Source organism: Chelmon rostratus, chromosome 24 (assembly GCF_017976325.1).
Source record: "Chelmon rostratus isolate fCheRos1 chromosome 24, fCheRos1.pri, whole genome shotgun sequence".
NCBI classification, from domain to species: Eukaryota; Metazoa; Chordata; class Actinopteri; order Chaetodontiformes; family Chaetodontidae; genus Chelmon; species Chelmon rostratus.
Window position 1 is genome coordinate 14947602 of NC_055681.1, and position 144179 is coordinate 15091780.

General features: G+C 41.8%; 2 protein-coding genes across 4 annotated transcripts; both read right to left on the minus strand.

Moving 5' to 3' along the window:
- Positions 1-6450: 6450 nt before the first annotated feature.
- On the minus strand, positions 6451-60330 carry gucy1b2 (guanylate cyclase 1, soluble, beta 2). Its single transcript, XM_041965814.1, has 17 exons — positions 60316-60330; positions 57199-57272; positions 56978-57072; positions 55195-55355; positions 39005-39104; positions 35960-36132; positions 35762-35858; positions 34912-35015; positions 34622-34723; positions 33150-33243; positions 32226-32422; positions 12601-12724; positions 12370-12524; positions 12081-12242; positions 9685-9839; positions 8168-8349; positions 6451-6638 (listed from the first exon to the last, which is right to left on the minus strand). The coding sequence occupies exons 1-17, from the start codon at positions 60328-60330 to the stop codon at positions 6451-6453; spliced, it is 2178 nt and encodes a 725-aa protein (XP_041821748.1).
- Positions 60331-62610: 2280 nt separating this feature from the next.
- LOC121627383 (protein SON) lies at positions 62611-109301 on the minus strand. Of its 3 annotated transcripts, XM_041966265.1 has the most exons (20): positions 109198-109301; positions 108100-108315; positions 106345-106379; positions 105924-106123; positions 101574-101761; positions 100960-101180; positions 95235-95523; positions 93735-93928; positions 93042-93194; positions 92272-92447; positions 86751-86885; positions 85886-85972; positions 81963-82181; positions 80469-80579; positions 79336-79452; positions 74390-74537; positions 72296-72364; positions 70185-70300; positions 65736-65837; positions 62611-63395 (listed from the first exon to the last, which is right to left on the minus strand). In XM_041966265.1, the coding sequence occupies exons 1-20, from the start codon at positions 109278-109280 to the stop codon at positions 63318-63320; spliced, it is 2937 nt and encodes a 978-aa protein (XP_041822199.1). In that variant the 5' UTR covers positions 109281-109301; the 3' UTR covers positions 62611-63317. The 3 variants fall into 3 exon arrangements, with proteins under 3 accessions (XP_041822199.1, XP_041822200.1, XP_041822201.1); XM_041966266.1 differs by lacking the exon at positions 105924-106123 and having other exon boundaries at positions 106345-106399; XM_041966267.1 differs by lacking the exon at positions 109198-109301 and having other exon boundaries at positions 106345-106399; positions 108100-108127.
- Between the last annotated feature and the right edge of the window lie 34878 nt (positions 109302-144179).

A 144179-nucleotide genomic window follows, 5' to 3' on the forward strand; every position in this document is an offset into this window, starting at 1 on the left:
GCCTCAGGAGTCCCACGAACCAACCACGCTCGATAGGACTCCTTCTTCAGCTTGACAGCATCCCTTGTCCACCACCAGGTTCGGGGATTGCCGCCACAACAGGCACCAGAGACCTTACGGCCACAACTCCAAACTGCTGCGTCAACAATGGAGGCGGAGAACATGGTCCATTCGGATTCAATGTCTCCAACCTCCCTCGGGATCTGGTCAAAGCTCTCCCGGAGGTGCGAGTTGAAAACCCCTCTGACAGAGGGTTCCGCCAGACGTTCCCAACAGACCCTCACTACCCGTTTGGGCCTGCCAGGTCTGTCCAGCTTTCTCCCCTGCCAGCGGATCCAACTCACCACCAGGTGTTGATCAGTTGACAACTCAGCCCCTCTGTTCACCCGAGTGTCCAAGACATATGGCCGAAGGTCAGATGACACGACCATGAAGTCGATCATTGACCTCCGGCCTAGAGTGTCATGGTGTTAGTTATGGACAAACTGTGACTTGCACAGAAGTCCAATAATAGAACACCACTCGGGTTCAGATCGGGGAAGCTGTTCCTCCCAATCACGCCCCTACAGGTAATGCTGTCGCTGCCCACGTGAGCGTTGAGGTCCCCCAGTAGAACAATGGAGTCCCCAGTCAGAGCACTTCCAGCGCCCCTCCCACGGACTCCAAGAAGGGCGGGTATTCTACACTGTTGTTCGTACATGTACATGTTCATCAAAGGACTTGGCATAGCACAGAACATTATCAAGGTAAGGCATGCAATACTCATCTAATAAAGAATTTAGCATTTCCTCCATGCTTCTCTGGAAGGGCGCTGGAATATTTGATAAACCAAAGGGCATCCTGAGGGCATACAGTCGCCAGGGAGTGATGAACTTAACAGTAACAAAACAGAACTTCTTCTGGTTGGTACTAAAGCATCACTATCCAAAACTGACAGTTTCTTCCTCGACTTTGACAGCTCCACAGTGTCCCCCTCCCCTCAGCTTAAGAGTCTGGGTGTCATCCTCGATAGCTCACTATCTTTCCACTCTCACATCGATAACATTACCTGGTCTGCCTATTTCCATTTACACAACATATACTGTCTCCGTCCCTCTCTCACCCCTCACACCACTGCTATCCTGGTCCACAGCCTCATCACTTCCCGTCTTGATTATTGTAATTCACTCCTTCTCGGTGTCCCTCACAAGTCCCTCCATAAACTTCAAATGGTTCAAAACTCTGCAGCCCGCATCATCACCAAGACCCCCTCCTCTCACCATATTACCCCCGTCCTTCAGCAGCTCCATTGGCTCCCGGTTAAATACAGAATCACTTTCAAAATCCTACTGTATACATTTAAGGCTATCCACAACCTCGCCCCCCCCCATATCTCTCTGACCTCCTCTCCATAGCCATCCCCTCTCGTTCCCTCAGATCATCCTCCTCTCTCCACCTCTCTGTGCCCTCCACCCATCTCAGCACCATGGGGAGCAGAATTTCAGTCGCTCTGCTCCCCAGCTCTGGAATTCACTACCGCCCGACATCAGAAACATTGATTCTCTCCCCACTTTCAAATCCAAACTGAAAACTCATCTGTTCCAGACTGCCTTCTCTTTATAACTCCACTTCTCCTTGTTGCTTGCTCTTCTTGTTGGGTTTTATTTATTGTGCTTGTATTTATCTTGTGTTATTTGTGTTTTTATTGTGCTTGTATTTTATCTTGTGTTATTTGTGTTTTACCTGCTCTGTAAAGTGTCCTTGAGTGTTCTGAAAGGCGCTTCCAAATTATTATTATTATTATATTCTTATTGAAGAATTACCATAATTGGGCATGGACCAGAGTTAGCGCTCCCAGTTAGGAAAAAGGACTGATCATGGGAAGTTTTCCTCAGAATTGAGGTGGCATCAGGCAGTGTTCACACTGTGTTGATAATCTCTCTGTTCTCCTTGGCCGAGGATTAATAAACCTTCCTGCATTAAGACATCGAAGTCTCCAGACAGCTTTCCTTGGGGGACACAAGTAGACCAAATAAAACTTTTTATTTCACAGTCATGTTGTCTTTGTTCATGAGCATGTCCTTAAAATTTCCAGGTTCGACAATTCTAAACACACTTCTTATTCATTGATTTCCTTTCCTTTCAATTCACTGCAGTCTTCATGAATACCTTCGTCATCTGTTTGCAAAGACTGTTGTAGGTATTGTCTGAATTGTGGTCACCAAATTGTCCCCCATGTATATTTCTCTCTGTGTTGAAGATAAGACAGATCTCTCAAGGAGACCATGGTATTGCTGTTGGGATGTGGCATGGGTTCAGAGAGGTTATTGTGTGTCACTGGGCCATGAGTGGTGAGTGCAGAGGATGAAGGGCTTAATCTCCTCATACACATAGTGCATGCAGATAGTTGATGTGGAATGTATATCCTCTGTCACCTTAGTAGCAACATCAGCCATACTTTCCTGAACGTTTGAAACAATGTCATTCAAATACAGCAACTGTGACAGCCAGATTGCATAAATGTACGAATATGATCAACACAGGCATTCACAAGCAAGGGTGAGGCAAGGTTCACCACTTTGTGGAACACATGATTGTACAAAAGGATATTATTACATGGGCTGGAGAACACAAGGTAAAACCATTGTCAGTTTGTTTGCAAACTGATCAAATGATTGTGTTCTGTTTTTATTTGTTTTATACAGCATTGCAGAGTTTTTGGAATTGGGGTTGTATTTAAAAGCGGCATTAGAAATCAATAAATTGTTTTATTTCCAAATCTTCAGTATGTTTCCAAATATATGTCTTTTTCATGGAACACAAGGCCATTATTTAGTTAAAATCTGTCCATAAAAAATCTCATATGCCCTGATTTACATTTTTCAATGCATTATTTTTTAAATTTATATAAATGAAATTGAGGAGAGAACTCTAAGGAGAGAACTAAGAGGAAGCTTAACAACTTTTGAAATGCCAGGTACTATAAACTGTATAGTGTCAATACACACAAAACCATTTGAGCGTTTTAATGATTTGAATGTCCAAAGTACGAAAGTTGTTGTATATTATGTATTTATTTAAGACAATGATCTGAAATTGCTCTTATCATGTTATTTTTATATCCATCACAGATGGGGAGACATTGCAGCTGGTGACACAGATGCGCTTGCAGTGCAGCATATGCTCCACTGGATGACGGGGCAATCCCATGTCCCCATCTTGCCTGGTGAAGAGAGATGTTTCAAAATAACATGTGATTTTGACCACAAATGCACGGAGTGGCTAGGAGATCACTCAGCTTGTTGTCCAATTGTGAGTGCATGCAGTAGGGAGGTTCTGCAGGGAGCAGTTCACCTCCACCAACTCACTCCACCTGCTCACCTCTAACGTCACCTGATCCCAGTCACACATCAAGATTCACCTATTGAGAACACTGTAGAAGCACCAGCTCTCCTATCAGTATTTGTCAAACTGTCTGTTATACAATATGGTAACCTAGCTGCAATTTCCCAGCTTGGGATAAATAAAGTATATCTATCTATATCTATCTATCTATCTAGTGTGTCAGTTTATGAGTTTGCTCTGCTTGCTGCCTGCCTGCCTGCTTACCTGTACTTACCTTGTTTTTGCATCTCAGGTTACCCTGCCACCTGTTCTGGAGGATCAGTGTTTATTGGTCTTGAGTACCCTGTTTGGATTACCTGCCTGCCTGCCCACTCGGCTATTTCGGAAAGGGAGGACATTTTGCCCGACCTGCTGCTGCTACTCTTGAGGTCACTCCTCCTCCAGACCCACTCTTCATTAAGATTAGGAGGTGCCTCAGTGTGCAGCTTTTGGTCAGTCCAGGTATGGATGCAAGTGAACATAATGCACTGACACACAGCACATTTGCTACCTCATTCTGCACTTGATGGTATTTTATTTATTTTGACGTGGGTTTTCTGATGCCCTGTCACTGATCAAATTCTGACTGGATCAGGTTCAAATTATGTTTCACTGCCTTATTCTTAAGTCTTAACTGTATCACATTTATCTTATCTTTTAAATCTCAAAAAGAGTCTGAAATGAGAGTCAGAGTCCAGAAGAGTTGAGTCCAGAGAGCTTTATTGTCTTTACAGATCACAAAAACCCGACTATGCTTTGCTGAGCAAACTGAAAAACTGTGTGGAACATCACATCGTACTCACTGGTTACCTCTTTTTTTGTCTCAATTCTAATGGTGTCTCATCTGCTGCTTGTTTCCCCCTTGGCACCCCTGACTCCATTATCTATTGGAGTCTGGTGGTTTCAAGACAGCCCCCTATGTGTGAGCTATCTTACTGTTGGTGTTTTTATCGGTGTCTGGGCAGTCCCTGGGTCATTTTTTTAAATTGGGTAAAACAGGGCAACGCAAAACAACAGAGGGCAAAGCAAAACAGAGAGACCAAAAAGCACGCTGACAGTAGAAATGACTCATTAGGTGAACAGAGATATGACTCAAAGATATGACTCACTAGATAAACAGAGATAAGTGTTCACACCTTTTTTCTGGTCAGTCAGTTCTAGTAGACTCTTTTTACAAAGTATCCTCTTCATGCACCTGTTTTCCCGTGCTCCTGGGTTCTAGCTCTTCATGTACTCGTGTTTCCACACTGTCAAGCACAGGACAGACATGCACAATTGACCACAGGACAGACATGCGCGATCTTGTCCTCAGATTGACACTACAATTTTCCTGAGCTAATGGCTCAGTTTGAATCTGGAACTGACTTAGAGATAATTGGGTAATATGTTGGTTTCTTGATTTGAGCTTTTCAGCCAATGGGCGGGTACTGGTTTGCAAAACTGGAGTTATGCAAAATGAGTCTAGACATTTTATGTTATTATTCTACATTACAACAAGGCTGCTTTGTGGTGTGGGGTGGGATGCTGTGACTGTAACTTTGTAGCATATTATCAGATTGTTTTGGAGTTGAGTTTGCCCTGTTACTGATCTAAGTAATCCAACTAGTTGTATCCCTACTGTTGTCTCGTCCTCTGGTCATGCAATTTGCACGGCAATACAGTTACAACTAGACAATTCCGGCGCCGTCGAAATGTTGACAGTGGCACGAAGGGGCTGTTGGTCTTATTAACTGAATCAATAAACATGAATGAGTTTAATGGAAATGAACCATCTCTATTATCATCCAAAGTTTCCTTTTACTAAAAGAGCTAATGGCGCTAATAGAGCTAACAGAGCTAACGGTGCTAACAGAGCTAACGGTGCTAACAGAGCTAATGGTGCTAACATTTCTAATAGAGCTAGCAGAGCTAACAGCGCTAATGCTAACGGCGCTAATAGAGCAAACAGCGTTGTGCCTGTCTATGTATATGAGGCTGAACAAGCAGCCCAACCAGTTCCTACATGGAGATGTGTCTGGTATATGTGTGTCTGAATGTGCATGTGTGTGCGTGTGTAACTTCTGCCCCACCTGCTGATAATTACCTCTCTATCTCTCCAACTTTTTACCTGTTCCTGAACAGCTACTTTTTCGCTGTCGGTTTCTTCCGAACAACTTGTGATTGTGACAAAACCGTAGCTGCTATCAAAAAAACGATTACACTGTGAGATGCGGACAAGTCTGGGCCAGATGTATGTATGTATGTATGTTATGTCCAGATATTCTTTAAAAAAATGACTAAATGGTCAATTTAAAAAGACACACTCCGGCAGGCTGCGACTCAGAAAACAGGAGATTGTATGGGTTTAAATGGAGCAGCAGAGCAGGGCAGCTGGTGCAAGATCCCTCTTTATTTAAATTTGGTGGGGGCTAACCCTTTAAAATTGAACTTTGACGAGAGAAGAAAGGTTTGTCTACAAAAAGATCCAAAAAATATGTGTCTCCTATTCCCTGTTTGGATTTTACGGCAATTTTAGAAAAAATTTCAGGCGATTTCTCACTGGCTCTTTCACTCTATGTGATGATGTCATCCACTCTAGGGTGAGAAATTCTGAGCATTTTTGAGAAACTTTATGGGCTTCAGATGGCCATAGCTCGAAAACCATAAGAGATATCAAAAAATGTGCTGAGGTTCATTTTGAGCCAACAAAATTATCTACATTTTAAAGTTTGAATGAAGTCTATAGGAGAAAGTATGGCGAAGCAGCGGACAATTGAAAAAGGCTGAAATTTGAGGAAATTTCCCATTCATTTCTTTTCAGTTTTTTGCGAATAACTTTGCGAATTATTGACGAAAGAGCTATAAAAGTCGTAGCACACCATTCCTGATCGAGCCGCACGTTTTGATATATAGTTTGCAAGGGTTTTCTCAAAGCTGTTGGACTAGTTACGTGCCGAAAGTCTGGCGCGTAACTCGCCTTCTATAGCTCTTTGAGCTATAGAGGCGAGTGGCTCTTGCATTGCCTCGTGCCACTAATTAACCTCTAAGCTGGCAGAACCTAAAACAGTTAAACTTTAATGAGCTATAAGAGGTTGAGGGGGTCCTCGGTCAGAGTAAGACACAGAGTCTGCTGTTGAAATTGTTTGCAGGAGTGTTGTAGCTTTTCTCATTGGTCTCATATGGCGGGGTGATGTCCCAGGCAAAGGCAGTGATTGTGTCTGAGCAGCTTGGGTCTGAGGGAATGACTCCATCTGAGGTTGCGTCTCTCCACTCAGTTTCAGATCTTAGATTAGGCTCTTTGTCAGGCTCTAAATAAAAGAGAAAATTTAGTTTCAATGAACTGTTGTACCCACAATTGTATAATTTAATTGTGTCATCTTCTACTCCTCCATGTCACAAACATTGTTCTTTCTCAACCATTTAACCTACAGTCATAACAAGTGGTGGGCATATGATACAGAGACTCTATGCTTGTTTCATGCTAGTAAAGTTCAGTCTTTCAAAATGTTGTGTTGAAGCTTGTGTTAAAAGAAGAATACCACATGGTCAATGAAGTTCAAAGCTCAAACGTCACTGCTGCTTCAGCTTTTTATTCAGCTTGATAGTTTTGAAAGTTTTGCGGTTAAATGGTATGCTCAAATGATCCTCACAGTGGTAGAATAACAACAGAGGAGAATAATTTTGAAGAACAGTGATGTATACAAGACAGACGCCCATGAGAGCCCATGGTAAACTGTTGGAAACAATAGTGAGTAAACAAATCTGGTATTACATAAAAAATAATGGCCTACTCATGATTCATCAACATGCATATAGAAGTGGACATTCTAGTGCTAACAGAGATCTGTTTAGAAGTAGTTGTTTTTTTCTGAGAGGGAATGCATGAATGGGTTTGAGTTATTAAACTTTTAGGTATCTGTTTAGATAATCATTTGTCATGGGCTCCCCATACAAGCTATGAGTATGTTTCAGTGGTTAGCTGCTTATTTGCCAATGGAAGCACTAAAATAGTTACCCCAAACCTTAATTAGCAGTAAGGTCAGTTGTTGCTCAGCCATTTGGGGCAATATAGCTATTGATAAGATAGGAAGGCTCCAATCCTAATTGGCGTGTCAAGGGTGGAATAAACTACCTGACACCACTAGAGAATGGCTATGAATAGTTTTTAAAAAATATGACAAATTAATCTATGTCAGACAATAGAAATATTGTAGTTAATGATGATTCCATTGTATATAATGTAGGTTTCCTACTGTATACAGGACTTGAATTGTTGTACTTTGTTGTTTTAATGTCTTAATGTTATGTTGTGTGCTGCACTATGTATACGGCTATTGTGGGTTTTAAGTTTGTTGTTTGTTTGAGGACTCCTGAAAGAAAAAAAAATCTAATTTGTTGACTTCATTTCATTAAAAACGGTGTCTTGCAACATGACTTTCTATGATTTTCTTTTGCTTTCTTTACACTTGATCAAATAGCCATCCACAATCCAACCTAACCATCTAAGTAGTCCACTTTTTAACACCTCTGTAATCCATCATCACTGAATTTACCACCTCATTTTACTCTTCTGCACTCTATCCAGCTGCTTTTCTATACACCTAACCAACTAGTCTGCTTGTTACTTCATCCATGCTGTAAATCAATGTATTCAATTGTGGTTAGCCTGTAAGCTAAGATGTAGGTTTCTGGTTAATCTTTTTTTAATCTACTAAGCACTTTTCTTAAGCATGTATTATAATTAGATACAGTCTCTTATATAGTCTCTTAACCACTACTTACATTCTTATTATTTTATAATTACCTAATTTACTGTATTCTTTACCTTTTTTGCTCTGGCCATGAAGGTCCTTTCTGTAAAGACACTTCCCTCCATCTTCTCTTCCCATGATGCTATCTTCTGACACCAACAGGTTCCCCAACAGGAAGTAAGTAGTCATCTGGCCTTTACCCTTCACCTCAATATGGCCACGCTTTTGTATGTTGAATCCTCCATCCTTCAACTCACTGAAGAGAGGATGGAGATGGATGGGTTTGGGTAGGGGCACACAGAAGGACACAGAAGTGTAAATAAAGTTCTGGGGATAACAATTACAACTGCTACCATATGTCAACTCTGCTCACAGGAACATATTTTCAATCTTTATGCACATGCACACGCATACATAATATTACAGTATAATAAATACTATGCCCAGTGATTGTAGATATTTAAACCTGCAACAAGCTCAACTGTTGCTGGCTCAAAACTGAGAAGAAGAAAAATGTGCATACAGACTTAACATGTATGAGCTGATTACCACTTTGTGGTTTTAATTTAATTAATTTAATCATGTTTCAGATACTGTATATGTCCATCCTGTCTGTCCACAGAATCAGCAACTGTCAGTACTTTCTCTCCACACCACATTTATTTGACACTCATCAGCCTCACATGTGACTGAATGGAAATAAGGATAAATGACATAAAAAGTGTGTCTTGCTGACAGACTCTCTTACTCTCTCAGTTTTTCAGTGTATCCATAGTAAAAGTTAAATTCAGACCAGACCCATTTCCAGTTCAAGCAGGGATTGAGGAACGAGGAATTTAAAATAAGAGACATATCCCAGGACCCCAAGATAATATCATTGGTCATCACAGCCAGCTATGTTTAGCAGCTCCTCTAAACTTTTAGTTGAGAGAAACAGTGCATCGACAAGCACTTGAAGTAGTATTTCCACCCCCCACCCCTTACTAGAAAGGCTGCAACTTTGGAAGATCACTTCATTTGACACTCGGACTGCTGATGCCTCATATAATCTTCAGAAAATCTTTGGAATATATTTTTACACAGAATGAGAACTGTGGACATAAGAAGGTTTGGAAGACATGGCATTGTATACTTAGTCTAGTACAGTCACAAAGCAATTTGCAGCTACAAATTTGTTTTCATTACGTGGTGAAACACCCAAATCTTTCTGCAAAATAACACTGAAAAGATATTGGATAGAGAGATTCTTAAATTCAATAAATAAACAAAAAAATCAAGGACTGTTTCTGGCTGCTGAAGAAAAGACAGCTTGAAGATGGTCTGCTGCTGACAATCTTGACAGAGACGTGACAAAGTAGTGGCAGCGGACCAACCTTAATCAGTTCCACACAGAGAATTTTACAGATTAAATTTGGGGAGAAAAGAGCAGCGGTCTTCATTTGATTGCTGTTCATAATTAGCAGATACCTGAGTCTGGATATGGTAATCAGTAGCAGCAGAAAAAAGTGACATCAGTGCTTTCCAAGAGTCCCTGACTCTGTTTTAGGACACCACAGTTGGCTAGGGCTGAGACTAATGCATGCACACATACCTGTATGTGGAAGTGCTGAGGTGAATGTGGTCAGGTACTCCATGACTCTCCATCCTGGAGGCTGTGTTAACAGTGTCTCCAAACAGGCAATAACGTGGCATCTTCTCCCCCACCACCCCAGCTAACGCTGGACCAGTATGGAGACCCACACGAATCTGAAGCATACATAGACATCACACTACTACTATATATGGTTAAAAGTCTATTATCAGAGCTGTCACTGATACTGTGATTGGATCTCTGTCCACCCCTGACCCCTTCCTCTCTTGCCTTCTCTCTCTAACCCAACCAGTTGAGCCAGATGGCTGCCCACCCAGATCCTGGTTCTGCTTGAGGTTTCTGCCTGTTGAAAGGAAGTTTGTCCTCACCACTTGCCAAGTACTTGGGCATGAGGGAATTTTTGGGTCTCTGTAGATGAAGAGTTTGGTCTGTACCAGCTCTATATGTCTTTTGTATAGTGTCCTGATAAAAATGTGTTTGTTTGTGATTTGGCACCATTTAAATGAAAATTAATTTAACTTAAGTGAAAATGTCAGCACATACATGCTGGCCGGAGTATACAAACCCAATAGTGGTCTACTTTGTGACATAAACCAGGATTGTGACACCCCGATTATGTAAAGAGACGTTACTGTTGAATTCAGTACATCACAAATAAATTTCAGTTTTAAACTAAACTAAAAGAAAATTGTAGCAAAACTAGTGTATAATGACGTACCCTCAAAGTATGACATTTCAGAGGAATGTCATACCATAATTTTGTACATCTTAAAGAATGGTAATTGACATACTTGTTTTCATCTTTCAGATTTCTGATTTTCTGGTTCAGTCAACAATATCAGTAACTGCTGACAACAGAATTTGAAAATGCCACAGGAACAACATACAGTGCAATCTCTTATTAATTGATAGAAAACTCACTTTTTATTCCCATCCTTCCTCACTACTCAGCTATTACCATCTAACACATCCTCATACCTAAACCTAAACAACTGCCAATGATTCCAAAACAACACATATGACTGTTGAAGAGTGTCAGTGACAGACCTACATCCTCACATTGTTAACAGTGTGAAACAGTCACAGTTTGCCAGTTTAGGAACAGGTTTAGGCACCAAAGCTACTTGGTTTGTGGAGATCTGCAGTCTCTCTTCTTTTCCCTTTTATGCTCCTGTGTTTCCCTTCCTTTTGTCTCTTGTCTGTCTCTCCCCTGTCTGTCTAGTGGAGTGACATCACTCCAGGGTGTGGTCGACAGGCTGGCATTCAATCCAGAACACTTGACCACACAGTATATCAACCCCGGAGATCCAATCAGTATTTGTCAAATTGTCTGCCTACCAATGTGGTAACAACTAGACCTCTCGTGTGCTGAGTATAGCTGTCCCTTGTGCTTGTCTGTGTGCTCATTACCTGACCTGTATCTGTGTTTCTGTGCTCGGGTGAATCCAGTCACCTACCCTCATATGTGCCCTGCCTGTCTTCTCTCCCTGTGAGACCACATGTGGATATTCAACCAAACCTCTACCTCTGGGCTCCTTTGAACTCTGGCCTTTTTGTCAGTACTCTGACTAGTTTGATCTGGAACTCTCATTTATTACTCACACTCCTCTCTCCTGCCTACTCAGTCTGAACTTGGTGTTAGAGTCCTATTAAAACCTTGTGCTTAACATAACACGGTTAGGTTTGGGCAACAAAACTACTTGGTTAGGTTTAGAAAAGGTCATGGTTTTAGTTAAATAAATATGATCCTGTTACTGAAATGCTTGCGGTTTGCTTTTGCTTAACTAGCCAAAACTACTTGGTTAGGTTTAGGAAAAGATTGGGGGTTAAAATAAGTATAATGTAGAACAAGTCTATGTTGACTTGTGGTTTCACATGGGACACAAACAGTGGTCTTTGTTTTACTGACCCATCCATCTATCCCACCTATCTCTGTACACAGAATTTCTTGCTCTATACGACATCACCTCACTTCCTCCTTTGCACCTGTCATAATTATTATGGCCTGTAGAAGTAAATGGGTCGTAATAAACCGGCTGGCTCAGTTGATCTATATTGCTTTTTTCCTGGTAAGGACAGGCTGTGCCATTCTTTTTGGAAGTTCAATTTAGGAATTTTAACATGTGTAAGTTATGATATTGTGGAAACAAATTCCAAGACCTAATCAGAGACTCAGAGGCACTTGGCAGTCTCTGTTGGCACATTTCCCTCAGCCAAAATTGCAGATATACAGAGTGCGGTCTGTACTTAAAGCTTTCAACCAGGGAGATTAGTCAAAAAGTTGTTTTCAGCATGGTTTTCAGTTACTGTTGTGAAAATATTTCTATCGGCACTGACGAGAAGGTACCACATCTTCTATTTCAGTCATGATATATATGAACATATCAAATTCTTACCTGTATTGGTTTGCCTGTCACAGGGTTGATGACCTCTCTGGCTGCTATCTTCATACCCAAAGCAAAGTTTGCCACTCTGACAGCATGGCTTTCTGTAGGGACTGGAACGCCACCCACCACCATGTATGCATCACCAATAGTCTCAACCTTTAGGAAACCAATAAATCCTAATAAACCTCCATCTTTGTTTGAACATAGATAGCCTCTTAACCTCATCTATGAATATTTATTTCAAGCAGCATAATATCCATCTAAACCTCATTGGAGATGACAAATGTCACAGGTGGGATAATACCTTGTAGATATCATGTATATTGGTGAGTCGGTCAAACTTGGAGTACATGGAGTTGAGCATGTGAACAATATGGATAGGCTCACAGGCAGCGCAGATGTTTGTGAAGGTTACCACATCGCTGAACAAAATAGTGCACACCTCAAACTCCCCTGAAAAAGACAGATGCTGTGACAGAGCAACAGAACAATATGTGAGATAGACATCTGGGTTGATAGACAGACTGACCTGCTTTTACACTCTTCCCATCTTTAAGCTGATTGGCTATGTGGCGAGGCAGCATGGCATACAGCAGAGTTTCTGTCTTCTCTTTTTCAGCCTCTAGGTGCTTTGACAGGATTCTCAGTTCCTCCTACAATCAGACAGACCAGACAAATTATATTTCCCTTGGCATAACTATATAACTTCTGTATAAATCTCACCTTTGTAATTTAATTTTATTTAAATAAATTAATTTTATAAAAACTCTCAAATTTCATTTCCAATCCATGTCCTATAAACAGTTGTTAATGTAGGAATTCATGATTCCAAGCATTTACTAAGAACTTACTACTCATTAATTGAGTATTTTGCGTGAGCTCATCTAAAGTGAGCACTATCTTTGCCTTGTAAAGCATGTACAAATGAGATTTAGAGGCTGGCAATACCTCAAGGTTCACAAAAGTTTCAGTTCTCTTATCAGATGAAGGAGGGACACCACACAAAAGGATATAGAACATATTGCACTTATATTTATTGCAACTTCCCAACATGCTGTAAATGTACAACTGTTCTCTTGATGTAAAAATAAAACAAAAAAACACGGCTGAATAAAACCTTGCCGATACAAATAATGAAAAATAAAGTCTCATAAAATAATCTTTCTGTATCAAAAAATAAAGCCAGAAAATATTTCAGTATCAAACATTTGACACTATTATGAAAATCAAATTAGTTAGCTATTTTATCATTCTAGTTATTTTTGTCCTACTACAAATCTAGAATCTAGAATTATATCTGACTTCATTTTCAGGGGAAGCAGCTTTCCAGAAACCTTAAAGGCTTTAACTGTGTCCACTATTCTTGGATCCTCCTGAATTAAGGTGGCACACTGTGTGGCAAACTCACTGAGTTTCACCTGGCTGTTGTAGCTTTTAAGGAGTTCCTTATATTTGCTGGGTGCAGCACTTAACAGCTCTGCAATTGGAGCAGTAACAACAACTGTGTTCCGGTCCACCCCAACACGCTTGAAAGCAGCAGACATCGTCCTTCCTCGACTGAACAGCCTGTGAATTTTTCTTATACCGGGACACAGCCTGATTCGGATTTTGGACTGCAATTCAGAGGGTAAAGAATTAGTGCCTGCAATTGCCTGTGCCTGCCTCACAATTTTACACAGAGCAAAATTAGCCTTGCATGGTTCAAAATTACAGCTCAGAATGTCACATAATTTAAGAATAACTAGCCAGGAGAGGAACATTTGCACAGCAGAGCAAAGCAGGACCAATCAAAAGCACAGTGAGTAGAAAGGGGAGAAAAAACAGTGTATTTTACCTCGTTTACATGTCTTTGATTCCATTTTCTTTGACTTCTCTGACTTTATATTTTTCCCATTCTTCCTCCTTTTCTTTTCTTATTATCATCTGATGACGATGCAGTAGAGGAGGTGACAGACATACCATCAGATGACTCCTCATTTGAGCTGTCACAAGAGGAGGATGAAGACAGGCAGATTGACTGGGTAGAATCAGTATTCTCTTTTTGAAGAGCTGTTAAAATAGATTCAAATACAAACATTAGGCTAATATGACAAAAAGAGACAGAGAGCATAATCTAGAGTGCAGAGATACAGCAAACTAATATAATAAAACACAACTGCACAAGAATTTCTTTCAATATTGTGTGTAGTGAGATTTACGTGATGCCAGCTGTTCTTTTAGGTAGTCTCTCTCTTTAATAAGCTCATCAATCTTCTCCTTTTCAACTCTAAATTCAGTTTACACATCTCCAACTTGTGGGATTTCCTTCGGTCCACCAGCTGTGCAGTAGGGGCCACGGACACACCTAAACGAAAGAAACTGTTCATCATGAAATGCAGGTAGAACGGTAAGCCAGCTAAGTATATTTTCAGACACTAGTGGTTTTGGCATGCTTTCACATTCAAGCTATTTTAAACAGTGGTTGTCATGTGCATGTACATTCACAGCTAATGTTGTGAATGTATTAATTTCTATTCAGTATTAAGATACAATAGGCTATGTCAGTGTATACATGTCTTATGTATTTTAATCTTACATATATATATTTTGTACAAAGCACATAGTGCATGTTATTTATTTTGTATAAAACACTTTGCAATTTATCATTATCACTTTGTATAGTTTTTTTTTACTCGTAAATTTGTCATTAAGAGTCAGGTACTCACCGCCCCTTTTTTTTTTTTTGTAACGAGGAATCCAAAAAGCTACTACTTCCCCTGTAATAACGCTGTTACGATGTCTGACAATGAAATATGCCATTAACAACACTTGACTCACTGGAGTGGCTCACTCCTAAGCAGGCTCTCTCGCTAATGGAAGTTTTTTTTTCTTAGGGGAGGATGGGTAAAGCTTACCATTAGTCCAGCCTTCAACTGCTAACAATTTAACATTAGCTTAGCTATCATCCATAATGTGCGCCAGCAAACAAAGATATACACTCACCACCAGTACCGCTGACAGCCACCGACTCTGATATATCCGTCCCGACACCGGCATTGTTTTTGGCCGTCGTCGGGACGGATATTAGCTGTGAATGTACATTCACATGCCTGACTGGTCGACCTCGGTCAGAGTTCTCCATCTCCATCAAAGCCCTCCGTTGTCGGGACCGCGAATGGAGCATTTACGTAAACATAAACTGTTGGCGCCTCCCAACGTCATCACGTTGATGACGTATTGCAAGCGGGAATGCAAACACGGCGTACGCGCCCCAAGCCCAGGTAAGATCAAAATATATGACGTCTTTAATGAACAACCACGGATACATTTTTGTTTTGCTTTGTTGTTAATGCATAAAGCAATGAACGCATTCACGCAACTGAAGAGGCTTTTTGATGAAGAAACCTCCAAAAGAAACGCCCTAGTAATTGAGTGGTAGAGAATATATTATTGAATGAAGGCTTTTCCTAAATAACAGTATTTTATGTAACTACTTTTTACATAGGACCTGTCGCCAAGCAGTACATAAGGGAAAGGAAAAACAAAGAACTGTCAGGCACCTTCAGTCATTCAAAGGTCTCCCTCAGTAACTGGATGCAGTTCATGTACAGGTGGGCAAGTAATAACAATAATATAACCTACAGTCAAGAATATAAATCAGGTGTTCTCTCTTTAACTGCGGAAAACATTTAATATACAAAATAATGCATAGCATGATTTGTCAATGAATTTAGAGAAATGGAAATATGACCCTTTTTTCATTTGCCTTTGAAGATTTTGTCAGGGTCTATGATTACGACAGATTGACATGATGGATGACACAATTGCAGCCAGTTCAACTACTCTGACTAAAATGGCAAAAAAAATAAGGGAAGTCTGTGTCACAGCAGTTGAAAGGATGAGAAGGCGTACAGGCCAGCAGATTGGTGGAAGAAGGGAGTTTGTTGTGATCGATGAGAGCCTTTTTCAGCACAAAAGAAAGGTATATTTTAGTCATTGTGACTTTAATTAAGTGTCAAATACAGTCAAGCAAGTTATTGTTAAAAGAATGTACCTGTTCATGTCTGTGTTTGTTCTTTTTGTTTCTGTATGGGAGAGGAAGAATGGCTGGCGGGTGGAAAAGAAAGAAGTGGGTCTTTGGGATGTTGGGTGTAAGCCACCATCGAGGACGAAGAAAGCCTGTTCTACATCTTGTGGAGAAAAGATCTCGCAAACATCTAGTTCCCTTGATAGCTCATCATGTGAGGCTTGGATCAACAGTTATCAGTGATGAGTGGCGTGCCTATCGCATACTTTCTACACTAGGATACCGCCATCACACTGTCAACCACAGCAGGTGGTATGTAGATCCCCAAACTGGTGCCCATACCAGAGGGCCTGGAGATCCTACAAGGAGCAGATCTGGAGGCTTAGGGGAAATCGCACTGACAGTTTGCTCTCTCACCACCTTTCAGTGATTGAGTGGAATGAATGGTTAGCAAAGAAACACTGTGAAGGGGCATTTGGCAGACTGATTCATGACATTTCTAAAAAATACAAGTAGTCATATGAAGTCACTGTGACCATTGTGAGCAAGAATTTGTCTTTCTGTGAGAAATGGCTCAGACAATTACAACAAATCAATGCACTTTGTATTCGTAGTGTTGTAAAATTCCTTTTCCTGTATTATTGTATTTGCTGAGTAGATTCATTTTATCTGACTCAAAAAATATTTTCAGTAGAATTTTCTTTGAGATATGACTAAGATTTACATTTGTACATTTCTGGCTTTATTTTCCATTGTTTGTATTGGCAAGGTTTTATTCAGCCGTGTTAGACATTGTTGGCTTTTTTTTACATCAACAGAACAGTTGTACGTACAACATGTTGGGAAGTTGCAATAATATAAGTGTAATTTGTTCTATATCCTTTTATGTGGTGTCCCTCCTTCATCTGTTAAGAGAACTGAAACTTTTGTGAACCTTGAGGTATTGCCAGCCTCTAAATCTCATTTGTACATGCTTTACAAGGCAAAGATAGTGCTCACTTTAGATGAGCTCACGCAAAATGCTCAATTAACGAGTAGTAAGTTCTTAGTAAATGCTTGAAATCATGAATTCCTACATTAACAACTGTTTATAGGACATGGATTGGAAATGAAATTTGCACGTTTTTATAAAGCATCTACTAACACGCTCACTAACCATCAGTACAGGTCTGAGTAGTGAATGTGTAAGAGCTTGTACAAATGTACATCTACACAGTTTGTTCATCATTTACGTACACCTTCTAAATGATCTAATAAAACACTGGCAAAACATAAATTACTGGTTTGCAACTGATGTAATACTTTATTTAGAAATGCAGAATGCACCAGTTCTAAAGTATGAAAATGAAAAAATTTTATCATGTTATGGATGAGCCTTTTAATGAAGAGTAAATCATTTATAACTGTGATTATAATAACATATAATAATAATAATATAACTACATACTACTGAGGAGTCATGCCTTATAAATGATGAATTCAGTATTTACTGATGCTTCAGTAATGCTTCATAGTGTGTACTCATTATAAAGTGTTACCTAAAAGCTGTCTATACGATCACATCTTTCTGTTATTGAAGTTTAAGATGAAATTTTGAAGACCTATTCAATGCCAAAAACTTGTTTTGTAGTGCCTAATTTGAATGAACCTCCCACCTGTTTCTTCCTTTCCTCCCACCTGTGCACTGTGCACTGGACAAAACACATGTCAAGGTCAGGAAATTACCAAACTGTCCAAGTGCTTCTTGTGTTGGCAACATGAGAAAAACGTGCTTTATTTCACTCTGTTTTCAGTTTGCATACAGAGTGCCAGTCATATTTAAAATTTCATCTCATTTTATTTTATCTCTATATGTATGTATCTCTGTATACTGTGCATTAAACCCTTTTCTGTACATACAATCCTAAAATTTGGAAAGAGGCCTATTCTAGATATTATTATGTTTGAATTGTCCTGGTCGTGGAACACTGGACCAGTTCTACACCTTCCGCAGGGTGCTCAAGGGTTCGTGGGAGTTTGCCCAACCAGTTCACATGTGTTTTGTGAACTTGGAGAAGGTATTCTACCATGTCCCTCGTGGCATTCTGTGGGAGGTGCTTTGGGAGTACGGAGTCCGGGGCCGTCTGGCCTCTGTATGACCAGAGCAGGAGCTTGGTTCGCATTGCCGGCAGTAAGTCAGACCTGTTTCCAGTGCATGTTGGACTACGGCAGGGCTGCCCTTTGTCACCGGTTCTGTCCATTATTTTCATGGACAGAATTTCTAGGCACAGGCAAGGGCCGCAGGGAGTCTGGTTTGGGGACCACAGGATCTCATCTCTGCTTTTTGCGGATGATGTTGTCCTGTTTGCTTCTTCGAACCAGGACCTCCAGCATGTGTTGGGGCGGTTTACAGCCAAGTGTGAAGCGGCTGGGATGAGAATCAGCACCTTCAAATCCGAGGCCATGGTTCTCGACCGGAAAATGGTGGCTTGTCCCCTCTGGGTTGGAGGAGAGCCCCTGCCTCAAGTGGAGGAGTTCAAGTATCTTGGGGTTTTGCTCATGAGTGAGGGAAGGATGAAGTGTGAGATTGACAGGTGGATCGGTGCAGTGGCAGCAGTAATGCAGTCGTTGTACCAGTCCATTGTGGTGAAGAAGGAGCTGAGCCGAAAGGCAAAGCTCTCGATTTACCAGTCAATCTACGTTCCTACTCTCACCTATGGTCATGAACTTTGGGTCATGACCGAAAGACAACAAGATCTCGGATACAAGTGGCTGAAATTAGTTGTTGGTGGGGCACTCCCTTAGAGGGGAGCTCTGTCACTCTGGAGGAGCTCAGAGTAGATTCGCTGCTCCTCCACGTCAAGAGGAGCCAGCTGAGGTGACTCGGGCATCTTTATCGGATGCCTCTTGGTGTTCCGGGCATGCCCCACCAAAAGAGGCCCCGGGTAAGACCCAGGACACGTTGGAGGGCCTGGGAACGCCTTGGGGTACCCCCGGAAGAGCTGGAGTGACTGGGGAGATGAAAGTCTGGGCATCCCTGCTTTGACTGCAGCCCCCGCGACCTGGCCCCGAATAAGTGGAAGAAAATGGATGGATGGATGAATTGTGCTGAGCCACATAATATTGATAACTACAGCCTAAGTTTGAAATATCTGCTCCTATTTTTTCATTAAAGGATTATTTGAATATTAATGCTATTTTGTGTTAATGTCTAATTTTGTACTGAGGTATATGATCAGATGAACCAAATATTACACATTTGTTAGATTAAGCATGATAAGAGGTAAACTGATGTTTAAACTGCAAGACACTCTCAGTGATATGTGAGACTACACAGGACAGGCCATAAAGAGGGAGTCCTAGTGTGGGAACTTATACAAAGGGGACTGTTTAGATGTGAATCCCCAACAGAGGTTGACATTTATGGGTGAGAGTGGAGGAATGCACCCCTCAGTAAGACAATGTGGAGAACATGGCCTTATTTGGGAGTTAGGTAAGACATGGGTGGAGTAGGACAGACCACTATTCTATATATTGTATTGTCTTTAGGATAACAGCAGAGTCTTCTGATCTGACCCTGAAGCTCTCTCAGATGGCCGGCATCTGATCTGATACTGCTTGTTAATAAAGGTCTCTTCAACTCAAGCTTTATCAGCGGAGTTCTTCCTACACCATCATCATCATACCACTGCTTGGCAGGACCTGGCTGATAAACATCAGTACAAAGGTCCAACATCAGTAGTTTTGAAAGTGCTATATATTAAGAAATTAAAAAAAAAAAAAAAGTGTAACCGGGAATTCATGTCAAAAGCAATATTTGAGCAGCGTATAAACATTATTGAAACATTCCACACTCTTTCCACACTGATATTCAGTTTGCACTGTCATCCAGCTATCCTTTCAGCAGCAAGTCCTGAGGAGCTGAAAGGATTGCAGTCGGGCAAATTGTCTTCACTACTTACAGCAGACATTTAAAACAGAACAGCAGGAAGAAATGCTCAATATATTTATTTATTGAGTCACTTATTTTATTCTCTGATAGTATCATGGGCAGTGAAACGAGTAAGCTTACAGCCAATCTTAGTATCCTCATGAATCATTACATATACTGTTAGTAAGTTCAAAATAGCACAGCAGAGGAAAGAAAATAGACTGTCAAAAAATGAGTCCTGTATCTGTACAGAGTAGGTTGTTGTTGTTGTTGACTCACACCATTCTGTCAGCATTTGGCCGTATTACCTCCTGAGGGAGTTCTCACATCTCATCGCGATAACTGTGTACACCCCCAACGCAGCAGCAGCACGCAAGGTCCTACACACCGTGGTCTCACAACTGCAGACAGGCCTTCCCCCCTTTCTAGAGATTTCAACCACACTCCCCTGTGTTCAACTCTCCCCACCTTCACCCAGTATGTCAAATGCCACACCAGAGACACTGGCCTTTCTGTATGCAGACAAAAAGGACGCTTACAGCTCTTCACCCCTGCCCCTACTGGACTGATCTGATCACAACCTGGTTCATCTACAACCTACTTACATAACTTTGGTGATTAAAGAATAGCCAACCATTAGGTGTGTGAAGACATGGTCAGAGAAGTTCAGTATGGCACTAAAGGACTGTTTTGACACCACCGACTGGGAAGTGTTGTGCAGTCCTCACAGGGAGGACATTGACAGTTTAACAGCATGCATCACAGACTAACTTCTGATTGGACAACATTGTGCCTACCAGGAAGGTGCAGTGTTTCCCAAATAACAAACCCTGGGTGTTCCCTGAACTGAAAACCCTGCTGAACGAGAAGAAAAGTGAGTTGAAGAGGGTGCATAGGGAGCTGAAAAGGGAGATCAGGAGAGGCAAGGAGAGTGACAGGAGGAAGCTGGAGGAATGCCTGCAGGAGATTAATGCCACAGAGGTTTGGAGGGGCCTGAAAATCATCTCAGCCCACAGCAGCAACAACGGCAGGGACCTAGAATCTGGAGACCGGGAATGGCCAAATGAGCTGAACCAGTTTTTTTTACAGGTTTCATTCTACCCCTGTTCCTTCCCCCAACCACCAGATGCCCAAAGTGCATCCTTGACACCAGCAGCTCCATCCTCACACCACTTCACCCCCCTCCAACCCACATCGCTGACTACAGACCCAGCCCCCCACCTCACCCAACAGGAGCCACACCCTGCCTCTCCATAACAGCAGATCAGGTGAGGAAGGAGCTCAGGAGGACAAAGGAAAGGAAGGCTACTGGCCTTGATGGCATCAGCTCCAGACTGCTCAGGGACTGTGCAGATCAGCTCTGCAGAGTCGTTCTGCACATCTTTAATATGAGCCTCAGTCTGGAGAGAGTTCCAGCCCTTTGGAAAACATCCTGCATGGTTCCTGTGCCAAAGACTGTGCATCCCAGGGAGCCCAACCACTCCACCTTAACTTCCCACCTGATCCTGATGAAGATTCTGGAGAGGATTATACTTAACCACCTCCGTTACCTGATGAGCCGTGAGCTGAACCCCCTACAGTTCCCATATCGACCAGGGATTGGTGTAGAAGACGCTATCATCTACCTGCTCTATCGCTCTCACCTGGAGAGCACTGGAAGCACAGTGAGGGTCATGTTTTTTGACTTCTCCAGTGCTTTCAACACAATCCAGCCACCACTGCTGAGGGGGAAGATGGAAGGAGCCAGAGTAGACTGTCACCTGACTGCATGGACCATCGAACACCTCACCAACAGGCCACAGTATGTGAGGCTTCGGGACTGTGTGTCGGATGTGGCAGTTTGCGGCACCGGGGCTCTGCAGGGTACAGTGCCCTCTCCTTTCCTCTTCATCATCTACACATCTGACTTCAGACACAACACAACCAGCTGCCACCTCCAGACATTCTCCAATGATACAGCCATCGTTGGATGTGTATCACAGGAGGCTGATTTGGAATACAGGGAAGTTATCGCTAACTTTGTCGACTGGTGTGGACTAAAACCTGCACATAAATGCCGACAAGGGGATGGTGAAAGCAGGAAAGCACCACAGACTACACCGCTGTGCATCCAGGGTCTGGACATTGCGATTGTGGAGGAGTACAAATATGTGGGTGTCCACCTCAACAATCAGCTGGAATGGTCCACTGACACAGCTGTCAGAGTGTTCAACTCCAGGGTTGCTTAATTTAACACTGGTTTTCATATACATTTATCATACACCATGAGCACTCTACATATCAGTACATAATAGCATTCTTCTGTGACATATACATATTTATTTCTGTGCAATAGCATTAATGCTGTAGTCACTTTATACACCATGTGTAATTTGTGTAAAATTTGTTGAAATCCAACAGAAATTTTGTCAGTAGATTTTGTGGGTAATTTGCGGCAATATATATATTTTATTTTATTTTTTGACATATTTTTTCAGTTATATAGTCCTTTGTATAAAATGTACATATACATATAGTCAGCTTTTATTTTGAATTTGTATTTCTCTATTTCTGTTGCTATTTTTTCCCAACTGCCATTACCTGTGGACTGTAATACCCAAATTTCCCCATCTTATCTTATCTTATTCCTTTACTGGACATGACACATAAAACTGTCATGGTATGGCCTAAGTTTTGCTATTTCCTGTTTCATGTTAGCTTTAGGGCATTCAATTGTTCGCAACTGGACCTCGTCAGTTTGTCTTAGAAGACGTTTCGCCTCTCATCCTAGCAGGCTTCATCAGTTCGTACGCAACCAGACTAGATAGGACAGCTCTAGTCCAATGCAATGATGTTAGGTTCAAGTATTTATCCCCTGAGTGAGGCCAACCCCCAAAACCAATAATGGTATCACTCTATTGTGAGGCAAACGATCCCCCCATTAAGGCAGGGTGGGGTGCAACCCTTTGGTGTCAACGACAGTCGTTAGCCTCATTAGTGTCCCATTGTTGTCATTGGGAGGCTCCTTGAGCCATGTGTGAATGGCTTTGTTGTTTGTTTTCAGAGGCTAAATCTTTGAATCTCTTAGGGAGAGATGAAAGGACAGCATTGTATGTGGGAGATAGGTGGTGTCTCAGACCTCCCCCTCTGTTCAGAGATGGTTTTTCAACCTTGACATAGATGGCTTCTCTTACCCCTCTTTCAAACCATCTGTCTTCTCTGTCCAGAATATGCACATTTTTATCCTCACAGGAGTGTGCTTTCTCCTTGAGATGCAGGTAAACAGCTGAGTCCAGCCCTGAAGAGTTAGCCCTTCTGTGTTGTGCCATGTGTCTGCTCCGTGGCTGTTTGGTTTCCCCAATATACAAGTCTGTGCATTCCTCACTGCACTGGACTGCATACACCAGATTGTTCTTCTGAGTGTGAGGTGTCTGGCCTTTGGGGTGCACCAGCCTTTGTCTGAGAGTGTTCCCAGGTTTGATATGTACCGGGATGTTGTGTTTGTTGAAGATTCGCCTGAGCTTCTCTGATACACCAGACACATATGGAATGACGATGTTATGTCGTCTGTCCCTCTTTTCTTCCTCTGTCACCCTGTTCTTTCTGGAAGTAGCTGAACTTTTCACAAAAGACCAGCTGGGATAACCACAGGTTTTGAGGGCCCCCCTCAGGTGTTTGTGTTCCTTGTCCCTTGCCTGTTGGCTGGTTGGAACATTATCAGCTCTGTGTTGTAGAGTTCTGATAACACCTAGTTTGTGTTCCAGTGGGTGATGTGAGTCAAAAAGGAGGTACTGGTCTGTGTGAGTAGGTTTTCTGTAAACCCCAATATGGAGGCGCCTGTTCTCTCCAATGTGGACATCACAATCCAAAAAAGGCAAACTCATGTCCTTGACATCTTCTCGAGTGAATTTGATGTTCTTGTCTACTGAGTTAATGTGCTCGGTGAAGGCTTGCACTTCTTGGCTTTGGATTTTTACCCAAGTGTCATCCACATATCTGTACCAATGACTTGGTGTTGTTCGCTTGAAAGAGTTCAGAGCCGTTCTTTCCATGTTCTCCATGTAAAGATTAGCCACAATGGGGGATACTGGTGAGCCCATCGCACATCCATGTTTTTGCCTGTAAAACCTTCCCCTAAATTGAAAATAGGTGGTTTTTAGGCAGAGTTCCAGTAACTGGCATATTTGCTCTGGGGTAAGGGTTGTTCTGTTCCGCAAAGTGTTGTATTGTAACAACTGCTGTCTCACTGTTTCCACAGCATCCTGAGTCGGAATGCATGTGAACAACGATGTGACATCGAAGGAAACCATTGTTTCGGATGGGTCTAGTTTCAAGTCCCGGACCTTATTTGCAAAGTCTATTGAGTTCTGGATGTGGTGTGGCGTTTTGCCAACAAGTGGTGCTAAGATGTTGGCCACAAACTTAGCAATGTTGTATGTCACAGAGTTGATGCTGCTGACAATAGGTCTGAGAGGTGCTCCTTCTTTGTGTATTTTCGGGAGGCCATAGATGCCCGGGATGGACTCTTGTGGGTATAACTGGTGGTATTGCAAACGGTCAATGGCTCCATCTTTCTGCAAACTTTGCAGATATTCTATGATTGTTCTCTTGTACCCGCTGGTTGGGTCTCGTTTCAGGCATTCATATGTGTTACTGTCATTGAGTAATGAAAGAATCTTGTCATGGTAATCGTTAGTGTTTAGAATTACCATGCATCTCCCTTTGTCTGCTGGCAAGATTGTGATGTTTTCATCCTTGCTCAGTGATGTCACAGCTTTTCTTTCCTCATAGGTGAGGTTAGAAGGGGGAGGTTTAGCGTTGGAGAGAGCTGCCAACACTTTCAACAGAAGCTGTTCGCCTTCTGTTGCCGTTGGGTTGTTTTTCTTTATAGCTGATTCTGTTGCCGTTATCAGATCAACTATTGGGACTTGTTTTGGTGTCATGGCAAAGTTCAATCCTTTAGCTAAAACCTCCTTCTCCGGCTGGGTAAGCACTCTGTCAGACAGATTCTTGACCCATCTATTCTGTAGCTCATTTTGTGTTGATTCACCACTATTTTGCCTCCAGGTGAGACATTGCAACTTGGAAGTGTTATGTCTTGACTGCAAGTTCTGAAATTTCTTTGCTTGTCTGTCTTTCGTTTTGTTATGCTGGGCAAGTTGGGCTTTCAAAGTGAATTCTAAGACTTTCTTACAGACATCCTCAGGTAGTGAAGACCTAAGTTTGTACTGTAGGTTGTCAAATTTCACTTTTAGGCTGTCAATGGTGAAATTGACCTGCCTTACTCTCTCATTCAGCAGTTGTTTTTGAGCCTTTTCCAGGATTTTGTCAGTCCTGTAGCCTTTCATGGTGGATCGTAGGCGTAGGCTAACTGGTGTGAGGCTGTTTTGTCTGCATCTCAGGTTAAACCTGAGATGGTTTCTGTAATCCGCCATTTTCCGAGCCAACCTTTCATATTCCCGCACCATTTTCAGGGTAGCCAACCCAAAATGTTCAGAAACATGCCTGTGAATATTCTCATTCATCCAGGTCATTGTAAGCTTTAGGGCATTCAATCGTTCGCAACTGGACCTCGTCAGTTTGTCTTAGAAGACTTTTCGCCTCTCGGTTTGAAAGAGGGGTAAGAGAAGCCATCTATGTCAAGGTTGAAAAACCATCTCTGAACAGAGGAGGAGGTCTGAGACACCACCTATCTCCCACATACAATGCTGTCCTTTCATCTCTCCCTAAGAGATTCAAAGATTTAGCCTCTGAAAACAAACAACAAAGCCATTCACACATGGCTCAAGGAGCCTCCCAATGACAACAATGGGACACTAATGAGGCTAACGACTGTCGTTGACACCAAAGGGTTGCACCCCACCCCGCCCTAATGGGGGGATCGTTTGCCTCACAATAGAGTGATACCATTATTGGTTTTGGGGGTTGGCCTCACTCAGGGGATAAATACTTGAACCTAACATCATTGCATTGGACTAGAGCTGTCCTATCTAGATAGGACAGACTAGTCTGGTTGCGTACGAACTGATGAAGCCTGCTCAGATGAGAGGCGAAACGTCTTCTAAGACAAACTGACGAGGTCGAGGGCATTCAATCGTTGCGAACGATTGAATGCCCTAAAGCTTATAATGACCTGGATGAATGAGAATATTCACAGGCCTGTTTCATGTTGAAAGTTTTCCTCGTGTGTCATCTTTTGTTTTACTTCCTGTGTTTTGTCACCTTCGTAAATGTTGATTTGTTTCCCCTGTACCTCATTAGTGTTCCTCAAGTGTTTTTAAGTCTGTTTCTCTCAGTCTGTGCGACGTTCCAGTCTTTTTGTAAAGGTGCTGAGAAAATGGCCGGACTCCAAATGCAGGACATTTTGCGTGATGGTTAGAATAATAAAAAAAAAGATTTATTTTCAAAGAATATGGCACTGGGAGACATTCTGTATAGATCCTTGATGGAGCTGGGCAGACTTGGCAGACAGGAACTGGAGACAGCTGCATCTCTGGAGCAGTTGTCGGCCTGACTGCAGACTGGGAGCCAGGAGCAGGTCTCGGCCAAACCGCTCACTGGGAACCAGGAACAGGTGTTGGCCAGACCTCTGACGATCAGGAGTAATTGTTGGCTCGGCTACCAACTCAGGATCAGACATGGTCTCGGCCGATCCACAGGCTGAATAGACTTCAGATGTCTCAGGTTCAGGAATGGGAGAGACGTCACACTCAGACTCTGGAGCAGGCTCAGGACCAGACAAGGCATTGACCAACCCAGGAAGAGACATGGTGGAGCCCAATCCAGGGACTAGGAGACGTCACTCAGGGCAATGGGCAGCAGGACCTCCACAGTGATGGGCACCAGGACCTCCAGAAAAAATCCCTGATCCATCGTCAACTAAGGATTGGAATGGTAAACTTATTCTAAACTTCTTGTAAATAAATGTATAGACAAAACATATACTGATTGTGATGAAATTGATATGGAAATTGTGAAAAGGTCATTGAGGGTATTTCAGAACTGCTAACATAATTCTGTAACTTATCATTCCAAACCAGAAAATAGCTAAAATTTTGCTGCTGTGTAAAACTGGAGAAAGATACCACTTCACAAATTACAGGCCTGTTTCTTTGCTTCCACAATTCTCCAAAATTTTAGGAAAACTATTCAATCACAGATTAGACAAATTCACAGAAAAAACATAAATTACTTTCTTCTTCTTGCTTTCATAAGGATAATTCACAATTCAAGTATTAAAAGATTTCACAGAAACCCTTTAACTAGAGAATGAACTGGTAAGATGATGGTGGTCACAAGTCACTGTGATCACACAAAACACATTTCTTGCCACTACTCAAAAATTCATATGGTTTTTATGACAAAATTTCACAGAAATGTCTCACAGGAAAAAATTACGAAGTGGTGACATTTAATAGGTCAGAGGTTAACTTCAGTGTGACATCATAATGTTTCACAAAAACCCTTTTCTGATCATTGTTCAATGTCATAACTCAGGAATAAAAGGTCAGATTGTGATCATATTTCACATTTGATGGATAGTAAATTGGTGACACAAAGCTTGGGTGCCTAACTTGAAACTGTGGTAATTTTACACATCTACTATGCTGCCAGATTAAAGATGTGTGTGAAGCATTCACATTTTAGAAGTTGTAGCCTCTTTGCAGCAACATCCATATTTAAGGTAGTCCACCGCACACCACATCGACTACCTCACTGACCGTCCACAGTACGTGTGAATGGGCAGCTGTGAGTCAGAGGTGGTAGTCTGCAGCACAGGAGCACCCCAGGGCACCGTCCTCTCACCTCTCTTCACCATCGACACCTCGACTTTACCTACAACATGGACAGCAGCCATCTTCAGAAGTTCTCTGACGAGCTGGAGTACGGGTCAGTCATTATGGACTTTGTGGACTGGTGTGAACCACCTGTGCTTGAACACCAGGAAGACAAAGGAGATGGTGGTTGACTTCAGAAGGAGGACACGACCACACTCACCAGTGAACACCCAGGGGGAGGAAATTGAGACAAATCCAATACTGCTGGGCTTAAGACACTTTCTAGACACTTTCTATATTTTTTTTTCTTAAACTGACTGTACATAGGACACATTTTTTACATTTTGAAAGTCTTTTTGTGGTTTGCACAGTCTTTTATGTTTGTTTTTAATGTCCTGAATGTGTTTATGTCAACCCAGTGGGTGCCTTTGTGAGTGAGAGGACTTGCCTAACGCAAATCTGACATGGATCTCCTTTATTTTGCCCTGTTGGGGCTTTTATCGTACTATCTGTTAGTACGCGATGTCAGCGGGGCTGTCATCCCAGAGAGTACACGACATGTATACTCTCGTGACATGTTGCTGCAAATGAACTGTGCAAGCACTCGAATGGCGGATCATGGTTGCCAGCGTTTATACGGAGGGACCAGGATTACCCCAAAAGCGGCGTGAGGAAGAGAAGGAAACGAGGAGGCGTCAAACTGCGCCTAAGGAGGCAGCAGCTCAACAGGACTCCTCTGCCCTCGGTTATCATGGCAAATGTCCAGTCCCTTAGGAATAAAGGGGATGAGCTTCAGGGGAACGTTCGTTTCCAAAAGGATTTTAAGGACTGCTGCGTCCTGGCGTTCACAGAAACATGGCTCAGTGAGCATGACCAGGACTCTGATCTCTTCCTGGATGGCTTCGGAACCCCGTACCGACTCGACCGCGATGCTGAGGTGACGGGGAAAGCACAAGGAGGCGGGGTATGTGTATACGTGAATAACCGATACTGCAGCTCTGTCACTATCAGAGAGCAGATATGTGCACCAGACGTTGAACTCCTGTCTGTGTCGCTGCGCCCGTTTTATTTACCCCGCGAGTTTCCTCAGATATTCATAACGACTGTTTACATTCACCCCAAGGCAAACGCCGCCTCTGCCTTCTGTACCATACATGACGTCATGCAGAAACTGCAGACTATGTCTCCAGAGGCTCCAAACTTTATACTGGGTGATTTTAATCATGTCTCTCTGGAAAAGACCCTAACAAACTTTTATCAGTATGTCTCCTGTCCAACCAGACGTGGTAAGACACTGGATCTGTGTTATGGGTCTATTAAGGATGCTTTTAAATCTCTCCCTCTCCCCCCTCTGGGCTCTGCAGATCACAACTGCGTGCATCTTCTCCTCACTTATAAGACTGTTCTAAAGAGGGAGAAAGTCCAAACCAAGACTGTGAAAATATGAACAAATGATGCTGTGTGTTCCCTTCAGGGGTGCTTTGATTGTACAGACTGGGGAATGTTTGAGGAATCATGTAAGGACTTAGACGAACTGACTGATGTTGTATGTTCATATACAGCTTTCTGCAGAGATATGCTCATACCCAGTAAGAGTGTGAAAATATACCCTAACAATAAGCCATGGGTAAACAAATCTGTTAAGTCATACATAAAGAAAAAGAGACAAGCATTTCAACAAGGAGGATCATCAGACAGCCACCAAAGAGCTGAAAGCAGAAATCTCAAAGGCAAAGCACAGCTATAAAACCACACTGGAGAACAAAATGGCTGCAAACAACCACGGCTCAGCCTGGTCCAGTATGAAAATGATCACTGGCCTCCAGAATACCAGAAGTAGCAGCACCAGTGTCATGTTATGATGGCTTCAGCTCAGATACCGATTTTGCCAATGCTCTTAATGGCTTTTATAATCGTTTTAACAGGTCTGATTTTAGCAAAGAAATACAGACACTAAGCATTGAATTGTGTGACAATCAGCATTTCTCTGTAACACAGGAGGATGTTGAAAAAGCCTTTTATGGCACAAAGATGAACAAAAGTCATGGACCAGACAACGTCTGTGGACGGTTACTGAAAACCTGTGCAAAAGAATTAAGTCCTGTTTTCCACAGAATTTTTAACAGATCCTTGGAAAAGCAGCATGTCCCCAGGATCTGGAAGGATGCTGTTGTTGTCCCAGTCCCCAAATCCAGTCGCCCCACGACACTGAATGATTTTAGGCCGGTGGCTCTGACTTCAATAATTATGAAAGTCTTTGAAAAACTAGTTCGTCTAGAAATTCTCAAAAACAGAGAGAATGCAATCGATCAATTGCAGTTCGCCTACAGGCCGAAAAGGGGAGTAGAGGATGCCACACTCAGTCTCCTTAACTTGCTTTTTAAACACCTCGAAGGGAGTGGGTGTCACGCACGTCTTTTATTCATTGACTTCTCCTCTGCTTTTAACACAATTCAACCGCACATTTTAACACAGAGACTTTTAGAGCATTTTAACTTGAGCAATAACCTTGTGGGCTGGATTTTAGATTTTTTAACAAACAGGACACAGAGGGTCAGAGTTAATGGCTTTTTATCTGACAAGGTGTGCTCCTCCACTGGCTCACCACAAGGGTGCGTGCTCTCACCCTTGTTATTTATACTGTACACTAATATATGTCAGAGCACTTTTAAGAACCGTTTCATTTTAAAATACGCAGATGATTCGGTTATTGTTAGCCTGCTCCAAGGAACAGAGAACAGTCACGGCCCTGTCGTTGACAACTTTGTCAAGTGGTGTGAGGACTCACACCTACAGGTCAGTGAAGCCAAAACAAAAGACATGGCCATTGATTTTAGGAAAAATGCCAATACACCTGAACTCATCACAATCAAGGGACAAGCCATTGAGCAAGTGCAATCTTATAAGTATCTTGGGACTATCATCGACTCCACTTTGAATTTTAAATTAAACTGTGAAGCTGTGAGCAGGAAGGGACACCAGCGTCTATTCTGTCTGCGGAAGTTGTCCCGCTTCCACATTGATATGACCATGATGACACTTTTTTATCGTGCTTTTATTGAGTCGGTTTTAACTTTTTCACTTGTGTCATGGTTTGGAAACCTGCCCTTAAAAGAAAGGAACTCACTGAACCAGATTATTAAATGGTCTGGTCGGCTCATTGGGGAGTCTCAGCTGTGGCTACAGTCGCTGTATACTAGGGAGGTACAGCGACTGGCCAGCTCCATCTCCACTGACGACTCCCATCCCCTGGCAAGTGAGTTCCAGCTGCTACCATCTAAAAGGAGACTCATAGTCCCGAAAGTTAGGACCACTCGCTACAGGAACAGCTTTGTTCCTGCTGCGGTTTCTCTTTTAAATAGGAGGTCTGTCCTATTTTAATGTGGTCTTAACTTTCTTACTTATTTATTTACTTATTTATTTATCATTGTTTTACTGTCCCTTGGATCATGCTCTTATGTTTTCTTAGCATGCTCTTAACAGGTCTTATATTGGCATTTTTAGTGATATTTAATGACTTTTATTTATTTTATGTATTTATTTTAGTCTTTTAACCATGATCAGTGAGCTGCTGGGAGTACCTGTCAATGTCTGCTGTTAATCTGTCTTCTGTATGTGTCCTGTGTTTCTGAATGTTGTGTATAATGTTTGAGATGCCCTCTCCAGACTGCAAAACAAATCTACCTACGGGTATCAATAAAGTTACCTTGACCTTGACCTTAATTTATTGCTCCGTTTGTTCTTATTTGCACCCTTATTGTTCTTATTTCTTATTGATTGTCCCCTCTCCCCCCTTTGTGTTCTGAAGAGCTTCTGTAAGAGTGAATGTTGAGTGTTGGTGGTGAGTGTTGTTGCACTATGTGCCAGCTTTTTCAACTCCTCTGTAAAAATTTACTCCAAGTGAAGACAGCACGTTTTTCATAAGAAATGACACACTGGATGGACACACATCATTATAGTGATAACTTCCATTTTGCCAGAAACACACTTAATACATATTTCCTTTATAGTCTTAACTACATATGAGTCTTGACAGACGTGGATGTAAACTGCAACTAGATTGGTAGGTAGAGGCATGTAAAAGTGAGGTGGTAATTCTAGTTTTGGTATATGTTGCAGTACACCTGCCCACCTGTGTTGTGTCAACACAGACTTGTTTGGGGTTGCACTGGGAAGGAACAGGCAAAAAATATGTAACCTGTTTTCATTTCTAATTTCACTGTTTGTTTTTAACTGGAAAGCACTTTGGTCACCTTGAGTGCTATATAAATAAATTTTGATTGATTGATTTTTGATTGAACACATGTGCTAAAGTTAAATAAAGAAAGCTAATTACCTAATTGGGTAGAAATAATGAATTCTGTAGTCTAATTGTATATACATGGAGGACAGTATTCAAGAATATCGTGTTCAAAAACTTGGTTGCCATTTTGGCCAGGACTCTAACAAACGACTACATCAACTAAAAGCTGTTTTCCTACTTTTTTCCTTTCCAGCTGGTTGGTGAGTTCCATCTCAGCTAGACGTTGTTGGTTGAGGAGAACCAGGTCTCTGGTGACATCGTGCTGGGCCAGGTCAGACAGGTGGAGGCCAACATCTTGAAGTTCCTTGAGACTTCGTAGCTTTGGAGAACACAGGTACAACATACAGCCAAGAGTTTCCATCCACAACATCTGACCTAAAAGTTAATGGAGAGAATGCACTTTAGATTTTATGGAACTGAACACTCCTCTTGGCTACCCACAACTTTGCTCAATGCTAGATTTTCATCTGCTCTTATGTGCTTACTTACTTACTTCATACTGTTCGTTACTAATGGGATGCAAGGCCACACTGAGCTTCTACTACACCATTTTGAGCCTCCCCCCACCTTCGGTTAAACCTTGGTAGCTTGTCTGTCAGGTCATTTTTTTTGGTCTTCAAGATTTGCTTTTGCCTGGACAAGTCAGTTTCAGCACAACCTTTATTATGTGATCTGCCTCCAAACTATTAACTAACTATAAACTATTGAATGGTTATAGAAGGGGCATTCCCTATGAAATCACAGACCCTGCCCTTCATGCATCCTTTGTGAAATGCCTCATTCCTTTTTATATCTTCTCTCAGCCCTGGCAGCAGTCAGAACCATACATTAGGATGGCTTGATGTTATATTATGCATGGACTTCCAGATTTTAAAAGGCACCCTGGGCTTCAGTCCAAGGACTCATCTTCAGTGGGGAATTCAGGACACGTCCATACCCCATACAAGTGCTTACAGATCTTTTTTTAAACCTTTCTCAAAAAGCATTTTTACTGTACAGGAAGAGTAAGTTAATTTGATTGGTTTAATTTTTATAACACACCTAACAGTATGGGGGTGGTGTGTCCATGACATGTATTGTGGTGCTGTTTATTAGGACCCACCTCTTAGTTTGAGCGTGGTGCATTTGTCTTTGAGGCTTTTCAAGACAAATTGACTGTTGATGAATTTCCTGATGCTCTTAATAGTAAAAGTCACCTGAAGGACAGAGATAGAGGAGTTTAATGTTTACTATCGTTCGCTGCTATGTTCTACTCCACTTATATTCTCTATTTGGCTTAAAGTCACAATAGCAATTCATTGTATTTACATTCAGAAATTATCTGAATTACCCAAAATATAGAGATTCAGTAAACAATGCATGTATGTAATCCAGAATTACTGTTTTAATTTGATTTTATTGATGACAGCTTCATTGTTGCTCTTCACTCACTTTACTACAGCATCAGAATAAGTTACTGCTAATGCAAAAACCTAATGCAAAAACTTCCTAATGCTGCTACTTCAAATTACTGCCAGCTGAATGATTAGCTAGTGAAACATAAACCATGACTTTTATGCTGAAGCAGCCACAGGAAAGACAGTGTATTTGACACAGATAAGGTTAGCATTGACAGCCATCATCAAAAATGAGTCTGCAAAAAATCGTTTTCTGCTTTTTTTGACAGGGATTCGTTTTTAAATATCACAGGGAATAATGAAACAGTCAGGCGCACCCAAGGTGAACAAAAACTGCATGCAAAACCTCAACAGGGAATCCATTATTGCAGTTGTGCCCACTGACTTGGTCTTCTTTCTATCACAGTACACTGTGAACATTAGCAGTAATGGCTGTGACACACAGGACATGGAGGCAATAGAAGGGACCTGATCCTAAGAGCAGTATAGCCCGAAAAATACAGGAGCTAAACCAAAACACTGGAAATATTACAAACACTACCTCAAGGTCAGTTTACTTGTGCTTTTCCTGTATTTACATATTTATTATGGTAAATGAACTGAAACCGATTCAGCTCACCATGCCGTGGTTAACACAAGGACTAAAAAAGGCTGGCCCCGAACACCACAGTCACAGTGGCACAGCCACTAATCACAGGATGAGTGACAAGTATGCCTGGGAACTGGGAAATAGCACAATGCCCTCTCTGGGGTTCAGGTGAGGGCCACATGTGCAGAGAGAGAGAGAGACCTGGCAGCCAGCATGAGAGAGTGAAAGGCAGAAGGAAATCTCAGGTGACAGCCAGGGTAATCTTATTTGGATTTGTAGAGGAAACAGGAAATTAGCAGTTTAGTGTTGGGGTGCCACGCAAAGTAGAAATTAATTTGAATGGGCATTGTGAGTAAGTAGTCCAAAATGTGCAGCCGAATTAACTGATGATTATGAGGTGCTCACAGTGGTAGGACTAGTGAAGTGAATGGAAAAAAAAGCCAGATGACAAATGGAGTGGATAAAATAGAACCTGCCAGGAGTTTTTGCATCCTGCCAGACTTAGCAATGTTTTTTCCCATTACAATTCAGTTATTGAGGATTTACTGCTAAATATGTGGGTTTAGTTTAGTTCAGACAGTGTTTTACCTGTGGGTGTATAATGGTGAAGTATTGGTCCAGTGTAGCATCCCTGGCCTGGAAACCTGGAACAAACTTTTGTATGTTCACCCCTGTCTGCCTTACCTTCAGCTGATAGACAATGAAGGACAGAGACCAGAAACAGAAAGACAGATAGGTGGTGGAAATGGGACAAATCAGGATTTCACAGCATGAGTTTGAGCCAAAGCAAAAATATTTTTAAGTATCCCAATGAATTTAAAGAAAAAGTCACATACTCTCATGGAGCTACTTAAGCACTCAGATGCATGAAGCCTTACATCTTCATCAAAGACAATATGAAAGGGGAAAGCAATGGAGAAAGCTTTCTTCTCTATCCACAGCTTGTCCAGGTGACATGGACTGAAGGTGTACAGGAGTCTGCCTGGGAAGTTAATCAAACATAACCATTCCATCAGTGTTGGAGTAGCTATCCTTACAACATAGTTATCTAACATTGAATGATGACAGGACCTGGACGTGTTGCATTGTGGTTTTGCTACGGTATCTGCTGACTAATTTCTAATATGGAGTTGTTTAGACGACATTTTAGTTGTCCATGTGTACAGTTAACACATGTTTGCAGTTCATTAAGATGTAAACAGATGCTGTGTGGATGTTATTTAGTTAGCTTCATTTTTATCTGAATTTTCTGAATATAATATATATAATAATATCTTGTAGACAACCCAACATTCACAAGATTTTAGTAAACAAACTCCATTTGACACTTTTTTTGCAAAAGCCATTCAATGTTATTACCCTCAGTAGTTATCTCTCGATAGCAGATTTTAAAAAAATAAAAAAAGTGATTCACAGGAAGCAATGCAGCATGTAATGCAGTGCAAACACTAGCTACTTTTTAAAACTTTTCTTTATTGTTTTACAATTAAATTGAAAATACATTAATATAAGTTAAATGAGAAGATTGATTTCAATCTCAGTTCTATGTTGATTGCAGATCTTGAGTCAGGTTCTGGTTATCCACTTCATTGTGGTTACATGCTGAATTTATTGATAAAAATGGTCTGCAAAGTACTTCTGGTACAGTGTCTCTACATCAAAGAATGCTTGATAAAATCAATGAGGTCAGGTTTTTAAAATCTTAAATTCTGAGTATAAATTTATAACCTTTTTCTGTTAGAACCACAGCCCTGATCAGGTCCCAGCCACTCTTTTTCCCAGACAGTGACACACATCTGTCCCTCATTGTTCTGAGTAATGCCTCCTGGGGAACATCACACAGAGCGCAGGCGGGTCAAGAATCAGAAACAGACATAACATATACATATTGAAACACACCATGTGCATACACCCACAGACACCTACCTCTCTATAACTGGTATGGTCCTGGTCTCTAGTTTTGCAAGCTTGGTTGGTATGTTTGACTAGAAACACAACATGCTCCTTCTTCCCTTTCTGCTCATCTTCCTCTGATTGATTAACAACCACCATGGTCACTTTGCAATTAAAAAACTCATTGGCAACTGCCTCCATAATACCTGCAGTAAGATGGAACAAAGGGCAAAAAGGAAGGAAAAGGAGTTATAGATGTGTAGTGGCTGTAACCTGTCATGTTTCTGCATCTGCATGAAATTGAATATGCGTATCAGTCAGTTATTCTCTAGGGCAGCACACTTGCTAGCAGTGCCAACATGGATGCCCTAGCTACTTTGCTGGTGGCTCACACAGACCCTGTCATCCAAGTTCAGATCTTAGCTCTCAATCCTCAAGATAAACCTGGCATTTTAATGGAACAGGCATTTTAAATTCTGTACCTGTGAATTTAAATGCCCCCAGTTTTGATGACCCCCTATTTTTTCCTGAATTTTTTGACTTGATTCCAAATATTTCAGATACAAACCTTATAGTCAAGGGTGATTTTAATTGTACACTAGGAACTCTTTTTCAGATAAACAGTAAAATCTCTCCGATCCAAAAATCCAACTCCAGTGACCTTCTGATGACGTTGATAGTCAATCTAAATTTAGTAGACATATGGAGACTTGCACATCTTACTATCTGATGTTGTGTTCATTAGAAAACCGATAGCTTTGGCAAATTATTATTTCATTTCCAATATTATGTTGTTAAGCATGCAACCAGTAGTGTCTGGTTCTAAAATGTCTCCCCCAGCATTATGAGACCTTAAATTGAAAAAGATTATTTCATGACTATTTCATGCTAGGTTGTCAACTGTCGAAACTGTAACATATAACCTCATCATAATATCTGATCATTTGATACTGTATATGGAATTGAATATTGGCAATGTCAACAACTCAATTTTTATTCTAGTCATCAGAGCTCATATCATAGCCTTTGTCTCTACTCAAAGGAAGAGGGAGAGCACTAGTCTAAAAGATATAGAACATGACCTTGTAACTCAAGATAATGTATCCAAGCAATCCTTACGATACGACTCTTGAGTCAATCACCAAATTAAAATATGAATACAATACTATCATTTCAACAGCTGGCTCACTGATTGCTAAAACACAACAAAAATAAGAGCCCCACAGACTACTCACAAGGTAGCCGCGGCTCTCACAGGCCACTCATACTATCCATAAACAAAAGAGACAGAAAACATAAATTTATAACAGATCCAATGCAGATCAGTAAATGTTACGAGTTATACCAGTCCAAAAGTAAAACAACCAATTCCCAGACCATGAATTAATTTCAAGACAACATTCAGTTCCCCACTTTTGATGAAGAAGCAGCAAAGGCAATCACTCCTCCAAATGATAATAAATCTAAGTATAAATAAATGTCTCAGCAAAAAGACCATGCAAATATGTAGCTAATATAATGCATCCCAATCAAATGGGGGTTTTGTCCTGGGCTGACACATAAACTTCAACTCAGTCTATCCAAGATTATGTATAAGATAAAATAAGATAAGATCAACTTTATTAATCCCTGTCATGATCCGTGCTTGCCACATCTGATATATGTTGAAGGTTTTCTTGTGTGCTGTCATGATCCGTGGGTTGCACGCCTGTTTTTTGTTAAAGATTCCTCTTGTGTGTTGTCATAGTCTGTTTTCGTCACATCCTGTTTTATTTTGAACGTTCATGTCATATTTCTTTGTTTGCTTTACTTCCTGTGTTTTCCTGCCTTTGTGATTGTCTGATCTGTTTCACTCCCAGTACTCCCACTGCAGTCTGGTCAGCGCCATTAGCCCTTCCATCGTATTAGGGAGAGATCTTGTGTTCCCCATAATAAGAGACAGTATGGGTGGTTTATACAGTCTTTGCTTGTCCTGGCACTTTGCTCCAGCTCTTCATCCATCTCCTTATCTTCACAGGGATCTCCAGTCTTTCCACTTGGAGTATGCTCATGTTGCTCAGTACTAACAGCTGTTCCGAGTGTAAACAAGCAGCCGTGGCTGAATGGATCTCCCGATGTTGTCCAGAAAAAAGTTAAAAGTAAAGCACAGGTGTCACCAGTTGTCGACCGAGTCTAGTGACAGAAAAAAAACATGTGAAAAACACAAGAAAACAGTAAGATAAAGAAAAGCAGTCAGAGGTGCTGCAACAAGCTGCCACTTGTGCGGCACCATCTCAAGACTGGATAACCATACAGAAGGGCCTGTGTTGATTGACTTAGATGTCGAAAAGGCTTCCATTCACATCGAATGCATGTATATGTTGGCAACTATAAAACACTTTGGTTCTGGTAAAGAGCTTATTAAATGGATTATTATTTATGCCCAACCCCAAGCAATAATTATTACTAACAATGAAATGTCACAGTCTTTTCATCTTCAGAGAGCCGTTCCTCAAGGTTGTTCTGTTCACCATATCTCTTCAGTTTAGCTATTGCGGTATTAGCCAGCCAAATTAGAGCAAGTAAAGATATGGCAACTTGAATTCACGATAAAGTTAGCTATTTATCTCTATTTGTGGATGATATAGTATTGACGTTTTCCAGGTTACAAGATAAATTGGGAGAAGAGTCCCTCATGGCTTCAGATTGAGCTGGCTACTTCCAGCCACACTTCTCTCCCAGCATGACTTAATCATCCAGTTATTGCAAAACATGCCAACCTATATAAATCCAGTCACTCTTTGAAAGTATGGAAACAAATCTTTCCTTAACCTGGTGAAAGTATACACAGACAGTCCAATTTGCCACAACTATGCCTTTCCTCCTGCCTCTCTCCAACAATTACAACAGATCCATGGTCGACCATCAGCACATTTATATTGGTACCTCCAATTAGGAATTTTATTCGGACTCATATACCACACTATGAACATATGCCAAACATAACATTTTGCATTTTTTAAAGAACTTACAACATACAGTATAAGATCAGGATCAATGCAGAGGATTGAGGATGTCAGTCTGTGTGGTTGTTTTTACCAGGCACAATATGGTGCAGGCCCTTCCTGTCAGAATAGTAGTGAAGAAGCATCTTGCCATCGCCTGTCATCTCCGCCCGGAAAGATGGTGCATTCATTTCCTTAAAAAAAGGAGGTATGATTCAAATTCAGTTTAAGTTAAAAAACAAAAACCAAACCAAAACCAAAAAAACCAAACCAAAATCAAAAACTCAAGAAATCGTCATACTATTTACCAGGGTACAGTTCATGAAATTCCTGTTCTTAATAATGACACATAGCAGTGGTGTCCCCATACAGTGCAGAACAAGTGTAAAAGTAGACTGCACACATGTGCATGTTTTGTGTCTTTTTCAACTACGGATTAACTAGAGCTTTAAAGTGTTGCTGTTGGTTTAAAACAGATGCCATAGTGATACTCATCTCTGCAAACATCATACTATACTGTGTTCATAAAAAAATTATATGTAACTATCAAAGGAAACCTGTGCTACAGTTTGTCTATGTTTTCACAATAGTCATACGCTATATGTACATTGGCAGAGTATACTATTATACTCATATACTGACTTTACTTTGGACAGCTGGAGTGCAGTATTTAGGACTGACTAAGAGAGGTTGGAGGCTGATGCATAAAGATATGATTTGAGTATTTTTGAATGAGTCGACTCTTGAGTATGGCAGAAAGACGATTCCAAAGAAGAGGTGCTTGGTGAGAAAAGGCCCTACAACCTATCAATATTTTTTGTCTATTTTTGGAATAGTCAGGAGACCAGCATTTTGAGATCATAGAACCCTAGCAGGTATATGAAGAATAACCAGAGGTGATATGGAGGATGGTGCAAGTCCATGTAATATTCTATGGGTTTAAAGTAGAATCTTTATGTCAGATCTAGCATGTACAAGAGTGTACTATTTAAGAAGCCAGCTGACCACGACTCGACGCCGGATCGTAAAAGTTAATCAATAGCCTCCTCGCTGCCTCGTCTCATCTGCCATACCTTAACCTGTTCCGCTGCATCTACTGGCTCCATTTCCACCATCATCCACCTTCACCCTCTGCCATCCAGGAACTTTCCTGTCCTGCTTCCAGTCTGTACTCTCCAGCTCTCCCCCTCCTAGTTCTTTGTATTTGCGTTTAGTACTTAGCTTGTCCTGCCAATAAACCTTAGGTAAGGTATTTTCTGTTAGTGATTATAGTTTGGGTTCTTGTTTGATAAAGCATCTTTCATTAGGTAGTTTCTCCACCAGACCAGGACTGTGTTGCTTTTCAGTTGGTGTTATTTTCGGTTTAGTAATAGTCTTTCCCCTGTCCATTAGAGGGCGATAGTAGTTTATGTCTAATTTGGTTTTCCCTATGCCCTGTCTGCAAAGTGTCTTCTGGTTTAAATAAAACTATTTATTTTGCCCAACCTGTGTCTTCTGTGTCTGTGTCTGCACCTGAGCCTCTGAAAAACGCACTGTGACAAGGAGGGCAATGCGATGAAATATGGACAGGGTAATATGATCAAATTTTCTAGTTTTGGCTAATATTTTAGCAGCAGTATTTTGTACAAGTTTGCCAATAGTTGATTTAGGTAAGCCAGAGAAACATGTATTACAGACCATGTGACTGCTTGGAAAGACAGCTGACAGGAGGGAAAAGACCCCACAGGTGCTGGTATGGGCTAGCAACCCATGGCAGCAGTGGCAAGACTTAGCCTTGCTACAACCAGACTTAGCTACAACCAATATAAGGAAAATACCCCAAGAGTCAGCGAGAGCAGGGGTGGAAGATGACTCACAGGTGGATTGCATGGTGACGAACAGGGTAACGGATATGAGTATGTCTTGGATACATGACTCACTGAGGGATGGGGGCACGGACCCATCTCTTAGGGCCAGAGGTAGCAGTACTCAGGTGACAGTGAAGGCAATTAAGGAGAGCAAAAGTTGTGCAGCAGAGGATAAGAGGCTTCAAGTTTGCCCATGTGGCTGGCAGAAAATAACATCAATCCGATGCCTTAGAACTCATCAGGGAAAGAGGAAGTGTTTAGCGGTGGAAGGGCAGAGTGGCCACATCGACCAGTATTTCTTGAGAAGTAAGTCGAATCAGTCGGATGAAGTCCAGCGACAGGTAGAAAACCACAGTTCGCAGGATATCAGTAACACTATCCCTGGGAGGAGGAGGTACGGAGAGGGGAAGCAGTTGGTGTTGAGGTCAACAGGCCAGCCAAGGAGAGAAGCATGGAGCAGAAAGCTAGAGTTAGGTGGCTGAGGGCAAATGATAGTAAAGAGTGGGAGGCAGTTAATAGAGATTTATCAGTCATATTAAGCAGACTTAGAGGAGATGTAGTGGAGAAATTGGATAAAATTGGAGATGTGATCTACTCCTATGGTCGAGAGAGATTTGGGGTGCTTGTCAAAAGGAAAGGTGAGAGGGTGCAGGTCAGCAAGTCTAGGCGGCAAAGAGAAAAAGAGAAGTTAGTAAAGGAAAGGAGGCAGTTAAGAAAGCAGTGGAGGAAGGCGTCAGAAGAAGAAAGGGAGGGAATTAATGTATTGCAGGAGGAACTAAGAAGCAGGTTAGCAGTACTCAGAAGGGCAGAACACCTTAAGGAGAAGAGAAATAAGAAGGAATGTGCAACGTCAGCATTTTTTAGGAACCCCTTTAATTTTGTGAAAGGCTTGTTTAATCAAGAAAAAGGAGGGCAACTTAAGGCAACAAAATCAGAGATTAAACAGTATTTGAAGTCGACGTATTCAGATTCAAAGGAGAATAGGAACATAGGTCTTCCACCTGACATGCCACCATTGGGGGAAGTGGAGCAGGAGATGGATGTTAGCCCACCTAGATTTAGAGAAGTTGTGGAGGTGGTTAGGCGTGCAAAGGCTTCTTCGGCCCCAGGGCCTAATGGAGTCCCCTACCGTGTCTGTAAGAGTGTACCTGGCATCTAAGGACACTATGGAGATACCTGAGAATAGTTTGGGAGAAACAAAGTATTTCAAGAGCATGGCGCAGGGCAGGAGGTGTCTTTATCCCTAAGGAGGAGTCATTGGACCTTAGCCAGTTTCGGATGATTTCTCTCCTAAATGTCGAGGGAAAGATTTTCTTTAGTATCGTAGCACAGAGGCTGGCTAATTGCTTAGAAAGGAATGGTTTGATAGATTCGACAGTGCAAAAACTTTACTTTATTTTCACTGCCATTTGCCTTTGATATTCTTATTTTGATATTCATTTGCATTTGATATTCTTTTTTGTGCAATACTTTTACTACTGTTTACTATTTGGCTATGTTATTATTATTCTTATGTATATAATCTTTTTACTGCTCGCTATTTTTATATTTTTATTATGTATAGTTTGTTCTTTATAGTCTTATTTTCACTTATTTCACTGTGTGTAATGCTGCTGCTGCACTGCAATTTCCCAGCTTGGGATAAATGAAGTATATCTATTTATCTATCTATCTATCTATCTAAAAAGCAGGGATACCAGGATTTGCGGGATGCTTAGAGCTTACTAGCATGATTTGGCATCAGATTCAGACAGCTAAGAGGGAGGAAAGAGACTTGAATGTTGTATTTTTAGATCTGGCTAATGCGTTTGGGTCAGTGCCGCATAACCTTATTTGGAGTTCCTTTCACTACTTTAAAGTTGTTAACTCGGTGAAAGCATATTTCCAAGACAGTGTGCAAGTATCGCAGAGCTCACAACAGGCTGGCAAAGATTGGAGGTTGGTATTATGGCAGGATGTACAGTTTCCCTGCTAGCTTTCACAATGGCTATGGAGGTAATTATTAGGGCTTCCAAGTGGGTTGTAGGTGGGGAGAGACGGCAGAATGGAATGCGTCTTCCACCAATTAGGGCTTATATGGATGATATGCTAACTTCAACAGTGCCATGTACAAGGAGGTTGTCAGATAAAGTCAATCAGAATCTCAAGTGGGCTAGTATCAAGTATGAAGTATTCATCTTTGACTCTACCTCTTTACTTTCTACCCCCTACCCGAACCAGGGTTTGCATCCCCACACCCCGCTTTTATTGGTGCAGTTGGTGAGAGGCAGGAGTAGATGATGGTAGTGCGGCAATTGGCAGTTACATGTAGCATCTAGGCCTGTGGTAGCATTGTAGCAGCTAACAATAGCTAAAGCGGTGGTAGTATCTTAGCAGTTAGTATTGGCATCTAGCAGTTAACATAACAGTATAGGTGAATCTAGCTGTATTGTGTTCTTCTGTTCTTCTTAGCGGTTAGCATTAGCATTAGCTAAATGGTAGCATTGGTACTGGCCACTACATGGAGCATCTCCTAAACAGGCCTGGGTCAGTTGAACATGGCAGTGCTGTTTGGATTGTGTAAGAGCAGTGTGAACTGGCACTAGGGGGGGTGACTCTGGGACGCCGGAGTTCACCGCCTTGCCTCATGGAGGTGTCGTGGGACTAAGAAGGTGAAACACTGTTGAAGGGAGGTATCCACCTGATGAACCCCAGAGACGTGTTAGGAATCACTGCTCTTTGGCATGTATCGAGGCAGATTAGGGGTCCAAGGTTCTTCACTGAGAATGAATCCTCTTTTTGAGCACAATTATCTTGTGTTTAAATTAACAGAAGTGAGACAAAGCCTAGGTGAGACAAATGAACAAAGTGTTTCAGCAACAGCCATGGAAAGAATGGGACGAATATTGGCAATGCCTCATTAAGTAGAAATTTTTCATATATTGTTGATAATGTTCTTCAATGTAGAGATTAGGATCAAATAGAACACAGTGATTCCTAATAAAAGGGCTTTCTGAAATTGTGGAGATAAGATCAGAAAATGTATTTCTAATCTACTTTGGACCATCATTTAGCATTTTAGTTTCCTCAACATTTTGAAGAAGGAAGTTAGATGGCATCCATTGTTTGATTCCTGACATGAATTGTTTCAGTTTCACCAGGCAGATAGTATTGACCCCACCATGCTTTATTTTCTTACAGCATGATTGAAGCAGATTCAATGACACTTTCTGACACTGCTAACAAAAGTTAATTTAAACACAAGATACTTGTGCTCAAAAAGAGGATTCATTCTCAGTGAAGAACCTTGGAGCTCTAATCTGCCTCTATACCTGCCAAAGAGCAGTGATTCCTAACACGTCTCTGGGGGTCATCAGGTGGAAACCTCCCTTCAACAGTGTTTCGCCTACTTAGTCCCACTACACCTCCAGGAGGTTAGGCAGTGAACTCCGGCGTCCCAGAGTCACCCCCCCTAGTGCCAGTTCACACTGCTCCTACACAATCCAAACAGCACCGCCACGTTCAACTGACCCAGAGATGCTCCAGGTAGTGGCCAGTACCGATGCTACCATTTAACTATTGCTAAAGCTACTGCTAACCACTAGGAAGAACAGAAGAAGACAATACAGTTCCGATGCTACCATTTAGCTAATGTTACGTGCTAGCCGCTACCTGCTAAGAGGAACAGAAGAAGACAATAAAGCTAGATTCACCTATACTGTTAATGTTAATTGCTAGCTACCAATACTAACTGCTAAGATACTATCATACTCTCACCGCTTTAGCTATTGTTAGCTGCTACAATGCTACCACAGGCCTAGATGCCACATGTAACTGCCGATTGCCACACTACCATCATTTACCCCTGCCTCTCACCAACTGCACCAAGAAAAAGCGGGGTGGGAATACAAACCCTGGTTCGGGTAGGGGATAGAAAATAAAGAGGTAGAGTCAAAAGATGAAAGTAGGGATTGGATACAGACCCTTGTTCGGGTAGGGGGTGGAAAATTTAGAAGGTGCTGAAGGTGGAGGCCTAAACCACAGACTAGATTTAACAGCCTCTTCTAACATTTCCTTCAAGAAGCAGCAAACCCTACCATTTCCTTCAAAAAGCAAACAGAGCAGGAAAACAAACCCTAACATTTCCTTCAAGAAGCAAACAAAACAGGAAAACAACCAAAAAGATCAAAAAACAAGCCAACTCTGTGTCTTACCACGCAAACTCACCTGAACAGGCCGCATGGTCCCAAAGAGAGACTCTAGCTGGCCACACCCCCACCTTATCTAAACTTCCTGGTTCTCTTCCTATTGGCAGAGCGAGAAGATGGGGCGGGGAAAGCAGAGCAGAGGAGAGGTGTCTTGTTCAGACTTTAACCTCTTCTCTTGCCGGGTTAGGCATGCATGTCCTCTGCCTGCCCCCCCCCCCCCGCCACTGTCCCTATTTCACTCCCCAACTACTATTATTTCTCCTGATCCATATCCACTGACTAGACCTAGCAGCCTCATCTGACATCTCCCTCACTGTCTTTCTTAAATTTTGCCCATGCACTCCCAGCTCCCTCAACAGTGAAACAGCTGACCCTGCAACAAAACCTCTACACCCCACTTCAACCGGACAGACCCTGGTCTTCCATCCCCTCTGCTCAGATTCTGTCTTTAAATCTGCATACTTAGTCTTCTTCCTTTCATAAGCTGCCTCCACTGAATTTTCCCAAGGGACTGTTAACTCAATAAAATACACAGTCTTTTTACTCATGGACCATAAGACAATGTCTGGCCTCAGATTACTATAAACTATTTCCTGGGGCACAACTAGCTTTCCTCCCAAGTCGACCTGCATTTGCCAATCATCAGCCCCTACCAGGCAGCCACCTACCTGCTTTCTCCCTGACTTAGCAGCTCTATTTTTCTCCCCCTCTCGAACAAACTGCACATCTAACCTCTCCTTTCTAGAACTTCCAGAATTCACCTGCTTCCTTCTCTCCTCAATGCCTGCGGCTAAGCTTCTCAGCACCTGATTATGCCGCCATGTATACCGGCCTTGTGATAAGCTAATTCTACAACCTGACAAAATGTGCTTTAAACTTGCTGTACCTGAGCAGAGTGGGCACGATTGATCGCCCTGTACCCAGAGACTTAGGTTCTGCGGGGTTGGCAACACATCGTATGTCGCCCCTATCAGAAATTTAATACGGCCTTCCTCCATATTCCACAGGTCCCTCCAACTAAGTTTCCTCTTCTCAACACCTTCCCAATTCAACCATTGTCCCTGTTTGGCTTGACCAACTGCTTTTGCCCCTCTTAACAACTCCTCCTGCCTACGCACCTGTTCCACTACAAGCTTTCTTTTCTCCTTTAGACCTGCTTTATACCACACTGGTTTGCCTGGGCCAAGCCCCAAGCCTCCCCGGCCAAATTGAACATTTCCTACTATTTCTGCATGCCTAAGAGCTGCCTCTGCCTCCTGCACTGCTGCCCTTGGGTTCCATTTCCTCCCCCCAGAAGGATTCGGAACCACATTGCTAACTAACATGTCCTTACTCCCAGATAATAAAAGTTCTGTCCTAACCTTAGTGCATTTAAACTCCTCTGTTAGACTGGATACTGGCAGCTGAAGCATTCCTTTCCCATACAAAGCTACATTGCTTAAGCACCTGGGAGCACCCAACCATTTTCTAATATAAGAGCTAACTAGCCTTTCCATTCTCTCTGCTACAGATAATGGGACTTCATATACTGACATTGGCCACATTAACCTAGGATACAAGCCAAACTGCAAGCACCACAACCTCAGTTTTCCTGGGAGCCCTGATTTATCTATTCTCTCCAGCCCTTCTGCAACATCCTTTCTAAATTGCACAACCTGTTCAACATCATTCAGGTCCACATTGTACCACCGTCCTAGACTCTTAACTGATTTCTCCCTAATTGTTGGGATTTCCTCACCATCTATAGCAAACTTTCTATCACTTACTTTCCCTCTGTATATTGAAATACTCCTTGACTTACTAGGCTTAATCTTCATACTAGCCCACTTGAGATTCTGATTGACTTTATCTAACAACCTCCTTGTACATGGCACTGTTGAAGTTAGCAGTGTCATATCATCCATATAAGCCCTAATTGGTGGAAGACGCATTCCATTCTGCCGTCTCTCTCCACCTACGACCCACTTGGAAGCCCTAATAATTACCTCCATAGCCATTGTGAAAGCTAGCGGGGACACTGTACATCCTGCCATAATACCAACCTCCAATCTTTGCCAGCCTGTTGTGAGCTCTGCGATACTTGCACACAGTCTGATGTCTTGGAAATATGCTTTCACCAAGTTAACAACTATCTCCGGCACTTTAAAGTAGTCAAAGGAACTCCAAATAAGGTTATGTGGCACTGACCCAAACGCATTAGCCAGATCTAAAAATACAACATTCAAGTCTCTTTTCTCCCTCTTAGCTGTCTGAATCTGATGCCAAATCATGCTAGTATGCTCTAAGCATCCCGCAAATCCTGGTATCCCTGCTTTTTGCACTGTCGTATCTATCATACCATTCCTTTCTAAGTATTTAGCCAGCCTCTGTGCTACGATACTAAAGAAAATCTTTCCCTCAACATTTAGGAGAGAAATCATCCGAAACTGGCTAAGGTCCGATGACTCCTTCTCCTTAGGGATGAAGACACCTCCTGCCCTGCGCCATGCTCTTGGAATACTTTGTTTCTCCCAAACTATTCTCAGGTATCTCCATAGTGTCCTTAAGATGCCAGGTGCACTCTTATAGACACGGTAGGGGACTCCATTAGGCCCTGGGGCCGAAGAAGCCTTTGCACGCCTAACCACCTCCACCACTTCTCTCCACCTAGGTGGGCTCACATCCATCTCCTGCTCCACTTCCCCTAATGGTGGCATGTCAGGTGGAAGACCTATGTTCCTATTCTCCTTTGAATCTGAATACGTCGACTTCAAATACTGTTCAATCTCTGATTTCGTTGCCTTAAGTTGCCCTCCTTTTTCTTGATTAAACAAGCCTTTCACAAAATTAAAGGGGTTCCTAAAAAATGCTGACCTTGCACGCTCCTTCTTCTTTCTCTTCTCCCTAAGGTGTTCTGCCCTTCTGAGTACTGCTAACCTGCTTCTCAGTTCCTCCTGCAACACCTTAATTCCCTCCCTTTCTTCTTCTGTCGCCTTCCTCCACTGCTTTCTTAACTGCCTCCTTTCCTTTACTAACTTCTCTATTTCTCTTTGCCGCCTAGACTTGCCGACCTGCACCCTCTCGCCTTTCCTTTTGACAAGCACCCCAAATCTCTCTCGACCATAGGAGTAGATCACATCTCCAATTTTATCCAATTTCTCCACTACATCTCCTCTAAGCCTGCTTAATATGACTGATAAATCTCTATCAACTGCCTCCCACTCTTTGCTATCATTAGCCCTCGGCCACCTAACTCTAGCTTTCTGCTCCATGCTTCTCTCCTTGGCTGGCCTGTTGCCCTCAACACCAACTGCATCCCCTCTCCGTACCTCCTCCTCTCCAGGGATAGTGTTACTGATATCCTGCGAACTGTGGTTTTCTACCTGTCGCTGGACTTCATCCGACTGATTCGACTGACTTCTCAAGAAATACTGGTCGATGCGGCCACTCTGCCCTTCCACCGCTAAACACTTCCTCCTTCCCTGATGAGTTCTAAGGCATCGGATTGATGTTATTTTCTGCCAGCCACATGGGCAAACTTGAAGCTTCTTATCCTCTGCTGCACAACTTTTGCTCTCCTTAGTTGCCTTCCCTGTCACCTGAGTACTGCTACCTCTGGCCCTAAGAGATGGGTCCGTGCCCCCATCCCTCACTGAGTCATGTATCCAAGGCATAGTCATATCCGTTATCCTGTTCGTTACCATGCAATCCACCTGTGAGTCATCTTCCACCCCTGCTCTCGCTGACTCTTGGGGTATTTTCCTTATATTGGTTGTAGCTAAGTCTGGTTGTAGCAAGGTTAAGGCTTGCCACTGCTGCCATGGGTTGCTAGCCCATACCAGCACCTGTGGGGTCTTTTCCCTCCTGTCAGCTGTCTTTCCAAGCAGTCACATGGTCTTTCCCATGTTGTCAGCTGCTCTATTCACAACAGTCACTAGCCAAGCTAGTTGTGAGTTAATTTAAACACAAGATACTTGTGCTCAAAAAGAGGATTCATTCTCAGTGAAGAACCTTGGAGCTCTAATCTGCCTCTATACATAAAAAAAAAGATCCTTGAATGTCAAAGTGAAAACAGATTTTAACATATTCTAAATTAATAACTAAAATAAAGTACAAAGTGCTTGTTTGCATTGGCTTCATCCCCTCAAAGTCAATACATAGTAGCACTGGCAGTCATTACAGCCTTGAGTTTGTGTGGATGTCTTTATCACCTGTGCACATCTGGACACTTGCAATTTTCCCCAGTTGTTCTCTGTAAAAGTGTTCAAATTGCTTGGGCCAGTTTTTAGTACTTAAAAATTGGACATACTGGCCTCTGATTCAGAAGAATCTGCAAAGTGTTTAGAGACATGGCATCCCCTGACAATTGCTAAGTTTCACAAACGTTCACCTGGACTCACACGTCATCACAATGTTATGTAAAAACACTTTTCTGGCCATTTTCCAACACACTAACTCAGGAACAGTATGAGAGATAGTGATAATATTTCACATTTGGTCAGATACTGAACTGGTCACACTAATCATAGGTGCCCACCTTGAAGCTGAGGTGACTGTATATATCTTTAGTCTAAATAAAGGCCTACATGCAAATTCCAAAGCCTGATAACAAACTCAGAACAAAGAAATATCACCAAAATCCTGTCATGCATTGCAAATCACATACAAGAACCAGATTTGGCCTGAAGTCAAATCCTGGTTTCCCTTTGAATGAGACCCATCAGGACTCAAGATAATCCCCACAACATGGCCATGGCATCATTAAGGATATGAATCAGCACTCCCCACTGTGAGTTGCTACTCGAGGCGCACAGTTCTTAATCAAACCTTTGTATTTTAAGTAACCAAGACTCTCCATGTTCACTGAGCATGTTTGGATCCTCAGAAAGATCCGCTCGTGTACCCAGCAAGCTTATTTTACCTGCAGAAAGAAGACACAGATCAACTGGGTCAAGTCAACTGTTTTCCTCTACTGCTTATGAGGACCAGCCTGCTGTAAAACCACCAACAAAGCAACATTACGGCCCCATCATCATCTGATCCCAGGGTGGTGACCCAATAATTATTAATTCATATTAATAATTGTATTAACATTAAGCCAGATATTGGTATCAATGACTATCCTTAATACTTGCTAATAACCAAATCTTGTCCTACCAAACCCCAACAGTACTTTTCTCAAAACAAATAAAGTGTAGAAACCATGGTAATGATTCTCTCCAGTGCCGACGCAATTGGCAGCCTCTCTTGCAGCTCCGTGTGCTCTTCGCACTCTTTCTGTTTTTCTTTTCTACCTCTTTCTGGGCTTCCTGGAAAGTACTAATCTATCTTATGGATATGGACTCTTCAACACGGACACTTGTTAATTCAAGGAACTTTTTACATGCCTTGAGAGCAAAGTCCCGCTTCGGTGTGGTCCTTTACCTGTGTATGTAAGGAACCCATACCGAGGCTGCAGAGCCGGCGCTATGCTAAAAGTTAAGTGGCTAGCAAAGAAGTGAAGATTCAAGCCTACGGTGCCTTCATTGATCATGGGAAACATGAACTCATTACCGAATAAGATCGCCGAACTGACTGACGAAGAACCTAAAGACCTTCAGGAAGTGCAGTTTACTGTCTCTTACTGAGACGTGGCTAACAGCTAGCATCCCAGATGCTAACATGGAGCTACTGGACAGTCAGAGGGGACAGAGACACAAGAGCATGTGGGATGCGCAAAGGAGGGGGACTCGCATTGTATGTGAACAAACAGTGGTGCAATCCTGGGCACGTGAACATTAAAATCTCCAGCTGCTGCAGGGATATTGAATTCATGGCTGTAAGTTTACGTCCCTATTACTTGCACGCCATTGTTCTCATTGTTTACATTCCCCCGCGCGCCGACGCAGAGGCTGCATGTGACGTCATCCACAGCGCTGTGGCCAAACTTCAAACACAGCATCCTGAGGCCCTTGTGCTAATCTCTGGGGACTTTAATCATGTCACTTTGGACAATATACTGTCTACTTTTCACCAGTATGTGGACTGTAACACCAGGGGGAATAGGACCATAGATGTGATGTATCTAAAAGTGAAGAATGCATACAGAGCCACCCCCTGCCTGCACTGGGGAAAGCAGATCACAATCTGGTCCTGCTCAAACCTCACTACACACCAAGAGTGAGGAGACTACCAACAACCACACGCTCATTCAGGAAGTCAACAGGCCCTGAAGGACTGCTTTGAGACCACAGACTGGGAAGCATTGCAGGGGTCTCACAACGAAAACATGGAGGAGATGGTTGACTGCACCACAGACTATATTAACTTCTGTATGGACACTGTTGTTCCAGTAAAATCTGTACACCGCTTTGCTAGAACCAGAAGAAGAAAGCCTTTAAAGATGGTGACACACTGGAGATCAAGAGGGTACAGAAGGAACTCAGAGCCCAGCTCAAAAAGGCGAAGGAGCAGTACAGAAGGAAAAGAGAAGAAAGTATGCCGAACAACAACATGAAGGAGGCTGACACCTCTGAGCACAGCAGCCCCTACCCCCACCCTCCTACTCCCCCAAGCCATCACCAACACAGATGAGGACAACCGACAACTGACAGAGATGGGAGTTGAAACACACCTGGTGGCATGGATTACAGACTACCTGACTGGCAGACCTCAGTATGTGAAGCTGGGGGACTGCAGGTCCAACACTGTGGCCAGCAGCACAGGAGCACCGCAGGGAACTGTGCTCTCTCCGGTCCTGTTCACCCTGTACACGTCTGACTTTCAGTACAACTTGGAGCTCTGTCATGTACAAAGGTTCCTGGACGACGCAGCAATAGTGGGCTGTATCAGGAGTGGACAAGAGGATGAGTACAGGAAACTGATTAAGGACTTCATCACATGGTGTTACTCCAACCAACTGTTCCTCAACACCACCAAGACCAGGGAGATGGTAGTGGACTTTAGGAGACCCAGGCCGTGTCCAGAACCTGTCAAAAAAGGGGACTGCATGGAGGTGGTTCACACCTACAAATATCTGGGAGTGCAGCTGGATGAGAAAATGGATTGGACTGCCAACACTCTGTGCAGTGTCCTCTGTGCAGGAAAGGACAGAGCCGCCTGTACTTCCTCGGGAGGCTGGCATCCTTCAACATCTGCAGTCTGTGGTAGCGAGTGCCCTCCTGTACGCAGTAGTGTGCTGGGGGAGCAGCTTGAAGAAGAAGGACACAGCATGCCTGTACAAACTGGTGAGGAAGGCAGGCTCTGCGTTGGCACAGAGCTGGACCGTCTGACATCTGTGGCAGAGCGACTGTCACTGAACAAGCTCCTGTCCATAAGGTAAAAGCAATAATCAACACAACAACTCCGGACTCACTACACACTCACACCACACACCATGGACACACGCACTTTATCACACACACATCTATATGCTGGACTTACGTGTGGACAAACCCACTGTTGCACACTGTCATTTTGGCACAACTGCACTCACATTTTACCACCAGATGTCTATCTTGTATAGCTTAGTTCTGTATTTTTATCTCACTAATTCTTCTTATATCGTTCGTTTGTATTTTGTACTGTATTTTTGCCTCATTACTTGAAAATGACTGTTGCACAATGTCATTTTGCACAACTGCACTACTGGGCTCACATTTAACCGCCAGATGTTTATCTTGTATAGCTTAGTTCTATATTTTTATCTCACTATTTTTTTCCTTTTTTTTTCTTATATTGTTAGTTGGTATTTTGTATTGCATTTTTGCCTCCTTACTTGAAAGTTGTTCTTTTTTGCATGCCCTTGTGTTTCCACGCTTTGAACAGCTGGAAATGTAAATTTTTCTTTGGAGATTAATAAAGTATCTATCTATCTATCTATCTATCTATGTATCTATCTATCTATCCATCTATCTGTTCAGGTCGACAATTAACACAGATTGACTAGATGGTGAATCAGAAAGCAAATCAAAAACTTGGGACTTGAGATACACAAATTTAATCTGTTATCTAGCTGTCTGACATGAAACATCAGGGATTATGTGATGAATCAGATCAGTCCGATCCAGTCAATAACTGATATCCAATAGTGTCAGCCTTTAAAAGGCTTTGGTGGAGGCTGCTCTTTTGTATCTTCACTGATTGCTCCTCAGAGAACTTATTCACTCCTCACTCCTCAGAGCAGAAATAAGAGCTTTGAGATGGCCTTCTAGACGGTGAGTCAGAACAACTAGATATATATATATCAAATAATAGACTTGAGACATACCGGGTAATACAGAATTTATTTTCCAAGGGCACCTTAGCCCCTTAACGCTGATTGTCGCAAATTCGCATCATACTGCTTTAATCCACATTGCTGAATCGCGCATGCATTCCTCTAATGTCGGTTTGTGCATTTTCAACACACACCTAGGAACCTTTTGCAAGCACTGGTTTCTCATCGGACTGGTCAAAGTGAAAACTACATCTGTTGTGTTGTTGTTACAATGTAATGGTTGCAAGCCAATTTTTTGGCTTTTATGATGCACATTTATGAATTTGAAAAAGAAAGTATTTTTATGCAAGTTAGCGACAACAGGCATTAATGCTTAAATGCAAGCATTAATGGCTGTTGTTGCTAATTTGCATCATACCTACATTTATATCTATTGTATGTGCTACAGAAAAATTAACAAACTCTTAATTTAGGATCAATTTGAAAACAAAAACACAAAGAATTATTTTTTAATATAATTCTAAATTAATTCAGGCGTCAAGGGGTTAAATGGTCTGATCCAATTTTTGCATAAAGTACCGCCTGGGACTATACCAAGTACTCACTGTTTAGGGAAATTTGCTGAAATTGTTCTTTCAAAAAAATGTAAAAAACTGCCATGCGTAGCAAAATGTTTCCTGACTTCAGTTCCCTATATGTAGCATGTTCTGAAAATTCTCCTCCATAATCAATGGTCCTGTACATACTTTATTGCAGTTTTATGAGAATCTCAATTGCTATTGTGAACAATTAAAATTCACCCAGGACCCAGGAACCCAGAACTCAGGACCAGCCTAACCTGGTGGCAGTGCACTTCAGAAAGGCAAATCACCCATTCTTCCTTGCAAAAGGCTACTAGTTCTGTGAAATTGTTGGGCTGTCTTGTAAGCACTCCTCTTTTTCAATTATGTTATGGTCGAGGTACTGAGAGAGCGACTGCATACCTTCCGCTTGCTCTCTTGAGGTAGTTGATTGTGGATTTTGAGGTGTGTTTGGGATCATTATCCTGTTGTAGAAGCCATCCTCTTTCTATCTTCAGCTTTTTTACAGACAGTGCAATGCTTGATTGCAGAATTTACTGGTATTTAATGGAATCCATTTCTCCTCCACCAGTTAAATGTTCTTTGTGCTGCTGGCTGCAACACAAGCCCAAAGCACGGTTGATCCACCACCATGCATAACAGTTAAGGAGGTGTTCATTTTATGAAATTCCGCACTCTTTTTTTCTCCAAATATAACTCAGTTCAGCCAAAAAGTTATATTTTTACAGGTCCACTGAGCTTGTTTCAAAAATGCATCAGACTGGTTTAAATGACCCTTTGCAAATTTGTGATGCTGAATTTTGTGGTGAAGGACACAGGAAAGTTTTTCTTCTGATGACTCTTTCATGAAGTTCATGGAAGATGTGCAGGTGCAGTCTGCCACTCCAGAGTCTGCTAAATCTTCACGAAGGTGTTTTGCAGTCGAACAGGGGCCTTTCTAGCTATCCTACAAGCAGTTCTCTCAGTTCTTGATCTTTTAGACCTCAGCTTGCCTGCACCTTACCTGTTAATTGCTATTTTTCTGTTAAAAATAATAAAATAAAGACATTACAAACTGAGGAAACAACTACCTGTAAAGACTTTGCTGTCTTCTTTTAGGCTTATCTTGCTTTGTGGGTATTGTAATTTTCATAGTACTTGGCAGCAGCTTAGTGGAGCCCTTTGCTGTTGTTGTTGGGACAAGGTTAAAGGAATCACAGTATTTACAGAGCTTTGAAATTCACTTGGCCTTTCCTCATGATGATTATGATCAAGCCATAGCATTATCAAGTTAAATCAGGTGATGAACACTAACACATTTTTAAAGAGATGTGCAGTGCAAAATACAGCTATGCACTGGTGAAATGAGGTTTTTCTAAAGTGCACAGGGCAGTCACAATATGAATATAGCTGAAAATATGACAAGGTAATTGCCGAAGTCTGGTTGTTTCTTTTAGGTCTTCGGCAAAACTTGGCACGAGGACACAAACAGAAATAATAACATACAAGCATACCTGATAGGACAGAGCCAGGTAACTATGGAGAGCATCCAGATTTCCAATGAATTCAGTGAGATTTCCACCCAGTGACCTCAGCATGGTGTCATAGCCCGCTTGCTTACAAAAAGTAAAGAAATGCTCTCCAAAAAGCTTAAGAAATCCATCAGCAGAGACATCTGAAACATCAAAGCATAGAAAGAAACACAGTCATAGAACTATATATATATATATATATATATATATATATATATATATATATATATATATATATATATATATATATATATATTATTCAGGGCATTGTCAACATTGCACTAAGATCATCCCAAGGGCCTGATTATCATGACTGGGCCTTACTGCACATGCTTTTGGGAATACACTGTAATTGAATATCTGCTTGCTGCCTGTGCTGTAATAAAACAAACACGTGTTCACTGGGAGACCAGACTACAAAATAATAAGTGATGTTTTTAATGCCCTGAATAAACAATTGTTCTTGTGTTTTACACATCTGTGCCCAGTGGCCCACTGTTCCATAATTTAGTTTTGTACCTGCCAAATAAAATCTACACGTGTATCAATAAATAATTTACTTGTCATGCACAAATTTTTTTGCAGCCACTGCTGTGTAAACTAGTCACCCTTTACTTTAATGTGTAGTGTACTATACTGTGAACAAACAATGTCTCTACAGTACTGACATGAAAAAAGGTATAAAATTCAAAATAAAATATTTATTCTGATTAATTTAGATTAAATGAATATGTATGTTATGTGGACTTAAAATAATACAGAACCGGAGACTACTGTCACATGGTGATCCTTGCTAAACAATTGTTTAGCAACTACTATGGAATGTGAAAAGTAACTATTCAAAGTTCAAAGTTTCTTATGCTCCTATTTCTGCATTCAAGTTTAAGGCAGTCATTGAATGCAGTGATACAAACATCTGCTGGGCTGACCTGTTCATTTCATCAGGGACATTGTTAACACTTGAGTTGTCACATGCACACTCAAACATGTTTTTACAACTCAGACACCTACATGCTTTCATTTTTGTCATAGTGCAAAATATTTACAGTAAATATGATATAATAATTTAATAACAGACAAATATTAATTATTAATGATAACATGTAAATTACAATGTGTAACTTACTGTTACTGTACAAATTGACTTACTCATTTATATTTCCAAATTTAAGCCACTGCATTTCTTAAACAAGTAAATGTGGATGGTGTGCACACAGCTTGTCCATTTAGCATGTGTTCATTTGGACTCATTAATTCAGTCCATGGCTAGAATAAAACTTTGTTTCACCAAAACAAATTTCAGCCAAAAAAATCACTGACATTTTCACACAAAAGTAAAATTATACACTGAGCTAATTTAAAAAACAAAAACAAAAAACAGTACAAGGACAAGCAGCTCTTCCTGTGGGGAAAAAAATCCCTCCAGGAGGACTGGCCAGTTCACAGAAATATAGCAGGTAACATAGGCTGTATTTACCACTGAGCTGCAGGTGGAAGATTACTCACCTACCCATTCTGAATGGGATTAAAATCACTGACCAGCATGGATAATGTTAAAAACCATCTTGCCTCCCCTAGAGATATAAATCCAGTCCCACTAAGGTTTCAAGATAGCTTAATATTAATTAGAAAAACTTGCATGAAATTTGCTGAAAATGTGATTTCTGATATGCAAAGAGCAGATGGAAATGGAAGCCTACTAGAAATGAGAACTTAATGAAATACTGAAGACCCGACAAGGACAAAAAGACATTTTAACTCTTACCCAGCAGCGAACAGGCCTCCTGCACTAGGCTTAAGGTTAGGCTGTCATCATAAACCATATATGTCATGAAAGTATCCTGGACCCCTGGAAGAGAGCTATGCAAAACAATTTACTGAATTTTTTCATGAAATTGGCACATCATCACAACTATGATCTTCATCCTGACAGCCATTGCCATCCATTATAATATACTGTATATATGTGTGTGTATGCACCCAGACCTCAGTTTGTCCCAGGTATCCTGTCCAAACCTTTCCATCACCAGAGACTGTAAGCAGCTGTTGATGAACCCATACTGCAAAGAACAGAAAGACTTCACTGGTCACCACTGTTCTAATTCAGTTGAATTTCACAAAACAGCACAAATCAATTTAATTAGTATGTACCAGCACTTATGAAAACAAAATATTCTGTATTCTGCAGGTGAATCACACCTCTGAAGTATTGCTGTTGGTTGAAAACTTCAGTCTTTTGGTAATGCTAAAGCTGAAAAGAATCTGTCTAACTCCTGGTCAAACTTCCCTGCCACAACAGATCCACACTGGACTACTATAGGACACTACACAAAATATAATGGGAAACAAGTTACATTTTGCATGCAGAACTGTAAAACAAGTCTAAGTTGCTTCACTAATATTAATGCAGGTCTTTTGTAAGATAAGCTTCCAACATTATATAGCACTGTGAGTTATATAATGTGGGAATTAAATATTAAGAAATAGATTTGAAATAAATATTGGAACATATAGCGTGGTCATGACATCCATAAGTATGTCCATAAAACACTGATGATGCCTGTATTTCAGTACAGAAATGACACATGTTCTGGGATGTGGAGGAGTCGTGCCTGTACATGTGATCAACAATGATGATGACACAGATAAAAAGTTGAGTGAAGTTGAATTTAACTCAATCTAATTCAATCATTACATTGTTAAAAAATATTATAATGGATCCCCTCTGCATAGGGCACGGAAACGTCCAGACACAGCCTTGTCACACAGAATGCGACATGCATTTGAGAGTAACAAGTAATCTGTCAAAATAGAAAGACATACTCACCATGTCTACGTATGTTTTGTGTTATCCTCATGAATTCTTCAACCACAATGGTTACACATGTACAAATGTGCAACTGCAATTCTCTCTCTCCCTCTCTCTCTTTCTCTCTTTTGTCACCAGCCAGTCCTGTCCCTTTAAGACAGTTGCTGGGTGCGTGTGTGTATGTCCGCATGCAGAGAGAATCCCCACTTTACAACCAGGTCACTTTGATGGATCAGGCTCATGGAAAGACTTCCTTTACATGTTTGAAAGCTGTGCCCAGGCAAACCCCTGGTCAGAGAAGACCATGGCTGTGCAGCTCAGATTCAGCCTGACCGGTGCCGCTGGTGCTATTGTTCATAAAAACCCCAGATCTGCTAGATGGAGTTACCAGTGGATTGTGGATGAAGTGGATGCTGCTTATGGGCCGTGTTCAGAACATGCAGCAGCCATAGGCATTGAACTAAGGCAGAGGGTGAGAGGGCCAAGTGAAGCTCTGCACAGTCTAAGAGATGATATCTATGAGAAAGTCTCCATAATGTATGCAGATCGCACAGAGCGAGAACAGGACACCATCAGCGTGGAAATTTTCACCAACGCCTTGGCTGATGCTGAGGTAGTTCAAAGACTGTTGGAAGAGCAGCCTTGCACCCTGGCCAGAGCATATGAAGTGGCACACAGGTACGAAACCACTCGGAGGACTGCCAGAGCGGTCACCCAGCTGATGCATTCAGGTCAATGGAATGCGGCAGAGCGGAGAGCCAGGGCAGCAACGGTACGTGAGAGAGGTGCAATGCAGTGTGACGGGCCAACAGGGGTAGCTGCAGGGTCCACCAACCCATCAGGCGAAAACCCAAGTCTTCGCCCGCGGTGGCCGCCAAAGAAAAACAGAAATGCTGAAATGGCCTCAGCCGAGGTCATCTGTCACAACTGCTCTGGTGTGGGACATCTACAGAGGAACTGCCCTTCTCCTCGTCGGCCCAAACCACACACTTTGCAGGTGTGCAGAAAAAAATCGGGAAAAAAAGAAAGAAAAAAATAGAGTTCCAGAAATGTTTTGTAAAGTTTGTTTCGAATTTGGGAAACATACATTTATGTTGCCAAAGCAGCTAAAAAAAGAGAACAAAAATGTGCAATATTATTACAATAAGTAATGCTAAACTAAATTAAAATGTCAACAGAGCACTGGAACATTGCAATCTTGCAATCAAATATATAAATATCTATACATATACATCTTTGGAATAATAAACCAATGATAGCTCTCATTAGTGATCCCCACCACAATTTGTTCGACTTGTTAGAAGTATTTAATCGGTCAAAATGTCTATGTCTGGTGTTTTGTGTAATCATACATATGCAGTGCAAACATCTTGCCAAATTAGCAGCTAACAGTAAGACATCCTAACAAACAGCACATTTACAATGAATAACTCCGGACCGGAGCAACACACAGCCTTCAGCAACGATGACAGAGACCATTACAATGCTGAGGCGATTCCTGGTGGACTGACTGCAGCAGCTTCCTTACTACTAAACTGAGAGCTAACTGCAGCTGCCGTTGCTAACATAAAGTTAGCAGTGCCAGCACTAATGTTAGCTCTGTGAGCACTCCTCTCTCCTGACTCAACTCTGAGTTGTCCGGAGCCAAACTCGGCAAGAAATCCACCTTGGCTCTGTATTCCTCCACCGTCCTGTTGGAGGCTGTGTGTGTAGGCTATACGGAAGCCGAGAACCACATAATTTAATTCGTTATCATGGGAAAACGGTCTTTGTTAGCTCGAGATAATGAAATAATTAATTCGTTATCACGGGAAAACGATCTTTGTTAATGCTCATAATGAGCAGGTGGCCTTGCCACTATTGTATGAGCATGTGTGTGTACAGGTAAATGCAGGCTTGTGTTGTAATAGCGCTTTGAGTGGTCATTAGACCAGAGAAGTGTCATGCAAATACAGTACATTTACTATGGTTGGCAGACAAAAAGAGGTGATGAGTTACAGTAAATTTGAGCAATAATTAAGTATTTAAGGTATAAATGAAAGGATTCCACATGTCTAGATTGAAGAGTAGGTTTAAAACTTTCGCTTTTGATAAAGCTTACAATTAGGGCTGGCTCAGGCTTGCCTTAGACCAGAGGATAGTTATGCTGCTACAGAATTAGACTGCTGGATGACTTACCATGATACACCAAGCTCCGCAAGTTCCTTCTCTACTTCTCAATCTGTATGCATTCATGTCCTACTAAGGCATGTTACTAATTTAGCTTCTTTCCTGGATTTTTTGTGCTTTCTCACCTGGCAGGTTCCCATTAATAGTGGCTCCACCTGGATTGTGCAATATGGTTGTGTCCCCTTCCTGACATCCACTGTAATTGCTATTACTAAGATAACATAAGATAAGACTTTATTAATCTGTGGGAAATTCTGTGGCCTGCTGTGGCCTGAGATGGTTTTCAGGCCCTTCAAAACCTGTACAAGGCAGACCAGTACATGCAGTGAATGGCTGATTATTGAATGAGTTGCACGTGAAGAGGCGGGCTGGGAGGCCCAGCAACTGCAGGGCAGATGAGGGAAGCTAGGACTGCTGTGTTGCTAGGTGGGGTAGTCAGGTAATGGGGAACGGACAAACTGTCCATTGGCATCTGGTGGATAAGTGGAGAATTGCACTGAAGGGCCTGGGAAAACAGAAATGTGTTTGAAGATGAAGAACAGGGATATAGACTGTGACACTTGTCTTCCAACTCTGGTGGAAAATGCTGTTTGAAGATTTTAATTCTCAGAGTAACTGGAAAGTTTACAAGTGCTGTTTACTTCAAAATAGATTGACCAGGCTTGATTATTACTGACATGCAGATGGATGTTAGTGCATATAATGTTGGGACCATTGTTTAAAAAAAATTGCACAGGTAATGGAAAGCTATTTCCAGATGCACCTGTTATAGTTGACTACAATTCATTGGACCAGCACCTTATGGTGCACCACTTTGTTCAAGTAACAGTAACTCTGGATAACTGTGTCAATTTTTCAAAAATTTACAGCCAAGAATCTTGGTGTTGTTTGATCCTTTCCTATTGGCGCATTTAATAAATCACCAAGACTATCTCTTTCTCAAAGTAGCTAAAATTAATCAGTTTCTGTTTCTGATGCACACCTTTGCTCCATCCAGAATATTTCCATCCTGATTTTTCACATTTTAATTTTGCTATTTTGGTCAATTATGTTTACAGAATCCATTTTTTTTTTTTATTTTATTTTATTCACTTTATTGATCCCAAAGTGGGAAATTATTCTCTGCATTTCACCCATCACTGATTCACACACACAGTAGTGGGCATCAGGCGCCTGGAGAGCATATTGGGGGCGTAAGTGCCTTGCTCAAGGGCACATCAGTCGGCTAATGGAGGGGGGGAAGTGGATACTCCACCACACCCAAGTTTCCCTGCCAGTCAGGTGGGGGGAATCAAACCGGCGACCCTCCGGTCACATGCCGATTCTCCAACCTCTAGGCCACGGCTGCCCCCTGACAGGTCTGTCTGTTTTGAAGGACAGATCTCTGTCCTCTGTTGCTCTTTCTCCATTTTTTTCTTAATTGTCCTAATCAGGGGTTTACTGGGGAAATGCTTCTTTTTCCAAATGGAGGATCTATGGATTGATTATACACTTCACGGATTGTAAAGCCCCTTGAGGCAGGTTTTTTTGAAATTGTGACAAGCAGCCTCCCTCCAACTGTTCACAAACTGGACTCGATTACTGTAACAGATGATTTACTGATGATTTACACATTAGTCCAGTATAAGCTGCTCTCTACTGGCCTCCTGTAACATTTATAATTGATTTTAAGGTCCTGCTCCTTGTATACAAATCCCATTAATGGGCTAAGACCAAGATACATTGCTAAATCCGCAAAAGAATAACCTAAAGAACACTGTGATTATCTGCTGCTGGTTTATTGGAGGTTTCCAGCAACAGCTGAAAAAAAAAATCCTGGATGCAGCCTTCGTCTCAAAGCTCTGGATCATACTACCAATAGATATCAGGGAACCCAGCTCACTAAATATTTTTAAAAGAAAGCTAAAAACTTCACTTCACATTAGCCTTTAACCAGCTATGACTCCCCGACATAGGCCTGAAACCTTTGTGTCTTGCCTCACCGTTATTTATTGCTGTATTTAAATTGCTGTATTTTACTTGATTTTCTTCATTTTTTTAAATCTATTTTTACCTATATTTTAATACTATTATTTTTCATCTCATGTTATGCAGTCTTTTTTTCCTCCTTATTCTACCTTACTTTAACTACTATTACCAATTGTTTTTATGTTTATGTCTTTTCTCTGTGAAGCATGCGATTTCTTTGTTGTAAAGCACTTTAAGTAGCAATACCTGTATGAAAGGTGCTGTAAAAATAAAGTTTATTATTCCCGATGAGTCTCTTGTGAGTGAAAAGAAGCAACTGCGACAACTCTTGTGTGTACTGGACGGCAGAAATGGTTGTCAGCGCATTTCCGTCTTATAAACTGGAGGACTTTGGTGACACACCTAAGTGGCTAAATCACATTCAACAGGCATTATTACCAATAAACATAATGTGCTTCCTCTACTACATAAATAAATATAATCTTTATTTCTGTTTACACATTTTCAGAAGGTTATTTCCATAAAATTTAACAGCCTCTTTCATGACAAACATTTTGTTAGGAGGCCAGGCCACAAATGTAATATCAGGACATACAGAAAAGTTGCTAACCAACAAGACACAGTTATTTACATATACATTTTTCATAATAGCCGAACTCAGCTGTTTGGCTGTGATCAACAAATCCATTGTAGAGAAATTCATGTCTGGTCTAGGATTAGACTAAAGTAATGATCAGCTAATATATATCAGGCTGAAATGCTACTATATGATACATATAATTATACATACATACATTTATGCCATACACTTTAAATAAGATTCTTTCCCAATCCTTACAACCCAGCAAAAAATTTGCCATCCTGTCATGAGCATAGTGACTTCAAAAAGTGTGTTTTGGGGGGTATAAAATCAGTCACAAGTTGCTTCCATACAAAGATACTTTCTTTCATCTGCAGCTATACTGGTAGTTATGGTTCTTACTGTCCTGTACCTAGAGTATTTATTAATTTCTTAGTATATAAAAGAGCTACCAGAGTGGCAAAATGGGCTGTTTTTTCAATGTGAGTGAAAAAACCCTTTCTGTCACTGAATGAAGTGAGAATGTAGTCAGACAGTTGAACTACGTAGAATATGTCAGTCCCACAATTGTGTGCATGTTTATGTAGAAAACAAGGGGCCAGTAGAAGCAGCAGTGAAGACAGGGCCAGTATAGAGTCCTGGTCCATCAACAGGAACCTAGAAAAAAAAAAAAACACATTTGAATGAACAGGCATTTAATCAATCAGTTATTTTACAAATGTAAGCCAGGATAAAAAAACGCAATTTCTGTATTTAGTAAAGCCATTTGGACACATTAATCCTACTCTGGAATAATCTATGGTACACAAAGAATCTGGTCATTCATGTGACAATAAAATTCGACCTTCAGTGGTGTGCAAAAGTTTGGGCAAACAATTTCTGTTACTGTGAATAGCTAAGTAAATAAATGTGACCTAATTTTCAAAAGGCATAAAGTTAAAGACATTTCTTTAATACTGAGGCAAGTTTATTTTATTTCTATTTTATACAGTTTCAAAAGAAAAAAAAGTGCCCAAAGGAAAAGTTTGCGCAGCCTGCATGGTTAGGTCATAGTAAAGGGGGTATCCCTCTGCAAGTACCACAGCGTGCAAATGCCTTCTGAAGCCAGCAAAGAGTCTTTTAATTCTTGTTTGGGGGATTTCTGCCCATTCTTCTTTGATCTACAGACTTTCAATGGTATTTAGGTTGCGGCTGCGATGGCAAAATCTTCATCTTGTGCCTTTTGAGATTGTGCATTGTGGATTATGGGGTGTGCTTAGGACTGTTATCCTGTTGTGGAAGCCATCCACTTCATCTTCAGCATTTTTACAGATGATGTGATGTTTTCTTGCAGAATTTGCTGATATTTAACTGAATCTATTCTTCCCTCTAGCAGTGAAATGTTCCCTGTGCGACAGGCTGCAAACAAGCCAAGAGCATTAGCCATCCATTCCCAGTTGGAGAGGTGTTCTTTTCCTGAAATTCTGCACCCCTTTTTTCCCAAAACATGTATCTGCTCATTGCAAAATGTTCTCTTTTAACTCCCAACAGTCCACAGGACTTGTTTCATATATCAAGCCAATTAAGTTATGAGTAAAAGTAAAAAAAAAGTTATCTGAGAGCTCAGAGGTCTTGGGGTGCCCAAAATTTTGTATGACACAAATTTTTTCACTCCAAAATTGTACAAATCAAAAACAATACACTAATCTTGTGTGTTGAAAATAATGTTTCATCTTTAACTTTATGCCTTTTGGAGATCAGTTCATCTTCTATGTACTTAACCGTTCACAGTAACAGAAATTGTGACCGGGATGCCTGGACTTTTGCCACTGTATAGTAGGAATAAAGACATTTAAGACTTTTAAAGTTGTTTACAACCTCATTTAGACATTTAAAAGAGTCACAGTTAGTCTGCATCTGATGTTATTTAGCAGGTTGAGTGGGTGGTGTAAAGGGCTTTTGGGTGAAGTAACACACCCTCTGATATTCCAGATGGAGATTAATTAATTAGCATCAGGACAGCCATTGTTAATATTTATGGTGCTGATCACAAATGTTTTTATTAGAGCTGAAATAATGTTAGCTTGAAAAAAAAAAAGCCAACCAAGGGGAATTACTTTGAACTTTTTGGAATTTATTATTTTAATTGACATACTTTGTTGACACAATAGTGAAACCATTATTCTAAATAGAGTCAAGAGTCAATAGCAGTAGTTTCAAATGTGGGGCCCCTCGAGGATGGGTAAAGGGTGCTGCAAGATTTGTTCATTTCATTGCTTATTTATTGTTCAATTCTGATGTTTCATTGCTACATAAAAAGTGAGGTAACATGAACCACATTTTATCTTACATTTCAATCAATCAAAATAGAACAGATAAGCAATATCAAAATTACTGTTACATCCCGCTAAATATGCAGTTATGCCAGAACGTATGGCTATATACAACTTTTTCACACAGACACATTTGCACTCCAAAGACCTGTAACCGAACTTCGACGAGAAAAATTGGTCAAGAATGCTAAAGCCAGCATGCTAACATGTTCACAATGATGGTCTTAAAATTCTGTTGTTTATCTGGTATGTATAGGGAATAAGGCTAATGAAATGTCATTCGTTTTGCAGAAATTTGTATGGGACAAACATTCTGACACATATTCTGAACTGGTGATGACACCCAAGTAAAAGTAAAGAGGATCACCACGATTATTACAATTCAGCCTGACTAGGATCTGAACGTCTCACAGAGCCACCAGCAAGGCTATAGACTCTTAGTCTTGTTGTAGTTGATATTGCACATTTATATGAAGATGCAATTAGTGACATTTGAGCTGTATTTAATCTACTTAAATGTATATATGTATATTTTCTGTGTATGTATTTTAATGCTTGCTCATACTGACCTGGCTACATGGGGCATATCGAAGCAGAGACAATACAGGTAAAATAAAGTAAAATAGACTTTTATTTCCTCTACATTGGAGAAACCTGACAACTTCCTAACTATTTTTAATATTACCTCTCCCAGAGCCTGTAGTGCAACTGTTGCTGCCATGGCCTTGGCATGTTTCTTATTGGGACTAGCTGTCTGGGGTTGGTAGTCCACACCATTCACTGTGACCTGGAGACAACAAAACATATGGTTGGGTGATCAAATGTCAGAATTTAACCATCAGAGGATACAGTAAAAAAAAAAAAAAAACAGCATGTGAATGAAAACAAACATTAGAGCGAGGGAGGGAAGCAAACCTCATCCATCTAATTAAAAAAAATCCTTCTTGCTTAATGTTTTCAAACTGTTGGCAATGTGCAAAGTCAGGTAGTCGGGTCCTCAGGTGTATCACACACCCTGTCATGGCTGATTCATTTAGCCATCCTGAGGACGGTGTATTTTACAAAGAGTATACCAAGACTTCCACTGGGCACATATCTGTGATGTTGCATAAGCAACATGTATGTGCTCCACTCTCTATGCTTCTCCAATCCCCACCAGTGGCTTGCACATATTGTGTTTATTTGGTCAGTAAGCAGACTTCATAGATAAATCTTTTCTTTTTTTGTTCTGTTTTAATTGAGTTTATTATTGATGGATAATCGGGAGTCTGCACAGGGTGTTTTATTTTGAAAATTTACCAGATTCTCTACACCGTTCCTGAGTCTGACTTCCTGTCTAGCTTGGCAAATTGTCACAACATCTGTCAAAAATAGACTCACTGCGTATTCTCGGCAGAGAAGAGAGTAGGTACACTTCTGAAACAGAGAGACTACATGTCCGGTAGAAAAGCACTCGTTGACTGGAATACAAATGTTGCTCTTCTTATTCTTAGTATGTCTCACAATTTATAACTAGAAAATTCCCCCTGGGAAATTTTGAAAGGGACACGGGGTGCGTTCGAGCCGACAAAATTATCTACGTTTTAAAGTTTGAATGAAGTCTCTAGGAGAAACTATGGTGAAGCAGCGGACAATTGAAAAAGGCTGCAATTTGAGAAAACTGCAGATATCAGAGGCAGTCAGTCCCTGATTAATGAATTGCTCCCAGCTGTGTTTCTGTGGCTTTCTCCTTGTCTGTCTCTGTTGATCACCTCAGCTGTCTGTGTCTGCTTCATGTCTCTGTTAACATGAATTAATGAACTGAATCAATAAACATGAATGGAGCTAATGCTAACAGAGCTAACAGAGCTAACACTAACTGAGCTAACAGCTAACGGTGCGAATATTGCTAACGGCGGTAGCGCTAACAGAGCTAACTGTGCTAACAGAGCTAATAACGGCGTTAACAAGGGGGCGGGGGGATGGGGTTTTCATTATGCATTTGTCTGTGTGTGTGTGTTTATGTATCTGTCATTGTGTGTGACTGCGTATGTGTGTGTCTTCGTCTGTTTCTGTGGCTTTCTACTTGTCTGTCTCTGTTGATCACCTCAGCTGTCTGTGTCTGCTTCTCTCCTCTGCTTCATGTCTCTGTTAACATGAATTAATGAACTGAATCAATAAACATGAATGGAGCTAATGCTAACGGAGCTAACAGAGCTAACACTAACTGAGCTAACAGCTAAAGGTGCGAATATAGCTAACGGCGCTAGCGCTAACAGAGCTAACTGTGCTAACAGAGCTAACAGAGCTAACGGCGTTAACAAGGGGGCGGGGGGATGGGGTTTTCATTATGCATTTGTCTGTGTGTGTGTGTTTATGTATCTGTCGTTGTGTGTGACTGCGTATGTGTGTGTCTTCGTCTGTTTGTGTGTGTGTGTCTGCTTGAACTACACAAGCAGCCCAACCAGCTCCTACATGGAGATGTGTCTGGTATATGTGTGTCTGAATGTGTGTGTGTGTGTGTGTTTGTTTGTGTGCGTGTGTAACTTCTGCCCCACCTGCTGATAATTACCTCTCTACCTCTCCCACTTTTTACCTGTTCCTGTTCAGTTTTGACGTGCTTGTTTTTAATCACTTTTTAGCTGTTGGTTAGCCCTGCTTGTGTGTGTGTTTGTGTGACTACTGTCTCAACCTTTTTGGCAAAGCGCTTGGTGAAGCTGAGTTTAACTGTTTGTTGGATGGAGATTGTTTTCAAACAATGCCCTTGTTTTGACTGAGCTCGTTAAGATAATCATTCTCAGGCTTGTTGTCCTGCAGATGTGTGTGCGTGGGTTATTGACCGGTGTGTGTGTAAATGACAGTTGCACCTGTTAAACTCTTCCCTTGAAAAGCGGCTTTTTCGCTGTCGGTTTCTTCCGAACAACTTGCGATTGTGTCAAAACCGTAGCTGCTATCAAAAAACCGATTACACTGTGAGATGCGGACAAGTCTGGGCCAGATGTACGTGTGTTTTATGTCCAGATATTCTTTAGAAAAATGACAAAATGGTCGACTTAAAAAGACTCTGCGACTCAGAGAACAGGAGTTTGTATTGTATGCAGTGAGATTTGGGTTCGGCGAACCTCCTGAACTAAATCCTCTGGTGAGAGAACCGTACCTCGTATCAGAGTGTACTATAGATCATCGGACTCCCGAGAACTTCCTGAGTCCGACCATCATCTCGTTTTATTCCTGACACAACAACTTTTCGTTTTATGGCGATCTAAAGACAGGAGGCATTTCTGCTTTGCTCACAAAACAGCTCTGAATTTTAACATGGGACTTAATGGGAGAACAGGAGGGCGCTGGCTGCACAAAACGTCTCACTATTTAAATTCAGTAAGTCTCTCGGCTTTTTCGAGGACATCACACGAAAGAGGACAAGTTTGTCTACAAAAGATCCCAAAATTATGTGTCTCCTATTCACCGTTTGGATTTTACGGCAATTTTAGAAACACATTTCAGGCGATTTCTCACCGGCTGTCTCACTCTAACTTTTGAATTTATCCACTCTAGGGGGAGAAATTCTGAGCATTTTTGTGAGAAACTTGATGGTCTTCAGATGGTCGTAGCTCGAAAACCGTAAGAGATATCAAAAAATGTGCCGGTATTATTTTTGAGCTGACAAATTTATCTACGTTTTAAAGTTTGAATGACGTCTCTAGGAGAAAGTATGGCAGAGCAGCGGACAATTGAAAAAGGCTGAAATTTGAGGACGTCCCCATTCATTTCTTATGGGAAATTTGAGAAAAGTAATAGCACACCGATCCCGAACAAACCGCACGTTTTGATATATAATTTGCAAGGGTTTTCTCAAAGCTGCGGGGCGAGTTTAGGGACAAAAATTTGGAGGATGATGAAAAATAATAATAATAATAAGAAGAAACGCGCGGGATAGTAATAAGTGACTCGGGGCATAGCTTTATGCTCCTCCAGCAGAGCTGCAGGAGCCAGTGCCTCGGAGCGTGCCCCGTGTCCCTAATAATAAGAAGAAACGCGCGGGATAGTAATAAGTGACTCGGGACGTTGCCCCATGTCCCTAATTAAGATAAGATAAGATAAAACTTTATTTATCCCCAGTCGGGGCAATTTGGGCATTACAGCAGCATTGAAAGCAGTGGGAAGAAAAAAAAAATAGCAGCAGAGGTAGAGAACATTCGAAATGATAAAAAAATAAAAAGTAGACTATATATATGTACACATTATACATCAAAATGGAATTTGACTATATAAAAGAAAAATAAAATATGTAGATTAAAATTACAGACTACTGAAAGATAATCTTTTTATAGTGAAGCAGAGTTAGACAACTGTTCACCATATCGAATGAAGTTCTGTACAGACATTCATGGTGTAGAGAGAACAAATCCTGGCAAAATTGGTGATGATCTGATTCTAAAGCTAGTGCCTCCAGCAGGTCAATGTTTTCCTTTACCCTGCAAAATATCTCAACATCTGCTACACGGGCTGGAACAAAATGTGGTATAAACATTCATGGTTTCCAGATGACAAATCTTATTGCCTTTGTGTTTTCCTCAAGCACCACCATGTGGTTGACATTTGTAGTTTTAAGGGACATTTCTCTAGATCGGATGGAGTGTCTTCAAATTTGCTAAACACATCCATGTCCCCATGTCCCTTCCCATAGGACTAATTGTAATAACTTTGGTGATCCTCTGACCCCTATAGCACCATCATCAAGTCAAACTTCCATCCAATACCTTCAAACCTACTGACATTCACATCAGCCTCTGCTAATTAGCAAATGTTAGCATGCTAACCTAGCATGCTTAACATGGTGAACATGATACCTGCTTAGCATTAGCATGATAGCATTGTCTTTGTGATTGTGTTATCATATTAACATTCAGTTCAAAGCATCACTTTGCCTCAGTACAGGCACTCACTGCCATTAGGGTGGGTTATAGAGTCTTAATCTTGTCAGATGGAAGAAGAAAGTAAAACAAAATTCAGGATTTTAGAATTTCTTCAAATCTGATATTGTAGAACAGAGAAGAAAAGATGCAGAAGGTTTATATATTGCAGACAAACCTCAAAGGTTGAATATGCAACTAACTCATGAAAAGGACTAAGACTGTTGCGTAGAATGGCCTACCTTGAAGAGGAAATTCTTGCGGTGGTCAGGACCACTGTGGTGAACCATGACAAAGTCTGGCTGCGTTATCCGTCTCTTGTTGCACAACTCGATGAGAGCAGACACTGGGTGCTTCCCTGCACACAGACAAAAGGGCACAATAAGATGCAGGGGCACACAAACATGCCACAGAACTGGGATAATCTGAAGAAGCTGAATCTAAATCACAATGGTCACAACTTTATGAGACTGGCTATGTGTGTGTATATGTATTTTGGTACCAGCTGGGGCTGAACAATTCATGATTTCTACATTGACATTACCATTGACATTACCATTGACATTACCATTTGAAAGCAATAGTTACATAAATTACATAAATTTAAACTTAAAAAGGTGTAGCAACTTAAAGTTTAAGGTGCCAAATTTGGATTTTGCTGGCTGCAATGACAACTGTATTTCTCACCATGTTCTCTTTAGGCTAGTCTCTCTGTATAATTTGGTGTCATGTCTCGTCGTGTCTGTTGATGTGTCTGTTCACAGTGTCATGTCTTGTCATGCACTTCCTGTTGTATTGTGAAACCCTAACTCTCCTCTCGTTTCAGACCTTTGACTTCCTGGTGTCCTTCCAGCCTGTCTGATTGTCTGCCCCGCCCTGATTGTCTCCACCTGTTCATTGTTACCTTGTATATATAGTCTACGTCTACCTTTGTTATTTGTTTGTTATTGCCCTTCTGCCTTAGTTGCCTTTTTGTCTAAGCGCCTTTTGTTGCCTGTATTTGAAAAGAACATTTTTTGTTAATAAACCAGCCTGTTGAGCTCGCCTTCTGTTTCGTTTGTGTTCTGCCTGTGAGTCCTGAAGCTCTGAAAGCTCTACAGGCTTATCATTTGGGTTTTTGAAAAAAATGAGGAGCCACATATCTCTATGACCCTAAATGGCCAAAGTTACTGAATGCTAAATGGTAGTTGATGAACAGCATTCTGATATATGGGTTGCTCTGGTGCAGGTGTGAGTGGGTACTGTTAACCGGTCTAATATTAAGCCAAATACTGGACCAGAGCAGTAATACAGAATTTTACCACTAGGTGCCACACATGATTCAGCTCCTCAAAAGAGAAACATAATGAGAGCAAAATAATGACAATGTAGCAGCACCTCAATCAGAACAAATGAGTGACACAATGTGTTTTAGGAAGTGTCCCTTGCTTGTACAGCTTTAATTTAAGACAAATAAATTACTCTTGTTGGGAAGCATTTATTGCACTCACAGTAACATAACACGTTGTCTCCAACTTGAGTAACGCTATCTTAACTTTACCTTACTCTCTCTGCTCTGCTCCACATGTGGTGAAACATGGGTAGTATAGAGAAACTACAGTGTTTCTCATTCACTGCTGTGAATTTTGGTCTCTCTCTTTGTCTTCCCTCCATCTCCCACACACTCACACACACACATGGCCACACCCCTTCTCACACACACTTTCTCACATCCACACGCTTGCTGGCTTTATGTGTAGTTGCGAGTATTATAGCTGCTTGTGTTGTAGTTGGGCAACAGATGTTTACTGACTGAATGATTATTGATTGTTGATCAGTATTGCTGAAGTTAAATTGACGGTATTGTAAATTTAAGGAGCAGTTGTCTGTGATTATTTGTGCTTTCGTGTTGTGGTAACAGGTGGTTGTGAGGGTCAATGCTGGGATTCAACCCTTCGCTATTCACCTGATCAATGTAAAATGGCATTTTAAACACTGGCATATTAAGTGAACAGCAATTTTATGAGACTGTATCCATGGTTGGTTATTGGTCCCTGATCTCAGGGTGGTGCTGTGAATACAATGTAAACAACAAACACAGACCTATAGTTCCATTTATGGTGGCTTACCATATTTGACTCAGGCTGACAAATGAGGTATTTTCATTCAACAAATGATCTGTTGGAGTAAAAATGATCTATTCTGACTTTTCAAACAAAGGCCTGATCCAGCTTGATGCCAGTGTAAAGGAATTAATCTCTACATATGGAAGAAAGTGCAAGGCCAAATATCACAGCTACAGCATTTCTGTAGCATAATATTCAGGTTTATTTTCATTGTACATGCTTTGACTGTGTTTTGCTGTATTTGTTACCCATTAGATCCTTTGTTACCACCAGTCCTCCTGTTTGCTTTTGTGGCTTCTCTCCTTCAGCAACTAGTCCTGAAACACATAAAAATCATCATCGTTATCATCACCACTATCATTAGTGCCATTATTCTAATCATCAATATAAAACCATTTCCCTCGAGAGTAATGTGTATCAGTCAGAATAGCCTGGTGGAATTTTGCCATAGACGCAGCATGATACTGAGGGTACTACTGTGAACCAACAGTATTTGCAGCCTCATAAGAATGAGGGCACATGATTGCACCTTGGGAAACTTTATCAGGCAGACACCTGCATTCTGACAGTAAATTGTCTTTTTACTGGCTGGTGAGGAAAGAAAAGGAACGTGTTAGCTGTTTTAATGGGGCCAAGTGTCATTACAATGGCAACACTCACCACCAGAATTCGATTTAAGCTGATGAAGCTCAGGTATTTCAATATCAAAGGAAGAGAGGCTCTCAAGAGCTAATTTTCATAGCCACACTCAACATCCAGAATGCTTACTTCTGTTCCACCCTTCCCTTTTCCCAACAGGGACTGGGGCAAGTACTGATTAGGCACTGGGAGAGGTCTTGATGCGCTCTGACACAGGTATGTAAGCATACCACAGCACCCCATGAAAACCTTTGCCTTTTTTGACAAATGTAAACATCCAGCATGGACATTTGATCTTCACGTAACCATTGTGAGTGACAGAGGTAATGTAATGTAAAAAATAAAAATGAATTAATAGTTCCATAATTAATTAATTTAATTTCCTCTTGTGAGGAAAAAGTTAGGGCATCCCCACATTTGTTTAAACAAATTTAAATCAAATGAACCACATCAGGCGAAAGTGATTTGAACATCGTTAGAGAGGATTTTGAAGGAGTCTTATTTAGGCCACATTTAGTTACATTTAGTTTGGTTTATTCTATATTGTTGATGTGAGTCCTATCACCATGGCGCGATATGAAGAGCTCCCTGTGGCCTTCAGAAATTATGCTGTAAATGTGTGTGAGTCTGGGAAGAGATTTAAAAATATCTCCAAAGAACTAGAAACGACTTTCACAAAATAATTTACAAGTGGATAACATTTAACTTAAACCCTTAAAACTGCCAACATTGTACACGTTTGATTTTGAGATCAAATCCTGAGATATTGCGTTCATGAGAATGGGATGGATGGACAACCCAAAAACACACTGCCTATGGCTACAGCTATCACTGGTGCTGATGGGAAGGCATAAAAACAGGGCAAGACTAAAGTTTGCAACAGAACACCAAGACAAAGACCAGGACTTCTGGAACATTGTGCTTTGGACTCTATAGTTGAATCCAAAGTTGAATTATTAGAAAGAGACAGCACAAGTTTGATTTCTAAAGGAGGTGTGCAAGGACTAAACTTAACTGTATCAGAGGGCGCTTGAAGAAACTGTGAAAAATTTAAGCTGAAGCCAATGTGGACAATGCAACGTGACAACGATCCAAAACATTTCAGTAAATCCTCCAAGGAATGGCACAAAAGAAAGAAATGGAGAGTCTGAGAATGGAGAATGGAAGTCAAAGCCCAGATTTTAATCCTACTGAGATGTTGTGGGTTGATTTGAAATGGGCAGTGCATGCAAGAAAATCCTCAAACATCACACAATTAAAAAAAATATTGCATGGAGAAGTAGGAAAAACTTCTCCCGGGCAATACCAGTTATAGAAAACAGTAATTTAGATTCTTTCATCTAAAGGGGATGATTCCTACTGGTAGGCATAGGCTGTCCTAACTTTTTCCTCAATATGAAATCTTTAGTTAATTAAAAAAAATAAAATAAGTACAATTGTCAGTATTTTTTGGTTAAACTACATGACGTTTATCTGTAGATATTGTTTGAAAGAAGCTCAAACATTGATATGCCCATATTCCTTAATAAAAGAATAATTATTTCGTGGCATGTCCTAATTTTCCACATGACTGGATGTGTCTCTTCCTTCTCGTGAGATCAGTTTTCCTTTAGTATCCTCTCCATGTAAAGTATATATTGTCAAGACTCATTATCAAAATCTATGCCATGAGGCTGCTGGTCCAGTATTCTGTGGCCTCAGACCTTTGCGGTCGACCTTGAAGTCAATAATGATTGGCTCCACGGTACCCTCGCGGTTCCTCCCTAGGCCCTCTCCCGTTTTCCAGCCCATCTTTCTCATCAGGAACTCCCCGACACCCCCCGATACCGGAGCTGCCCGAAGGAACTGGTCCTAACCAAGACACAAACAAACATAACGAGACAAAAGAGGAAAGAATGAAAGAAATTATCAGTGGGAGATAACAAATAGTGACTGATAATATCCTTTTAACTGACAAGCTGAGTCAAACACAAACACACTGGAGTGATAAACACCTGGTACTGGTACCTACCTAGCTCCTCCTCACCACCTGGGCAGCAGAGAGATAACTAACCCTAGTTCATAGGGTGCATCTCATTTTTTCTTAATTGTTGTGTCCTCGCTCCTCAATTCTTGCTCGAACCAGAAGCACTTCTGGTCTGCCATCTCGGCCGTCCCTAAGGGGCATATTTCTGCTCTGAGGAGCAAGGAGTGAGCAGCGAGGAGCGAGGAGGCATCTCGGAGGTGCCGTGAGCGAGGATACATGAGTGCATCCTTCCTGAAAGTCTTTCAACTGAACAGTATAAAGACTCCGCCCCCACATCTGGCACATTTGAACGAGGTGGTGGAGAAACTGTTTAAGTGTAAGTATCCTGCAATGAATGGTTGTAATTCAGACGTCCCTCACTTAACGTTAAGTTGTCCGAAGAGCAAATATACAAGAACATGAGAATCCGTCATGTTTCAATTAAATTTATTACATCCACAACCTGTTTTGTTATGTTATAAATCTCACTAACAGCAGTGGAACATATTTGATCATATAGACGACAGCACTCTGTTATTTATCTAACTTCACGTCTCGCACACTGTGACATTATGATTACAAGCCTTCACATGGCCGGCCATGTTATGTTTACAGGACTGTCACTGATATACAAACCAAACACACACAAATAGTGGCAAGTGTCCGTAGCATCACTGAGTACTTGCTGAATTGTATTTATACTAAATGTTGTGTATTGAAAATACTCTCCAATTCCCTGTATAAACTGACTCTGAGGTATGCAGGTATGTCTCGTAAACACATAAACCTCATATGCAGCACATAGGGGTTGAGAGCATCAAGTTCAACACCGCCTGAAAAGTTGTACAGGCTGTACCCCCAATCTGAAAAAAAAAAAAAGCTAAAAACATCTGTTCAGTACTTTTTCCTCGGCTTAGCCATCTCAATTGCCCTATCTGTGTGATAGGGCACGTCTCTGTATTCCGAATCAAACTCCTCCAGAAAAGACTTGAATTGGCGGTGATTCAAACCCTTGGCTCTTATGAAGTTCACAACTCGTGTTATGGTGCTCATAACATGTTCCATTTGCAGGGCTTTGCCACACAACGCTTCCTGGTGTATGATGCAGTGATAAACTGTAAGCACACCTGCATGTTCCTCCTGCATCTTCTCCCGTATCCTGCCCACCAATCCACTCTTTTGACTGCACATCGCGGGCGCACCATCTGTCATCAGTCCCACAAGTTTATCCCAAGGCAGCCTCATGTCATTTACACATTTGGATACCTCTTCAAAGATCTTTTCCTGTGGTTGTGTAATGCATTGATTTTAATCCTAAAAGTTCCTCTGTAACGCACAGACTCAAGTCTACTCCACGGATGAAGATCGACAGCTGGGCAGTATCAGCTGTGTCGCTGCTCTCACCCACAGCAAGGGAGTATGCGATAAAATCTTTTCCCTTTTCCATCAGCTGTTCATGTAAATTGGTGGCAAATCACATGCACGCTCAGCCACGGTGTTTCTGTTTAGGCTCACATTTAAAAAATGCTTGCCTTTTAACTGGGCACACGATGTCGCAAACTTTGACCATGCACTTTTTGACAAACTCTCCCTCATTAAAGGGCCAGGCTGATTTTGCAATCTCTGCTGCCACAATAAAGCTAGCCTTTAAAGCAGCTTCACTTTTTGATTTTGCTTTCATGAACATAGTCTGCGGGGAAACCAGACTTCTTTTCATCTCCTCCACCTTCTGGAGCTTCTGCTTTACGTCCAGGTCCTTGTACTTCTCATGGTGTTTAGTTTCATTGTGTCTTCTCATGGTATATTCTTTTGTTACAGTTGGCTCCACACACAAGACAAACAGGTCTGTCCTTAATACTCGTGAACAGACAATCTGCCTCCCACCTGTCTTGAAAGCTCCTGTTTTCCATCTTTCGTTTGGCCATTTTTGTGGAGGGGCGAAATTAATTTGCCCGAGGTGATTAGTAGCATGGTTGTGAATGACTGCCAACAGAAAAGGAGGGGCGCTTGCCAGTCTCGCGGTCTATACAGTCTGTGTCACTGCAGGGTGTGGTCGACAGGTTGGGTCCAGCCTCCTGTTGCACTAAATCAAGCAATCAAGTTTCACCTGCCTTCCGTCATTTGTCTGTCTGTGCTAAGTGCATAATCCTCACCTGTAGTCATCCGTGCCATGTCAGTCTGCTCTCACCAAAGAACCTGGACCTGTCTTAACTGGAACTCAGCTACTTTGGACTCAGCCTTGTCTGGACTCATCATTCCCTTCAGATTGTATTATTGTATTATTAATTAGAGCATGTGGTGGAGTAAAAAGTACAATATAAATACTCAAATAAAGTAGAAATTGTACTTAAATATTAAGTATTAATACTGTAGTAGTACTAGTACTATGACAAGTACTATAGTACTATAGCTGTAGTTACTGACCACCCCTGCCGACGTGGCACAACTTTTCAGTTGTGTAATTAATGTATATGCCTTTTTTCTATCTTAACACATTATTCATTTCATGCATTTAAAGCATGTTACAACAGGGTTCACGTATTAAAATTACAAAAGGAGTGTCTCCATCATTGTCCGTTGCAGTAGTTAATGCCTGCTATCTTTTCCAGATGGAGGATGTAAGGTCATATGGGAACAGTAGCAATGAAGGGACCCTCTTTGCCTCTGACTCTGGCAAGGAGCTCAAGACCTCCAGCCTGTACCAAATAGATTTGTGGGTGATGAGGCTTTTTCTATTAAGAGGCACCTTCTCTGGCTCTACCCAGGAAAGCACCCAGACAGGGAGAAGCATTTGTTCAATTACCATTTTGCTGGAGTGAACCTTTTACAATCCTTCCTGATCACTGGAGACTCTACCACAGAGTGCTTTGCGTCTCACCAAATGTGGCAGATGCAGTGGTGAAGGCTACTTGCACCCTCCACAATTTTCTACTGTGGGAGGAGGCTGATGATGAAGAGGAAGGACGGTGTGCCCCACTGCCTTTGGAAAGGCAGCTTGCCATACAGCCTATCCAGTGAGTAGGCAGCAACAAGGCCTCTAGGGAGGCTTGATAAGTACAACTTACTTTTCCTCTCCAGTAGGCAAAGTTGCATGGCAGCATTCTGTAATCTAAAGCCTCTCCAACTCCCACCACCACCAGGACCAGCTTCACGACGAACATCAAGACAACCACCATCAGTACCATCAACATCAGGACCACCACCATTGTTACTACTAAAAAAGGCTCTAATAAGCTACACAATGCAACCCACACTGAGATGCCTAATTCTACTCATTGTCTAACTCTGAGAATTACTAATCAATCTACATTATGTTACTTCCAAAACACATGCTTGTCTGATGTTTTTTCCTTTTTAAGTTATGTTCCCTTACATTGCTAACAGAGTGAAAACAGGTGGAATCATGTATTGTGAGTGGAGTATCCCTGTAATACCGTGATACAAAATTATCAACATAAAAAGAAAAAATACATCATATCACCCTTCTCCATTAGATGTGGCATAATCACAAACCAACAGGAAGTCAGCCATTTTTAATTTAATGTTCGTTTTTTTACACCATATTTTTAATTTAGATTGAATTGTTTGTGCGTTGAATTTTGATGCTTGCCATGAAACAGGAGGTTGATGTAACTTGAGTGGACATGGTCAAATCTGCCCCGGATTTCACGTTTGATAAGAGTCTTGGCATTCAGTTGCCAAGACATACACATGGCAACATTTAGTCATAGTCACATCATGAATGGAACAGACATTAACATTTTTATTCTTTGATGCGCTCCTCTGACCAGGTTGACCAGATCCACCTCAAATCTGGTCAGAAAACTTCGAGGTTGCTATTTTGTGAAGCTTGTGAGTGTTTATCAATTGTGCTGCTGTGGCGGAAAATTGAATTTAGATTTTTTGCAATAAAGACTTTTAAAGTTTTTGAGAGTCTAGGGGTGCTTGAAAACTAACAAAACCTGAATCTCAGGATTAGAGGTGACAAAATGGCTTGATAGTGTCCCCTATAAAATCTCAATGAAGTAGCCCTCCCAGTATGATCATAACATAAATGTATGAAATTTAGTAGGCACATGTAACATTCCAAAATTTGGGTCAAAATCCAACAGGAGGTCAACCATTCTGAATTTAGTTCTAATTCCTTACAATAAGCACAATAAGTGTTGTACTTTAATGAGCTCCTAGAGACTTATCCTGATCAATTCCATATTGGGTCAGTGCAATCAATCACCTTAATGATGACAAGTTAGTCAACCATTTTTGATGTGTTCTCATAAAACAGGAAGGTTTTGTAACTCAAATATATATTGTTTAGTCAGCCACTAATTTCAACTTTGCACTACACTATTACACTAAATTTTGTGTGGTATACACTTGATATACTAGAAGATGAGGTATAATTAGTGGGCATCTTCTAGTGCTACATAGTGGATGCAAGGAGTGACACTCCATCCCTTCTGGCAGTGTCCAAAACAAGTGAAAATTCAGAGGCTTCTCAACCAGTAAGTGTCCAGTGACGAGGTTGTGGCTGCTACACCTCCGACACACATGGGATGTGAGGACCCTACCATTGTTGCTTGTAGGTTTAATTTCTGGATCTTGTATCTAAAATAAATAAAAAAAATCTTGTATGTGTCTTACCTTCTTCAGCCATGCTTGTGGTCCGCTGGTGGACAGCTCCTCCGAGCTCAGGACCTGGGCTCCAGTCGAACCAGTGAAAAGACCAGGAACAGTGTTGGACTGGGCCCATGCATCCACCTATCACAGCAACAGAACATTTCAATTCGATCAGACAGTCAGAATAGTAGAATTTATCAGATTCAATACCCCAATCAAGTCTGACCATAGCGCTCAACAGAGGCTCTATTGCTAGTTATTGTTAAGTCATTGCACAGCCTTCAAACAAACAATAATATTCACTATCTGACTTCATCTTAAGAAAAACACTTGTCATCTTGAATTAAAAAAATATAATGAACAGTTTCTATTGGTTGCATATGTAAATAATTCCACTACTGCGCATATACAAAATAACAACCAGCCTATACATGTATATATGTATATGTAACTATTATATTACTAAGCAATCAAAATGAAAGGAGATGTGTTCTATTATTGACTTCATTAAAATATAAAGCTGTATGTTGATGGGAAATGCTGCCAACTATTAATGACTTAAAAATCAGCACTGTAGTATATTTAGATTAACATTTCAAGCCTTGTATAATCTGGTATCTGGTAAGTTTAGAGACTTTACAGTGAAGTTAATATACATTACATTTTTTTTATGCATTTTTTATTATTATTGCAGTGTGTGCATGAACCTACTCAAAGTAGTGATTTGAATTTTTTACGTGGGATTGTAATTTCTGATCTCTCTGTCTGTCCTGTCCTTGAAATGTTGGTGCTGGTGTACTGTATTTACAACTTGCCACATTGATCTGTCAACTTTACCTGTCCTGGCTCTTTTCACTGCAGTGACAGGCTTGTCAGTGACTTAAACACAGCCATGAGTTTTGTTTTGTGTCTTTGTGTGGTCTTTCCTCTTTCCGTGTCTCCATGTTGGAGAGGAGGTGATGTGGCTCAGGTCCTGTCTGACAGCACCTGGATGTTGCTCAATGTTCTTCCAGTCTATCGATGTCATTCTTGTCAAATTTTACATATAAGCTATTTCCTGTAATTTTGCTCAGGAAGAGCAAATTCATTCTCCTAATATTATTTAAATGTAATAAATATGTGTATTTCTAATAATCCATAAAATATATGTATTATACCTGCTCTTGTGCCCGGCTAAGCATACAGATGGCATTGACATCATAGGGGTTCTCAGCCAGGCGCCTCTGAGCTCTGATTCTCTCAGTTACAGCCTGAGAAATATCTACCGGCTATTGAGTGAGAAGGAAAGAGACAGAACAGACACAGAAATGGTGTTGAGGGGAGAGAAAGAGGTAAATGGGGACGAAAGCTTGATTTTAAACTTTCAAACCCAACAAAGTGCAAGGCAAATGTCACATGGTAATGTATCTGCACACTAGACTTCTGACAGGTTTGCAAGCACAGACTGAGTAAACAAACTTTAAAGCTAACAAGAGACAAACTTAGATTTGATGAAAAAAGCTTACAATATTAAGATGACAGATATAAAACTCAAATGTTTGTGAATCTTTCACTTGGAACTGGAGGTGTAGAGGATGTCAGGCGTAAAGTGAAGAATTTAATATGTACTGCAAAACAGATGTTTGGTTAATTAGCAAGAGTCTTATGTCATTCTCATAAGTTCATCAACTTAAACATAGTCACTCACTGTGCGTAACAGATCTGATTGCAGCACAGCCTTTGGAGGCTGCAGGTTATATCTGCAAATATCTCTTTAGACTGTTGCAGGAATTTAATTGGAAATATTTCACAGCATGGAGGAGCTGTAAACCTGAAACTTTGAATTTTGCAAAACTGTTAGATAATGTCCAATGGTTAGATAATCCAAATTGTCTACTTCTTATTTCTGATTATTCAGTATTATTTTGTAAATGCTGAGTATTTCCCTCAAGCATGCACTTTATGATTTTAAACAAGCACCAAATTATGAATTGCAATCAGGTCAGATTAGGCATTTTAGAGTAGGAAATCAGTCAGAACTGGTCAAAAATTCTCAGAGTGATGCACACTTGGTCATTTTTAACTAGCTGGACTAAAACCCCAACTTTTATAAACCAGGAAATAACTCATGATCTCAGAGCCCCAGAGGTTGCCAGGACAAGAAGACACATTCTGTAGAAGGACAGCTTGTTGTAAAGCACTTGAGCAAAAGAAAAATTATTGTGACAAAACAAACGCATTTGTGTCTGACCTTGAGAGGGACACAAATGAGAAACACATGCTGTCCCTACAGAAATCACAGTCTTTACAGCCTTGAGCTCTTTGTCAGAAAATGCAACTTTGACAACTGCATCATTGATCATTTAGATCTGCACAACCAACAAGTGTTGTCTTTTTTTTACTCTGCTTTTTGCAGAGATTCATTCATATGCCCTGCACTCAGCATGAAGTGATGAAAAACAAGCTACATCCATGCGAATTTCTGCTTAATGTATACATCTAGATTTTCCAATGGCAGTGCTATAAATGTTTGACAGATATGCTCTGCTATATGCTCTGTTTGAATTAAACCACATGGATGAGCAAAGAGAACAACAAGTAAAAACTAAAAGCCTGAAAAAAAAAAAAATCAGGAAACAGAATACACAGTATAATGCGTATATACTTCTCACCTGAAGTACTGCATCAGGAAAAACGCTGTCATTATCAGGCACAAATGCCGACTGTTCAACAACCTCTGGTAACCCTGCTGCTGTCAGCATTTCACCTGATGATGAGGTTGCTGTCACAAGAGGAACAGGGTTCAGGGTTTTTCTGGAGGTAGCTGTAGCTTTGTCTGTTGTTTTGTCAACAGGAACCCATTCTCCATAGACACCCAGTGCCTCGCCCTCCTGGGGAATATAAAACATTACATTGATCAGAATGCATTATTGAATTGTTGTGTGACAATATTATGAAACATATCATTTGTAACATTTGAAACGGTAACACAGAGATGCACCTTTATGAACAGATCATTCGGTTCATTGCTTGTAATTTGGAACACAGTAATGGATTCCCCACACCTTCACTTACTGTATATGTTGCACATTGGTGATTTCCGCCTCCCTTTAACATATTTCTGATGCAGCTATTCACACTGATGTTGGTATTAAAAAAAAAATAAAACTACACAAAGAAATTGCAACATTCCAATCAATAAATAAAGTCATGTACAGTAAGGTGGGATGACACATGTATTAAACACAGTAAGAAAAAGCACTATACCATTTGAATCTACTACTTAGTTCTACCTATGCTAATTAGAATCAATCACCTGGTTTGCTGCATGTTGGTGATAGCAACACTGTTAAGCAACATAACAAGGACACTGGTTACTGAAGGACTTTTAAACTCCTAAATGGTCCTATAAGCACTATTGCAGCCATTGTCCACAAGTGGAAGAAGCATCACTCGCAAGTTCCTTGCAAGACTTCCAACTGGGCAGTCAGAAACTTGGTCGGAAGAGTAGCCAAAGAGCCAAGTACCACTCAACAAGAGCTCCAGAAAGACCTGGAAACAGCAAGTACAGTTCCAGGGGAAAGCAGTAGCCACTCCACTCCACCACCATGGTCTCCATGGACAATCACCCTGGAATACTCCATTAGTGAAGAAAAGGCTGAAGGTCATTTGCTACTGTCATTTTCTGAAGCCTATAGATTATTGGGAGAATGAAGTGTGGACAGTCTGGCAAAATCAAACTTTTTGGCACAAATACGACATGCCATATTTGGAGAAGAAATAGCTCTGCATATGATTCTAAAAATACTATAAAAAATAATATACAAATGAGTCAGAAGTGGAGAAAATTTACATCTGAAATCGGTCTTGGGCATGGGTGTGGCCCAAGCACTCACAACAAAATTTCAAATAAGTGGTCTAAGTCACAGTATGTCTCACCTCAATGTAAATTTCGATAGGGTCATGCATCATATCCAGATTTACAAAAAAGCTAAAACCTGTACCCTAAAACCAACAGGAAGCCAGACATTTTGAATTTACTGTTCAATTTTTGCAAAGCTATTGCCAAATTGGGTCTGCGAAATCTAAATATGTCTGCGATGAAAAGTTGTCAAAAACCTGGGTTTTCGTTGAACGGTGTGTCTGTGGCTTGAGTTCTTGTGAACTGGAACTGTTCTAGCCTTTCCTTCTATTTTTTAACTCACTACTGTCAACTCAAGGTTTTTCTCCTGCTCAGTTTCCACTTGCTTTGCATCTGGTAACAGTCTTGTTCACTTAACTTTAACTTGTACTCGCCCTGAAAAATATACATCCCAGGCATTAGTCAGGGGCTTGTCCCTTAAGATTTTAATCACATAATTTTCACAAATGAATGAGTATTCTACATCTTTCCCAATTCTTAAGACTCCAACAGGTCATCAAAGTGTTAATTGGTCTGCCCATCTATGCACACAACTGCTATATTCAACTTTATACTTTGCCATGGACTGTTGGATAGGTAAGATTCTAGTGATTCAATTGTTGCAAACCATTCCAAGATACAAATACAACAGCTGGTATAATCAACCCTAACAATCAACAAGCAACAATTTCTAAAATTGATGCAACTCACCTATGAAATTTCACAGTAACTCATCAATTGATAACACTGCCAATGTAACAGTATTGTTTTTGGCAAAAGGTCTAGACGATCCAATCGAGTAAAATATAGTCAAAACACTATAAGAATACCTGTTTTATCCATTATAACTCCAGTAAGCATGTACACATAAGCAACATGTTAGTCTCAAGATGGCTGCTGAACTCAGACTTTTCAATTGGTACCCCACTTGACCAATTAGGATCTTCCATCTCATCGTCACAGCCAACAGAAGTCAAAGAGAGTCCACTCAAAGCACTCAAAGCAATGACCTCATTCTCTGCTTTTGTGTAAATAAGTGTCACTAATGGTGCTCTCAATAAATAGTTATTCATACACTTAACTCTAGCATGTAATAATAAATAATCTATAAATGGCAGTCTTTTGATGTTCAAACAGACAGTAGGCCGTACAACAAATACAGCAATGACAATAAATGAAAGAGTGAGGACCAGTGTAAACCAGAGGAAGCCAGGAAAGATGGTAAGATGTTTTGAGAAACACAGGAGACTAGGTAGAGGAAACCTTTTACATTAAACCATGACAGGCACCATTTAGTTGCTGAGAGACATGGAAAAGGAAAACCTCTGTAGTCTGTATGATGACTACATTGGTATTAAATCTTACACCACAGAAAGTTCTCTTATTAATAGATTGCATCAACCTCGCCATCACAGGAAATGTAAAGTTCACCTAGTAGTTAATCAGGCTGAAGGAAATTTGCTCTGGAAAGAGAGGGAGGTCCAGCATTGATTTCTCTGCAGGCCTCCCCAGAACATGTTCACTCCCACACTGCAGCTGGAGGTGGTTATTCTCATGTCCACATCTTGAACCACCCCAGTTGGCTGTGTGTGCATTGTTCAGAGTTTATTCAACTCAAATTTTGTTGTGTTATAACATGAAAGTCTGGCAGGCTGCTTTCAGAGAAAGTTGTTTTCTGAGCTGTCTTCTGCAAGTTCTGTGCGGCTCATGTTGGACTGGGCACTCAGCTGGACCTGACAGCCAGTGCTTCAACACCAGAGGATTAAAAGAAAGACAAGACAAGAGCCAATAGTCAAGAGAGTGATCGTAGGGTTTCTTTTTGCTTTGCAGTCTTCTGTAAGAAGCGGTCGTGGTGTGTTGTCATTGGCATGACACCTTAATCCTTGTCTTCATCATTGACTCCATCATGGCATGCTGTTTACATTCCTCAAAATGTTATCTTAAAAAATGCACAACATGAACTGTATGAGGTCATCAGCCATCACATGTCACAACAACTGGATGGTATTATTATTGTAGCTGCTGAATTAAATCAAACTGACCTCAGAACAGTTTTATCTAAATTCTACCAGCATGTCCACACCCAAACCAGAGGAATACCTGGACCATGCTTCCATGAACATTGCTGGCAGTTACAAAACCTTCCCCGTTCCCATTTTGATTTATCAGACCACATGTTTCTGCTTCTCGTGCCTGAGTGCAGAGATTACATCAATCTTGAGGAATACACATCATCAGCAACTTTTATTGTCTTTGTGGTAATCACAAAGATAATAAAATAATTCCCCAGCTAGAAAGCCTGGATGAATGGAGAGGTGAGGGCCCTATCCAGAGCAAGCTTGCTAGCTTGGTTAGCCACGCGGCTAGCACTCCTCGTAGCTGACTCAGCCCCGGGTTGCCAGGAGACAGACCCCGCAAGAAAACCTTATTGGTAATGTATTCCCTATGTCAGAGGCTGTGTTCAGTTGCAGTCTGGCCATGTTTATGGGAGCAAAATTTTCTGATTTACAGTACTGCACTGTAAATACCTGCCTCAGATTGACATCAGGAAATATGCAAGCTAATTGTAGATGGCATGGTAGTAGGTTTGCTGTAATTCAACTTCTTTCACTGTGCAATTCCGAGTACCCAAATTTGAGCATTAACTTTAAAACAATGTTACATGATCCATATCTAATGCAGATTTAGTCAGACCTTCTTGCGATGTTGAGATCCTGACGACACAGGAAACTCCTTGGCCATGCCTGCGTCACTACGTACTGCTGGACGAACTGTTGTGTTCTGGAGGGAAAAGAGGATACTGGATACTGTTTTTGCTTTTCTCTAATGAGGCCCACACATAGCTAAACTTAATTAACAAGGTATTCACCCACTTAACACTGAAGAAGAATGCACTGAGTGGCGGGCAGGTGTCAGGACACCTCTAACAGACACTAAATCATGGTTAGTGATATATCATACCAGGAAATCATAGCAAAAATATTTGCCTAACTCTACACTGTCATTTCACGCACCGGTGAAAGTAAAAAGACCATGACTCAAACTGACCATAATGAACGACAAAAAAACGGACTACTATTTTGATTGTCTTAGGTAGGTATCCAATGTATGACTACACACATCTCAGGCAAAAATGTGGCAGAACAATAATCTTAGTAATGGTAAGTCAACATAGTCGAATAATCTGACTATCCGCTCACTATGATCATCTTAATATTCTAAGGGTTGTAATATAAAGGTAGTGATGGGGGTACTTTTAAGATTGGGTGACATTATTACCAGTAGAAAGACGAGGGGTAATAATAGGGTAATATGCTAAAATAATGAGTTATTATTGGTTTCATATTTTTATCTTTGTTAAATGATCGTTTGAATGAAAATGATCGTTTTTTTTTTTTGTTATTTCTGAGCAGTAATGTAAACTGCTACCCCATGTACTTCATTGTCCTCTCGTTAGGGTTTGCAACAGATTCACATACATTCACAAGAGAGAAAACTGGCATACAAAGTTATACATAAACTTGTATGAGGCACAGTGTAGTCTGTGTGCACATGTTACATTGATGCTGAAGCTGATGGCTCTTTGCTCTCGAAGAGCTGATCCTCCAAAGGGTTTCCCATCATCCTCTTCATCTGAAACATGAGGCATTGCCACTGGCAGCTCTCCTTTACTGTCCACAATCATCTTGCATTTCTACAAACACATACACACATAGACACACACGAAAGCAAATTAAGGACTGTCTGCAAGCAACATTGTTTAACATGCTACAGTTTGGAAGTTCCGCATGGTTGTTACGTGCTCTCTCCACATCCTATGCTACAGCTACAGCACTTCACAATACTCAAACTCAACATCACAGTTGGGTGTGGTCTAAAGTACAACAGACTTGACCCTTTCAAACTAACAAGGTAGAGCAGCAGCGCTTTTACAAGATTTGCAATCATGGACTCATCCAATTCCTTGTCAGAATACAGTCAAGTACAATGGGACAATTATCCAGGAATTCCTTTGTAGTAGTTAGCCGAGACAAATACACATGCTTCACTATTGCAGTTTTTAAGGAAACAATAAAAATGCGCTAGATTTTTCAAATAGCATCAAGCTTGTTTTTGTAAACTAATTTGTCGTACTAATTTGTAAGATCAGAGGTTATCCCTTTCATCCACTGGAAATTCCAGTGTGTTTTCCAAGAACAAGCTATACAATATTTTGCTTCAAAATGATCATGCTCAGTTGAGTAGGGCGTGAAAAATGCAGTCCCCCTCAGTCATGTGCTGGCACAACGTGCTCAAGCAGAAAATACAGGGTCCTCTAGCAAAAAACTTTAACCTGGTTCAGGTTTTGTAGCAGCTGCTTTGGCTATTCAAATACATGCAAGCTCAAGTTGCTTCCCTGACATGAAACATGTAAATCTTCTGTTTTCCTCTCTCAATTACTGCAACATTGCAGAGGATAAATGATTGATTGAAAGAACAAGATTTTACTCTCAGCGTATAATGGACTGTCATGGCCAGTGGCTCAATTGCCATCATATAGTGAATAATAAGTGTGATAGTAGGGTGCTACTACTGGTTCTATCTACTGTTGAGAATATCAGCCTGTGCATTATAGGAGAATCAATATACCTTACATTTTGTTCCAATTCCTATTCTTTCAAAAATCTCAAATAAATATTGTTATTAAATTCAATCAAAGGCATTCTCAGCATCCAATGACTCAATAGCAATAATATTCATTGAATGACTTGTCATGTTAAAGGATAACTTTCGTTTTTTACAACCTGGACCTTATTTGTAGCATTAAATACGCCCATTTACTCACCCAAACAACTTTGGTGGCATTTGGAGTCGTTTTGAAGAAATTAGCCCCAGAGGAGCGGCGCGTATATCCGTATAATGCGAGTACTCGGGGCATCCATGCGCAGCCTCTATATAACGCATAATCTGCGGCGGAACTCATTCATATTCCAATATTTTGTTATGATATGCTGGTGCTATTCCCCTCTGAGCCGGCGGTCGGCTAGTTTAGCTGTAGTTTGGCACAGCTATGGTTCGTTATTGCGTATTTGTAGCCGACCGCCGCAGAGTCAGCCGTGTTGTGGCTGGCTGCTCGCAGCGCGCTGTGTTCGGTAATGACATCCACGTCAGAGGTTGTTGTCTAGAGACGCAAGATATTGATAACATGCCACCACGGGCACCAGATTATGCGTTATATAGAGGCTGCGCATGGATGCCCCGAGTACTCGCATTATACAGATTTACGCACCGCTCCACTGAGGCTAATTTCTTCAAAACGACCCAAAATGCCACCAAAGTTGTCTGGGTGAGTAAATGGGCGTATTTAATGCTACAAATAAGGGCCAGGTTGTAAAAAACGAAAGTTATCCTTTAAGTACTCATTCATTATGACAACCTTGCCTTCTTAGGACAAAGCCCTTGTGTTCAGAATTCTAAGCCTCAAGCTTTAAGGTCTAAAGCAGACGTGTCCAAACTATTCCATAAAGGGCCGTATGGCTACAGGTTTTCATTCTAACTAAGGAGGAGCACACCAGGCTGGACTCATTTAATCAGCTGATCTCGGTCTGCAGCTGATAATTAGGTTTTACAGCTGAGAGGGAGAAGCTGAGAGGGCTAAGTCTCCAAGTCACAATGGTTCCACTGAAAGGCATGAACCTCCTCCACCAACAGGACATATGGGATGCTTTGGGTGTGTAATCTCGGGTCCAGACATGGATAGTGCACATGATCTGTCTCCTTGCCTTCAGCAGGATGTGTTGCATCTTTGCATGTTTGTCTGACTAGATTTGTGCCTTAGGGGTGTTTGCAGGAGTGATAGCAGCTGGCTATAGCAGCTTTAACCGCTTCACTTGTAGGAGACCACATCTGATGCAATGCTACAGAGGTTTTGCAGACTGTGGCCCTCCACCTGCTGGCTAGCTTCCCAGTCCAGATGCCATTGGGTTAGGGTCTGAACTAGCTGTGGGTGCTCCTGTGGTGGCTTGGCAAGTAGCTCTTGGTTGTGTAGTGCAATTTGCACAGGTTATGTGCAGAAGTATTGCCTTGTAAAGTGAACTCGACAGGGCCATTATGGAAGACTTTGGCTGCCATCTTCATGGTCTTTCATCTCTTCCTGTATGCTGTCATACCTGTAGAAATTATGTTTGATTAAATGCCGCACTTGGTGCTAATCGGTGCACTGTTTGGATGCACACGCACCATGTTCATCTTTAAGGTGGTGGTTAGGCTGCAGGAGCCCCATTTCATTTTGAACATGGTTCATATCCTCTTGATGTCTATATTAATTTATAGCAATAATAGAAACCTCAAAGTCTTTTCAGTAAATCGAATGAAAAACAAAATCATTTGAAAAGTATCTAAGATAAGTGAAATACGGACAGTGCAAGACAGTGAAGTGCAGCAGGCGGTGCAAAATTGAACAAATTTTTTCCAACTCTGTTCATGTGCTGATTAGTTATTACAGAAGTAATGCGGCTGAACTGTGAACGATTCCTTTACATATTGAGTGCAAAAAGCAATTACAACTCCCACTGGCAACATGATCCCAAAGCAATAGACATATATTTTTAAAAGCACAACAGTTCAAACTGACAATATCAGAGCATGCCAAAATCACCAGAGTGTTTGAAAATACCACCACACTCCTCTTTTTGCCCAGTCAGCAGCTGGGTATGAGCTACTGTATACACAGATTCGGGTCCAGTTGGAGGGTACAGTACAGGCCAAAAGTTTGGACACATCTTCTAATTCAATGCGTTTTCTTTATTTTCATGAATATTTACATTATGAACACATGTGGAATTATTGTTATGGTTGGGAAATCTTTGTCCTTCGAGCCACACTGACTATGTTTTATTTTTGTTTCAGGTTGGAGCAGGAGACGGGCGAAGCTGATCACTTGGCAGAGAGCGCAGAGACGCACCTGTCCTCAATTGGCTCCTCACCGGCTCTTAATAAGCAGCCTCCGCCTCCGATTATTTTCTCTGTGTCTGTGCCCCTGTGTAGTGTACTTGTGATCGCCTGTCTCTCACCTTGCTCCCCTTATTTAGAAGTTGCCACGTAGTGAGTTTTGCTTTTGTGTATTCTTTTCTGTAATTTATAGTCCTTTAATTGTCCTTTAATTTGTTACTTTGTAATTGCTTGAGCTTCTGTTGATACTTTGCCTCTCTTAGTTGTATTGTAGAATTTGCTATTTGCTTTTTTCTATTTTTCTACAAAGAAATTTTTGTTCTCGTCTCTGCATCTGGGTCCTGGCCTCGCTCTTTGTGAACATAACAATTTTGTACTTAACAAAAAAGGTGAAATACCTGAAAACATGTTTTATATTCTAGTTTCTTCAAAATAGCCACCCCTTGCTCTGGTTACTGCTTTGCACACTCTTGATATTCTCTCCATGAGCTTTAAGAGGTAGTGACCTGAAATGGTTTTCACTTCACAGGTGTGCCTTATCAGGGTTAACTAGTGGAATTTCTTGCTTTATCAATGGGGTTGGGACCATCAGTAGTGTTGTGCAGAAGCCAGGTTAATACACAGCCGTCAGCCCTATTAGACAACTGTTAAAATTCATATTATGGCAAGAACCAATCAGCTAACTAAAGAAAAATGAGTGGCCATCATTACTTTAAGAAATGAAGGTCAGTCAGTCCGGAAAATTGCAAAAACTTTAAATGTGTCCCCAAGTGATGTCGCAAAAACCATCAAGCGCTGCAACGAAACTGGCACACATGAGGACCGACCCAGGAAAGGAAGACCAAGAGTCACCTCTGCTTCTGAGGATAAGTTCACCCGAGTCACCAGCCTCAGAAATCGCAAGTTAACAGCAGCTCAGATCAGAGACCAGATGAATGCCACACAGAGTTCTAGCAGCAGACCCATCTCTAGAACAACTGTTAAGAGGAGACTGCAGGAATCAGGCCTTCATGGTCAAATAGCTGCTAGGAAACCACTGCTAAGGAGAGGCAACAAGCAGAAGAGATTTGTTTGGGCCAAGAAACACAAGGAATGGACATCAGACCAGTGGAAATCTGTGCTTTGGTCTGATGAGTCCAAATTTGAGATCTTTGGTTCCAACCGCCATGTCTTTGTGAGACGCAGAAAAGGTGAACGGATGGATTCCACCTGCCTGGTTCCCACTGTGAAGCATGGCGGAGGAGGTGTGATGGTGTGGGGGTGTTTTGCTGGTGACACTGTTGGTTGTTTATTCAAAATTGAAGGCACACTGAACACGCATGGCTACCACACCACCTTGCAGCAACATGCCATCCCATCTGGTTTGCATTTAGTTAGACAATCATTTATTTTTCAACAGGACAATGACCCCAAACACACCTCCAGGCTGAGGTAAGGGCTATTTGACCAAGAAGGAGAGTGATGGAGTGATGGCAGATGACATGGCCTCCACAGTCACCGGACCTGAACCCAATCGAGATGGTTTGGGGTGAGCTGGAAGGCAAAGGGGCCAACAAGTGCTAAACACCTCTGGGAACTCCTTCAAAACTGTTGGAAAACCACTTCAGGTGACTACTTCTTGAAGCTCATCGAGAGAATGCCAAGAGTCTGCAAAGCAGTCATCAGAGCAAAGGGTGGCTATTTTGAAGAAACTAGAATATAAAACATGTTTTCAGTTATTTTACCTTTTTTGTTAAGTACATACATCCACATGTGTTCATTTATAGTTGTGATGCCTTCAGTGAGAATCTACAATGTAAATAGTCATGAAAATAAAGAAAACACATTGAATGAGAAGGTGTGTCCAAACTTTTGGCCTGTACTGTATACATGGTCTATGAGTACAAGAGGAGTGACTATTGGCCCAGCTGGCCCCTGTTCTATTCCTTTTGGTGAGTCCAAAAGGAAGATTAACTGAGGGTGTGCTAGTGTTTTATATTGGGTGGTGCTTCCTGACTGGGCAGTAATGATCCATCTGAGGTTACCCAGGCAAAGCCTTGATGGGGTTAACCAACAGAGAAGGCTACAAAAGGGCTATTCACATACTTGTAGAAATGGCAATAGATCCAGTAACTACTGTTAAATATCCAATGCAAGCTCTGTAACCTTACATCAGTAAACTCCTTAATACTGATGCTGTTGGCCTGCTTCGTGACTTTCCTCTTCACTTCCTCCAAAGCCGAAACGTTGGGTTGAACTGTGACAGGGGGTGGCTTGTTGGTAATGGAGGGCAGGGGGAGCAGTGAAGACAGAGTGCCCATGTTAGACAAGGCTGCTGTCATGGTGGCTATAAGGAAGACAGAGACACAGAGAAACAGAAAAAAGACAGGAGCCACTGAAAAGTACAGTAGCTAATTCAAATTAAATTCAAGATTGTCAACTGTCTGACCTACATATGAATTTGAACTATATAATTTTCCCACATTCTTAACAGATAATGATACAAATGACAAACATTTGCAACACCCAAGGCAAAGACAACCTGCCCAGGCTTGCTCATGTGTCATACCGCTGAAAAATTACTCTCAGAGGAGTGACACACAAAAGTAAGCATTGAGCTAGAAAACACCTTGCAATAACAAAATGTTTAATCAAACACACTAACTGTGATTCAATTAGTGAATAGACTACAGCAGGGCCACAGGCTAATAAGTCTAGCAACTCATTTGTCCGGGTGGGCAAGTGGTTAAAAAAAAAAAAGAAAGAAAGAAATTAAACACATCTTTTTTCCAGATCTAATAACAGAAGTATTTAACAATTGAGCCATCCTGCCACCTTTTCATCTAGGATGACCAAATGACTGCACAGATTGAAAATACAGTCGACGGATCATTAGTTTTAGAAGAAACATCAAGCAAAAAGGAAAGATTAAAAATCATACCAGCAGTCATACTGGCCATAGCAGCATTCATGGCCATGCTTGGCAGAGCCAGGGGAAGCACTGTGGATCTCAGGCCAGCAGGGATGGGCATACCTGCTTTGGCACACATTGCAGCAGCATTGGCCTTTGCAATTTCCAACAACTGGTCCTTATCTGAGGAAACACAATAAATAAACATAAACACAATAAAGGAATCAATTAATTAAATGAATGTGTAACTGTTTTACTAAGTTTCTTAAAACAGTAATGTTCAAAACATATTCAAATATTTACTCACAAAACAACTTAATTACCTTTAGACTATAAACCCTTTAACGTTTTTGGAAGGCTGAGCAGTTGGTGCAGACATACTTGATTAGACTACATAGAAAGCAGTAACAAGCTATTTAACTTCATACAGCCCCTGGGAAACATGGTGTTCCTCTTCTGTTCAGCCTTTTGCAGTTTGTACAAATGAATGAAAAGAATGTATTCTTTCCAAACATATTGTACAGTTGTTTGCACTACAGCTGTCTACCATATCAGCAGCGTTTTTAGTTTTTATTTACATGTGAATGCATAAAAGCAGGAGTTTGACAATCTGGGAAATGTCCGTAGCATGCAGTGAGTTCATGACATCAATAAGGTAATAATGCAAATTAATCTTTACAGTTGGTGTACAATATTTAAATGACTGATTTCATATTGTCTGACCCAGTTCACTGATGCGTTGAGGGCTGTTGCTCGAACTGCAGTATTTCCGGTTGGGAGATCTATTTTTGCGGAGAATGAGCACAGGGGACTGACTCGGCTCTCGTTTCCAGCGGTCCCTCTGGCTATATGTAGCCCTCCTCCGACTCCGTGACACTGACCGTGAGCATGTCTTCTGCGACCTTCGGCCTCCTGACCTGCACATATGACATCTAAGTTACAATGAAGCAACTTCTAAATCATATCAGCACATGAAGTCCTCTCAAAAACAAAAACAAAGCAGCTACAAAATGACTGCCCTCATTAAATTTGCCGTAGGACAGTGAACAGAGCATGGAATAGAGGAATCCCAGTGATTGACAGAAAAGCAACCAGTGTGCAAAATATTGGGATGTTGGGGATCTTGGATCTCCTAATAAACAACTACGGCCAGCGTGCAAAATATACTATTACAATTGGGGGTCCCGTGACATACGTGGTACTTCACAAACAAAACAAAAAAAAGCGAAAACACACAGCTGCTACACAGCCAAGCTTTAATAAAATGTTGGGTTCAATGGCAAAATCAAGGAATCATCATTTACATGTTTGGATAAACTACGTCAGATGACTAACCAGAGGTGCTATAAAACCATTGCGACAAGGTAGTTGTCATTCACACATGTACTGATGCTTGAAAGAAAATTTGGGACAAAACATTTTAAAACATCATTGAGCACAATGTGTGGTGCGCAGAATCATGCAGCCAGTACTTGATGACTTTTGCGATCCTACTGAGTTTTGTTGTCATGCTGTACTGACAAAAAAAAAAAAAAAACTCCTGACACTGGTTGTGTTGTCATTCAAGTAAAACAAAAGATAAAAGAAAAAAAACTAAACAAAAAATCTTAGGACTGGGTTATAATAAAAAGAGCTAATTCATACAACGTGTTGTAGCGGTTTCAAAGTGCCACACTCGAAGTTGGGGTGAAACGCTGGCTGTCATAGGGAGGGGAAAAAGGCAATACTCATTCAATATGAGCATAACTGCACACATTCTCAGACAGTATCGTGGAAAGAATGAAAAAAAGAGAGCTTGACAGAAAGGCCTTTTCACCTGACCACCTGAAATGTTGGCTTGGCGGTTATAACAACATTGGACAGGGATGACAGGAGGGACAATCTGGCAAGCACTTCTGCTCAAGTATACCCGTGCCTTAAATACAGAGTCCTTTATAATGACAAGTTTAAGCCCATTCCTCATCACATTGAGTCAACATATTTAGTACTTTCCATCACTAAATGTACTTACCATAATTCATAGAAACTAGTGTTCACAGCTCATTGCTCAACTAAGTGTTTGAAGAGGGGGTGCAATACGCAATGCAATACTGTAATGAAATAATTGTTGAAACCAAATTTTCAAAATAACATTATAGATGTCACTACACATTTTAGTTAATTTAACTGTAAGACCTATGGGTTAAAGGAGATCCTAATAAAGGCACATCACAGTTATACTACCTGGACCTTGATCTTTTCTTCTTTGAAGGGCTCCTGGATCTGGATCCCCTCCTGCGGCTCCTATATGGTGACTTGGATCTTTTCTGCTTCTTTGATGACTTTGCTTCTTTTTTCCTCTGTGGGCACTTCGAGGGTTTCCTCCTCTTCTTTGCTGGTGATTTAACATCGGTGGAAAAGGACCTGGGGTAGTCTGACTCTTTAAACTGAGGGAAGCTGGGCTCAGTGGTCTGGTCAGGTTCGGCAGATGTGGACTGGTTCAGCATGGACTGGAATGCACCAGAACCTTGAGCTTTAAACCACAAAACACATTACTTGGACACACCTTGTAGAACAAACATATTTTAAAAGGTGTGTCTGTCGATAGGGTAAAGAGTTGGCTTAAAAAAACATGCAAATTCATTATTTTATGAACAATAATTACACTTAAATGTCACTTAACCCATCTGAGCGTAAAAAATCACAAACTTTTCTTAATGGTGTAGTTCTGAGGCATTAAAAAAGTCTTGAGTAATCTTTGTCATTTTTTCTCAATTCCTGGACATCAAAATTGACAATGCGGGCAGAAGGAGTAGCCATAAAGGAGTGAGACATGTAAGTGAATGGTCTGAGGACAGAAAAAGATATTAATTTCTTTTCATATAACAACTGTAAATTAAGAATATAGATCCATGGTGCATATCTAAAACAATTAATCCTATCATATGCACCCCAAAAAATAAACTTGATGAAAAAACAAGACAAACAAAAAAAAAAAACAAACAAAAAAGCAGAGAAGGACATACACTTAAAGAGTTTTTTTGTGTGTTTGATTGTAGTGTTTGTTTTTGTCCTTGGTCACCTGACTACACTTCAGGAACAAAGAATAAAGCAAGCCCTCCCTGCCTGGAATAGGAAACACACCATCCAGGTGCAATCAGTTCACCTTAATGAAGCACAGAACAGAAGCTGTAAAAAGTTGCCCTCCTCTTTATTTGTTCGGGGAGATGCAGCTGACATCCTCACCACTGTCGTTAGATTCAAGTTTGGTGCGTTTAAAAAACACAGATATTTTAACCTGAATTGGTTTCAAATGATTTGCTTTCATAATTTACTGTTGTTGGGAAGCTTTTATTACACTTACAGTAACATAACAATTTGTCATCAACTTAAGCAACTGTCTCTCCTTTACTCCACTACAGTGAAACAGGGCAAGCTCACGTGGCTAGCCAATTATCTTAACACTTGAGGAGGCTAAATTCCAAGGCTAATTACTTACATGAGTCTTTACCAACATTACAGTTGTACAATAAATACATTTCACATTGACTAGACAGTGCAACTTCATGAAATACATAGAATCACATTATTGTGCTCCATGAACATTAATTACAGCAGCATTATTAGAATTTACAGTATTTGTCACTGTCATTACGTAAGTAAAGAGGAAACATAGAAAAGAGGAAGAGCAAAAAGAGAAGGAAGGGAAAACAAACCCGTAATTTCGAAACAAAAGTCTCATGACCATGAATTCCCAAATACAAAATATTTTGTTACTTGGGCGGGTGGTGGCCCTGGCCATTGGATCACCTATTGCCGATCTTGATGGTAACTCAAGATCGGCAATCGGCCCTAGATTGGATAATATCAAAATACTTTCCTAAACAGAAACAGAGTTAGATGTGAAGATATCGGGAGAGAAGCAGAAACTTCAACTTTATCAGGTTTGGGTATGTCAGTCTTGAGCAAAACTAAGTCTCTGCAAGAGTCTCATCAAACGACTGAAGGGGTTTTGCACACTCACTGGCATATTTAGATGTCACAGCAGGCTTTTGTGCTTGCTGAGTAAGAAAATGCACAGTGTTACCCCTTTCCAATTGCATTTTGTGACTGATTTAATCTTCAAATGATTTCAGATTTGAAAGAAAACAGCGGAAGCAAGCTGGAACTTGAGGTGCAGCTCTGAGAGGAATCTGGTAATGTCCAAACTGAAGGAAAAAATCAGAGACATTTGTATCACTGAATGTCCACATCAGGTTTTCCCATAATTTCTAATAATTCTTTGAGACAAACTGACACTTTGGAACAATTTTACGCTGTCCTGTGCTAGCAGCTTGAAGCGTTCTTTCACAAATTCTCCTTCTGAATGAGGTTTTAGCTTCTTAGCTATTAGCTCACTCACAACAAAATCTGCCTGCATAACACTGTCTCTGTCAGAATCATTATAAAAGCTGCTTGATGGGCACCCAAACTTCACCAAAGAGTGTTAACTTAATCCTTTATCCAAGCACATTTGTCCTTGCAGCTCATCCAGTTTGGCATGTTTCAAGCTGTAGCTATAGCTGTAGATCAGACTTGGGCAAATTACAGCCCGCGGGCCACATCACACCGTGCATCCAACAGCGACAAGTAATGCTAGCCAGGTTAATCAATATGTCAGCGCACGCTAAGAAAATGCTGTGTTTTCAACAAGACATGGACTGCCAAGTACTTCCTTATAGAAGTCAAAGGTAAAGCTGTGTGCTTAATTTGTGGTACACAGGTCCCTGTGTTAAAAGATTATAATTTGAATTGCCACTACATGACCAAACATGAGGATAAATACAGAAATCTGTCTGATGAAGCGCACAAAGGAGTCTGATGCATAGCTAACAAAACTGCAAACCCAACAAGGATTTTTAGAAAACGTTGCACACCCAGAGATGCAGCTGTCAGGACAAGCTTTGTAATTTCTGACAAAATCAGCAAAAAAAGTAAGACGTTGTCTGATGGATAGTTCGTTAAGGAGTGCCTATTGGACAAAAAGGGTACTCTCTCAACGCACTGTAATGAGGCGAGTTGAGGACATTGCTGGAAAATTGGAGCTTTGGCTGAAGAACAGAGCGGCCGACTTGGACTATTTTTCTCTGGCTTTGGATGAGAGCTGCGATGTACGTGACACCGCCCAGCCACTCATCTTCCTACATGGGATAACTGCAGACTTGCACATCATGGAGGAGCTGGCAGCAGTGCAGTCAATGAAAGGGACAACCACTGGGAGTGACTTGTTCACAGAGGTAAATGCATGTTTGCACAAGTTAGGACTGAAATGGGACATGCTGGCAAGTGTGACAACGGACGGTTGTCCAAATCTGACAGGGCACAATGTTAGACGTTTGAAGAGAACAGGATGACATAGAAGGGCTTCTATTCATCCGGGGTTTATTTCTCCATAGGAACCTGCTCACTAAACATTATCCCTTACGTATTTAGTTTGACCTTGTTCACAGAATCATCACATTATTGACGACACCAAAAACAAACCAAATCTTTCCTGAGCGCAACCCATAAGACCCAATGTACCCAACAAATTTGGGTGGGTGATGTGACCTAAAATTTATATTATGGTCATTTTTGAGGGTTTTTACGGTGACGGTATGATATCCAGGTCGTACTAAAATAAATGGGATACTGGCACTTCTCCAAACAAGAGTCTACCTCTTTTCACTCCACTAGCAATGTAAGGGAACATTGCTAGTGGGAAAAAAACAGGGAAAAAAATATTTGTGTATTGGCTCTAAATAGAATACCTGCATGTTTTCACAGCTAAAGTAATGCACATTTCTAATATGCTAAAACATCTGTCGCTTGCCGCTCTGCCTTCAGCATGGAGGACATCCAGCACAGAAATGGGACGGAGCCCTACAGCTCCTCCAAGTACGCATCAGACATGCTCAGCGTGGCACTCAACAGACACAAGAACAGCCAGGGGCTGTTCTACTCTGTAGTCTGTCCAGGACTGGTGATGACTAATCTGAAATACGGTATCCTACCCTCCTGCTTCTGGACTCCCATCATGCCCATCATGTGGCTGATTGGGATCTTCACCAACACGTTCACACATACAGTGTACAACGGAGCAGATGCGCTGCACTGGCTGTTTCTTCAAAAGCCAGAGTCTCTGGATCCAAGATCAAAGTATCATAGTAACATCAGGATTTGGAACAAGCCTCGACAGATGGACGATCAATGAAGGAATGTGTGAAGTCTTCTATTCAAAACTTCTTGAACTTGAGAAAGTAATCAGGGGAAAACTGAGAGTAATGCTGACAAGGAGGCTAATGGAAGCTAAGAATTCGGCACATAGTCAAACCTCGGATTCAGGAGGAACAATGCGGTTTTCGTCCTGGTCATGGAACACTGGACCAGCTCTACACCCTCCGCAGGGTGGTCGAGGGTTCGTGGGAGTTTGCCCAACCAGTTCACATGTATTTTGTGGACTTGGAGAAGGCATTCGACCGTGTCCCTCGTGGCATTCTGTGGGGGGTGCTTCGGGAATATGGAGTCCAGGGCCCTTTACTACGGGCCGTCCAGTCAGACTTGTTCCGAGTGCATGTTCGACTACGGCAGGGCTGCCCTTTGTCACCGGTTCTGTTCATTATTTTCATGGACAGAATTTCTAGGCACAGCCAAGGGCCAGAGGGAGTCTGGTTTGGGGACCACAGGATCTCATCTCTGCTTTCTGCGGATGATGCTGTCCTATTGGCTTCTTCGAACCAGGACCTCCAGCATGTGTTGGGGCGGTTTGCAGCCGAGTGCGAAGCAGCTGGGATGAGAATCAGCACCTCCAAGTCCGAGGCCATGGTTCTCGACCAGAAAAGGGTGGCTTGCCCCCTCTGGGTTGAAGGAGGGCTCCTGCCTCAAGTGGAGGAGCTCAAGTATCTTGGGGTCTTGTTCACGAGTGAGGGAAGGATGGAGCGTGAGATTGACAGGCGGATCGGTGCGGCGGCAGCAGTAATGCGGTTGTTGTACCGGTCCGTTGTGGTGAAGACAGCTGAGCTGAAAGGCAAAGTTCTTGATTTACCAGTCAATCTACGTTCCTACCCTCACCTATGGTCATGAACTTTGGGTCATGACCGAAAGAACGAGATCTCGGATACAAGCAGCGGAAATGAGTTGTTGGAGGGGCGCTCCCTTAGAGAGGAGCTCTGTCACTCGGCAGGAGCTCAGAGTAGAGCTGCTGCTCCTCCACGTCGAGAGGAGCCAGCTGAGGTGGCTCGGGCATCTTTATCAGATGCCTCCTGGACGCCTTCCTGGGAGGGTGTTCCAGGCAAGCCCCACTGGGAAGAGGCCCCGGGGAAGACCCAGGACATGCTGGAGGGACTATGCCACTCAGCTAGCCTGGAAATGCCTCAGGGTCCCCCTGGAAGAGCTGAAGGAAGTGTCTGGGGAGAGGGAAGTCTGGGCATCCCTGCTTAGACTGCTGCCCCAGCGACCCGGCCCCGGATAAGTGGAAAAAAATAGATGGATGGACGGATGGATGGATAAAACATTTGTCACAGTAATGACGCCACATTACCTGTAAACAACTGATTTTACATTGCTGTGAGGTGCAATAATTATAATCTGAAGCAAAAAAAATACAAAGTTTGGGGGACATTACACTACAACTTTAATGACTTCTATATTCAACCCATTTTAAGAAATAAATATTATTGTATCAAACCCACAAAAGCAGCAGAAAGTTGACAGATGGCATAACAAACTACTATAAGAATACCTGTAGAGTTTAGTTTTAAAACACCATCAGTTGTTCTATCATGAGACTGGAGTGTAAAACTATATTCAGGCAGATGAATTAGTTTGATATTTGCGGTACAGTTTGGGATCAATAAAGTAAATTATATATATATATATATATATATATATATATATATCAACACAGGACACCATGTACAGTAAAAGTACAATGGTATCAAATAGGTCCTACCTAGTTTTTGTATTGTGTCCACTGCTTTCTCTTCTTTTTTCTCTGATGGCTTTTCACTTTGGTCAGGGTTCTGCAGCTCTGTGCTTGACTCTGCCAGCTCCTGTGCTTTGATGTTTCTTCGGGTAGGACTTGAGACCAGCTGAGACAGCTGGAGGACTTTTGGAGGACCTTTGGTGGACTGAATGGTTCCATCCAGAGCTTCCTGCTTCTCGCTCGAGGAGCTGCCATCATGGCAGGATGAAGCAACATAACAATGAGAAAAGGCAGATTGTTGTGCCATTACATTTATTGTGGGCAAAATATAATTATAGTATTATATTGTGTGTGATCCAATGACTCACAAGAACTAAAAATGTGATATTTGCATAAGGATAGGTTAAGATTAACATAAGCACTGTGTGAAATCATGTCAGTGAATGTCCTATGTTTTGTGTTAATGATTTAACATTTAAAAGGAAAATGAGCAAATGCACAAAGCGTGAGGACATGAAACATGAAAAGACATGACGGAAAACCTTCAAAGTTAAGTGATAATCGCAAAATCTCTATGTTATAATTAGAACATAATATTCTACAGCATTTCTCTCAAGAATCAACCACTCAATCCTTCATACCTGGAATGGGTCCTGAGGCGCTGTGAACTGGATAGGGAGCGAGTTCTAGATCTTCTATGGTGGTGTCTAGACCAAGAATGAGAGTTCTTCCTCACTGAGCACGAATGTGAATGAGTATAGGAATGCGACCGTGAACAACTCCTCCTGCCATGTCTTTCCTCAACTCCTCTTTTGTTATTGGAGCTGTCCTGTTCAGAAGCAATAAAGACAGAAGAACTTGGTTTTTAGGTTAAGGTTGGGGATAAGCACGTCGTTGTTATATTTTAGGTTAAATCAAATGTTATGCTGTATCATTGTCATTTCTGGCAAGCATTTCTCTCCAAAAATGCATGCTGTTACTGAAAAGCAATGTTTTTGTTTTTTTTAAATGCCTCCAAATCCCTTTAAATGCCCTTCTAATTTTGTGGAGACCAAAAAGGCAACACAAAGCAATAATAGAAAACCTGACGTATCAAAGTATAACTCAATAGCTAAATAAATAAGACAATAAATAATACTGTATGGGGGGTTCAAGGAAAAGTATACAATGCTTTATTTCTTTTTACACAATTTTAATTATAAGGTGTGTGAGCATTATTACCCTGCATCACAAAATTTGCCCAGAGTTTGCACTTTTGGTAGCACACTTATTTCACTTCTCCACATTTCATCTAAACTGCATACATACAATCATTTGATGAGCTCTATTAAAATAATTCATGTATTTAATTATTTCACTGGACCAGCTCTACACCCTCTGCAGGGTGCTCAAGGGTTCATGGGAGTTTGCCCAACCAGTCCACATGTGTTTTGTGGACTTGGAGAAGGCATTCGACTGTGTCCCTCGTGGCATTCTGTGGGAGGTGCTTCGGGAGTATGGAGTCCGGGGCCCTTTGCTACAGGCCGTCTGGTCTCTGTATGACCGGAGCAGGAGCTTGGTTCGCATTGCCGGCAGTAAGTCAGACTTGTTCCCAGTGCATGTTGGAGGGCTGCCCTTTGTCACCGGTTCTGTTCATTATTTTTATGGACAGAATTTCTAGGCGCAGCCAAGGGCTGGAGGGAGTCTGGTTTGGGGACCACAGAATCTCATCTCTGCTTTTTGCAGATGATGTTGTCCTGTTGGCTTCTTCGAACCAGGACCTCCAGCATGTGTTGGGGCGGTTTGCAGCCGAGTGTGAAGCGGCTGGGATGAGAATCAGCACCTCCAAGTCCGAGGCCATGGTTCTCGACCGGAAAAGGGTGGCTTGTCCCCTCTGGGTTGGAGGAGAGCTCCTGCCTCAAGTGGAGGAGTTCAAGTATCTTGGGGTCTTGTTCACGAGTGAGGGAAGGATGGAGCGTGAGATTGACAGGCGGATCGGTGCGGCGGCAGCAGTAATGCGGTCGTTGTACCGGTCCGTCGTGGTGAAGAAGGAGCTGAGCCGAAAGGCAAAGCTCTCGATTTACCGGTCAATCTACGTTCCTACCCTCACCTATGGTCATGAACTTTGGGTCATGACCGAAAGAACGAGCACTCGGATACAAGTGGCTGAAATGAGTTTCCTCCGCAGGGTGGCGGGGCGCTCCCTTAGAGATAGGGTGAGGAGCTCTGTCACTCGGGAGGAGCTCAGAGTAGAGCCGCTGCTCCTCCACGTCAAGTGGAGCCAGCTGAGGTGGCTTGGGCATCTCTATCGGATGCCTCCTGATCGCCTTCCTGGGAGGGTGTTCCGGGCATGCCCCACTGGGAAGAGGCCCCGGGGAAGACCCAGGACACGCTGGAGGGACTATGTCGCTGGATAGCTGGAGGAAGTGTCTGGGGAGAGGGAAGTCTGGGCTTCCCTGCTTAGACTGCTGCCCCCGCGACCCGGCCCCGGATAAGCGGAAGAGAATGGATGGATGGACTACATCCCGTTCTCTCTACAATTGGTCACCTTAGTCGTGTAGTCATATCCTAATTACCGTAAACTGGTAGACGTTTTCAGAGTTTGAATGCATCAGCCATTTTTACAAAATCATGATGATGCCCACATAATAACACTAAACAGTTCTTAGATTTGATTAGATTAGATTAGAATTCATTGATGTCACAATGGAGAAATTCACTCTTACAGAAGATCTTCAGAACACGTAAGGGGGTGGGGGGGCAGGGGGGGTGCAAAACAGCGAATGGAGGTGCAAATAAGAACAATAAGGGTGCTAATAAGGACAATTCTGTACGTCAAACTTCTCCTCAACTTTGTTTGTTTTGTTGTTTTTGCTGACGTTGGATTGAGGATTCTGTCTGAACATTCCCAAATCAGAAGTTCTGGCTAAACAGCAATGTTCATGCCCAGGGGTGTGAGCAAATCAAGTGGCAAATCTCAATGTTTACAGACAATTTCAACATATCGCTGCTCCAGTCTGTAGTCCCCACGTTCAAAGAAATACACCATTGTCCATGACCCAAGAAGACCAAAATCCCTCCCCTGAACGACTAATGCTAAGTAGCACTTGCTTCCACCATCTTCAAGTGCTTCATCAGTTGGTTAAATCCTTCATCACCTCCTCCTTCCCTGACTTAGTGGACCCAAAATTTACATGCAGACCAAAAAGGTCTCAAGGACACCCTAATTGCCCCAGCTCTCTATACGCCTCTCTACCACCTGGATCAGACGAACACATGAGAATGTTGACTTTCAGCATTTAATAACAATGTGCTCTACGAGTTCATTATCAAGCTCAGAGACCTTGGGCTCAACACCATCCTCTTCGATAGGATCCTGAATTTCCTGAAAGGAAGACCCCAGGCTATGCAGATAGGCACCACCACATCTTCCACCCTAACTCGCAACACCTGCACCCATTAGGGTGCGTGCTCAGCCCTCTCCTACACTCCCTGTTCATGCACAACTGCATGGCCACCCACAGCTCCAACTTCAAGTTTGCTGACAACACAACCATCATCAGCCTGATCACTAGCGGAGATGAGCCTACAGAGAGGAGGTCAGAGCCCTAACCTCTTGGTACCTCCACCTTACGACAGCAAAACAAAGGAGCTGATTGTTGTCTATGGGAAGCGACAGAGAGAAGGACACGCCCCCATCACTATGAATGGGACTACAGAGGAGCGAGTCAGCTTCAGGTTCCCTGGGGTTCATATCAGCAAGGACCTGACATCATCATAAAAACAGCAAGACAACAGATCCTCTTCCTCCTCAGGCTGCAGAGACTCCACATGGACTTCAGTATACTTTGCATTTTCTAGAGCTACACAATTAAGAGAATCCTGATAGCCTGCATCACCGCCTGCTATGGCAGTTAAACCAATGTCAACTGGTTAGTCCCATACCACCAGGCACAGGGACAACTTCATCCTACAGATCACAAGACTTTTGAACTCTTGATCCTGATTGCAGTAAACATATATATTTGCTTTACTTGTATACTTTACTTAAATAAGCATTTAAACCACCACAGTATACATGTTTACACCCTGTTGCTACCTGTCCATAACCAGTTCATATACATTTATTACAACTGCATACAGTGTTATTCATTTCACCACTACTGTACACACCCATTGACTGAGAAACAAGTCCTGTCGACTGATGAAGTTAAAATAGAACTTCCCAGTCCCAATGAGAAAGGTATGTTTGAAGAGCAGAATTTAATGAAACGCACACCTCCCCAACTGTTAAGCATGACAGGGTGGACCAGTCATGCTTTTGGCTTGTGTTGCAGCCATTGGCATGCGGAACATGTCACTGGCAGAGGAAAGAATGGATTCAATTAAATAGCAAAGCAAATTCTGGAAGCAAACAAAGCACCGTCTCTAAAAAAACCTAAAGATGAAAAGAGGATGTCTTTGACAAAAGGATAATGATTCTAAACACACCTCAAAATCCACAATGGACTACCTCAAGAGGCATAATTTTGCCATGGCCCTCACAGTCCCCCGACCTAAAAATCATTAAAAATCTAACCCTAACCCTATCAGATTTCAGCATCAATTTGACAAGGTTAACAGCTCTCAGTGATGACAGTAAATATTTCACTTCTCAGTAGCTGAAAAACAAGCTATAACAACCCCCCAACAAGTCAAGTGATGGATCTGTTTTATGTGTTTTGAATGGAAAACACATCCCTTTTATACAACGTTGTAATTTTGACTTTCGTGAACCTAAAAATTCTGAAAGATCAGTAGCTTACAAGAGCACAACAGGTGAGGATCTTGAAGTATCAGCTATACAATACTATACTCAGATACAATATTATTATTTTTCCGTACTTTCAAAGGAAATATATATGTATTCCATTATGAGTAAACTAAGCACAATATGGACTGTCCCTTCATCAAGACAGCATGTGATGACTCTTTGTTTTGTTTGTTCTGGGTTTTTTTAGGGGGGCTTTTACCTGTTTTGGGATGATATCAGGCAACTCCTCTCGTCGCCTTGGTGAAAAGCTTTGACCACAATTACTATCTCTCTGCTTTGACACAAACTCTGAGTCGGAATCTGAAGAGTTCTCTTCACTTTTCCTCCTTCTCTTCTTCTTCTTCCTCTTTCCTGTTGAGCACCTCTTATGGCATCCGTACTTAGTCTCGTTATCCTCACCTGGACAAACAGTTCAGCAGCTCTGTGCCAGTATAGCATGTTTTGTACAACAGAAATTACTGTATATTATTATGTATTACTATGCAGTAACTGTACAGACAAGATAACTGACAACATGCTGCTACAGTTTAATATAGCTTTCTTTAAAAAAAAAAACATATCCTAAGGCAACAATGATGTGACACTGTATCATATCGCATAAAATAATGAGACAGACTTACCTTGCTCCATATTCGCCTCTGCTGGTGTTCCTCTTCTATGAAGCAAAGATAAAACCTGAGTTAGGCACAGTTGAAAAGCAGATATTAATAGTAAAATGGCAGGAAACCAACTTTTTTGTAAGATTTGAAAATATATCCAACTACTAATACTACTTTATAAGGCAAACTTTGTATATCTAAGGTTGTATACTGTATGGCCCATGATGCTCTGGGGAAGTAGGTCATGTCTTGAGCTTTGCCCTTTTCTTTAGGACCACTGACTGAATCTTTTTAACTTTTCTTAATGTCTGTCCACTTTCTATCAGTCTATATCTTGACTATCCACAGTTATCCACAGTTCTTTAAGAAGATTTTTACTGACAATAAGACAGAGTTTAGGTTTTTGAATCAAAATTTAATAAAACAGAGAACTCAGGCTACTTTGGGCTTTGGCAAGAGGAATATAGCGGCTGTTTCCGGTGAAACAAAAAGGATCTTACACTTTCACAAAAAAATAGCCTCATTGTCCCCATTTGCCACTTAGACAGCAAAACATAAGATAGAGTCCATAAACACAGATACACAACTCCTTGAAGCCAGTTAGTTACTGGTTTACTGCTGTCAGGCTACGAAAAGCAAAATCAACCGAAACTGACATCTCTAATCAGAATACAGACCCAGCCCAACTTTGCTTACTCACTTACAGTTCGTCACACTTCAGCCACTAGCTGTCTGAATATCTATTTATTTATTTATTTATTCTATTGATCTGAACCTGTGTGCCTAATTTTAAGTCAAGTGGACTTACTGTGACAGGGGCGTTGCCATTCCAAAAACAAATTTCTGGGCATTAATTACAGTGCAAACCTCTGGCTGATTGATATTTCTTGGGAAGCACTTGCACATCATTTGCACCTACGGGGGCATGGGGTAGAGTTTCATGTTTCTAGCTCATTCTAGGTCACAGCAATTCAAGGTGTTGCGGCAGAAAGATAATAATAAATAATGCTAGAAGTGGCAATTCTCGTTTCAAGCCCTTTTATGCTCATCAGAAGGAAGTAGGGGCCAGTGGGCCACATTAAAGCTGAGACCAGCAACAGGGTTTCAGGTTTCACAAAGGTGAGCAAAGTCATTTTGACTAACTTCATAATATTGTTTAAACATGGAACGAGACCAATCACAAACTTGTTTTATCATCACAAACCCTGCAGAATTGATTGCATGATGATTGCACACTCAAAATTTAACCCTTTGTTCCCTGTTCATCAGATTTGAACGAAACTTAACGTAAATGTCCAGGAGATAGCATGGAATATATCTATTAGTTTAATCAGGATTGCTTAATAGCATCTTGAGTTATGAGGAAATATGTGATAGGTCACGCTCACATGCACCATTCAACTTTTTGGTTAGTTAGAACATGCACACCTAAATTGATGAAATTCTGTCCAATGGGTTTTGAGGTACATGTTTTTGGTATTTATGGGCCCCCTGTAGGTAGGATAGTAGACTGAATTAAAATAAAACATTTTCACCAATAAATAAGTCATAAAATTAACAAGGTGAATGCCTGCATTTACATTGTGGTTCATATCCAGTCAGATTTAGTAAGGATAACAGATTAACATTGTCTCGAAAAGTCATTTTATGGCAACAGAATCATGAATGCATGTATATCTATGCATGGTTTTATGGATGTGTAACCACAATGTTATTGAATAGTTAAGTAAAACCATTTAGTGAGAACTGACAGCCATTCATCAATCAAGTTTTCACCTTGGCTGACGTTTGGTTCCTGCCACCAATTCTGCTCCAGATTCTGAACAGCTCTCCTTCTCTTGGTTCCTCCTCTTCTTCTTACTTTTGTGTTTTTTGTGTTTCTTATGTTTCTTTTGTGAACCACTGCCCCTTAGGTCTTCCTGTTTGTCTCTCTTGGAAGTGGCTTCCTCTGCTCCAACCACTTGACTGCCAGCAGCCACTCCTTCAGCAACACTAATGGACACACAGGACATTAAGACTTATTACTATTTAGTTGTATTCGTTTTTTAAGTTTGTTTGTATTCCTCACTGCAGCTCAGACAATGTTTGTTAAAAGTTCATTACACAAAACCTGGGCTTAAATGTGGAAGTTCATTCAGAGGACTGTGCTAAGAAGAGGACAAATCTGAATAAAACTCAGAGCAGACGTTCTGCTATGTGTTCCAGATTTGACTGGATTCTGGTTTCAGTCAAGTCAAATCAAACCTGGAGCTATTTCTTCTGAAAAATGAAGACTGTATGCTGTATCACCACAAAGTCGGATATAATGTTGAATTTAATGCTTATGATATGTGGCAAACTGATCTCAAGGACTAATTATGTTATTTGCAAAGATGCCGGTGACTTGCGAAATCTCAGATGCATACACAAATCGTTACGCGGGCATTCCCTACTCTAAGAGCGAGTAAAGAAATAGAAATAATCCTTCTCACAAGGGGAAAATATACAATACTTTTATATTCTTCATGCGTGCTGACAGCCATGCATGTACGCTGCAAGTCAGTTAGCTAGCCGGTAAAACTGTTTGCATTCGACATAAACTGTCGTTGCTACAATAAATGAATATGTATATTTTACCCACTTGACAAACTAGTTTCAATCGGAGTTTTATTTACACCTCACCAGCACCGCTAATAACATTGCCGCCACTTCATCACAACGTTTCAATGTGTATAATAATTGTTAACGTTAGCTTGTCTGGTACATATGGTAACATAACCAGAGCGGCAACCGGCCGCTGAAGATGGAAAACTACGTTTGTTCGGTTACATTCACTAGCTAGCTAGCTGTATTTAATTATCATTAAGTCGACTAAAGAACGCAACAGTGACATACGCCTTGTCTTCATTCTGGTCTTCAACTTCTCTGATTTTATTCAAAATAAAATCTTGGAAAATTTGCTCAATGTTAGCCGCCATGTTTAAGTGTGCATCTTTGCAGGTCCGGGTAGAAACAGGTTTGGCTCCTGCAACGTTCCGGATGTCAGTCTGTTTCCCGAAAGCGACGTTCGGAATCGCATACCAACAATCAGTGGACTTCACACTGGCTGCTAAATGAACGATTGAGGATGCAATAACTGTTCAAAGACTGTTCTCTTTGAAGTACACTCAAGCAATACATCTCTGCATCATATCACTGTATCACAACATTACCCATTCAAGCTACCATTAAATGAAAATTGTTTATCACAAATGTAAATCAATGTTATTACTAATATTTTCCAGTGTTATTTTGAGGCAAATTACAGCAAAGTAAAAGTAAGTTTGCATTTATTTTTTTTATTGCAAGAATAATAAAAAAAATAGTTAAGGTAAAATAAATATTCAAATCAAAGATCGAGTGTCAGTGTCAGAGCTGTCAGTATACTTTACATTCAAGCAGAATGGGAGGCGGTTGAGCAGGTGACTATGAGTGAGAAAAGCCAGGAGAAGGAGGAGGTGTCATCTCAGCATTCGTCTCTGGCTATGTACCTGACCTTGTAAAGTTTAGCTAAAGCAGGGCTTATCTTTAATACTAATGGAAACTACGCAAACTAAATATGATACAGCAGACAGAAATGATGGTGAAGTCATCTGCTGTGTTGGCTGCAGTGGCCTGTGTGACTATGGGGCAAGATGGGTCTGTAAGCTTATGAAGCTTCTCAACTCCAAAAACATTGGATCATATTCTCAATTTGCCATGAACTTTTCATAAAACTGCCAGTAATGGTTTATATATAACAATAATAATGGCAATTAAATCTCCACAGATGTCAAAGTTTCTAGTTGTTTGGTCACCGAAACAAAAACTAAAAAAAAAATCCTGACTGGATTCACAGCATTAAATGACATTGCACAGTGGACAATCCCCAGAGCATGATCTGGTCTTTAAGAAGGGAAAGGTATGGGTGGAGTTAGATAAAAAGTCTGTTGTCTGTATGTTAAGGGCATACAGGAGGAGTTGGATTTTATTTAATTTCTGAGCCTTGGGAGCAACTAAATACAACATTCTCCATCATCAGGTATTACTGTTGTTTTTTGTTTGTTTTTCTTTTAATGTCAATCCTGAATCCATTGCAGGCTTCCTCGTCATATGATCTAATGCTCTTATTCTTCTTTTCTGCTGTGGATTCAGGCATTTTGTGATCAGGCAACTCTTTTGTGGTTATTTTTAATCTTTGCTTCCTGCTTTTTTTACTATAGCCTACAATATACAGGAGCTCAGGCAATTAAAAACTGCAAGGGGGCAAATCTTTTACATATAGTGCAACACGCTGCAGATATTTCATTGAAACCAACTCTTAAAAAACAAAGATTTGATCTTATATCTAACATGTTGATTGTTCCAAATAGGACACTTATGTGGTGAAAAATGATGTTTGTAAATTGACATCCAGGCAAGTAGCTGGCTTGTTTATGAAAACTTGTCAGATTTATTGTTTGTCCTGTCCCGACACAAGCGGCGTGTCTTGATGTCTGTGGACCAGCCGTGGAAAACGTCCCAGTGCATTAAATCAAACGCACTGAACTCCTTAGCAACCGCTGTGTTTGGGAAGTAGACATGTACTCACGCTACTGCTGAATGCGATCTCCGGTCATTAGCTCATAGGTATTGTTTTCCCTGAGCTTTAATGCAACTTCAAGCCTGTACATTTAAGTCCCAGATCCCATATTTATGATCTGATGCTTTTCTTCTTCTTTTTGGCCACATGATTCAGTGATTAAAAAGTATTTTATTGTTATTTTTAATATCTGTATCCTGCTTTTTCCTAAATGCATTTATTTCTCATAAATGGCAAATACATTACATGTTTTAAAGCATTCTGCCCATCTCCCACTAATTCTTCCCAAGGTAAGATGTGTGGTTTTTCTCTGAGCTGATGTCTTACTTTCCCATTATTCACACGGTTTAAATGTTAAAGCGATGATTAACAGTGGTCTCTTTATTAAACACAAGACTATGAAAATGACCTTCTAACTTGTGACGGGAAAAAGGCAACTTTTGTCTGGATAGCTGAAGACTATCTATCTATCTATCTATCTATCTATCTATCTATCCGTCTATCTATCCGTCTATCTATCTTTCTCTATTTGTTAACTGTTTGTTAGTCTGCCTGTTTGTCTGTATCCATTTGTTTGTTTGCTTGTTTGTTTGTTTGGTCTGTATCTGTCTGTATAACTATGGACCAGTATACCATTGACTGCCTGAATCCCCAATACAAAGAGGGGAGGCGAATGGCTGTTGAACTGAGGCATGACCAGATTCTTGCTGAAGCCAGGGTTAGTGTTTCCATCATACTTTACTTGACATGTCGGTGACAAATTATATTAAATGTTAGTAGAAATATGAGTGCCTAAAATTTTATACTTTTTTATTAAACAAGGCAGTTGAGTAGTTAACATCCAAGCATGCTTATGGCATGTTTAGACATGATGAAAAAGGCCCAGATGATGCTGTCTTTGTATCAGCAGTTAAAAATGTGTGCTCTTAGATCTATGGAGAAGACTTCAGTAAATGAAGAAACTGATGCCAAAGGCAGACTTTTCATGACTGCAGTGCTTCTGCATTAGTGAAATATGTATGCAAAACATTGAAGAGCAAGTTTTCAAATGTAACTGTCCTTAACTACAGAGGGGGATACATATTAGGTATATTATGGTAAGGGTCAGATAGTGTATATATCCCTCAATGCAACAGATGTTGGGGTTTGCTTTAATTTGTCACCTGTTTTTGATTCTATTACCTTTTACCACATCGGTTTGACAAGACTGTTATTTTTTAACACATAGAAAGCAGCTCAGATCAGGAAACAGGCATGCTCTGGAAGAGACTCTCCATCAAGAGGACAAGGCAAGGGCAAGGCAAGCCCAGGGGGAGGTGTGGTGGTCGACGTGCTTATTTACAGTGTCACAGCCTCCAACTGAGTGCTCCCTGTCATCCAGTGTGGAACATCTGCCTAGTTTACCCTCAGCAAGTCCTTTGATGACATTTGGTAAATCACAGTGATGAAAGAATTTTAAATCTTCAAATCTCCGTGTATAACTGAATTTAAGGTGAAACAGACCTTAACACTTACACTTGAATATGAACACTAATGATTAGAGCCAGTTTCATAGTGAAAATATGTGTATACCGAGTGTATGTTGATTAATTATTTTAACGGTTGTTATTTAAATAACTGAAGTTTATATTTTCTTTACAGAGAAAAAAATGGCGAGACTCTCTGCTATTTTAGCATCATGCCATTCTGGTGAGCCTCAAAAAAGTTCAGTAACATCCTGGTTATACTGTCCTCGCTGAGACGCCTGTGTTTCAACTAGACAGCTCGCTAAACTTTTGACTCAATAACAAGACGTGTCCTTCTTGGAGTGGCGTTTTAATGCACAGGCTTGCCATTCTTGAGTACAAAATGATGTGAAACTGTAAAAAATACAGAAATTAAAACAACAATTAGCTTCTCTGCATAAAATGAGATGACAGAGCTTAAAATAGCTGACAACAAGCATTACCATTAAAGCGGCTTATTTTTCAAACAATGTTTCACCAAACGTATTGCAAACGTATTTAATTCTAATTTATAACCATGACAACATATCACTCAATACAGCATTTCAAATGTCTAACGTGTGGCTTAACTTCAAAAGTTACGCTTTTAAATACGGACAAAAAAATTAAACTAGAAAAACTATCATTAAATCCTAAAAAATACTTACAGGCGTTGCTTCTCCAGGAATAAAACAAAAAAGGCATGAAACATGTGGAAGTTAGAAGCTCTGTACTGTCTCTCTGCATCAACTTTGCACTCTCATGCCCCAGAGGAGAAACAAAGAAGCACATCCGGTGGAGTGACACGTCAAAATAAAGGCAGTCATTTCAAAATAAAACTCTCTACATTAAAATGCATTTAGAAAGGCAGAACACTGGTCTTTTCGTCAGCAGAAAGCCTTAGAACTCTGGAAAGAGTCAAGACCACACAACCTCCAATGCCTCATAGAGAAAGAGGCTGCTGGTCATCCTTTGTGCTGCCTCTGCAATGAGCCTGCTGTCATTAGGTTGGTATTCTTTGGCTGGTAGAAAACTATAAAATTTCAGCAGGGGAACTGTCAGGGGCTAAACACTGAGACACATATCCCAATTTAACAAAACTTAGTATCTCACCTAATTCAGAATATCTTAAGTTGAAAGCGAAATAGTACTTAACTTTAAAAACTGCCACACAGTGCTCCACTATTTGTTCGCCCCCACCGCATCCTCGAGTCAGCTTGAAGTGAATTGATATCAAATCACTGGCTGTGGCATTACGCCACATGCATCTGTTATGTATGCAGATAACTTCACTAGTGGGAAAGTTTACAGTAAGTGTATAGTTAATGTTATTACCTGAAGTTTTTAGGCAATATTATCACCCTTAAATACGATATAATAAAGACGAGAAATGAACGAGGAGGAGGAGGTGAAAAGAATCACATGTGAACGGTTATTGATTTTTCTAAACGGTGATGATGATTTGTTGTCCGTGTACCCGTTTTACACGTGTAGATGTTGACACCCCTACTTATCACTATTCTCATTAAATCCTTTTATTTATAGTCATTTTGTCTTTCCCTCCTAGGTGCAGAGATTGTCCTCCCGAGGAGTGGTTCTGTGGCGACTGTGATGTTCTGCATCACAAAAAGCAGCCACTCCACAACAGGGAATCAATTATCGATGGTTTTTTAAAAACAATTCCTCCAACTACCCACATCATTACACAGGAGGATCGATATTGCACTCATGAGCAAGGTCTTCATCATGTCTTAATCTAAGCCTTATTTTTTCCATATGTATTTCTAGCATGTTACAAATAATGGAATGGAACGGTTTCGTGTTTTTGTCAGCATGCATTTTGCCAGCTGTGAAGGCAACATGCTGTTCTTGTGAGGACACAAATGCATCACATCACCTGGGAAACCAGTGATTTTAATTACCATCAATGGTAAGAACAATTTACTGCACTACACAGATCATGTGTATTAAGTATGTGGTTGGTATAATGTTGTTCATTTGCATTATGTTCCAAGGGCGTTATGACTTGCATCAGCCTCTATATACGTGTGGAACATGCAAGAGGCAGTGGACTCCTGATTTAAAGGACCTCATTAGGAGTGGATATTGGCCGGCCTCTGTTAATGTGTGTACTTAGTACACGCTGGACCTTCTTAGCTCCTTTAAGGAACTAAAGGTAATTTCTCCTGGTTTTGCCAGACAGGCCTTTGCAAAGTTGCTGGAGCATCACACAAAGTGTGGAGGAAGAGTAAGTTTATTTGTTCCTAACCATATTAAAAAAACTTTATATACATAAGCAGACTACATTACAAAAATGCATAATTCTCTGTATCTTCTAGTCTGGATATATCAATGGAGATGCACTGCAGCGCAGTTTCTTAGAGTTTTCATACTCTTTGTTTGAGGAAAATCAACTGTGCTGTTGTGCTGATTTCACATGCTGAGCCTGCACACCTGAAATGTTGGCTGTTTCTGCAGATGGAAACAGAAAGCTATATCGCTTTGGCCAAAGTGGAAGGTGATTTTTTTTCTACAGTGTTTTTAGTGATTAATTGATATTCCCATGTGTTTAATGGATCTGTCTATTTTTCTTTCATATTCAACTCTGATGACCCTGCCTTTTTGAGGGCCTCTTTGTGGCAAAAGACAGTGAAGTGTCCACATTTACCGAGACCATCCAAAAAGCAGCGAAAAATGCAAGTATTATTGAAAATGTGACAAAATAGCTGTATTACTGAAATATTATCAAAATTGAATTGAGAGAAACACTGGCATATATATAGTCCATGAGCCAGACCACCAATCACAATCGAACGGGTGGGCCATTTCTAATTGCTATTTTCTTCTTCCTATATATGTTCAGATTATTTATTGGCATGATAGCCTTTGCAGAATGGTAGCTTAGTGATGGTTATCATGCGTTGAATATTTAGACTCCTTATAGCTGAAACCTGTGAACTGTGTATGGTACATGTTTGGCATTATGGGGCTTGGTGACTTTTGTGAACCACTCAGGCTGCCTAAATCAACCCAATATGTTCTAAACATGTGACAGAACTTTAAAAAATCTATTATTGGTTGCTCAGATCATATATGTGACAGTTATAACCCTCTTTCTTTAAATTATGCATAGGCGGAAATAAGAATTTAATTTTTCTCCTATGTATCTATTCACATCAGAGACACTAGGTAATACTGACATTCTTTTAGGCATCCGATTTGAAATCTCACAGGCCTCAGCTTTCATTAGGTGCCAGACTTATGCATGTAGGTCTTATAATTTTGGAGATATACTCATTTGAATATGTGCAGGTTGTTTAGGCGGGATGTCCATAGAATATAATCAGATCATAATAATCCCATATATGATGCACGTTTCTGAATTTGATGCAAATTTCAATATACTTACAACATACTCACGAAACACATCTTGAACATTTTTACTTTTGAAGCAATACTTGGAACAAAGAACAGTATACAGTATATTACAATACAGGATAATACAGATGACAATTCAAACATGTATTGTTCAAACAACTATCAACTATCAAGCTCACTCCTCACTTTCAGACTTGTCAGTCAGGTCTGCATCTAGATTTCATGGTCATCCTCTTGGGGTTGATTGTCGCATGTTTGCAAGTTGCACATGTTGGTGCATTTCAAGCCATTGCTCATGCACTGGCACTCCGGGAGCTTACATTTACGGCTGCATTTACAGGACAGCAGCTGTAGCACTGCCTCAGGTGCTGGACATCCCTGCATCCATTTGAAAGTGAGCTGACCATTATTTCTGGCCCAGCCATGCTAAACTGGGCTTGGAACTTCCGGATGTTGTTGGAGACTTCCTCTCCAGATGCCAGCCTTGTAGTTGGCACGCATAGCATACATAAGGAGGCAGTCCTTGCATGGTGGCAGCTGGCTGGATTCAAGCTCCCCACGCCGTGCACAGAAAAGCTGGTTGATGTGGGTGCTGAGCACAGTTTGCAGGTGAAAGCTTGCAGCCTCTTGAACAGGTCAGTGGATAACTCCCAGGACTGTCCCAGCTCCAGGAACATTTCTTGGAAGTGCTCTGATTTTGTTATGAGCTTCAGGGCTCCAAGCTTCCCCCTGCCAGCGAAGGCACTCACTGTATCACACCCAGTGTATGCATGCATGCCAATCAAAGCATTACAGACCCTGTCTCCAGGCCCCTGACGTAGCTTGGTGATATCAAGATACCTTCTTTGTTCTACATTTCTGGAACAAGGGACATGAGATATTTGCAGAGAACGCCAGGCAGAGCACCAGGACATCAGTATCATCAGCTGCTACTACAACAGCACTGTAGCCTTCATCTGCAGCATGGGCTGCATGCAGTATGATTCTCGTGTCAGCCTCTTCATGGTTTGACTGCAGGTCTGCAACCTCTGCCCACTGATCCTTGGTGATGAGCAAACAGCTTTCCTCACTGGCTACATACAGCTGCTTGTCATGCAGCTTGTGCCTCAGCTTCAGTGTCTTCAACTCGCCACCAAGAGGCTAATGAGGTTGGTCTTATTGGCGGAGCTGCTGAGAAACTTTCTCCATTGCTGCATCCGGTGACCTGGTGCAATTTTTCGGAACTGTATTCCTGTGGTGCACCCCAGATTCTCTCGCTCTGCATTCTTGATTGAGTCCTCTCGATATACATTGAAGACCACATCAATCCTTTGGCTTCCCGCCCCTTCATGTAGGATTTGTGTCAGGAATGACTCTGCAAGTTGAGCGGTCTGCTCATTGCCCTTCATCTTTTGAACCAGACTCATTCCATCGATGATGGTAGCAGATGGCTAAGGGATGGTCTCTGCTGGTAAGACTTGCTTCTCCAGCTCCCTGGCCAGAGTGGCTTTGCTTGTCTTCCTCAGTGTCCCGTCTCCATTGGCTAGTGCCCATGGCAGTGGCCCGAGTGGATGGGAAAGGACCTCACTTATCGGGAGATGGTGGCTCTCCGCTGCCAGGACCATGTGGCCAAACAGCTTTCTGTCAGCCTGCAAAACAACCTTGTTCAGGTTGCTTGTAGAAGCCTTCTTTCGGATATCTGAAAATGTCTTCAGTTTTATCTTTGTCATTTGTCATTGAACTGGGTCTTTGGTCTTTTGTCTTCTAGTCGATCCTGCTTGAAGGTCTCGTATGCTTCTGTGCCAATTTGTTTGGCATCAAGAAGGTCCCTTACAACATCTGGGGGAGAGAGGGTACCTGTTGAAATGCTGACAAACTTGGTTTCATTTGGGTCAAAAGGGTTCATCCAGTCATCTTCAAGAAGCTTCACAACGGACTGTACATCTGCCTTATCTCTGGTGATTCTGGTTGACTGCAGGTCTGGGTGGTTGAGGTGGGACTGTCCACGTCCCGTCATTGCTCTGAGCTGCTTTAGGAACATGCAGCGGTACTCAGAAGTCAGGTAGTACCTCTCCACAGCTGCCTGTTTCAGGCTGAAGCCTTTTGTGCCTCCTGCTGTCTGGGTATCCCTGTTGACTGTTTTCTCAATGGTTTGAGCCACATGGATCTGGCCATAAGTATTCTGGCTACCAAGCTGGACACTGAAGCCACCCTGCATGAACTGCTGGTACACCTCTGGGTGATCAATTGGCAGACATGTCATTTTTGAATAGTAGTATGGCAGGAAACGCATAATTCAGCTTGTCATAAGCAAAGCACCATGGGATCATTGCGTGGATTGATGCGAGGTGGAGCATCCAATCCCCTTCTCTTGTGGCACGAAGCAAGCCCAGCACGATCTCAGCCAGATTGAGGTAAGACATCCAGAAAGCTGCCATTGGGTTGCCATTCCTGAGGGAGTCAAGATACTCTTCAAACAACTTGAAGATGTGAGTGCAAGATGCATCATCCATGAGCATTGTGAAGGAAGTCTGGGACACATTGTTGTGGAAAGTAGAGATGCTCTCAAGAGCTTCTTCCAGATGTTGAGTCTCTGCCCTGTGGAATTTGCACTCACCTTAAGCATTTGTTAAATGTCACTTTGTCAAGTAAAGGAACAGATTCACCAAAGTCCTCTGCTAACGTTATTTTCTGCTTACACAACCAGCGAAGAAGCGATGAGTGAAATTCTGACACACAGAGGGTTTGGCTCCATCCAGTTGCACTGACCAATACTACAGGACCTTCCTGCAGCTGCAAAGGTTATTTTATTCACTGGTACTGGCAAAAAATATGCAACATAAAGAATGCCCATTTTTGCAATAGAAATCTTGATACAAATTACACACTTAGATCTGATTATGGAAATTCCACCTATAACAACCTGCACATATTCAAATGAGTATATCTCCAAAATTCTCCAAAAAGACCTACATGCACACTTTCAAATGGATGCAGGGATGTCCAGCACTTGAGGCAGTGCTACAGCTGCTGTCCTGTAAATGCAGCCGTAAATGTAAGCTCCCGGAGTGCCAGTGCATGAGCAATGGCTTGAAATGCACCAACATGTGCAACTTGCAAACATGCGACAATCAACCCCAAGAGGATGACCATGAAATCTAGATGCAGACCTGACTGACAAGTCTGAAAGTGAGGAGTGAGCTTGATAGTTGATAGTTGTTTGAACAATACATGTTTGAATTGTCATCTGTATTATCTAATATACTGTATACTGTTCTTTGTTCCAAGTATTGCTTCAAAAGTAAAAATGTTCAAGATGTGTTTCGTGAGTATGTTGTAAGTATATTGAAATTTGCATCAAATTCAGAAACGTGCATCATATATGGGATTATTATGATCTGATTATATTCTATGGACATCCCGCCTAAACAACCTGCACATATTCAAATGAGTATATCTCCAAAATTATAAGACCTACATGCATAAGTCTGGCACCTAATGAAAGCTGAGGCCTGTGAGATTTCAAATCGGATGCCTAAAAGAATGTCAGTATTACCTAGTGTCTCTGATGTGAATAGATACATAGAAGAAAAATTAAATTCTTATTTCCGCCTATGCATAATTTAAAGAAAGAGGGTTATAACTGTCACATATATGATCTGAGCAACCAAGAATACATTTTTTTAAAGTTCTGTCACATGTTTAGAACATATTGGGTTGATTTAGGCATCCTGAGTGGTCCACAAAAGTCACCAAGCCCCATAATACCAAACATGTACCATACACAGTTCACAGGTTTCAGCTATAGGGATCCATATATTCAACGCATGATAACCATCACTAAGCTACCAGTCTGCAAAGGCTATCATGCCCAACTATGAACTACAGACATGTAGCAAGTCAAAAATACAGATTAGAAATGGCCCACCCGTTCGATTGTCAGGGGTCAATTTTGGGGCCTTGGCTCATGGACTAATAGCAGACCCAATTGCATTCATTTTATTTATGTTTGTTGTGTATGTCATAGACACATGGAAAAGGGAAATGTGGAGACTCCCAGTGGACAGCGGCAAGGGAGAGTTCAAAGAGGGCTTCCAAATTGGATGAAGAGGGGATGGAGGTTGCTGTCTGTCGCCATGGCTTCCTTTTGAAAGCCCTTAACATGTACGGGGGGAGATATTTGCTTACCCCCTGTACCTTCACAAAGAGCTGATGCCAGCCAAGCCTCAATTCTTTGCCATGGATGTGGCCTGCAAATATTGGCCCTACCTAGAAAAAGCTGCCAGTGCCATTTCTGCCCTCCAGGAGCTGACAAAAATGAAGCCGTTCCTAAGTGTTATGCATGCAAGGGCTCATGCAACAAAGTGTGAGGTATTGGTAATATTTTTGTGTCATGTGTGCATTTTTAATGTTTAAAAGTACAGTAATAACACACAAATTAAGCCTGTGTATAACTATGGTATGTAGCCTTTTTCATTGATATTAACACCTTTACTTACTAATAGATCAAATGGAGTGGTAGGAACCAGGAAGGAGCCGGGACAACTGCTGGTGAGGAGGTGGAGCAAGTGAACAGCTACGTTGTGCTCTGACGACAAAATATATGGCGAAAGCAGGTGATTAATCTGTTTTCCATGTCTTTGCATCCCCTTATTAGATTGCATTTCAGAAACTCATTATTTGTTTTCAACAGCAAGCATGGACGTGCTTACATTGCATGCTTTGGGGTGGAACCACAAAAAAAGGGCCTCTCTACACCAGATATGTAAAGGTAAGTCTGTATTTAAGAATTTGTTGAGTAATTTGTCGACGCATTTGTTGTTCACTTGGCTTGTCAATCCCAAAGAGCTTTAACCTGATTATTGTACATCACTGTTTATCAGACATGTCAAAGGCTCCAAGATGAGACTGCAAGGTTAGCTGAGCTAAAAACAGAGCTCCATTCCTCAGATGAAATGGCATTACAGTGGATCTCTGAGGTGAATGAATGGGCAGCTGGAGGTAAGCAACAGCAGATAGAAATCAACAGTAGGCAGAGAATACACATAGCATGGTTTACAACCAAGTGACTTTTATATGTAGACCAGAACAAACACTTACATTTTGTGTTTTGTGTTCTGCTATAGTGAATTCACTTTAACTTTTATTTCTATAGAGACATCAAGCGCACCTCATACCACTGAAGGCACCACACAAACCGAACTTCAGCAGTCCATTGTGGGACTCTACCTTAGTGTCAAGCAATGGAAGCAAACCCTCTTACTCCAGAATGGTATAACAATAAAATAAGTTCATAAAATCATCTGCTGTATTTCATAAAGCACTGTGTCCCCTCTGTGGCCCTGGAAGGTTCATGGCAATGGTATTTCAGTTTTGTAAAGCTTCATAAGAATTGAACTGAACAAACTACCGCTGAACCTTCCTGTGATGGAGAAAAGTTTTTTCTCATCCAGATGAAACACTTTCAGAGGTCCGTTTCACAAAGCAGGTTTACTGAAAACTCAGAGTATGTTAACCCTGAAATGAGGGAAACTCTGAGTTTTCTGTTTCACATAGGAAGGTAAGTCAAACCAGAGAGAGAGGGGTAACTCAAGCCTGTTTCACAGACAGGGGTAAGTTAAACTCTTAGTCAGTTACCGCAGTAGTCAGTTACCGCAGTAACTGACTCTATGAACCTAACCTGGTCGGGACCAGGTTTTACTCAATGAACCTCGAGTTTCTCTGTGTCTCCGCCCTCTTTCAACCACACACCGTATTTAATTTCCTCATTCATTCATTCGGTCGGCAGACGAGTTTTGGCATAGTTCTACCATCTGTTATTAAAAAAAAATCATTAAAAATATCAGTCAGTGGGAATTCCATTAGGCACAGTAGGTGGTGACTTTTTTCGTTAACATGACATGTCCTTTTGATCATGATCCCGTGGATGAAGGTGCAGCGATACTGCGCAGAGAATTAAATATTCGTCGGGAGATAGTTATCAGACCACGATGTTCTTACTTTTCCAGACAGTTGTCGGTAGTGGGCCACCACCCGTTCTTCGTGCATGTGCCTTCTTTCTGTTAGCTGAGTAAAAGTCTGTGTTAGTTAAAATATAGGCTTAATTATTTAACATAACATAATATAGATGAGAACACTTTTTTTTCATTTTTAAATTTTATTTCATTCGTTAACAAAAAACAAAACATTATATGAACACACTATAACCAATTTTACAATGAAAGGGAGCCACTTAATATTAACTTTACAATGTAAAACATGATCAAAATGAGGTAGCTACCTCTATGAGATCATGCAGAGGTCTTCTTTTTTCTTCTTTTTATATTTCATTTTAAGATGCTGCCAAGTGCGCTTCTCCCCTGCGGGATTGCACCTAAATGAAATAAATTAATAGGCAACCATTCAAGCAGTTTTGCCCTGTAATATTATTGTGATTTCAAAGGACTACATTTATACTCACGCATTGACCCGAGCAGCAATGTTCTCCCACGCCGTCTCCCTCTCCTTCGCAGCTGCAGCAGTGTTGGACTTGCGTCTAAAAACGTGTTCATATTCGCAGTATGAGCGCATTAAAATGTCTAATTTCCAGTGGCGTGAAGTAGGCAGCCTTCCGCTTCCCCGTTGCCATGGTGACTCCTCAAATCGGGGTTCCATTGATGCTGTCTTTTTAAAGTTGCGGTGCACGCGCTTAACTCGAGGTGAACCTACTCTGAGTTAATCAAACTAACTCGAATCTGCTGTTGTGGAATTGAAAACTCAGAGTTTCCTATCTCAGAGTAGATCAACTCAGAGTTCAGGGTTACACTCAGAGTTTGTTGAACCTGCTTTGTGAAACGGACCCCTGATCATTAACCATCCTGAGGTGAAATACCAGAAGGCTTCAGTGCTCCTGAATGTCTTAAGGAGGAGGAGGAGGATTGTGGACTAGATTGATGTAAATGAAAGCGTCAAATTCAGCAAAACTCCTGCAGATGTAAGCAGAGTAAGCAGTCCACTGCTGACAGGGACTGAAGAGGCACAGCGCAGTAGTCCTAAAGATGACCGTCACAACAAAAATGTCAAGTGACTGAAACCCATGGATTGGTCACTCTCTCCTAGGGTGAGCTGTTTCAGGAGACAATACAGCAAATTAACAGCCCCGCCCTCTGGGCGCAATCAGAGCCTACTAATACCGGTGAGCCACTCGCCTTCTATAGCTATTGTTATTCTGCGCGTTTCTTCTTCTTATTATTATTAATATTATGATTAGTGGCTCGAGCACAGCCACTATTGTTATTCCGCGCGTTTTTAGTGGCACGAGGCAACGCAAGAGCCACTCGCCTCCTATAGCTCAAAGAGCTATAGAAGGCGAGTGGCTCGAGCGTAGCGTGGCTCTTGCGTTGCCTCATGCCACTAAATACCGACAGCGAAAAAGTAGCTGTTCAAGGGGAGAATTGTCAACAGGTGCAACTGTCATTTACACACACATACCAGTATGTGTCAAAAACCCACGCACACACACCTCGAGGACAACCAGCCTGAGAATGATTAAATCCATTAAGAACAAAGTTGTCCTCTTAACGAGCACAGTCAAAATAAGGGCATTGTTTGAACAGACAAAGTTTAGACAGTAGTCACACACACGCACACACAAACAGAGCTAACCAACAGCTAAAAAGTGATTAGAAACAAGGTTGCAAAACTGAACAGGAACAGGTAAAAAGTGGGAGAGGTAATTATCAGCAGGTGGGGCAGAACTTACACACGCACACACATACACATTCAGACACAAATATACCAGACACATCTCCATGTAGGAACTGGTTGGGCTGCTTGTTCAAAATACTTGGGACAATTTGATAAATGTGTAGTTCAAGCAGACACACACACACACAAACAGATGAAGACACACACATACGCAGTCACACACGACAGATACATACACACAGACACAGTCACACACAAATACAGTTAAATACAAACAGACAGCCTCATATACATAGACAGGCACAACGCTGTTAGCTCTATTAGCGCCGTTAGCTCTGCTAGCTCTATTAGAAATATTAGCACTGTTAGCTCTGTTAGCATTGGCGCTGTTAGCTCTATTAGCACCATTAGCTGTTAGCTCCATTAGTGTTAGCTCTATTAGCTCTGTTAGCATTAGCTCTGTTAGCTCTGTTAGCGCCATTAGCATTAGCACTGTTAGCTCTGTTCGTAAAAGGAAACTTTGGATGATAATAGAGATGGTTCATTTCCATTAAATTCATGTTCATTCATTCATGTTTATTGATTCAGTTAATAAGACCAGCAGCCCCCTCGTGCCACTGTCAAAATTTCGGCGGCACCGGAATTGTCTAGTTATTATTTTCAATCCTCCTCCAAAGTTTCGTCCCCTAACTCCTCCTACAGCTTGAAGAGTTGTAGGATAAATTATATATCAAAACGTGCGGTTTGATTGAACATAGATAGATAGATATACTTTATTTATTCAAGAGAACTTTTCTTCCATCTTATTCCTGATGGATAAAATATGCATAATGTAAGTAATATTTTTACATTGTAAAATATTTGGGGAAGACATTTTCCCATCTATAACAGTTCACCTTTGATTTTAATAATGAAACTTTTTATTGTAACTATTCCTTAACAATTTCTTACATAATTTGAAAGGACTTTTAAAGAAAGGCATGACAGTCTAAAGAATCTTGGTGGTCCCTGTGCTGAGATTTTGATACTTAAACTTTGTAAATGTGTATTATCTTTAAGGAAAGACTTGCTGATTTCAATATGTAACTGATGACATATTTCGAACTAATAATAAAATGTTTGCATTACTGTCCACATTGTTAATGTGAATTTTCATTATGGAAAGTGAAAAGAAATTCCTTGCCTTTTATTCCAATATCTCCTATTGAGATTGTCTCTGCTATCCCTGTGAACTAAACACGGATAAGGGGGGGACGGTGGATGGACAGTTTAATGCAATCCAGGACACAAAGGAAAATTCCAGAGGATTGGGGCACAGGCCTATACTGTTTTAAGAAAATGTCATGTCATGGTCATTTTTTAAGATATGTGTGCAAAATTTACAGTGCACACAAAAAAGTACTGGCAATACAATATTTTATAAGCTTGATAAGCTAGGACCATCCTGTCAGTCTGGGGAAGGGGGTATACAGAAACTATAAACAGTCATATTAAATCAATGGGGGAATATGCAAAAGAAACATTTACAGATTATGGGAGAAAACTGAGTCTTCATTGGTCCAAATTGAAAAGTCTGACTGAGCATAAGGTATACATCAATATCATGACCACATTTGGCCACTAAATACCATTTAACATATGTTTGTCTGAATTTTTATCCAGCTTTGCTAGAAGTGCTATGAGAAATGACACCTCAAAGGGCCTTGGCTTGGAGCATTTGAAAATAAAACTTTAAGACATTGTTGTAAAGGCCTTGACCTACAGACTAACATATGTCAGTATGAACATTGTGGTTGGTTCCTGCCCCTTAGGAGTGACCTTTGAACCTTGTACCTGAGACATTTTTGAAGGCATATAGGGAAGCAAAAAAATATGCTAGAGATGTGGAGTAAACAGTTTTGGAAAGCTCTTGATCTCTACTATCATGCCCGAAGGCAAACCAATCGGGGAAAAAACATGACTTCACCCTTTTACCAATGATAAACACCAAATCTGGCCAAACAGATGTGCTCCCCACCCCCTAACACCTGTAATGTGATTTCAAGATTTCTGACCACAATTTAAAAAAATATTGAAAACATCAGTTACGTGCCGTAACTGCAGATTCTATGAGTATAGGCGCAGCACTCTAAGGCTATCGCTAGTGGGTTTATCCGCACTAAAAAAATGCACTGAAAATGAAACTTAGTCCATGCCCACCTGTTGGTTGGGCCCCACTCGCGGTCTCATCCTGAGTATAAATTGCGTTGAGACCACATAATCGGCTCCCATAACAGCTTTTCTTCAGCCGTCTACGGAGCCAGTGGGGCCCATGACTTAGAGGGCTGCGCCTATACTCATAGAATCTGCAGTTACAGTACGTAACTGACGTTCTATTTCGTATAGGCTTCGCCCTCTAAGGCTATCGCTAGTGGGATAAGGGCGAAGCAGGATATAGTCCATGCCACACTGGGTCCGTTCGGTACCACAAGCACATGCAAAAAACCCCCCCTGCCACAATAAGAGAAGCAATACCGTACCTTGCCTTGTCGGTGCATCATGCGTGGCGCATACATAACCACAACAGGCACCATAACGACACCTCATGAACTTTCTCATGTGAAATGAGGCTGAAAAACACAGTATTGAAAGCTAAGAACAAATGTTACGTACCGAAAAAAGGTCCAGCGAACAGGAGAAGGGCAGAAAGGGGCAGCTCTCCATGCGTCTATCATTCTGACAAAACACTCAAAACAGAATGAGTCATAGAGAAACGTGAAACATCAGGCAGGTAAAAGCGAACGAACGAACAGGGAGAAGACCAAGAAGCGGCAGTGCAAATGTCTTCTACTGACATCCCACCATGCAAAGCCATGGATGACGAGACCTCTCTGGTGGAGTGCGCTGATACGCTCTGGTGGATCCACGCCGGAGGAGGTATAGGCCTGTGTGATAGTCTCACAGAGCCAATGCGACAGATGTTGTGCAGACAGAGGAGAACCCAAAGAACGTTCTCTGTAATGCACAAACAAACGCTGAGAGTGGCGCAACGCAGCTGTGCGCTGAACATAGCAAGACAACGCGTGCACCGGACAAAGGAGGTGAGACCAAGACGAAATAGCTGCAGCATATGTCTTAATCATGCTGAAAGCTAGATTCTTGTCAACCAACCCTTGCAAAGAAGAAAGAACATGAGTCAACGGACCATTTGGCTGTGTAGCATGCCCTAGTGGACGCAGCTCTGGAGCCCTGAATGGTGTGTACCACGTCCGATGAGAGACCTAAACTCTCCAAATGGTACCGCTCAGCGGCCAAGCTCACAAGCGCTGCCCTATTACCGGGTAGCTCCTGATCTCTCCCTCTGCCTGAGAGAGAGCATCTCCGCGCCACGGGAGCTAACAGTCGCCCTGGTGCACACACTCCAACACCTGTTTGATCGTCAGCATGTGAAATGGTCTGGTCATTATCGACTTGTTGAACAGCGACAGATCGAGAATGGGTCTCATCCCTCCCGACTTTTTTGGAACCAGAAAGTAACGGGAGTAAAACCCCTGATTGTCTTCCCCCTGAGAAACCGAAAATCGCTGTTTCGAACAAAGATCCTGCAGCTCTTCCTGAAGAGCAATGCGTTGTTCCCGGGATGACAGGGATGTCTCCAGTATCCCGTTGAACTTCGGGGGGGGGCTGCAGAGTGTAACCTTTGCTGATCACCCTCTCCATCCAGCTGTCCATTGAACACACGCGCCGCCACTCCGAGCAGTGTTCTGAAAGCGGGCGTACATTTTGCCGCGGTGCCTCGGTTGTCATGGGAACGAGCCAATTCAGAGCCCTCGCCACCGTCACATATACTGGAGTGCACTCCGATGTGACCCATGGGGGGCTCGGATCGAAAGGGCCGATTGGAAGACTCCATAGGCTGCTCCTTACCCACACTTGCTACCGGGTCCCGTCGGGAGGAAGGTGAGTAAGTGGCAGAGGCGACATCAAGGAGCTGACGCTTAGGAGGAGAGTGCTCATAAGCGCACTGTACAGGGTCATTCACACTCTCACACACCAGAGATGGAAGAGAGGAGACGCCGGCCGCAGACAAGAGCGCACTGTAGACACGTTTATGGAAAAAGGGCTCAGAAACATGACGGACAGGGACGTGCACCCTCGTCCGCAGCCGGCACGGATGCGAGGGGACGCTGAGCGCTGATCGGCGTATATTGTATCGGCGAATATAGCTTGTGTATTGGCCAGTCATTTTCGGCAGCGGCAATGAGAGTGTCCGCTCTCCATTGCCTCTCTGCTTCAGGAAGGCGAGCACAGCATGGGCACAAAGGTTGCTGAGCCAAGGCGAGGCACATTGGGCGTGCAGGTCGAAGGGCATGATGTACCCGACCTGGCAGGCCGGGCAAATCCGGATGCTGTTCTGTCTGGAAGACATGTAGAATGAATTTACGCTCTTGTAGTTCAGTGCTTGTCTTGCAGGCTGAAGAAAAATGGGAGCCGATTATGTGGTCTCAACGCAATTTATACTCAGGGGCCCAACCAACAGGTGGGCGTGGAATAAGTTTCATTTTCAGTGCTTTTTTGGTTTTTTGCATGTGCTTGTGGTACCGAACGGACCCAGTGTGGCATGGACTATATCCTGCTTCGCCCTTATCCCACTAGCGATAGCCTTAGAGGGCGAAGCCTATACGAAATAGAACGTCAGTTACGTACCGTAACTGCAGATTCTATGAGTATAGGCACAGCCCTCTAAGTCATGGGCCCCACTGGCTCCGTAGACGGCTGAAGAAAAGCTGTTATGGGAGCCGATTATGTGGTCTCAACGCAATTTATACTCAGGATGAGACCGCGAGTGGGGCCCAACCAACAGGTGGGCGTGGACTAAGTTTCATTTTCAGTGCTGCGCAGGCGCGCAAGGGATAAACCCACTAGCAATAGCCTTAGAGGGCGAAGCCTATACGAAATAGAACACTTTAGAACTACAAAACACATAGTGCAGCCCTCTACTGTGTACTGCAACTCATTCTTCCGGTCTAGGGTTCGCGTTGTGAAATTAGGGTTTAGAAAACAACTACCCGCTCGGTTTTCATCAGACAAAGTTTTTCCTTAACATATGAATTTATATCAGGAAACAAAATATGTTGAAAAACATAAACATATTTATCAATGACTGCTATTTTAGACGCGGTCCTTGCCCCTCTCTTTCACTGACTGAAAAGTGTGCGTTCAATGACACAACGGATTAAGCAACGTTTCCAAACGGAACTTCCAGGCTTTGTCATTTTTATTTTTGTTTTAAAATATTAATATGGTTTATAATTTGTTTACATATAATGTGGCTTCCAAACATACATATTATTAATAAATGTTACTAGTTGCAGTTAGCTAACAGTAGCTATTTGGGGAGCATAGGCTACGTCAGTCCGACTGCCCAATGCTCCGACCAAAATAATTACGGTTAGGGTTTAGGATTAATGTATGGTATATATGGCACTATAACATTTTATATACTGCATGAAAGGCTCCTGTTTTTATAGATACTGCACTTGTAATTGCCTCCCCCTGAACTCCCATTCAGCCAAACACTTTTCAACATGAAACAAACATTTGGAAAAAGATAAAATGTGAGATAAGGGGATAAAGTGAGACTGCTACTTGGTTCCTATTCAGATAACACTTAAATGAATGAATGTGAATGTTAGACAAAAGTGACAGCCACAGAAGTGGGGAAAAAACAGCAAGGAATATGATTCAAGATTCAAGATTCTTTATTGTCATTGAGCATGACATGTCAATGAAATTTGCATTGCAACCCCCATGTTAGAAACAAGATAATAAGAAAGATAAGAAAGATTAGAAAGAATAAAATTAAGATAACTACAATAAAATAAACCAACATGCAATAAAAATATTCGTAAATGCAATTAGAAATATACCAGAATGAAAATATACTAAGGCAATAAAAATATACTAAACAATAAACAATAAAATATACCAGTGAAATGTGCCAACAGAATAAAATATACCAGTGAAATGTACCGACAGCAGCTGAAATATACTAAAATGTATATAAGCAGTAAACAATAAAATATACCAATGATATACCAATATACCAATATCCCTATTCTCACCACCTGAGGCCTGTTGGTGAGAAAGTCTCTGATCCAGTGGCACAGTGCTGCAGGCAGACTCACTGCGTGTAGCTTCAGCGCCAGCTTGTCTGGGATGACAGTGTTAAAAGCTGAGCTAAAGTGGACATTAAACAAAGCTCCACTACTTCCTGGACTTCAACCAGCTTCAACCATCTGTCATTACTGGCCCACTTCTTTCCACTGAAAAGAGAGGAGAAAAAATGGTAAATATCAACAAAGTTTTCTGTATATTAACCAACCTTCACTTGTATAACAAACTGCATATACTGCAACTATTTTATACCGATTCTCATCTCAGAAATTTAATTGTAACAGGGCAAAATTTTAATAAGCGCAAATAAGAAAAAATGAGGAAGAAAGCCATGAAATGACTTCATAGGACATCTGGATGGCATGGTCTGTTACATTAACAGAAGTTGGCATGTTGTGTGTTCTGGAACACACATGGTTCAAAATAATATGGTATAATATACAATTGTGCAAATAGGCAAAGAAGTGGTTGGGAGGCTGTATCAATAAAGTGAGATGAAAAAGGGAGAAGTACTTTCATATAAACAATCAAATCAAATCAATCAATCAAAAAGGAACTTAAATTGGAGGTGGGGGGCTGAAGGTTAGATAACCAAGCTTGTGACTGGACTGAACATCAGTTCAACCCTCAGGATCACCAGGGTAAATCTGGGCAAGGAAAGTGAAAAAGCAGCAACACCTCAAGTGAAGCTGCTCAGTAGCAGCAGATCAAACTGTGGTTTTACTGGGCAGCTTCCAGATTTGAATTTGTGTTAGTGTGTGAATGTGGTCAGTGCATTCCTGAAAAAAAAGCATTTAACTCACTGAAACTCTCCCCTGAAGAAATAAAGGTGAAAACATACCAAACTGAGCAAGGCTGCCACTCCACCAAGACCTCTGTTTTGCCCTGTTAAGGAAAAGAACCATACATTTAGTTAGATAATTAGTTTTTTTGGCCTACAAATTTGACAGACAAAATTAATTTACATTGTTATTTCCAAATATTTATACAAATTGCTGGTATACATGGGTAAATTAAACTTCCTACAGCTAACCCCACATGTGTCACTCTGCCTGTAAAAGCTGTCTGACTCTTTCCTTCACGGAGCCGCATATTTCATAAGAATCATGGCCACTGTGGTAGGTGCAATCTGTCAATCAAAAAAACATGTTTTTCTGGCATCATGACTGACAGAAACATCAATAACTGAAAATATAAGTGTAAAATGCCCATGAAAATAATGTAATTTCCTACAGTACGTGCTGATAGAGGTGAAAATGATCTGTCAGTGCTCTAATCATGACAAAACAATTTTGTCTTACCCTTGGGTGAAACCTTCCTCTGGCTTTGAACCACTGTATGAAAGTAGATAATAGTATCATTTTCAATTAATAACACATGCTCAGGAATTTCAAACAATCATTCAGGCAGTTCTACCAAACTATCTTATTACAGTCATTTTTCTAATTTGTCTCAAACAAATTCAAAACTAACTTTGACGGGGATCTCCTACTGCCTTGCCAAGGACCAGATACTGACTGGATCAGGGTCAAATTATAATTCTTTGCCTAATTCTTAACTCTTAATAATATCACTTATAATCTTAAAAACTCTAAGTCTTAGGAGAAATCAACTTTTCTTCAAAAAATGCACAGAGTCTGGAAAAAGAGTCAGAGTCCAGAAGAGTTGAGTCCAGGGAGCTTTATTCTCTTCACAGATCAAAAAGCCCAGGCAAGTCCTGCCAAAAATGCCCAAATTCTGTTCTGCGCATCACCTTTTATACATTTGTCAAGGGGCTTGGCCATACAGTTTGGCCACATCCTTTTTATCAAGTTACATCTTTACACTGATTTTATTGGTGTTTTCATAGAGGGGGGTCTTCCCCTTTAATGCATAATGAATTATCTCTGACCTAGTTTCTACTGGGATCTGAGGAACTTTCTAGATCACTGCTTTGTACTAAGTTTAGCAAGTTATCTCTATTCTAGTGTTTTTATTGGTATCTAGCCAACTCCTAGGACATTTTTTAAAAAGATTTATATAACATAACATAGGCCAAGCAAAACAGAGATAGTACTAACTAAACAGACATATGACTCACTAAATAAACAGAGATTTCACTAAATAAACAGAGATGTGATTTCTTAAGTATACAGAGTTAAAAGTAAAGATAACATGTTCAGAAATCCTCTTCATGTGCCTGTCTCCCCCAAGCCCCTGAGCACAGAGTGAGCACAGAGTGGACAGAGTGGAGTGGCACAGTCTTGTCTTGTAACCCTCAGATCTGACACTACATTTCCCCCCTTTCATGATGACAGCATCCAGACGAGAAAGTAAAAGCAGAATACATTGGTTCATAATACATGCAGGTTTAACCTCCTCTGCAACCAAAACACTAACCGCACAGATCCAATGCGCCAAATGCTGAGACGACAGCAGAGGGTATGCGGTATTTTGACACAATGTAAACTGTGCATATTAAAACAATTCAGTAGTCTTAAACATAAAAGATAGTCTTAGTAAGAGGTAACTATAGTAATCAGTAGTATGATAAAATCATCCAGTGTTTTACTCGAGCAAATAAGCAAACAATATGAATATAATGAACAAATGAACACAATTGCATGTGAATAGGAGATGTTATCATCACAAGGCACTTTTCTTAACAATCATGTTAGTATGCAGCAAACTATTAACCTAAATGTTATGTTACAAAATCACCATAATAAATGATTGTCAATCAGAACACATTCTAGAGTATATGTAAATTTCAAATCAGTAGTAGTTGTGAATCAGCAGGATAAGACAAAAGTTATATGAAAGTCCAGGTGTTGTGAGTTTGTAGATGTAAATCGAAAAAGTTAGTCCGCTTGGCAATAAGAAGAAAAAAACTGGTCATTGGGGCAGATCAATGACCATATGAAACAACCAACGCTTAGGATTAATCCTCTGGGTCAGGTAGGTTTGGCAAAGGTTGCGGATAAACCAACTGACGAGCAGCTCTCCGGCGTTGAAGGCGCTTGCTTTGGTATCGCAGACCAAAACGTATGGCCTGCAGCAATTTACGACATTCAGGTGGGAAGGTAGCATGCAAGGCAAGGTACTCATCATTACTGAGCTCTCCCAGCATCATGATTCGTTCCACTGAAGCTTCAAACTGCATAGCTCTAGCCGCAGCAGGGCCATTCATTGCAGGCATTCCAGACGATGGCGGAGCTGGTGGCCAGGTGGGGTTTGGCATCTGCATTGAAGTTACCACAGATATGACTGGTTGCACAGGGACGTAGGGCAGTGGTCTTCCCACGAAGGTAGCTGGACGCAACAGCGGGGTTCTCGGGACATCAGGTGGGAATGGGAATGGAGGAGGTTGAGGAAGGAAATGAGGCTTGGTTCCCGGTGGCAGCGGCTGCTGCTCCAGAACTTGTGGTCTCGGGGTCCAGTATGGCGGTGGTGGGTCACAGAACCGATTCCCCAGCGGTAGGAGGCCTTGGACAGGTGGCCGAACTTCAGTTGAGTTGGAAGTAGAAGGCATGTCCTCCTGTCTTGGAAACATGTTATCAGACCATTGTCCTTGCGGTTCAGCCATCTCGTTCTGCGCAGAGAGTCACAACAGTTATTTGTTCTCACTGATCCACCAAGTCTCGGTAAGGTTGGTAAAGAAACGGTGAGCAATTGTCATTTGTAAGATGTCTTTACATGTTCTATTTCTCTATATATTTCTGTTGTGAGTAGCGAATAACAGCTGCTTCGCCTGATGTGATCAGTTGTCTATGTGTACTGAAAAGTATATCAGAGTGTAGGCATATAGTAAAAGTTTCTAAGCTAGCTTTTGTATACAATGGTGTGCCTGCAAGTGCGTGTGCCTTGATTACGTCATAAGTGTAAGTAATTGGTATCTGACCAACCTGTAGGACTAATCCATTTGTTAGCACATACCTCTGTTCTGTCCACTGCTATTGATTGGTGAATAGCTGTTTAACATGAACATCAAATGGTGGCTTCAATATGGGATACTCTGGTGAATTGACTGAGTTGAAGTGAAGACGTTCATATGTATCAGATCTGTTAAATGCAACAGGTCCAAATGGCAATTCATTTAGTTCATCTGTATCCTCTCACACGTTCAACCAAGTCTATATGATCCATCATTAGATGTCTAAACGGTCCATCTGGTGGTGGTATGTGGGCTATAGGCGCTGAAAAAGCTTTCCTGACATTATGTCTAGCACATACAACACAATCATTCAATGTTTTATCCACTGTGACTGCCAAAAATGGTGACCACCAAACAGGTCTAAGACGTCTTAACACTTCCCCCCTTGCGCAATGGTCTTGGCCATGCGCATAAAGAATAGCCACACGCAGCAATGTTGTAGGTAAGACAAAATGACCTTGTGGTCGTGCCATAAATCTTTTGTAGGGCCATCCTGAGTATTTTTGACAGCACCTCGTTTGAGCCAAACACTTTGTTCATAAACACCAGCATGACGTTGTGCTTCAATTAATGAAGACATTGTGGTGAGAGGCTCACAATCTTCTGCTACTAGCAGAGGTCCAATACTTGTTTCAGTAGCTGCTCGTTTAGCTGCTTCATCAGCTATGTTGTTACCTCTGGCTATCAATGAGTCAGTTTTCTGATGAGCTGGGCATTTAATAATGGCTAAGGCGGATGGTAGATGGATAGCTTCCAATAGAGCGGAAATGGCTGCACCATGAGTTTCAGGAGTGCCATCTGCTCTCTTAAAACCTCTTTGTTGCCAAATCTTACCATTAACATGACACACACCATAAGCATAAGCTGAATCGGTATAAACATTCAAACGTTTATCTCGCGCCAATTCACATGCAGCAGTTAGAGCTTTGATTTCTGCCAATAGTGCAGAACATGGTTGAGGAAGTTTTGTCGTTTGTACTTCCGTAAAAGTGTTGTCAGGGTGTAATTGGATCACAGAATATCCAGCATGGTTACCTGTAGCATCACGAAAACATGAACCATCAACAAAGTAAGTCAAATCTGCTGGTATTGGTGCATTATGCATATCATCTCGTGGTTTCATAAAAGCTGTTGTTTTTTGAATACAATCATGTGGTGTTCCTTCATCAGGCAGGACCATACGCGTTGCTGGATTAACAGTTTTGCAAGGCAGAACTGTCAGTTCCGGTGAGGATAGGATTACCTCATATCCTGTTCGTCTAGCCTGTGATAAGACAAAACGTGGACTTGTTAATAGGAGCATGTAATTGATGGGATGTATACAGATTTACAAGATGTCCCATTGTAATAGACGATGCTTTTTGTACTGCAAAAACTGCAGCTGCCAGTCCTTGGTAGCAAGGTGGAAGCCCTACTTCAATATTGTCCAATTTAGTACTATAATATGCCAATGGTTGTTTCCCAATTGGAGCATCCTGCATCAATACTGCACATGCATAGCCTGAACGCTCAGCAACATACAGATGAAATGGTTTACTATAATTTGGATTTCCAAGTGCAGGAGCTGTTCGTAAGTCATGCTTGATTGCTTCAAAACTTTGTTCAGCAACATCAGTCCATTGTAAGGATGCTGATGAGCCTGATTGCCCTGTGGCACGAATTAATGCTCGTAATGGGGCTGTTTTTATGGCATAATCAACAATCCATGCTCTGCTATATCCCGCCATTCCAAGAAAAGACAGCATTTGTCCTACTGATTGTGGTTTTGGCATTTTGGTAATAGCCTCAACGTGTGAGGAGGCTATTCTTCTTTGATTACCACTCAAATGTCTGCCCAAATACTCTACTTCTTCCTGACAGAATTGTAACTTATTTCTGCTAACTTTGTGTCCCCCCTTTGCTAATGCTTTTAACAGCATAACACAATCCTGTTCACATTGTGCTTTTGTTGGGCTGGCAAGTAGAATGCCATCCATATACTGAATAATAGTACTTTTACGTCTAAGTGGTGTAAGTCTTCTGCTAGAACTCTGTTAAAGATTGTTGGGCTTTCTACAAACCCTTGAGGCAAACGTGTGTAAGTGTACTGTTGACCTTGGAATGTAAATGCAAACAAATACTGTGAATCAGGGTGTAGAGGGACACTGAAAAATGCTGAAGTCAAGTCTATGACTGTGTACCAGCGTGTATCTGGAGGAATGTTTGACAACAATGTGTGTGGATCTGGCACTATAGGGGTCTCTGCATCAACAATAAAATTGATTACGCGCAAGTCATGAACTAGACGATAATCGGTAGAATGAGGTTTTTGAATTGGATAAATTGGAGTGTTACAGGGGCTTCTAGTTTTAACTAGAACTCCTGCAGCTAACAAGCCTTCAGTTGTGGGTTTGATTCCTTCTACAGCATGGTGTTTGAGTGGATATTGCTTTTTGTATGGCAGTACAATATTAGGCTTCAGTGCTATTTGTACAGGTTGTGCTGATTTAACAAAACTTACGTCTGTTTTGTGTTGAGACCATACATGGGAAGGTATCTGTTTTAGTAATTGTTCATGTTTTTCAGAGAGTAACATCTGCATAGGGACATTATTAGCTACAAAAACCTTTTCTGCCTTTCCCTCATCAGTGACTTTAAGTGATATTCTAATATACTGTTTTTCTGGGGAAACGTGTAAGTATTTATTGCTGGTTGGTTGCCATTCAGAAACTTGTAAAGCAGCTTTCACCATTGGTCCTAACTCATAAGTTTCATAGCCTTTAGCTACTAAAAGAGTTATGTGGGGCGTTGACTTGGGAATATGGAACCATTGTTGTAGTTCAGGTGAGAGAGTTACAGGTGCTGCAGCTCCCTGTGGGCCAATGTAAATGTCTTGGATTTTCAGGTAATAGTGACAAGCCCGGAGGCACAAGATTTGAGGACTCAAGACGCAGACCACAGACAGCTCAGCGAAGTTTTCAAAATAAAGGTTTATTAAACTCAAAGCGCTCAGGATAACAATGAAAGGCAAACTGAAACACAAAAGTACAACAAAAAACGCTAAGGATAACCTGGTAAACTAGAAATGAATAATCAAAGCTCGAAGGCTGAAGTGGTAACAAAGTACAAACAAAAGAGACAGGCAGAACTAATCTCAAGGCAAAATACAAAGTAACAAACAAAGATACTAAACTTGACTAGATGCAAAGTAACAAACAAAAGATCTCAAGGCAATACTGATAACTAGACTTACACAGACAAGGATCAAGGACGCTAGAGAGCAAGGCGAGTACAGGACAAAGCACATGACAATCTGGCACAGGACAAAGGGAGACGCGGACTATATATACACGAGGAAACAATGAACAGGTGGAGACAATTAGGGCGGGGTAGACAATCAGACAGGCGGGAAACACACCGGGAAGTCAAGGGCCTGAAACGAGAGGAGAGTTAGGTTTCACAATAAGACAGGAAGTGTATGACAAGACTTGACGCTAGTGAACAAAAACACTTAACAGATTTGACGAGCAATGACAGTACCCCCCCCTCTAGGGCCGGCACCTGACGGCCCAGGAACATCAGGATGTTGTCTGTTAAATTCGTCTATGAGCGTTTTATCCATAATAAAGCTTGTGGGGACCCATGATCTCTCCTCAGGACCATACCCCTCCCAGTCCACGAGGTACTGGAATCCCCGTCCCCGACGGCGCACAGCGAGCAACTTTTTCACCGTGTAGACGGGACCTCCATCTACTAGGCGAGGAGGCGGGGGTGGGTCGGTGGGGGGTACCAGGTTGCTTTCACGGACAGGTTTGAGTTTTAACACATGGAAGGTGGGGTGAACTTTCATGGACCTGAGGAGTTTCAATCGGACAGACACGGGATTAATGACTTTGGATATTGCAAAGGGACCCACAAACCTGGGTGCCAACTTTCTGGAATGCACATGGAGGGGGAGATCCCTGGTAGACAGCCAAACCTTCTGGCCCTGGACATACTGTGGTGCAGCTTTACGGTGTCGATCAGCCGCTGCCTTCACCCGTGCCTGGTTACGGCACAGCATGCTCCGTGCTGCTACCCAAATGCGTCGGCATCTTCTTACCAGGGCGTGGGCTGAAGGGACGGTCACTTCACGGTCATTTACCTCAAACAGGGGAGGCTGATATCCATACACTACATGAAATGGAGACATTCCAGTGGCTGCTGTGGGAAGAGTGTTATGAGCATATTCCACCCACGTAAGGTGGTCACTCCAGGAAGTTTGATTTTGGGAGACAAGACAACGGAGGCAAGTTTCTAGGTCCTGATTCATTCGTTCGCTCTGGCCATTGGATTGTGGGTGGTACCCGGACGTCAGGCTTACGGTCGCACCCAGCATCTGACAGAACTCTTTCCAGAAATTGGAGATGAATTGTGGCCCTCGGTCTGAAACAATGTCTTTCGGTAATCCGTGTATGCGAAGTATTTCTCTGATCATAACAGTAGCTGTGTCTTTGGCTGACGGCAGTTTGGGCAATGCGACAAAGTGGGCCATTTTGGAGAATCTATCCACTACAGTGAGTATGGTTGTGTTACCTCTCGACGCGGGCAGTCCGGTGACAAAGTCCAGAGCGAGGTGTGTCCATGGTCTCTGAGGGATAGGCAGGGGTTGAAGGAGTCCGGGCGGGTTTTGACGGAGAGTCTTGTTCCTGGAACAGATTTCACAAGCCTGCACACATTCCAAAATGTCTTTATTCATGGTGGGCCACCAGAATCTTTGCCTGATCACATAACCTGTCCTTTTTACCCCCGGATGGCATGTAAGCAAGGATGTGTGTGCCCAGTGGATCACCTGTGACCTCAGACGAGCCGGTACAAACAACCGGTCGCTGGGACAGCCTGCCGGGGTTTCATCACCCTCAGTAGCTTGTTGCACATCCTTTTCTATCTGCCAGGAGACCCCTCCGACCACACAGTTCAGTGGTAGGATGGTTTCGGGCTCCTTGGCGACCGGTTCCGGCTCATACAGTCGTGACAAGGCATCCGGTTTAGTATTCTGAGACCCGGGCCTGTACGACAACGTAAACCGGAACCGGCTGAAAAACAGCGCCCAACGGGCCTGTCTGGCGTTAAGTCTTTTAGCAGTTTTGATGTATTCCAAATTTTTGTGGTCAGTCCACACTAGGAACGGCTGTTCTGCTCTCTCTAGCCAGTGCCGCCACTCTTCGAGCGCGGTCTTGACTGCTAAGAGTTCCCTGTTGCCCACATCATATTTTCTCTCTGCCTGGTTAAGCTTGCGTGACAAGTAAGCACATGGGTGAATCTTATTATCCTTAGCAGATCGTTGTGACAAAACTGCTCCTACCCCTTCGTTGGATGCGTCAACCTCGACCACGAACTGCCTTTGCGGGTCCGGTACCGTGAGGACAGGAGCGGAGATGAAGGCTGTCTTCAGACGCTGGAAGGCTGTCTCAGCACCGGAAGACCACTGAAATACTGCTTTGGAAGATGTGAGAGCATGGAGAGGAGCGGCAACAGAGCTAAAGTTCCTGATGAATTTCCTATAGAAATGAGCAAAGCCCAAAAACTGTTGCAATTTCTTGCGGTTTGTAGGAACTGGCCAGTTAGCCACCGCGCTTACTTTCTCGGGGTCCATCTCAATCTGGTTCTTGGTTATCACGTAGCCTAAAAATGAAACCTGGTTAGTGTGAAACTCACATTTTTCAGCTTTTACATACAGCTGGTGTTCAAGGAGGCGAGAGAGTATTAGATGTACATGACGCTGATGAGAGTCCAAGTCAGGCGAGAATATCAGGATATCATCCAAATATACGAAAACAAAGTCATTCAAATATTCTCTCAACACGTCATTCACATACCCTTGAAACACAGCTGGGGCATTTGTCAGTCCAAAAGGCATCACCAAATATTCATAGTGTCCGCTGGGGGTATTAAACCCGGTTTTCCATTCGTCCCCTTCCCTGATGCGGATCAGGTGATAGGCGTTGCGAAGATCCAGCTTCGTGAACCACTGGGCCTGTTGAAGGAGCTCAAAAGCAGAGGACATTAATGGCAATGGGTAGCGGTTCTTGACAGTGATATCATTAAGCAGACTATAGTCTATGAATGGCCTGAGGGACCCGTCTTTTTTGCCAACAAAAAAGAAACCTGCCCCTGCGGGGGAGGATGAGGGTCGGATTATCCCGGACCTAAGAGAGGCTTGGATGTAATCATCCATCGCTTTATGCTCAGGCACCGAGAGTGAATAGAGTCTCCCCTTGGGGATGGGAGCTCCGGAGAGCAGCTCGATGGCGCAGTCTGAGGATCTGTGAGGAGGTAACGAGGTTGCTTTATTCTTGTTAAAGACCTCCTTGAGATCCCAGTAACACCGCGGAACCCGGGCCAAGTCCGGATACTGCTCACTCTCCTCCGTCGAGATGTCGAGGGCTGCAGTGCTCTGGGTTTCTGTGCTGTGGACAGATAAGCATGGAGAGTTTGTCATGCATTCCCTTCCCCACCCCAGGACTTTCCCAGTTTCCCAGTCTAAGTGGGGGTTATTCTTGCGGAGCCACGGCAAACCCAGAATGAGAGAGTGTTGAGCTGATTCAAATAAGTGGAAGCTGACAGTTTCTCGGTGTGCATTGTCTATGGTCAGCTCACATGGCTCGGTGCAGTGTGTGATCTGAAACAGGAAGCGTCCGTTCAAGGCGCTGGCATTTATGGGCTGCGATAACTTGTTAACGGCTACCTGGAAATCCCTGGCTAATTGCCAGTCCAAGAAATTATCGTCAGCCCCAGAGTCAATCAGTGCCTCTAAGTCACAAAGTTTCTGATTCAGTTTCAACGTTACCTTAGTCAAAGCACGAGGAGGATTCAGTCCAGGCATACGGCTCACCATCGACCTCCTTTCAGTTGGTGAGCCTGCTCTTTTACCTGGCAGGTTGCTAAGAGGTGGCCCTGCTTACCGCAGTAGAAGCAGGCGTTTTCCCTGCGGCGGCGGTTCCTCTCTTCCGCCGTCAACCTGGTATGCCCAACTTGCATGGGCTCATCCGTTCCAGGAGGCGGCGGTGTGGGCGTGAACGGCGGAGGCGCTGACTGCAGCCCGAAGCAGCAGTTCTCCTCCCTCGGAGGTTGTCTCCAGCCGTCTCCTCGGCGCGTGCTCTCCCGCCGGTGGGAGAGCACTCTCCCAATCGCGTAGTTGAGAGTCGATTCGGATGGCCGTCGATATGATGGCTTCCAGATCCGAGGGCAGGTCCAGCGGAGCCAGCTGGTCCTTCAGCGCGTCGGACAGGCCGTGGACGAAGGCATTGTTTAATGCCGGGCTGTTCCACCCACTCTTCGCTGGCCCTGCCTCAGGCGCAGCAGCGCCCGGGAGGCGTCGTGGGCTGGCGACTCATGATCAAAGATTTTAGATAGCATGTTGGAAAATGTCTTAACATCTTGGCACATCATAGATTCTCTGCTCTCTTTCCGGAGCAGCGAGGCGTGGAGCGGCCAAGACCTGGTCACAGACCGGCGGAATGGCGGTCGGCTCAGCATGAGATTCTCCGGCAGGTAAAGCAGCGTTAGCGAGGTGGATGTTCATCTGGTGGAATTGTTCTGTGAGGAGATTAATTTGTGCCATGGCTGATCTCTGTAACTCGCTCTGTTTATCTGTGAGATCCTTTACTCCCTGCTGAATATTACGCAGCTGATCCTCATGCTGGTGGAGGAGGCTGCCCTGAGCTGTAAGAGCTGTTCTTAACTGGCTAGGGTCTGCTGAGTCCATGGTAGGCCAGATTGTACTGACAAGCCCGGAGGCACAAGATTTGAGGACTCAAGACGCAGACCACAGACAGCTCAGCGGAGTTTTCAAAATAAAGGTTTATTAAACTCAAAGCGCTCAGGATAACAATGAAAGGCAAACTGGGAGAAACACAAAGTACAACAAAAAACGCTAAGGATAACCTGGTAAACTAGAAATGAATAATCAAAGCTCGAAGGCTGAAGTGGTAACAAAGTACAAACAAAAGAGACAGGCAGAACTAACCTCAAGGCAAAATACAAAGTAACAAACAAAGATACTAAACTTGACTAGATGCAAAGTAACAAACAAAAGATCTCAAGGCAATACTGATAACTAGACTTACACAGACAAGGATCAAGGACGCTAGAGAGCAAGGCGAGTACAGGACAAAGCACATGACAATCTGGCACAGGACAAAGGGAGACGCGGACTATATATACACGAGGAAACAATGAACAGGTGGAGACAATTAGGGCGGGGTAGACAAACAGACAGGCGGGAAACACACCGGGAAGTCAAGGGCCTGAAATGAGAGGAGAGTTAGGTTTCACAATAAGACAGGAAGTGTATGACAAGACTTGACGCTAGTGAACAAAAACACTTAACAGATTTGACGAGACATGACAAATAGAGTCCGTTGTTGATCATCTCTTGCCAACATTCATCATAGTCCATATGTTTTTGTTGTTCATCATACATCAGAGTACAGTGTAATGGCAATTGTGGCTCACTTGCTTCATGTAATTGACTTTTTGTCCACTCCTTCCATTGAATCCATTCTTGGTCCAGGTGAGAACTCTGTGATAGTCGAATCCAATATGCAGCTGATGGATCTGATTTTGTTGCATCTTTAGCTTTTAATGATGGCATCATTGTTGCAGAGAGTTCATCAGGCAGATCCAACCAAATGCCATCAGGGGTACACATAATTTTAGCTTTTAGTGGACACAAAATATCTCTTCCTAAGAGGTTAACTGGTGTTTGGTGTGAGTATAAGAGTGGTGCTACAACAGTCTTTCCTGCTATTAACATAGGGACAGGCTGTGTGAGGGGAATAATTTGAGTCTTCCCAGAGAAACCTACAGTTTTTACTGATGAGCCTGAGAGGGGGAGAGTGGAGCCAGGGATCCCTATACATGAATATGTAGCTCCTGTGTCCACCATGAAATTATAATCTTGGCCTTGTATGGTGACAGGTATCGTTGGCTCATCGTGAGGCTGCATTGAGACTGCTGGTGCCATTATTTCCCCTTCTGGCTTCTCTGGGCCTCCTTATGGCCAATATTTAGCTGGTCCAGTCCATGGATTGTCTGGACAGTCTTTGCGTTGATGTCCCTTCTGGCCACATCCCCAACATACACCTCTCTCATTAGGTCCTAAATTCACTTGAGGTGTGGACTGGGACTGAGCTCGATCATTTTGCTGTAGAGGGCGTCCTTGCCAAGTGGGACGTCGGAAAAGACCTCGTCGGGGTCCTGGTTGTCCTCTGGGACAGTTTGCATTTGGATCAGGTTGGTTGACATGCACATGGATTGCAGGTGGCTGCTGTACTGGTATTGTGGTTGGTTGAACTGGAGGTTGTGGGGCAGGTGTATGGAAATGTAATGGTTGGGTGTGGAACTGTGGTTGTTGAACATGTTGCGTCACAGGAAGTTGAGGTGCAGCTTCTACTGTGGGCTGTGATCGAAGTTGCTCCACTGTAACCACTGGAGCTTGAGTTTTAGCTTTGGCTTTCTTCTGCTTGGAACTCAGCTCAGCTAGCTGCAACTGTGTCAACTTGTTGCTCAACTGTCTGTGTGCATCCTCTTCTCTTTGTTTTTCTTTGCGCATATTCTCAACATGGTGTATCAGGTGTTCTGAGAACAGTGGCCAATCCATTTTCATCAGGCCCACCACAGTCTCCAAACGTCTTTGCACCTCCATTGGCATGGCTTTCTTCACCATTACCTTGAACAGACTTTCGGTGGTGCTATTGGCATTCCACACACTGCCAGTCTCCTCTCGCCACTTTTGTTGGAAGGCATGTAGGAACTTGGCTGGACATTCATCGGCCTTGAGGGTCTCTCCCTCTAGCTTGGATGGGTCCATCTTCTCTGGGTATTGCTTTCGTAATTCTGTCCACACTCTGTTCCGAAATCCATTGAAGCCAATGTGGCAACGTGGCGTTGTTGCCAGTTATCCGGTTCTGCAATCCTGCGTTTGACAGAATTTCTTCTGCAGCATGCTTCCCAATAATGTGCATGAGTAATGCTTTGATGTCTCCCAAAGCTAATGTCACTCCAGCTGTGCTCTCTTCCAGAGCAGTGATCCATTTGTTTGCTCCTTCTGTGATGTCTGGTAGCCTATCAGCAAGGCCTATCATGTCACAAAAAGACCATGGCACATATTGTCGTTGGTTTGGAGCCTTCGTTATTATGGGGCACACGGGCTGTGGCATCTCTTCGTCTGATGCATGTTCATCTGAAGTCTGCTCATCATAGTAACTGGGAAGACTGAGCCATTTTCCACTGCGAAGCTTCATGCATGGTTTCGTCACGAATGTTTCTGTTTATGTAGCTGTTCAGGCTCTTGATGCTCCATCAGTGAGTGCAGGGCTTTCTCCATGTTGTTTAGTTGTTGTTGCATTTGTGCCACACCATTGTTTGATGTCATAGTGCCTGATAATTGCACTGTCACTGCTTGAGGATCAGGCTCTGCAGGTGTATTTGACAAGTCATCAATGAGCATGTCCACTTCCTCCACCACGGTGTGCATTCGTTCATGTATGGATCTATCTTTTTTTGGCCAGAGTTGTCTGAGTCTTGCTTCAGAGTTCATTTGTTTTGGAGTGCTGTGTAGCGCTGGTGTGGCACGCTTGCATGTGTTGCTTTAATCCAACTGTGTCATAACCCGTGCCCTGCACGTCGGTTTTTGTTTAGTGTTCTCTTGTTGATCTTT

Coding starts and splice junctions, on each gene's coding strand:
- gucy1b2 (XM_041965814.1), bottom strand. Junction 39,105..55,194: donor ACCTGGCTCTGTCCTATCAG/GTATGCTTGTAT, acceptor CCTTTTTTTAAG/GAAATGAATGCACCATCTTT. Junction 35,859..35,959: donor ACCATACCAGTTATAGAGAG/GTAGGTGTCTGT, acceptor GATGTTCCCCAG/GAGGCATTACTCAGAACAAT.
- LOC121627383 (XM_041966265.1), bottom strand. CDS start 109,280: ATGGCGGCTAACATTGAGCAAATTTTCCAAGATTTTATTTTGAATAAA. Junction 85,973..86,750: donor CCATCAGCTTCAGCATCAAT/GTAACATGTGCA, acceptor TTTTCCCTCCAG/AACACAACAGTTCGTCCAGC. Junction 79,453..80,468: donor TTAGCCGGGCACAAGAGCAG/GTATAATACATA, acceptor TTGCTGTGATAG/GTGGATGCATGGGCCCAGTC.